General features: G+C 46.6%; 15 protein-coding genes, 1 long non-coding RNA gene and 2 pseudogenes across 19 annotated transcripts; 8 read left to right on the top strand and 10 right to left on the bottom strand.

Annotated features, from left to right (window-relative positions):
• The window catches only part of LOC124489209, a 7883-nt pseudogene extending 349 nt beyond the window's left edge, over positions 1–7534 (bottom strand).
• Positions 7535–14642: 7108 nt separating this feature from the next.
• LOC124489208 (extracellular calcium-sensing receptor-like) lies at positions 14643–17750 on the bottom strand. The gene is made up of 5 exons (XM_047051897.1): positions 17475–17750; positions 16458–17270; positions 16129–16353; positions 15733–15856; positions 14643–15559 (listed from the first exon to the last, which is right to left on the bottom strand). The coding sequence occupies exons 1-5, from the start codon at positions 17721–17723 to the stop codon at positions 14643–14645; spliced, it is 2328 nt and encodes a 775-aa protein (XP_046907853.1). The 5' UTR covers positions 17724–17750.
• Positions 17751–19598: 1848 nt separating this feature from the next.
• LOC124489207 (extracellular calcium-sensing receptor-like) lies at positions 19599–23656 on the bottom strand. Its single transcript, XM_047051896.1, has 7 exons — positions 23553–23656; positions 22757–23060; positions 22106–22444; positions 21287–21745; positions 20952–21179; positions 20710–20833; positions 19599–20515 (listed from the first exon to the last, which is right to left on the bottom strand). The coding sequence occupies exons 1-7, from the start codon at positions 23639–23641 to the stop codon at positions 19599–19601; spliced, it is 2460 nt and encodes an 819-aa protein (XP_046907852.1). The 5' UTR covers positions 23642–23656.
• A 2797-nt stretch (positions 23657–26453) lies between these two features.
• On the bottom strand, positions 26454–31151 carry LOC124489245 (annotated as a pseudogene).
• Positions 31152–32228: 1077 nt separating this feature from the next.
• Positions 32229–36714, bottom strand: LOC124489199 (extracellular calcium-sensing receptor-like). Of its 4 annotated transcripts, XM_047051887.1 has the most exons (6): positions 36407–36714; positions 35202–35487; positions 34103–34951; positions 33795–34025; positions 33481–33604; positions 32231–33351 (listed from the first exon to the last, which is right to left on the bottom strand). In XM_047051887.1, the coding sequence occupies exons 1-6, from the start codon at positions 36619–36621 to the stop codon at positions 32438–32440; spliced, it is 2619 nt and encodes an 872-aa protein (XP_046907843.1). In that variant the 5' UTR covers positions 36622–36714; the 3' UTR covers positions 32231–32437. The 4 variants fall into 4 exon arrangements, with proteins under 4 accessions (XP_046907841.1, XP_046907842.1, XP_046907843.1 ...); XM_047051885.1 differs by having other exon boundaries at positions 32229–33604; XM_047051886.1 differs by having other exon boundaries at positions 32229–33604; positions 36416–36714.
• LOC124489205 lies at positions 36493–45798 on the top strand. Its single transcript, XR_006958767.1, has 3 exons — positions 36493–36580; positions 38322–38526; positions 45712–45798. It is a non-coding gene; the product is annotated as an uncharacterized LOC124489205 (long non-coding RNA).
• On the bottom strand, positions 36858–41286 carry LOC124489201 (extracellular calcium-sensing receptor). The gene is made up of 6 exons (XM_047051890.1): positions 41105–41286; positions 40584–40872; positions 39560–40363; positions 38966–39193; positions 38345–38468; positions 36858–37898 (listed from the first exon to the last, which is right to left on the bottom strand). The coding sequence occupies exons 1-6, from the start codon at positions 41239–41241 to the stop codon at positions 36991–36993; spliced, it is 2490 nt and encodes an 829-aa protein (XP_046907846.1). The 5' UTR covers positions 41242–41286; the 3' UTR covers positions 36858–36990.
• LOC124489200 (extracellular calcium-sensing receptor-like) lies at positions 43964–49108 on the bottom strand. The gene is made up of 6 exons (XM_047051889.1): positions 48122–49108; positions 47704–47992; positions 46295–47044; positions 45695–45922; positions 45158–45278; positions 43964–44888 (listed from the first exon to the last, which is right to left on the bottom strand). The coding sequence occupies exons 1-6, from the start codon at positions 48334–48336 to the stop codon at positions 43975–43977; spliced, it is 2517 nt and encodes an 838-aa protein (XP_046907845.1). The 5' UTR covers positions 48337–49108; the 3' UTR covers positions 43964–43974.
• Positions 49109–59242: 10134 nt separating this feature from the next.
• Positions 59243–65534, top strand: LOC124489204 (extracellular calcium-sensing receptor-like). The gene is made up of 11 exons (XM_047051892.1): positions 59243–59394; positions 60006–60306; positions 60570–60656; positions 61167–61274; positions 61513–61679; positions 61918–62177; positions 62458–62669; positions 63057–63287; positions 63774–63897; positions 64336–64808; positions 65112–65534. The coding sequence occupies exons 1-11, from the start codon at positions 59270–59272 to the stop codon at positions 65532–65534; spliced, it is 2511 nt and encodes an 836-aa protein (XP_046907848.1). The 5' UTR covers positions 59243–59269.
• A 1022-nt stretch (positions 65535–66556) lies between these two features.
• LOC124489203 (extracellular calcium-sensing receptor-like) lies at positions 66557–74149 on the bottom strand. Its single transcript, XM_047051891.1, has 11 exons — positions 73932–74149; positions 73483–73774; positions 72831–73073; positions 72495–72590; positions 71823–72126; positions 71554–71708; positions 68959–69189; positions 67778–67901; positions 67460–67653; positions 67065–67343; positions 66557–66985 (listed from the first exon to the last, which is right to left on the bottom strand). The coding sequence occupies exons 1-11, from the start codon at positions 74147–74149 to the stop codon at positions 66557–66559; spliced, it is 2565 nt and encodes an 854-aa protein (XP_046907847.1).
• A 2076-nt stretch (positions 74150–76225) lies between these two features.
• LOC124489231 (extracellular calcium-sensing receptor-like) lies at positions 76226–81273 on the bottom strand. Its single transcript, XM_047051921.1, has 11 exons — positions 81001–81273; positions 80561–80803; positions 80210–80305; positions 79620–79923; positions 79326–79480; positions 78948–79160; positions 77987–78001; positions 77492–77615; positions 77174–77367; positions 76778–77056; positions 76226–76698 (listed from the first exon to the last, which is right to left on the bottom strand). Exons 1-11 carry the CDS (start codon positions 81256–81258, stop codon positions 76270–76272), a joined length of 2310 nt encoding a protein of 769 aa, XP_046907877.1. The 5' UTR covers positions 81259–81273; the 3' UTR covers positions 76226–76269.
• A 404-nt stretch (positions 81274–81677) lies between these two features.
• On the top strand, positions 81678–87016 carry LOC124489230 (extracellular calcium-sensing receptor-like). Its single transcript, XM_047051920.1, has 11 exons — positions 81678–81763; positions 81950–82241; positions 82439–82681; positions 82937–83032; positions 83319–83622; positions 83762–83916; positions 84082–84312; positions 84691–84814; positions 85875–86068; positions 86186–86464; positions 86544–87016. The coding sequence occupies exons 2-11, from the start codon at positions 81984–81986 to the stop codon at positions 86970–86972; spliced, it is 2313 nt and encodes a 770-aa protein (XP_046907876.1). The 5' UTR covers positions 81678–81763; positions 81950–81983; the 3' UTR covers positions 86973–87016.
• A 2076-nt stretch (positions 87017–89092) lies between these two features.
• On the top strand, positions 89093–96040 carry LOC124489227 (extracellular calcium-sensing receptor-like). Its single transcript, XM_047051917.1, has 11 exons — positions 89093–89310; positions 89468–89759; positions 90169–90411; positions 90652–90747; positions 91116–91419; positions 91534–91688; positions 92805–93035; positions 94696–94819; positions 94944–95137; positions 95254–95532; positions 95612–96040. Exons 1-11 carry the CDS (start codon positions 89093–89095, stop codon positions 96038–96040), a joined length of 2565 nt encoding a protein of 854 aa, XP_046907873.1.
• A 2263-nt stretch (positions 96041–98303) lies between these two features.
• On the top strand, positions 98304–103000 carry LOC124489228 (extracellular calcium-sensing receptor-like). The gene is made up of 12 exons (XM_047051918.1): positions 98304–98380; positions 98495–98715; positions 98872–99163; positions 99360–99602; positions 99858–99953; positions 100238–100541; positions 100681–100835; positions 101001–101231; positions 101611–101734; positions 101859–102052; positions 102170–102448; positions 102528–103000. The coding sequence occupies exons 2-12, from the start codon at positions 98498–98500 to the stop codon at positions 102954–102956; spliced, it is 2565 nt and encodes an 854-aa protein (XP_046907874.1). The 5' UTR covers positions 98304–98380; positions 98495–98497; the 3' UTR covers positions 102957–103000.
• Positions 103001–104930: 1930 nt separating this feature from the next.
• LOC124489226 (extracellular calcium-sensing receptor-like) lies at positions 104931–112037 on the top strand. The gene is made up of 12 exons (XM_047051916.1): positions 104931–104974; positions 105087–105307; positions 105465–105756; positions 106166–106408; positions 106649–106744; positions 107113–107416; positions 107531–107685; positions 108802–109032; positions 110693–110816; positions 110941–111134; positions 111251–111529; positions 111609–112037. The coding sequence occupies exons 2-12, from the start codon at positions 105090–105092 to the stop codon at positions 112035–112037; spliced, it is 2565 nt and encodes an 854-aa protein (XP_046907872.1). The 5' UTR covers positions 104931–104974; positions 105087–105089.
• Positions 112038–114300: 2263 nt separating this feature from the next.
• Positions 114301–119055, top strand: LOC124489229 (extracellular calcium-sensing receptor-like). Its single transcript, XM_047051919.1, has 12 exons — positions 114301–114377; positions 114492–114712; positions 114869–115160; positions 115357–115599; positions 115855–115950; positions 116235–116538; positions 116678–116832; positions 116998–117228; positions 117607–117730; positions 117950–118143; positions 118261–118539; positions 118627–119055. Exons 2-12 carry the CDS (start codon positions 114495–114497, stop codon positions 119053–119055), a joined length of 2565 nt encoding a protein of 854 aa, XP_046907875.1. The 5' UTR covers positions 114301–114377; positions 114492–114494.
• A 980-nt stretch (positions 119056–120035) lies between these two features.
• LOC124489234 (extracellular calcium-sensing receptor-like) lies at positions 120036–128018 on the top strand. Its single transcript, XM_047051923.1, has 11 exons — positions 120036–120253; positions 120395–120686; positions 120884–121126; positions 121384–121479; positions 121919–122222; positions 122337–122491; positions 122783–123013; positions 126476–126599; positions 126921–127114; positions 127232–127510; positions 127590–128018. Exons 1-11 carry the CDS (start codon positions 120036–120038, stop codon positions 128016–128018), a joined length of 2565 nt encoding a protein of 854 aa, XP_046907879.1.
• Positions 128019–128819: 801 nt separating this feature from the next.
• On the bottom strand, positions 128820–135489 carry LOC124489232 (extracellular calcium-sensing receptor-like). The gene is made up of 12 exons (XM_047051922.1): positions 135408–135489; positions 134771–134991; positions 134322–134613; positions 133882–134124; positions 133551–133646; positions 132874–133177; positions 132587–132741; positions 132191–132421; positions 130283–130406; positions 129967–130160; positions 129572–129850; positions 128820–129492 (listed from the first exon to the last, which is right to left on the bottom strand). The coding sequence occupies exons 2-12, from the start codon at positions 134986–134988 to the stop codon at positions 129064–129066; spliced, it is 2565 nt and encodes an 854-aa protein (XP_046907878.1). The 5' UTR covers positions 134989–134991; positions 135408–135489; the 3' UTR covers positions 128820–129063.
• Between the last annotated feature and the right edge of the window lie 1003 nt (positions 135490–136492).

Below are 136492 nucleotides of genomic sequence, written 5' to 3'. Positions count from 1 at the left end.
TTTGTTTCTGTGTATTTAGGTTCCTGCTTTGTGTCCAGTCTTTGTCTTAGCATTACCCTTTGTCCCTGCGTGTACCCTGTCTGTTTCCCGTTTTGAGCATTAAACCCTTTTGTTTTTGGACCATGCCTGCTGACTCTCCTGCGTTTGGGTCCTACCCCTCCACACGTCGTGACAGAATGCTAAGACCAAGATGGGACCCAGCAGAGAGTTCACCCAACCCTTTCCTAGGGACCCGCCTGGCCTTTGGTGGACCCCGAAGCCTGCAGCTCAAGGCCCACCCCAAGTCCTGGTTCCAGCCGGAACCCCGACTCCAGCCTCGGTCCTGCCCTGGGCCCCTGCCTCGATCCTGCCCTGTGCCCCTGCCTCATCCTGAGGTTGTGCCGCCCTGCGCCCGGACGAAGAAGGTTGCGCCGCCCAGCACCCAGACCACCAAGGCTGTTCCTGCCAGGGAGAGTCGGCCGCCTGCCGCCAGAACCCAGCCCCGTTCCTGCCCTGTACCCCTGCCCCGTTCCTTCCCTGTGCCCCAGCCTCGTTCCTTCCCTGTGCCCCAGCCTCGTTCCTGCCCTGTGCCCCAGCCTCGTTCCTGTCCTGTAGCCCAGCCTCGTTCCTGTCCTGTAGCCCAGCCTCGTTCCTGCCCAGTACCCCAGCCTCGTTCCTGCCCAGTACCCCAGCCTCGTTCCTGCCCTGTACCCCAGCCTCGTTCCTGCCCGGTGCCCCAGCCTCGTTCCTACCCGGTGCCCCAGCCTCGTTCCTGCCCGGTGCCCCAGCCTTGTTCCTGCCCTGTGCCCCAGCCTCATTCCTGCCCTGTGCCCCAGCCTCGTTCCTGCCCTGTGCCCCAGCCTCGTTCCTGCCCTGAGCCCCTGCCTCGCCCCGAGGTTGTGCTGCCCAGTGCCAGGCCATCCGAGGACTCCTGGCCGCCTCCTCCTCCGCCCGAGGACTCCTGGCCGCCTCCTCCTCCGCCCGAGGACTCCTGTCCGCCTCCTCCGCCCGAGGACTCCTGGCCGCCTCCTCCGGCGTCCGGGCCGCCCCCCGGACCTGCCTCTACCCTCTGCCCTGCCTCCGGGCCGCCCCCCGGACCTGCCCTGACCCCCTGCCCTGCCTTGTGGGTCGTCGGGTGACGTCCCTTGAGAGGGGGGTACTGTCACGGCCACAGCCGTGCCCCCCTATTGTTTTTGGTTTTGCCCTGCCCTAGTGTTTCCCTGTCATTGTCGTCACCTGTCTCGTTCAGTTGTCGTTAGTTTCATTGTGTTCACCTGTGTCTTGTTTGTTTCTGTGTATTTAGGTTCCTGCTTTGTGTCCAGTCTTTGTCTTAGCATTACCCTTTGTCCCTGCGTGTACCCTGTCTGTTTCCCGTTTTGAGCATTAAACCCTTTTGTTTTTGGACCATGCCTGCTGACTCTCCTGCGTTTGGGTCCTACCCCTCCACACGTCGTGACAGTGATGAACTTGGCTTCATTGAAGTTATCAGGCAGCTTTCGGGCCAGGAAAGCCAGGACAAAGCACAAGAGAGCCAGGAGTCCTATATACCCCAGCACAGCCCAGAAGCCCACAGCAGAACCTAAGGCACATTCTAGAATGACCCTGTCATTAAAATGTTCCATGTTCTTAAAGGGGAAAGGAGGGGAGAGTGTTAACCACAGCACACAGATCAGGACCTGGATGAGAGTGAAAGCCAGGACACTGAGTCTCTACTGTAAAGGCCCAAACCATTTCATGACATCACATCCTGGAAGTGTAGCCCTGAAGGCCATCAGCACCACTATAGTCTTCCCCAGAACACGAGATGCAGAGGACAAAGGTGATCCCAAACGCCGTGTGGCGCAGCATACAGGACCACTCAGAGGGCCGGCCGATGAAGGTGAGAGAACACAGGAAACACAGAGTCAGGGAGAAGAGGAGCAAGAAGCTGAGCTCTGAGTTGTTGGCCCTGACTATTGGGGTGTGTTTGTGAACCACAAAAATTATTGACATAAGCACTGACAAAAACACACCAAAGCATGAAAACAATGTTAACAGAGTCCCCATTATTTCTTCAAAGGAGAGGAATTCAATGGGTTTTAAAACGCACATGTCTTGGTTTTCATTCGGCCAGGACTCTGGAGGGCACAGGAAACAGTCTGAAGAATCTGTTCAACAAATGGTAAAACAAATGTATAAATACATCATCAGTTTAGGAACATTCCCAGAGATTTGTGACGGTAAATGAACGGCATCTTCAATAGAAACAGCCAGGTACCTGTCTGGTTGCTGATCGCTCCCTCTGGGCAGATAAGGCAGTCAAAGCAGCACACTGGCTTCCTTTTGTTGGTGGCCTTCCGAGTCCCAGGAGGACAAGGCTCTGTGCACACCGATCTGGGAACCTTCCAGACACAACATTTCAATAAGGGTTAGTGTCAGCTAATCCTAAGTATACAGCAAAAATAGAAAAGCATGGTTCCATTGTTTTTATTTTTCATTAAATTATATCTTGTGACCATGCTGTTTTTCTACCTGTAATAGAACTGTTTAGTTGCCTATTCAATGTACACAACTGCCACAACTGTTGTTTGCAGTCATTACAATCACATTGTTGTACCTCAGCATGGTTTCCACCCCACACTATTTTAAAATTGTCTTTTATAAGAAATTTCTGTCCATCTGGTTTGGATCCGTCGTATCTGCCGATGTTGACAATGTTAGCAGAGCCATCTTCTCCTATCTGCCAGTTAACCAAGTCATACTGGGCCACCGAGTCTCCGTTTGCATCAAAGGACACCTTATTCCCATTCTGCGTTGTGAAGTTCACCAACCTTAGCTGCTCCAGCACCTGCATGAAGACAAACAATTCATTGGAGCTGAATGTCACCTAAAGATATGAAAGGAAATGAACAAAAGTAGGGTTAGTTTCTCCTCTATATTTTCACCTGTTGAGGCATGACCTCAGTCTTGTTGATACAGCTCCTCCCGGTGGTGGGATTTAACCCGTTTTCACACTGCAGTAGGTTATGGAGGGCGTGTGCTACTGCGTAAACAGCCATGTAAACATTGTTGACAGTCCTGGTCTCCGTTGTGTCTGTGTAATCGTTGACGACTGTCCTCAGGTCCTCTGAGCCGGTACACAGCTTGGAGGTGTTAGAGGGGGAGAAGCTGCAGTGAAACACGTCCTCCCAGAAAACCCTGATGTGAGAACTCTGAGGTGCGTCTGATGGCTTCAGACTCAGCAGGAACTCGTTCAGCCCAGGGATGTCAGACTCAGGGATGGCAAAGCCCATCGCCCCTTGTAAGACACTCCCGCTCTCCAATGCCAAGCTTGCTGTTGTGATCCACGATTCACTGCCAATCAACTGTTTCCCAGTAACATTCCTTCCTACCTTCTTTAGAAAATCCTGTGTGTATGAAAGGGACATAAACACCAGCACCACCCTGGAGGTAGAATGTGTGATTGTCTCTACTATTTTGTTGAAATTAACAGTATCTATTTTCTGGAACAATTCTGTGTACTCAACACAGATTCCCTCTTTCTTTGCTTCCTTTATGAATTCAACAGTTCCTTCAACAGAGTATGTCTCAGTAGAATAAACAATTCCCACCCAGCTCCAGCCAAAATGCTTCATGAGTTGCACAAGGGCTATGACTTGGAACTGATCACTGGGCACTGTTCTGAAGAAAGAAGGATATTGTTTCTTGTCACTTAGACAAGCGCAAGTGGCAAGGTGACTGATCTGTTAACAGGGAAAATAAACATATTAAACATGCACAGGCCTTGTAGATCCTGTAGCCCAGAGTCACTCCTGGAAGAAGCTGGGGGCTGCTGTTGATCTGCTCCACGGTGAATATCAACGTTCGGGCAAACTTCAGCTCCCTGTTATTCCTCCTGGAGATGGAAGTCAGAGCAATTTCATAATTTAATATGAACAATCAAATAAACTGAAAAATAACTCCCCTCCTAGTGATCGAGCATCATTAATTACATGCAGATACATTCATAGATCACTATCCATTGACACATAGGTAAAAGACAAAAACATACTCTTTGCAGTACTCAATTGGTGGCTTCTTGTAGCCATAGTCAACTTTTTTCCGTCTTGTCTCAAATGTGAATATTCCTCCAACTAGAAGGTCTCCATCTTTAGCTAGCTCTACATAACCTGTCTGTCCTATCAGTCTGCATGCTGAACTGTCTGACTGAGTCTTTGCCAGTAGACCAAGAATGATGAGTCCCAACAGTCTCATCTCAGAGTCTCTCTCCTCCTCAAACTGCAGTCTCTGTCAGAGGACACACCCTTTATAGATTGGAAACACACAGTGTTGTGTCAAGAGTCAACAGACATGAGACACGTGTCAAGCTTCCTCAAATGTATCTTTTATGACATGGAAACTGTTTACTAACATAACCATTTTTATTGCAACTCGCACTATAACCTTCTCAAGCCTTTTCTTAAATAACTACAAATAATTCATTCAAAATTGACTAATAATTTTTCCAACATTAACACACACTTAGACAATTATTAGTAAAAGCGTCTGTAGACATTAGCACCATATCAAGATTAGTGTGCTTAGGGGCAAGATGCTCAGCACAGTATTTGGTCACAAGATCAGACCGAACCATGAAAAGGATTGTTCATTCCCTGTTTACTCATGATTGGTAAACACAAAACGTATCAGATTTTTTTAATATCCCTGTAATACCAAAATGTAGACAAACTGAACTTGTTTTTTACCATTTAGATGTTGTAAGACACCTCTGCAGAAATGTAAAGGTTTACTTAAAGTTTTTAGGGATATTGCAAAGTTGGCCTTAATTGTGTGTGGCTATGGCTCGATAATCTCATGATCCTGGCTCTGTTGAAGTTGAAATGTGACAGGTTATGTCTCACTACCCGAGGACGTGCAGTGTCACATGAAATTGTTTGGACTAGTGTACAGTGCCTGTGATGCAGTTAATGCTTAAGATGTCGGTGAGAGACACACACACACAAATGCCTGGAATTACAGACAGGGCACAGTGCCTGTGATGCCGTCAGTGAGTAAGATGTCGGTGAGACAGATTTCTGGAATTACAGATTTCTCTGGATCAAATCTAGTGCCTCTGTGCTTGCTGATGTCCTGTCTACAGGGCACAGAATATAAATGAGGCCCCCTTTCCAGAGAAAACCAAAACTAGTGATTCTCGTTCACAAACGACATCCGGTTATTCTATTGTCCTCGTACGAATTAATGAATTGAACCCATTTTAAACAAATAAATACAAATGAAAGAAAAACAATATTTGGTGGCCAATGCTGATATTGTGGCAGCCCTCAACAAATACATCAATGTATGGGAAATACTGGCCACAGTGTTTAGCATGACCTCATAAACTGTTTAGTAAATAATATTTCATATGACTTGTAAGGCTAACAAGCTAATAATCATAGCATAGATCTTATTTATTTATATATATAGACACAGCATACAAAGTGTTGGTCCCATGCTTAATAAGCTATTAACTAGGCCTGTATAATAAATAATAAAAATAAAATAAAACAGATAAGGATTTCTCTCATGAAATCCATAGATTTATTCCCAGTGCACTTATTCAAATTGATCAGATTTCTTTAGGCTATATAAATGGTAACTTTATGATTTTTTTTGTCATTGTTAAATGTTGCCTTTCTGGTTTTGTCCAGTCATCCATGTTAGGCAAAACTCCAGTGTGATACAGTATAATATTCATGTCGCTTTGGATGAAAGCATTTGCTAAATGAATAAAACACAAATGTATGTGAAGTAATTTAGAACACACAATAATTACATTTTATTATTGCACACATACTGGAAGTACAATATACACTTGCTACATTAAGAAAAAAAGGTTTGCTGATAATAAACTGTTAATTGAAGTAACATTCAGTTGTGGCCGAGATGTATTTATTTGTGTATGTTTGTCGCCTGTTTTCAACCACAGCTCACTGAGATTAAACTCTTTTTTTACAATGCTGGTTTATTTATTTCAATGACAAGAGTACACTTTGTTGGTGCTCTGGAAGCTTGAAGCCAAGCCATCACATGGATCTGGACGAGAACACTGAGAAAAACAAACTTTGCCTGCAAAGAGGCTGGTCTGTTCACTAGACAGAACAGCATAAGAAAGCACACTAGAGCCAGGAGAGCTATGGAGCCAAACACAACTGGGCCTAACACATACTCTCCTAAAGTCAGATTTGTCTTTATATTACTGCTCAAGTCAGGAGGGGAGATTGTTAACCACAGCACACAGATCAGGACCTGTATGAGGGTGAAAGCCAGGACACTCAGTCTCTGCTGTGGAGGCCCAAACCATTTCATGACATCACTTCCTGGAAGTGTAGCCCTGAAGGCCATCAGCACCACTATAGTCTTCCCCAGAACACAAGAGATGCAGATGACAAAGGTGATCCCAAACGCTGTGTGGCGCAACATACAGGACCACTCAGAGGGCCGGCCGATGAAGGTGAGAGAACACAGGAAACACAGAGTCAGGGAGAAGAGGCTGATCCTGGTGTTGGTCCTCAGGAGAGGAGAGTCTCTGTGCAGGGTGTTTGCTGCCTTGGTCACACAGACCCCCACCAAGCACAGCGCTGCCAGAAGCAAGCCCTCCACCCAGCTGTAGGAGACCGCCTGGGGAATCCTTCCCTCCACCCAGCTGTAGGAGACTGCCTGGGGAATCCTGCTCTCAACACTGCTGTGGGAGATGTGTGGGATGTAGGTATGGCCATCTGGAGGAAGGGTTTATTTGTATATTAGTATTAGCAGGTTTAGAATCGTAATCGATGTGTAATATACATTTATTGCGTTTATGTGCATGTGTAAGATTTAATTTGAGTGATTGTCTTATGTTAATCAAATGAGTTTCTTATTCATATTTACTCTTGCTTGGAGGAGTGGAAAAAATGACCTTTATTTCGTAGATTTTGTCCATCCGTGTCTAGGAGACCATGACAGCAGTGTGAACCTGTCTCCAGAGGATGTGCCTGGATGTAAACTGTCAAGGGCACCTATCAGAGGAAAAATGGAAATGCAATGTATCTCTAGACATGTTATATACATAACTTGTCTACTCACTCAACGACATATAAAGAGAAGTTGATGATACGATGCAAATAATTGGTTTGATTTGAAGTGTTGGATCCCCTTTAAAGTCCTGTCAATCTTCTGAACAGAGTTCAGTAATTTACGACTAGGTTCTTATTAAACTTTTACATAAATCAAAAAAAAATATGTATTATGGAGAGTGGTATTTCTATACTTGTCTACAAAAAGTAAACCTACAAAGATGTACCTGGCATGGCTGAAATCCATCTTGTTTCCGGGGTGAAAGCAGAGCCCAGTTGCCTCTCTCCTTTCTCCCAGCAGGGGTATCCAACAGCAGTACTGATCCAGAGGCCCGCCCACAAGGGCAGGGCCCTGTCGGAGCCCAGGGCAGAGGGAGGCAGAGCAGGGCTGGGGACCTGCAGGCCCAGGCCCCCCTCCAGCACCTCCAGACCAGGCCTGGGGAACCAGAGCAGCGGACACAGACCTTACCCTCCACCATGATGGAGGGGGGCTCTGGTGAGGCACCACGCTTCGTCCCCAGTCCAACAGTCTGTCTCTGAGTCTGGGTGTGAGGGGAGAGCAGTTTGGGGTGGATGTGTGGGAGACCCAGGCTGTCTGTGGGCTCCAGGACCAGGCCGCAGTCTCTGGGATCTGCTCTGAGGAGCGTGGTTGCCAGGGAAACCCACTGACTAATCAGACATGCACAGTGGGGTACCTGGCTTCCCTGTGCAGGTAAAATAACGGGAGAAAACAAAAAACAAAAGAAGATTTAGGATTTCAATAAATACTGTTAAAATAAAAAAACTATTTAACAACAAAAAAGTAACAGTATAATGTTGCCTTGAGAGAGGCTACTGAGATAATTCCCTAAAGAGTTAACCATGCAAACAAGCGCAAACAGAGGTGCTCATTTCTTCTCCATCACCTGCAGTGTGAGTTCTACCCCGCAGGGTCCAGACGAGGACTGTTCCAGCACTGCCTCCACGCTGCCTCCACAGCTGCCTCGGCCACAGCCCTGCTCAGCCCCGTTAACTGCCTCCAAGCCAGCCCTCATCAGGTGGTTGGACCCACAGCCCTTGTAGATCCTGTAGCCCAGAGTCACTCCTGGAAGAAGCTGGGGTCTGCTGTTGATCTGCTCCACAGTGAGAACCACCAGGAGGACTGCTGCTGATTCTGATCTGCAGAGCAGACGGAGAGAGACTGAGAACAAGTAGATGTCAAATATGACTTCTACTCGTCATTTCTTACAGTTATGCACTGTTTGTAAGTCGCTTTGGAGAAAAGTGTCTGTTACATCAATAAACAGCTACATGTACATTGTTTGACCTATATAATTCTTTGTGATTTTGAAAATACACATTTGCAAAAATAACATACAATCTGCTTGGTTTCAAACTTTCAATGTGGGTGTTGATAACATCAAGAGTAATGTAGACATTTTTGACAATAAATATAAGTTATCATCAACAGTGTACATCCCTGTAAAAGACTAATAATCAAATATATAGTCAATGAAAGACAACTGTGACATTTCATCAGTTTAGCTATATCCAAAATATAAGATATCTCTTATCATGATGCATCAAATAATTCCTGAATTTCAAAGTGAATGCAGCAGAAGTACGGTAGGATACAAGTTCTTCGCCTGACAGAGAGAGGATGATGGGAGTAATTTTCTTAATTGTTTCCCCTGATGACCCAAGTCAAACACAGCAGGGTACGGTGGGTCTTGATTATGAGGTTATGCACAGCTACTGTAGCCAAAACCATCATCATTATGAAAACATGTCAACAATGATTAATGTTAGTGTTGTCGGTGTCATTATCGAAAAGTAATTTAGTACCACACAGTCTCTGGAGTTTCTCTGAAAGCGTTTTAATTGCCTGTTTTAGCTGTCCCATCATAAGGCATTTAGACTCCTAACAATATAATTTAAAGATCCCCATCGAGATAATTAAAACAATTACAAAGTCAGTGGTTATGAAACAAACCCCTGGCAGATTCCATCCACTTGCGTGACTCCAGGAGCCCTCCAGGTAAACCAAGCTGAAGCAGGTTAACACAGAGAGAACACACGTTCATAGCCAAGCAAAGAAACAAAATAAACCACCATTTGATATAGAACTCACCTCTGAGATCCTTCCAGCCTCTCTGAAGGATGGAGGCTGGGGGTGTGAGACCGGCTGGGAGGGTCGCTTGTGTGTCCTCCACCCTCAGGACAGGCAGCTGTCTCTGGGCTGAGCTGCGGTGGGAGCCAGCCTCCACAGCTCTGAGACACTGCCCCGGTGAGCAGCGCCAGCAGGACCAGGGTGAAGGGTCTCATCATAGAGTGTCACCCCTGAAAGACTGCCTCCAGCCTGGATGGTGGCAGGGTTTTATAGGACCCCTGGTCGTGCCTCCCAGCTGGGGGCTGTCCAAGGTGGGCTGGACAGGGCTATCCTCCAAGGGCCTCAGAGACGTGGGGAGAATAACAACGTCTGTTGAAATAACGACGTCACGGAGCGTCACGGTTGTTGAGGTTGTCGATCGGCTTGTTGCTTTCTTTGTGTGTGTGTGTGTGTGTGCATGTGTGTGCTGGTGTGTGTGTGCGCTGGTGTGTGTGCTTATTCGTGCAGGTCAGTGTGTGTATGTGCGGTTATACCTTTTCCATGCTTAGAAAAGGCCACAAGCAAAGTTAAGTTTCATTTTGCTTTACAATCAACACATGTTGCTTGATATTGATCATTAATTTATATTTGGAAATCAAGATAATTTTAAGATATACTGTAAGTAATGAACTATATGCAAGTTGCTTTTGAATTAATAACATAAAAAAAAAACATGTAATGACTACCTGCATTACTACTAAGTATATAGACATTGTCAAGGTATCATGGATTATTTGTGCCAATCCACATATTTAAAATCAAACTGTATATTTTAGGATATACAAAGACCTGTTGACTTCCTGCTTTGGTAAAGCATCTGTTACCCAGCAGACCTTTCTGATAACTATATTATAATGAGGAAGTGGATTGTGAGGATTATCCGGTGGATGATGGACACTGTGCACAATGCAGTCACATAAGAGAAGGAACAGATTGTTTATTAAGTTAACAATGCAGCAAATTTTTATTACACAATAAAATGACTTCAGTGGCGTTGTAATTATTAGTTGGACATGGTTCCTGTTTCCTAAGTTTCCGTATACATCATCTGTAGCCAACATATTTTGTTGCCTTACCCATTATGTGTTTTTTATTATTCTGCTCGGGCCTCAGTAATATAATGAAACATTTTGGGGCAAATTTGCAGAAAAGTAAACCAAAACTGGAGGCCAGGATGGCAAAGATCTCCACAGCTACCGTGAACTTCCCAGGAGAGCTGGGATAAAGGTGATCCAGACAGCACAGAATATCAACATGCTAAAGGTGATGAACTTGGCTTCATTGAAGTTATCAGGCAGCTTTCGGGCCAGGAAAGCCAGCACAAAGCACAAGAGAGCCAGGAGTCCTATATACCCCAGCACAGCCCAGAAGCCCACAGCAGAACCTAAGGCACATTCTAGAATGATCCTGTCATTATAGTGTTCCATGTTCTTAAAGGGGAAAGGAGGGGAGATTGTTAACCACAGCACACAGATCAGGACCTGGATGAGAGTGAAAGCCAGGACACTGAGTCTCTGCTGTAAAGGCCCAAACCGTTTCATGACATCACTTCCTGGAAGTGTAGCCCTGAAGGCCATCAGCACCACTATAGTCTTCCCCAGAACACAAGAGATGCAGAGGACAAAGGTGATCCCAAACGCCGTGTGGCGCAGCATACAGGACCACTCAGAGGGCCGGCCGATGAAGGTGAGAGAACACAGGAAACACAGAGTCAAGGAGAAGAGGAGCAGGAAGCTCTGAGTTGTTGGCCCTGACGATGGGAGTGTCTTTGAACTGGAAGAATATTGCTGCTGTGGTCAGTGTTAAAAAAGCCCCAATCAAACTAAAAAGTGAGAGAACAATTCCCATGATTTCTGTGTAGGTCAAGAATTCAATTTCTTTTAAACCACATCGGTCACTTCTGACCTTGGACCAGTATTCAATAGGACATTTCAGGCATTCAGTTAAGTCTGTTTGGATAGAAACATTAAAATAGCGTTAGAAAAGACTGTTGATACTAGTATTGTATGCTGTGTATGACCTGTCTGCTTGTTTGTGGTTAAAGTCTCTGCTGTTTGGTGTTGCTACAGTTCAGAGAGTAGTGGACCAGAGAGTGTGTATCACCTGTGTGGTTGCTGATCTCTCCCTCTGCACATGGGAGACAGTCGTAGCAGCAGAGAGGCTTTCCTTTCTGCACGGCCTTACGAGTTCCTGGGGGACATCTCTCACTGCACACAGACACAGGGACCTGACACACAAAGACAAAGGAGAAACATAGTATCTCATTTAACAGTCTCATTTAACAGACAGTGCAGTCCGAGAAGCTAGTTTAGCAATAATGTGATCTGTTGTAGAAACTCTCTTACCTGCCACGGCTGGATGTGTGTGAGTTCAGCACAGCTCCTGTTAGAGAACGGGCCCTGGCCGTGCTCACAGGAGAGCAGGTTGTGTCTCTCTGAAATTCATATTAAAGACAAAACCCATAAACTTTCATCATGAGTCAGTTGGGGGGAAAAGAACACACCTGAGACCTGGCATGCAACAACATGGCAAATATCGATTCCCCAAAAAACACATGTTTAGGACAAACCACCTACTTCAGACATGTCGGGGGTTTGGGTAAGCCCACATACCCCGTCCGAAAGGTGAAGATGCCTCCGATGATGAGGTCCCCATCTTGGGCCAACTCCGGAGGCTGAGGCCTCCCCAGCAGCCTGCACGCGGGGTCTCCCAGCCCAAACAGCAGGGCCAACAGGACCAGCATCACCAGTGTCATGGCTCCACTCTGGCTTCTGGCTGTTTATCAATCCACGTTTTTTTCCGTTATTGTGTTCTTGCGAACTCGTTTGACGTCATCTTTTATTGCCCAAGTACGGTTCCAATCCAAAGAACACAAGTCACCAAGAACACCAAAAATACCCGGAAATGTTCCTGATCCGCCCCTTTTATCGAGGATGCATCGGATGGTGACTTGACCAGCGAGAACGCTTCTGATTTCCCAGAAGTCATTGCAAGATGTCAAGCGAGGCGGACAAACCTCACAACAGTAATTTTTTACTTTTAATATTTCAGCTAAACGTGTAAATCAGCATCTGAATTAAAATGTGACGAGAAATAGGCAGTTCAGTCGCTGAAAAATGTTCTTATTTTATTGATGAAACGGCTAATTTGTAAATTTGCTCCGACTTGTCGATAACCTAGCTCAGTGCAGTGCAGACACTAGTTAACAGGTACTGTAAGTTAGCAAGGGCTACAGAAAACGTAAAATTACAGGTAGACGGACCATTTTTTAGCTTTGTTATCTAGTTTTTGTAGTTAGCCAGTGTTATCATAATGCTGCAAGTCCATGAAAACCCTAACCATCTCAATTCATTTTCCGTCCTTGCGTCCTTGCAAGACCATTCTCGCAGGGAGGCTTGCCAGAACATTCTTCAAAAGAATGTACTTGCATTCTCAGCGTTCTTAGGATTGATAAACAGCCTCTGACTCTCTGTCCTCACTTCTGTCCCCTTTTTATGACCGCAGCAGCCAAACAGATTTTGGTTGGCCAAGTCCTCGTCTTGTTCTTCCCCCTGCAGCCTGAGGAGGCCACAACATGCTCCTCGACCACAGGAGAGACGCTGAGAGGACGGTGGCTGGCAGAGAACATTAAAAAAATATAAAAATAATTGTTCTTATTGCATGTTTGCTAGTCCTTTATATTCACTGTATTTGTATTTCTTATGTTGTAAACGCTTTGAGATACAACTTTTAAAAGCGCTATAAAAAATAATGTTTTGTTCTTTTTATTATTATTTCTTAGTTGTTTAGTTTTTGTCCACAGCGACGGGCATATGATAACGCAGGATATCATAAAGGTCTAGGGTACAGGGTTTAACAGCTTCTACAGTGGTAAGTGCCAAGGAACAGTCTGTTGTAAGACACAGGACAACAAGTGATCATATCTCAACCACAACATCGTAATAAGATACATTTACCAATTCCCTGTAAACCCTGTTTATCCCCATTACTTTGTATAGGCGCCTTATGAAAGCACACTGACAACCCCCATGTGTGTTTCCATACAGCAAGAACCAGCCTTATTCACTGCATGAGCTACACCTTCACTCAGGTGGATGAAGGTCCTAATGAGATGTTTGGAGTTTTGTTGGGCTGCTTCAAGGGCCATATGTCTGCAGTCTGGTGAAGACACGACACCATGACCACTTGGTCATGTTCGGTACTGGGTGGAAATTGAATAAGTATCCTCTTGATCTTAAGGCAAGTGCTCTAACCACTGAGCTGTGCTCTCCACCTTGATCAAAAGCACCATATCGGGTGGGAGGGAATTAACCCTGCAACCTCTTGATCTGCAGTCTGAAGCTGTAGTGCTGAGCTGTATGTATCTTTGTGACAGTAAAATGTCATGAGAAGGCCAACCTCGACTGCAGACTGGGAACAGGGCATCAGGGGAATAGGTGTGTGGGAACCAAGTTCTGTTAACACTTTAATCTCGCCCGTTGCAGATCAAATATAAAATATTTAAAAAAATGGTATGAGTGTTTCTGCTTAGTTGGGTCAGGTACAGTCAGGATATGAACGGGAGACGAGGACATCCAGGAAAACCCCACACCGGAGTTGAACCTGGGCCCCTGCAGTAGGGCCCCTGCAGTAGGGCCCCTGCAGTACGGCCTCAGCCCACATGTTACATACACTTGACCGGTGCACCCCAGCGAAATTGACTATTTTTGAACGTAATATAAAAACGGGTAATTCCATACTGGTTATAACAGATGATTCTATTGGATCCTATCTGTACACTGTTGCAACACCATCTCTTGATTTTCATCATCTTTGCCCTGAGGCAGGTAGTGCCAGCTGGGTGCCTGAGATGTTGATGTTGTTGAGAGGCAGGATGTTGTGTTGCTTCATGTGTGTCAGCTCCGTCCCTGGATACACCACCGCCACACACGACCTGTCTGAACTGGCAGCTAGCTTATTTACCTGCCTGTCTGTCTGTGTGTGTCTGTGTGTGTGTGTCTGTAGGTGTATGTTATGGTTAGATGATGAAAGTCACATCCAATCCACTTCTCACAAATCACTTTTTTTATTGTCAACAATCATTACATCATTGTCTGGATGAGTGGCCTTTTTAACTTTAAACATGTTTTATGGTTTTATCAAATTCATAAAACCAAAGATTACTTTTCTACGGCCATGAAGGCATACAATTGAAAATGATTTGTATTCATAGGAATATTATATAATCATATAGGCATATAATCAGCTCTGCTAAAGGACTTATTCAAATATATACAACTACATTTATCTCATGTAATGTGATATCAATGGTTCAGTTGAATTTGGTTTCACTTACATTACATTTGATTCATTTAGCTGATCCTTTTATTCAAAGCAACATGCAAATAGTGTATGTTGTGTTAGCTGTACCTTAGTCACAATTTCAAACTTATTATTTGCAAGAGTCAAATTGACTATGGCTAATATTGGATGTCTTTGGAGGTCTTCCCCATGATATGCTTCTTAGTATTTTTATTGGGCCTCAGTAATATGATGAAACATTTAGGGCCGAATATACAGAAAAGTAAAGCAAAACTGGAGGCCAGGATGGCAAAGATCTCCACAGCTACAGTGAACTTCCCAGGAGAGCTGACATAAGCTGGGATAAAGGTGATCCAGACAGCACAGAATATCAACATGCTGAAGGTGATGAACTTGGCTTCATTGAAGTTATCAGGCAGCTTTCGGGCCAGGAAAGCCAGGACAAAGCACAAGAGAGCCAGGAGTCCTATATACCCCAGCACAGCCCAGAAGCCCACAGCAGAACCTAAGGCACATTCTAGAATGATCCTGTCATTATAGTGTTCCATGTTCTTAAAGGGGAAAGGAGGGGAGATTGTTAACCACAGCACACAGATCAGGACCTGGATGAGAGTGAAAGCCAGGACACTGAGTCTCTGCTGTAAAGGCCCAAACCATTTCATGACATCACTTCCTGGAAGTGTAGCCCTGAAGGCCATCAGTACCACTATAGTCTTCCCCAGAACACAAGAAATGCAGAGGACAAAGGTGATCCCAAACGCCGTGTGGCGCAGCATACAGGACCACTCAGAGGGCCGGCCGATGAAGGTGAGAGAACACAGGAAACACAGAGTCAGAGAGAAGAGGAGCAGGAAGCTGAGCTCTGAGTTGTTGGCCCTGACGATGGGCGTGGCTCTGCTACAGTAGAAGATGAGGATGGTTCCCAGAGTCAGAGAGATCCCCAGCAATGAACAAAAGACTAGGATTGCTCCCATGGTTTCATCATAAGCCAAGAATTCTATTTGTTTGGGTACACAGCCGTCTCTCTGTCTGTTGGACCAGTATTCATGTGCACAATTCACACAGTCTAGGGAGTCTGCAACACATTTAAACACAATAAATAAGTATGAACTGACAAACTCTTTCATTTGTGTCATATAGCATAAAGCCTGGGATATAAAAAAGACGGATTATTTTGATTTATCTTACAACCTTTTACAGCAAATATGGTGTGGTTAAAGTCTCTGCTGTTCAGAGAGTGTGTATCACCTGTGTGGTTGCTGATCTCTCCCTCTGCACATGGGAGACAGTCGTAGCAGCAGAGAGGCTTTCCTTTCTGCACGGCCTTACGAGTTCCAGGGGGACATCTCTCACTGCACACAGACACAGGGACCTGACACACAAAGACAAAGGAGAAACATAGTATCTCATTGAACAGACGGGTACTTTACAGGATATTAATGACATTTGCTTTTGCCATATAGAAAGAAAACTAATAAAGAGTTTGAAATGTTTTCCTATCGGTAAATATGAAGATATAAGTATTACTGAAACTCATTATATTAGTATTCATACTACAGTTTTACTTTTATACATTTTTGTTGTTGTAGATTAGAGTAGATAACACATAACTTTATTCATCCCTGAAAGGAAAGTCAGGTTTACCTTGGTCTCCCCTCCTCCCCAGACAACAGTGGTATTATGTCTCATGAACTGGTGACTCGCGGGCAGGGAAGCATCATAGATACCGATAGTCACAGCTTTCATGGTGCCACTGTGGGCTGGCTGCAAACTGACAAGCTCATATCTGGCTGGAGAGTCTCCATTGCTGTCAAAAAAAACACTTTCCCCCTTGGTGGTGAAATTCACCGTCTGCAAGTAATGTAGAACCTATTGGCGGAATGGCAGAATTATTTTAAGACATAGAAAAAAAAGAAAGTGGGATTTTGTCAGTGTGGGTTTTGAGCCCATGGTGTGTTGGTGTGACTGCTCACCTGCCACGGCTGGATGTGTGTGAGTTCAGCACAGCTCCTGTTAGTGAACGGACCCTGGCCGTGCTCACAGGAGAGCAGGTTGTGCAGGGCGTGAGCCACTGCATACACAGCCTTGTATACGTTATTAGAAAACCTCACATCAGACACGTCCGTGAACTCGTTGTTCACATGTCTGAGACTCTCAGAGCCATTGCACGGCATTCTATGACTTTCCACGTTCTCATTCAGAGAGCAGTCAAAAACCGTTTCCCAGAAGTCTCGGAGAAACATGCTGTTGGGGAACTGGGAGGGATGGACCTTCTTCAGATGCTCCCCAAGGCCGGGGATGTGAGCCGTGCTGACAGCAAAACCCACAGATCCCACCAGGATACCCAGTTCCTGCCTGTCAATTAGGGACGTGTCCGTGATCCAGGCATCACTGCCTATCCACTGCAGCCCTGAGATATTCTGTCTGTACAGCTCCTGCACCAGCACCTTGATCTCCCTTTGTGTCACAAAGGCTACAATAACCTTGGAAGTGGACTTCTTAATGATCTCAACTACCCTGAGTAACTTATTAATCGGCCCTGAACTTTCAAAAGCCTCAGAGTACTCTAAGCAAACTCCCTCCTCCTCTGCAGCTTGAATGAAGGTGGCCATGCCATTGAGACCGTAATCATTGTCACTGCACACGGCCCCCACCCAGGTCCAGCCGAAGTGCTTCACTAGCTTGGCCAGGGCTCTGCTCTGGTAGTAGTCACTGGGGATGGTCCTGAAGAAGGAGGGGTACTCTCTCCTGTTGCTCAGACACTCACAGGTGGCAAAGTGGCTGATCTGTGTTCAAGAAGGTGGGCATTTCAATAAAACACAAAAAAGGAAGATAAAGTTAGCAAGTATCAATCAAGATCTAGTTTGAGATTACAAACTACAGTGCATCTACATCAAGCTGCAGATATCAGACCCCAGTATTCACATAACACAAACTGAGCAGGACTGCGATGCGTCTCGGCTGTTTTGTAATATTTCTGTGATTCGTACCACTGGTATCTGAAATCTCCCCACCAGCCGGGCGAATCCTATAGTGGGCGTGGAGCCAGAGTGGCCCAGGATGGCGGGGACCGTGTCGCTGCAGCTACTGTCACCGACGAGGGTCTCCTGGCCGCTCAGCAGTGCCATGGCCGCTCTCAGGATGTCCATGGTACCACAGTTGTTGTAGATCTTGTATCCAAGCCTGACACCTGGCAGGAAGTCTGCGTCGCTGTTGATCTCCTCGATCGCAAAGATCATGGTTTGAGCAAACTGGAACTCTCTGAAATTGAAGCTTAGAAATGACTGAACAGTCAGGTTATTGCAAAGACGGGATCAGTAACTAAGTAGTACAAAAGTTATAGGTAGTGATCGAACATATTGCACATGAATGAAAATATTGATTAGAAAAATTTAACCTCCGAAAAACATACAAATGTGTTCTAAATACTGGCTCATACTCTAAGCATTCACGTGTGTCTGGAATCGTCTCGTAGCCGTCAACGACCCCGTTTTGCCTTGTGCGGAAAGAGAAGATGCCTCCGATGACGAGGTCCCCATCGTGGGCCAGCTCTGGGGGCTGAGCCCTCCCCAGCAGCCTGCACGTGGGGTCTCCCTGCCCAAACAGCAGGGCCAACAGGACCAGCCTCTGCATGGCTTCGCTCTGCTGACTGGTGTCTCCAGCTCCTCTCTGCTCTCACTGCTGGTCTCTCTTCTCTGCAGGCTGGTCCTCCAGCCACACAGCCCCAGCCCTTATGTAGACCCTGAGCCCAGGAAGACAGCCCTGACACTGCTGGAGAAGCTGGGGCACCAGGTCTCTGGAGAACACCAAACACCTGACAGCAACATCAAGCATGTGACGCCTTCAGTCAGGGAGGATGAAAGACTTGTGGATGTACAGAAATACAGACATATAGAGATACAGACATAGAGTTATGAAATTACAGAAACATAGAGCTATAGAAATACAGAAATATCGATAGACAGAGATGTAGAAATTAGTGCTGTCAAACGATTAAAATATTTAATTGCGATTAATCGCATTAATGTCATAGTTAACTCGCGATTAATCAATTAATCACACATTTTTATCTATTCTAAATGTCCCTTGATTTCTTTTTGTCCCATTCTTTTTTCACATTTTAAAGCTCTTATCAACATGGAAAAGTGGTTCGGATTGCTACGTGCAAACATTTTTTTTATTGAAAACAACATTGCAATTGCCTGGCTTTGACGAGGGGGCGGAGAATTCGCATGAATCGCATCAGCTGTGTGCTTGGCCATCAAGTGGTATTTCAGACTGGACGTGCTGCGATGATAACTCAGTTTACAACGACAAAACACACAGATCACTTTGGTCTTGTCAATGGAACCATTTGGCAACTTTTTTAAAGTAAACTTTCCATTCAGAATCTTATTGGCATCCATTTCGGCGTCTCACGCTCGCCATCCACTCAAAACGTAACGTTAGCCTACTACCAGAGAATGTCTAATATCCGTAAACAGGCTTTGCTACCACTCTTTAGCCGGCTCGCAAGCCAAACAAGTGTGTGTGGCGTGCCTGTTGTTTTATTTCCGGTCTAGCTAGATCCGGTGTGGTGTTGTAGTCTTTCTAACGTCGGTAATTGTTGCAACAGCATGTGAAAAAAACTACAAAGTTTGCTAGGCCAAAAAAAGCGTTAATCGCGCGATAAAAAAATTGACGCCGTTAATTTGGGTTTGCGTTAACGCCGTTAATAACGCGTTAAACTGACAGCACTAGTATAAATGCAAAAATATAGGCATATGAAAAGACAGACATGCTGAAATATCTAGACATTTTTAAACATGAAAAAAAATGTTTTAAGTTCATCTAATATTTTTTTATGGAAATGTCATGGTGCTTTGGTGTAACAATGTGTTGTTGATGGTTTATTCTCTCCTTGCATTCATTCGAAATAAATAATTAGATAAAACTCTCATTATATGAGGTCTCATACACTTAATATTCATTTTGAGATTATCAATAAAAACATCTCTTGCGGTCGGTTTTTAAAATGTTTAATTATTCATTTAACATCTTAATACAGTTGAAATTTAAATCTTAACAATCAATTTTAAATATGCCTTACTGTACATTCTCAGTCCATCTGTCAGTCATAAGGATTTCAAAGCCTTTTTCCCCATCATCATGCTCTTTCTGGTATTTTTTTCAGGTTTGAGTAATATGATGTAACATTTTGGAATAAATATGCAGAAAAGTAAACCAAAACTGGAGGCCAGGATGGCAAAGATCTCCACAGCTACCGTGAACTTCCCAGGAGAGCTGACATAAGCTGGGATAAAGGTGATCCAGACAGCACAGAATATCAACATGCTGAAGGTGATGAACTTTGCTTCATTGAAGTTATCAGGCAGCTTTCGGGCCAGGAAAGCCAGGACAAAGCACAAGAGAGCCAGGAGTCCTATATACCCCAGCACAGCCCAGAAGCCCACAGCAGAACCTAAGGCACATTCTAGAATGATCCTGTCATTATAGTGTTCCATGTTCTTAAAGGGGAAGGGAGGGGAGATTGTTAACCACAGCACACAGATCAGGACCTGGATGAGAGTGAAAGCCAGGACACTGAGTCTCTGCTGTGGAGGCCCAAACCATTTCATGACATCACTTCCTGGAAGTGTAGCCCTGAAGGCCATCAGCACCACTATAGTCTTCCCCAGAATACAAGAGATGCAGAGGACAAAGGTGATCCCAAACGCCGTGTGGCGCAGCATACAGGACCACTCAGAGGGCCGGCCGATGAAGGTGAGAGAACACAGGAAACACAAAGCCAATGAGAAGAGGAGCAGGAAGCTGAGCTCTGAGTTGTTGGCCCTGACGATGGGAGTGTTCTTATACCTGAAGAAAATGAACGCCACACCACCAGTCATGCATGTCCCAAGCAGCGAGACAGAGGTCAGAAGCGCGCCCATGACCTCTTCATAGGACAGGAACTCTGTGTCCTTCTTCTCACAGCTCTCTCTCCTCGCATTCGACCAGAACTCAGAATGACATTTCTCACAGGTTATAGAATCTAAAAAATAAATGAAATCGATTAGATAGAAACTTAGATATTGTGAAGGTGAATGCTGTTGCCTGGATGCCTACAACGTAGACCGATATTTTGATTTCATAATTAAAGTTTGTTTGATTCGTATCCTGTAGGCGGGTGACTGTTTGTGTGCTGGGATATAAAAAAAATGGTTTTAGTTAAGAGCCACACATCACCTGTGTGGTTGCTGATCTCTCCCTCTGCACATGGGAGACAGTCGTAGCAGCAGAGAGGCTTTCCTTTCTGCACGGCCTTACGAGTTCCTGGGGGACACCTCTCACTGCACACAGACACAGGGACCTGCAGGACACAGAGGACGAATCAACCTTACTAATGAAAGCATTTGCTTAATGAACACATTATCATATATAAAAGAGAATTCCTTCATGAGATCTGCTTCTCGGCTGCCAGGCCTCACCTGTCTGGAGTTGTGGGCCCAGACCAGAGGGATGTTCCTCACAGTCAGCTGTCTGTGGGCAGGTACGGAGGCGTCGTACAGACCCACCACCACAAAGCCCACGCTGCCGTCTGCTCTCGGCTGCCAGTTGATGATGTCGTACTTGGCAGCTGGATCTCCGTTCTCATTGAAATACACCTCCTCTCCCTCTTTGGTCTGGAAGCGGACCTTTTTAATCTCCTCTAAGATCTAAAAAAAAAAAAAAGGAAAAAAAATTACATAAAAAAGTGAAATGTTTGGCCTCTCAAAGTTCCTTTGTAACAAAATTAACTATGTTAAACAATAAAATAACTCACAGTGTGTGGGTCTGGCTGCATGCGACTGGCACATGTCTGCTCACAGCTCAGCAGACGGTGGAGCGCGTGGGCCACAGCGTGCACAGCCTTGTAGATGTTGTTAAAGATGGCCATGAGCGACATGTCCGTGAAGGTGTTCTGCATGCCGGTCAGGTCCTCCTGCCCTGTACACTCCCTCCACACCCCCTGCGCTCCGCTCGCTGCACGCTGGAACCTGCAGTCAAACAGAGCCTCCCAGAACTCTGTGAACAGCAGGCTACCGGAGGTGTTCAGGGGCTTCACGTCCAGGATGAACTCCCTCATGCCTGTGACCTCAGCCTTGGGGATGGCGAGGCCTATGGCTCCGTCCAGGACGTGGTGGCCCTCCATGGTGGCGGTGTAGGAGTCGGTGATCCAGCCCTCGGTGCCCACCCACTGGTACCCAGTCAGGTTGTGGCGGTCCAGCTCGCGAACCAGCACCTTAAACGAGCACAGAGCAGTTTCTGACTGTCTCACATCCTCCACTCAGAGTACCAGCTTCTCCCCTCTGGTAAAAGATTCAGGGTTCCAAAATGCAGAAGGAATAAATACCAAAACAAATATGTCCTTGCAGCAATTACGGCTATTATTTTTATGAAGTAATACTCTGGTTCACGTGCTTGTGTTATAAGCGGTTATCACTTTGTATGTTGTGTGAAGGATGTTTCTACATACACATGTATGACGCGTAGTATGTGTGACTGCATTGATTTGTGTCAATGTTTTTTTTACTTTTACGAACTGCAGCACAGAAGTCCGAGGCAGGTTTTCATTCGGACACAATAAAGTTGATGTGTTTACCTCCAAGTCCATGTAGGACATGAAGGAGACGATGACCCTGGAGGAGGAGGCCTGGATGCTGTCCACCACCCTCTGCAGCTTCTCCTTGGGGTCGTTCCTGAAGAAGGAGACGGAGTACTCCAGGCAGATTCCCAGCCGCTCCGCCTGCTCCGTGAACGCCGCCATGCCGTTGTTGCCGTAGTCGTCATTGGTCCGGATGGCCCCCACCCAGGACCAGCCGAAGTGCTTCACCAGCTGGGCCAGGGCCCGACTCTGGTAGAGGTCACTGGGGATGGTCCTGAGGAAGGAGGGGTAGCGGGCTTTGTCACTGAGACAGGCGCAGGTGGCGAAGTGACTGATCTGGGGAGAGATTTAAACACATACCCTTGATTTAACAGGGAAGGTTTACAGATCTGAAAACCTATTTTCCTGGAAATTCACCCTTGAAATACACAGTATTTATAATATGTGACTCACTGACACATCCTCTATGAATCTGAAATGGAATTAGTGCATTAGTGCTGGAATTAAGACTAATTGGACTGGAAATATCCTTGCCGAAAAGCTTTAAAAGATGTCACCATGGAAAGCATTGACAGCTTTAAATGATGAGCAAAGAGCATGCTTAGAGTGTTCCAGCATAGAGGCTCTCTGTGTGGTTGAACTACCCACCACAGGGATACGGAAGGGCCCCAGGACGGTAGCTATGGCCATGCAGGGAGAGGAGGAGGATTCCCCCAGGATGGCCTGGACCTGGGCTGGTCTACTGCAGTTAGAGGCTGGGGATGAGGCCGGGAATGAGTCCTCGTTCCCATTAGCCAAGGCGAGAGCCACCCTCACCCCCCTGGCTATGGAACCGCAGGAATCGTAGATCTTGTATCCCAGAGTAATGCCAGGCAGGAGGGATGAGCTGTTGTTAATCTCTTCAATGGCAAAGATCATCGCTTGGGCCTCCTGGAACGCCCTGAAATTTAGACTGCCAGAGCCACACCTGAAACACCAGGCTTCTCTTCTGTACTAAAATACTACTGGAACTCACATCTGATAATAACAAAAGTCTTTCCGATGCAACATACTTTTATAAGGATTTGAACCTGGACTGCTTTATCTGCAGTCAAACACTCTAACCACTAATCTTTACCCATTCCCATATGAACTAACCCTCATTCTCAATGTCATTTTTATTTGAATATCTATGAATAAGTACAATACAACAGCAATGCCCTCAGTGAAATACAATGCTGTGTATAACGATCCTTGACTGCAGTTAAACTCCTTATTGTGTGTTTACCAGCACACGAATAGAAGACAACTGATCCTGACACTTAATATTCTTCTTCACGTTTCATATGCACTATTGACACGTCTCTTTGGATAAAAGCAACATATAAAAGAATGAATACAAAAGTAAACTGTAAAAAAAAATACATAACCTTCCGGTTCTCTCCCAGGTGGAGAGAGTTGGTACCTTTCACACAGCAGAGCCGAGGGGACGTCAGTGTAGTCGCGGTCCACGTTTCTCCAGCTGCTGTGGAAGGACAAGATCCCTCCCAGCATGATGTCCCCCTTTCTGGCCAGCTGGGGCAGGTCTGAGGCCCCTCTCCTCCGGCAGACGGTCTCTGAGGCCCTGGAGGCTCCCAGGAGCAGCAGCTGCAGGAGGGCCCAGCCTTGCTCTGGCCACCTCTGTGAGGGCTGCATGTCTGGAGGAGAGATGGCTGCTACTCCGCTGGTGTCAGAAGCGCCCAGACCAGGCAGGGCCAGGCTGGTGCTGTTTTATACTGTGCTGTTCCATGTATGGTGGGTGGAGAACAGACAGGGTGGCAGAGGGTTCTGCCTGGGGGAGGGGAGCACCCCTGTGACCCAGTGGACGAGGGGGGGAAGGAGGGAGGAAGGAAAGGAGAGAGGGAGGAAGGGAGGGAAGCATGGAGAAGGTGGGGGAGTTGTAGAAATGACATCATACTGGCATTTCTGTGACTGGAAAGTCCCCACTGTTCTTGTAATATAATAACATTAATTAATTGATTAATTAATTAATCTAACAATAATTCTAGGAATCTCAGTGCGTGTGTGAGAGAGGCTGTCGCTTGATGATTTCGGAAACCGGACGTTGAAGTCGCGTATAACAACCTGGCATTATAAACTTTTGCTGTATATTGTTTGTGTATTATATTTAGGCTAACACTTTATGAAGTTAGACAAACTCAAAACTAGTCTTTCCGTCATCTAATGAAGACACCTGTAGCCATATTCATATGATTTGTATGACATTTGAAAAGTGAAAATCAACTACAAAGCTAATAAACTCTCCCTCTTACAAAAAGTATTTGAGTGATCGAAGAAGACAAAGTGTCCATCAGTGCCACAGTAAGCACACACTGTAAAGAGAGGTAACCTGCGTAACTACCACGGCCAGGCTAGGTCTAAAACTTCAGTTCGAAGTTAGAAACTTGACTTTTAATGACCCAAACAGGTTGTTAACCCTTTAACTATTGCTCTTATTAACCCACTCAGATTGTGAGGCGTCCCGCTTTTTTTTCAGCGACCGATAAGAGCTCACCCTCATCTCTTCCGTTTACAGATTTTTGTTAGAAACTGAGAAATACATGTAACGTTACATTACCCATAAGAACAAATATGACAGACCAATTACCAGGGTCAAACGTAATATGCAGATTTTCTTTCACATTTTCTGCGGTTACGCAGACTGAAAATATGCGGAAATATGCGGAATTCCGCTAGCCTTCATGTTCTTATGTCGGTGGGACCGAAAAAGTTCCACAACAGTTTGACGCCGAATATGGTTTATTGAATGTTGACAGAAAAAGTATTGATCCATCCTCATAAAGATCGCCTGAAAACTCCCTGGCCCTGTCTCTTGCTGTAATTTTGGTCGATAAGAGTTTCCTTTTCAATTCTTAGCATTTTTGGCTAACATTTGAATAATAGAGGTAGGCTAATATGAGTTGAGAAGTTTATTTACACTTGACCTCAGACCAATGCTTTCTATTTGAAAATACGCGGGTCTTCTGCGCCCGCTTATTACATTTGGGCCTGCCAATTATTAAAAAACTGCATTTTGTGTTAGAAAACTAGCTAACGTAACTGCTCGCTACAGGAAGTTGTTGACCTTGCCTTATGCACTATGCGGAAGTTATGTATGCATAGTGGATCGACGTGGGTCTATTTTGGAAACTATTTTTCAAACCTTTAGAAATGTTTTTTTCAACAATAAAAAAAACCTTCAGAAACGTATTTTTTGAAAAACCATTTTGTGAGCACATTTTTTCAAATGAATTTTTTTAACCTTTAGAAACTTTTTCGAAAATATCTTTTGAACCTTTCTAAACTTATTTTTCACCCACCGTGAAAGGAGACTAGAGAGAAGAGGGGAGAGATGAACAGAGAAGCCTAAAACAGAGTAGAGTAAAGCAGAGCACACTAGAGCAGGAACAGCCCAAGCCTTTATGGGGCCTTAAGCAGAATTGTCAAAATGTCATTCATAGCAAGAATTTACATTTTGGGACATGTCAAGTTCAGTTTGGGACGGGTCATTTTGGGCAATGAAAGATGACGTCCAACAAGTTTGCAAGGACACAAAATACTGGTCTAAGATACACTTCAGATACACTGTTAGATTACATTCTTAAAGGAACAGATTGGAGCGCTGTGATGATTGTTGGTTCATTTAAAACATTTAATATAATATTTATTCAGCAGTGGCAAGACAGCAAAACATAGTCATAGATATCACTCAATAGATGGACACCGTTTTACTTTTGAACATAATTCTGTGGTTGAATGTGAAGCTTAAAACCCAGGTTTCCGGGCCACAAGCCGGCCTACAGGATCAGGTTGAGGAAGTCTATGTCATTTCTGAAGAGGTAGTAGATCATGGTGGTCCACATCAGACCAGAGAGAGACAGACTCAGCCACAGATGATAGATGTGGAGAGTTCTGGTCTGGTCTAGTGACAGGTTTAGACAGGTGTGGAGACTCTTGGACTGTTCCAGAGTCCAGGCCTGGTTTAGAGTCAGACTTGAGATGGCCTGGGCCTGGGGCAAGGTGAGACAAAGGTAACAGGTCTGGAGAGAAAGGTGCAGACAGGTGTGGGGAGCACTGGGCTGGGCCTGGGACAGGTTCAGACAGGAATGGAGGGTCTCTGTTCCAGATAGCAGACGTATGTGGAGATGCAGTCTGTGGAAGTAGAGCAGCCCTGTCATTGTCCACTAGGGGGCAGCACTGCTACCTACACACCAACAGTGCACATACTAAAGGAATAATCCAATTATTTTATAATCAATCGGAATATTTGACATACTTGACATAATATTTTATGTTTGATGGTAACATGTTCACTGTTGATGTGGCATTAATTTCTGAATGTTTTTGTTAGGTGTTTGAAGAGTATAGAGTAGCTTAATTTTATTTAAAGGGTCTTTGAGGCAGTTTTCCCCATCATGTGCTTCTTAGTATTCTGCTCGGGCCTCAGTAATATAATGAAACATTTCGGGCCAAAAATACAGAAAAGTAAAGCAAAACTGGAGGCCAGGATGGCAAAGATCTCCACAGCTACAGTGAACTTCCCAGGAGAGCTGACATAAGCTGGGATAAAGGTGATCCAGACAGCACAGAATATCAACATGCTGAAGGTGATGAACTTGGCTTCATTGAAGTTATCAGGCAGCTTTCGGGCCAGGAAAGCCAGGACAAAGCACAAGAGAGCCAGGAGTCCTATATACCCCAGCACAGCCCAGAAGCCCACAGCAGAACCTAAAGCACATTCTAGAATGATCCTGTCATTATAGTGTTCCATGTTCTTAAACGGGAAAGGAGGGGAGATTGTTAACCACAGCACACAGATCAGGACCTGGATGAGAGTGAAAGCCAGGACACTGAGTCTCTGCTGTAAAGGCCCAAACCATTTCATGACATCACTTCCTGGACGTGTGGCCCTGAAGGCCATCAGTACCACTATAGTCTTCCCCAGAACACAAGAGATGCAGAGGACAAAGGTGATCCCAAACGCCGTGTGGCGCAGCATACAGGACCACTCAGAGGGCCGGCCGATGAAGGTGAGAGAACACAGGAAACACAGAGTCAGGGAGAAGAGGAGCAGGAAGCTGAGCTCTGAGTTGTTGGCCCTGACGATAGGTGTGTCCTTAAATTTGAAAAACACAACTGCTATCAAAGTGGTAACTAAGGCCCCAGACAAGGAGAAAATAACCAGGAGAATCCCCATGATTTCTTCAAAGGAGAGGAATTCAATAGTTTTCAACACACACCGGTCTTTGTTGTCATTGGACCAGAACTCCAAGTCACAAGGAACACAGTTGCTTGAATCTGTAAGGAAATGAGGAAAGATCTTCAATGAAAAGTTGGAAGTGGGGTTTTTTGAGTCTCAATATTTTAATAAGTAATTAATTTTGGATCTTCCTCAAAAGGCCAATTATCTTACACAACCCCTCCATGTGATACGACAGAGTACCGAAACAAATAACTCATATGTCACAAATTTCTTCAAATGTTTTTGACCAAAAGGGTGAAAAAATATAGCCGGAATCATCAAATTATAAAAAATAACCCTTCTACAAATATTCGTCACAATCAAGACCAGCATTGATGAGTTTAGCTAAGTGTAAGAATAAATTACAGGTGTTTTATTCCTGAAAAAGGTTGAAGAGTTTACTGACACATCAAGGGCTTGACCGAAATTAAAACTCTTTCTACAATGATTTCTGGTGCTTGCTCCTTCATCACCTGTGTGGTTGCTGATCTCTCCCTCTGCACATGGGAGACAGTCGTAGCAGCATAGAGGCTTTCCTTTCTGCACGGCTTTACGAGTTCCTGGGGGACATCTCTCACTGCACACAGACACAGGGACCTGCAGGACACAGAGGACGAATCAACCGCATGGCATGACAGAGCAGAACTATTTTACATTTGAAGATCGTTGGTGTCAATAAGTTGACACAGATGTTGTGTTGGAAGATTTACAACTCAGTCCCAAATGTGGTTCCAGAGGGGCTGTGGTGTTGGGTGGACACATTTTCAGGGGCTGTGTCTTGACCTGAGTGAGACCCTGAGCCCAGAGAGTGTCTGAAGCTGACCTGAGTGAGACCCTGAGCCCAGAGAGTGTCTGAAGCTGACCTGAGTGAGACCCTGAGCCCAGAGAGTGGCTGAAGCTGACCTGAGTGAGACCCTGAGCCCAGAGAGTGGCTGAAGCTGACCTGAGTGAGACCCTGAGCCCAGAGAGAGTCTGAAGCTGACCTGAGTGAGACCCTGAGCCCAGGCCAGAGAGTGGCTGAAGCTGAGCTGCTTCTCTGGGAACAGCGAGGCGTCGTAGAGCCCCACAGTCCTGAACCCCCAGGCCCCGTGTTCGAGCTGCTGCCAGTTGACCAGGTCGTAGCGCGCTGGGGGGTCTCCACTGGCGCTGAAGGACACCTCCTCCCCGGTCTTCACCTGGAACTGCACCCCTCTCAGGGACTCCAGAACCTGGGGACAAACACACACGGGCCGTCCCATGGGGGTGACAATGTCACATCCTAATAATCTGTTATCATACCAGACGCTTGTATCCAAAGCAAGCAACCCACAGACGAGAGGGGGATTAGAACCTGCAACCTCTTGATCTGCAGGCACAGGATGGATATGAGAGACTATGTGATCGCTCTGGGCCATCAGGTAAACCTGTTTTAACCTGACCAGGTTGGGTATACCAGCTCAGAGGTGGATCAAAAACTGCAGATCAAGAGAGGTCACACTCTCAACTTCCCTCCTCTCAGCTTCTGCAGAATGAGAACATGTAGTGACCTGCAGGGGGCTGATTCTGGACAGGGTGCTGTCTCCGGTGGTGTTGGTCCTGGTCAGCAGTTGGTGGAGAGCGTGAGCGAAGGCGTACACGGCTGTGTAAACCTTACTGGTTATCCTGAGCTCTGACGTGTCGGTGTACTGGTTGTTCAGGCCTGCGAGGCTCTCCTCTCCCGTGCACCTGCCCCCACCCCCTCCCCCACCCCCTCCCCCACCCCCTGCCCCACCCCCTCCCCCACCCCCTCCCCCACCCCCACCCCCTCCCCCTCCCCCTCCCCCACCCCCTCCCCCACCCCCACCCCCTCCCCCCTCCCCCTCCCCCACCCCCTCCCCCACCCCCCTCCCCCACCCCCTCCCCCTCCCCCACCCCCTCCCCCACCCCCTCCCCCTCCCCCACCCCCTCCCCCACCCCCTCCCCCACCCTCCTCCATCCAACACCCAAACACCATCTCCCAGAATTCCCTGAGGAGGGAGTTTCCCGGGGCCTGGGAGGGGTGCACGGCTTCCAAGAACTCCTTCAACCCGTCCAGGCGGGCATCCCCGACGGCGAATCCCAACGCGCCCCTCAGGAAGCCGTATTGCTCCGACTGCAGCAGGTACTTAGAGGTGATCCAGGACTCGCTGGCGACCCACTGCAGCCCTGCGACTTCATCCAGAGCCAGCAAGTCCAGCAGGGGGATGATGTCCCCCAGAGCCAGGAAGGCCACCACCACTCTGGCCGAGGCCGTCCTCATCACCCTGACCACCTCCAGCAGCCTCTCCTGGGGGTCCGTCCTCATCACCCTGACCACCTCCAGCAGCCTCTCCTGGGGGTCCGTCCGGAAGATGGCCTCCATGTACTCCACACACACACCCTCCTCCGCCGCCATTTTGACGAAAGCGGACGCTCCGTTGTTGCCGTAGTCGTTGTTGCTGTTGACGACGCCCACCCAGGTCCAGCCGAAGTGCTTTACCAGCTTGGCCAGGGCTCTGCTCTGGTAGTAGTCACTGGGGATGGTCCTGAAGAAGGAGGGGTACAGTTTCCTGTTGCTCAGACACGCACAGGTGGCAAAGTGGCTGATCTGTGTGGTTTTAGACGGGGAGAGGGTGTGTGAGGGTGGTTTTTAGTCATGCTTTTCCCTCTCAGTGGAGGGTCATAGATGTAGCCAGTCATTTAGGCTATGTGTATATCTGTACACAACCAACTCAATTAAATTAAATGAACCAACTGAAAATGACAGTTAATCTCAAGCCTTTAGCAGGACAAACAACAGTGCCTTCAACAAACAGCAGAGTATATCACCAGCCTTCCGGACCCTGATGCACCAGGGGGCCTTAACTGCGTCTCTCACCACTGGGATGCTGAAGGGCCCTGCCACAGAGGCCAGCCCGATGGTGGGAGAGGAGCCCGACTCCCCCACAATGCCCAGTACGCCTGGGGGCCTGGGGCAGGAAAAGCCCCTGCTTAGGCCCTCTGGAGGGTTCATGAGGGCCAGGCCGGAGCGGACAGCCAAGGGCACAAAGCCACAGGTGTCGTGGATGCTGTAGCCCAGAGACACGCCAGGCAGAAGCTCACTGCTGTTGTTGATCTCCTCCACAGCAAAGATCAGAGTCTGGGCAAACTGGAACTCTCGCAGGTTCAGCCTGGGCAGAACAAGGAGGTAAGATAAGGATTCAAAGGTTGATATAATAAGTATGTTAAATTATCTTGGCGCAGCAGAAAGGTTTAAAAAGGTTTAAAATATTAAAGCAACAAAGTCATATATGAAATATATTGGACACATAGGTAAAAACTGTTAATAAATGTTATTAATTACAATATGTGAAATAACCTGGGCACTGGTATGGTAATAAAAAAAGGCCAAAAGAAAACAAGAAGAAGAAATACAATAATATCTTAATTAACCTATGCACAGAAACATTTAAGGTTTTACAATGTCAACATATGGCTAAAACAATTTCAGAAACAACAATCCATCAACATTGTAGAAACATTGCATCCACATTGTAATGTCACATTCCCACAGTTTCCCCTGCTAGCACGGAGGCTGAAAGCACAGCTGGATCCACTTCCTGTCGGGTACAGCAGCTCAGGTACCCACGTCTCACAGGTCAGCGGCTCTGGCTCCGAGGTGTAGGAGTGCACCCTGACCAGGGGGTTCCTGTGGAGGGAGAACATGGCCCCGATGTTGACGTCGCCCACGGCCGAGAGGACAGGGAGGGCGGGCGTGCCCAGCGGAGAGCAGGATACGGCACGCGCCCAGGCAGGGGGGCGCAGCATCGACGGCAGCAGAAGAAGAAGAAGAGGAAGTAGGTGTTCCTGCCGTGTCATGCCAGGAACCAGCAGGGAAGCCCTGACTGTGAAAAACTCTGGTACACGTGTGAGGGAGGGGTGCCCTTAAGAGCGCTGTGCCTGCCTGTGGTATATGAATGCTGATCTGTGGTTGTTTGGTTTTCTGTGTAAATGTTGGGGCTGGTCTGGGCTTTATAGAGGATTGGTGTGGTGGTGAGCCGGTCTTACACCCTCCCTTCACATGAGCTGTGGTCCGATCCTTTGGGCTCAGGGGGGAGGAGAGAGGGAGGGAGGGTGAGAGAGGAGGGAGGGAGGGAGGAGAAAGAGAGGGAGGAGGGAGGGAGGGATGGTGGTTGGAGAGGGAGGGAGGGATGGTGGTTGGAGAGGGAGGGAGGGATGGTGGTTGGAGAAGGAGGGAGGGAGGGATGGTGGTTGGAGAGAAAAAAGAGAAAGGGCTTCTGAGGCCAGCCTTGGTTTCTGTGCTCTACTTATATATGTATATATATATATATTAGTGCTGTCAAACGATAAAAATATTTAATCGCGATTAATCGCATTAATGTCATAGTTAACTCGCGATTAATCTCAATTAATCGCACATTTTTTTCTATATCTAAATATCCCTGGATTTCTTTTTGTCCCGTAATTTTTTCTCATTTTAATGCTCTTATCAACATGGAAAAGTGGATCGGATTGCGTAGTGCTGTCAGTTTAACGCGTTATTAACGGCGTTAACGCAAACCCAAATTTACGGCGTCAATTTCTACATCGCCCGATTCTGAATGGAAAGTTTACTTTAAAAAAGTTGCCAAATGGTTCCATTGACAAGACCAAAGTGTTCTGTGTGTTTTGTCGTTGTGAACTGAGCTATCATCGCAGCACGTCCACTCTGAAACTAATATATACATATATATATATTCTGTCTTCTGATCATGATATAGTGTTGATTAATGATAGTATTGATTGAGGAATCAAGACAGATCTCCTTTAAAGCAGTGACACCCAGGCAGTGATGTTATGTCCATATATGGGGGTTAACATTGTTTCTCCAATGTTTGCTTCAGTGACTGAAGTCAGAGATTTCAGTTTATTTACAAATCAAGATTGGGCCTACAGCAATCACAGGCAGATAACAACGATGATCACATCTGAATCAAAGGCAAAAGCAGTAATTAAACTGGTTAGATTGTTTAATGATAAGCATGGGTATATATGATTATGTCCTAGCATTTCCATTCAAATATACCAAATAACATCCATTTTCAATGTGCACTTTAAAGGCCTTTTGCAGACATCTTACCCATCATGTGTTTTTTAGTGTTGGTTTCTGGCTTCAGTAAAATTATGTAGCATTTAGGCACAAATATGCATATCAACAAAGCAAAACTGGAGGCCAGGATGGCAAAGATCTCCACAGCTACAGTGAACTTCCCAGGAGAGCTGACATAAGCTGGGATAAAGGTGATCCAGACAGCACAGAATATCAACATGCTGAAGGTGATGAACTTGGCTTCATTGAAGTTATCAGGCAGCTTTCGGGCCAGGAAAGCCAGGACAAAGCACAAGAGAGCCAGGAGTCCTATATACCCCAGCACAGCCCAGAATCCCACAGCAGAACCTAAGGCACATTCTAGAATGATCCTGTCATTATAGTGTTCCATGTTCTTAAAGGGGAAAGGAGGGGAGATTGTTAACCACAGCACACAGATCAGGACCTGGATGAGAGTGAAAGCCAGGACACTGAGTCTCTGCTGTAAAGGCCCAAACCATTTCATGACATCACTTCCTGGAAGCGTAGCCCTGAAGGCCATCAGTACCACTATAGTCTTCCCCAGAACACAAGAGATGCAGAGGACAAAGGTAATCCCAAACGCCGTGTGGCGCAGCATACAGGACCACTCAGAGGGCCGGCCGATGAAGGTGAGAGAACACAGGAAACACAGAGTCAGGGAGAAGAGGAGCAGGAAGCTGAGCTCTGAGTTGTTGGCCCTGACGATGGGCGTCTGTCTGTAGTGGAAGAATATGAAAGCTATCGTCATGGTGAGACAACCTCCAAACACAGACAAGGTCACCAGCAGAACCCCCATCAGCTCATGGAAGGTTAGGAACTCGATGCGTTTCAAATCACAGGAATTCCTGTCTTGGTTTGAGTTGTACTCTGGAGGGCAGGTGTCACACGTGACTGCGTCTGAAAGCAGAAACACGTTTAAGCAGTGCAACAGGGACATCCTCAGGAAGAGCAGCAGAGTTCTGCCTGTGATTCTCCTCAGCAGGAACAGGAGGAGGGCTAACAAGGCCACTAGTCCAGCAGGCTCACTTGTGGTGTTGCTGAACTCTCTGTCGGCGCAGGGGAGGCAGTCGAAGCAGCAGAGAGGTTTGCCCTTCACGAAAGCTCGGCGCGTGCCTGGCAGGCAGCTCTCGCTGCAGACAGACCGGGGGACCTGGGGCAGAGAGGGGAAAGGGAGGTGAGTGGAGGGAGAGGGAAAGAAAGGAAGAGAGGTGGGGGAGGGGAGGGGGGAGGTGGGGAGATAGGGTAAGGGAAGGAGAGAGGTGAGGGAGGGGAGGGGGGTTGTTTTAATTATTGCACACACACACATGGACACACATGCAAACAAACACGCTCTGTGTCACCTCTGTTCTCAGGCCGGCCCACACAGCTTCCACACCGTCCGTCATCTCAAACTGCTGACCGTCAGGCTGCGAGGCGTCGTAGTAGCCGATGGTCTCAAACAGGACGTAGCCCGTGGCGTCCATCTGCCAGTTGACCAGAGCGTAGCGAGCCGCCGGGTCACCCTGCTCGTCGAAGAACACCCTCTCTCCGTGCTTGGTGGTGAAGTTCACCAGGTTCAACGCGTGGAACACCTGCAGGAGGAGCAGAAAGAGTTGGTTCCTTTTCACACCTGATTCTGCTCCTCCTGTAGCTGAGCTGCTTGGTTTACCTGCCAGGGCTGGATGTTGTCCCTGCTGGCACACGTGTTGTTCTGGAAGGGTCCTCGTCCCGGCCGGCAGGTGAGCAGCAGGTGCAGCGCGTGGGCCACGGCGTACACGGCCTTGTACACGTTGTTGAGCAGGCTGGCGTCTGTCACGTCCGTGAAGCGGGAGTCCGTGTTCCTCAGGGACTCCTCCCCGCTGCACGGCCCCACCCCGCTGCACGGCCCCGCCCCGCTGCACGGCCCCGCCCCGCCCCCCGAGGACGGATCAAGCAAGCAGCCGAACACGCCTTCCCACAACTCCACCAGCCCACGGTCACCAGGCCTGACGGAAGGCCGGCTGGAGGCCATGAACTCCCCCAGTCCGGGGATGTGGGCGTTGGGCACGGCGAAGCCCACTGCCCCCTGGACCACGGCGTAGAAGATGGGGGAGGCAATGTAGCGGTAGGTGATCCAGCCCTCGCTGCCCACCCACTGGAGCCCTGTGACATTCTGCAGGAACAGCTCCTTCACCAGGATGTCCAGGTCAGTGCCATCCGCAAACGCCACGATCACCCTGGAGGTGGACTCTCTGATGACGTCCACCACCTTCAGGAACCACTTCCTGGGGTCCGTCCTGTAGATCGGCAGGGAGTACTCCACGCACACGCCCTCAGCCTTGGCCGCCTCCAGGAAGGCCGCCATGCCGTTGTTGCCGTAGTCGCTGTTGGTCCGGATGGCCCCCACCCAGGTCCAGCCGAAGTGCTTCACCAGCTTGGCCAGGGCCCGACTCTGGTAGAGGTCACTGGGGATGGTCCTGAAGAAGGAGGGGTAGGCTCTCCTGTCACTCAGACACGCACAGGTGGCTGAGTGGCTGATCTGGAGGAAATGAGCAACACAAGACCAGCACAGCTAAACACAAGACCAGCACAGATAAACACAGGACCAGCACAGCTAAACACAAGACCAGCACAGCTAAACAATTTTGCAACAGCAAATATTAAACTTGTATCGCCCTTTGTGAGGGAAAACTTGTCTTATTTTTTGCATCCATAATTTACACGTATGCTCTCACAGGTAGGCAAACTCACAAAAAACGACCTGCACACACACACACACACACACTCACCACAGGTATGTGGAAGGGCCCCATAGTGCTTGCGATGCCTATGGTGGAGGTGGAGGTGGTCTCCCCTATGACGGCGTACACAGTGGAGGGCTTGGAGCAGTTCCCTGCTTGCTCCTCATACCTGTTCATCAGGGACAGGGAGGCCCTTACAGACAGAGGGATGCTGGGGCACGAGTCGTAGATCCTGTAGCCCAGAGACACATCCGGGAGCAGCTCCGAACTGTTGTTGATTTCTTCTACGGCAAACACCATCGTCTGGGCGTACTGCAGCTCACCTGGGTCCAGCCTGCACAAGGGAGAGAGGCCAGCAAAAACTGTAACTGAGGGGGAGAGAGGGAGAGAGAGGGTGGGATAGAGAAAATACGGGGAGAGACATTGTACAGGAAGAGTACAGTAACAAGAATCAGAGGGTAAGAAAGAGAGAGAAATAAAAGGTTAATTTGAAGGAAACGAGAGAGGGCTAGAGAAAGGTAGAGTGCCTGGTAGCTGAGATCTGGTCCTTCTTTTCTGCTGTATTTTCTATATCAAATCAGGCATGTCACAGAGGACTTCACATACACCAATAGCCCCAATACAACAACTGCCCCTCAACCAACCTAAACCTCCTATATGCACTATTAATATAATATACGTATATAAATAAAAGCATATGTTAATTAATGTGTTACTGCAATCTGCTTTAGTACAACTCTGTTGGCAAGTTTAAGACTTTTTTATCCTCCTGTCATTGTATCTAGTCTGAGGATCACAACAGAAAGATCATTAATTTTGTCTCACATCACACATCTCAGCTGGTCGTTACCCCTCACACACATCACTGAGATCTGTCTTCAGTGAGAATTCAAAGACAAACTCATCAGATTGAACACAGTATAGTGTCGTCATTCATTCTTACACATGCCAGTGGTGTCTTTAGTGCCCTCACAATGACAGGATGAGGTGAGATGTCATTGCTGTAGTTGCAGTAGTTGCATTGTGCCTGGATATACAGATTATTCCTTGACTCTGACCAATAAAATACTGAACACTTTCTGATCCTTGATTTTCCTGCTGTGCTTCTTGCTTAAGGATTAAAATTGTCTGCTGAACAAATTTACTGTAAACATGACAGACAGTGTTCTCACTGTAAACATGACAGACAGTGTTCTCACTGTAAACATGACAGACAGTGTTCTCCTTGTAAACATGACAGACAGTGTTCTCACCCCTCGCACCGAATGTTCCCCGGGTTCTCCCGCAGGGCTGGATTCCCCGCGACGGGGTTCTGGTGGAAGGAGAAGATGCCTCCGATGTTAAAGTCCCCCTCCTTGGAGAACATGGACAGCTCGGTGCTCCCGTACGGAGAGCAGCTGGGCTCGTCCGCTCTGCTGGTGAACAAGGTGAGCAGAACCAGGTCTGCCAACAGCAGCTGCACAGCCATCCTGGCCGTCTGTCAGGGGGCCCTAGCACTGTGCTGCCTGCACAGGCTCTATATACTCTGCTGATCCTGGGGCTGGTTGCCATGCTGGGGCTGTTTGGCTACTGCTTGAAGGGTTGTTATGGCTCTCCACCAATAGCGTGGGTCCTAGTTTGATTGACAGGGGGTTTGGACCAACGGTGTTCATGTTTTAGACTATAGGCTGTCTGTTGTTGTTTTTTGTCAAACTAGCTTGGCTTGGTCGGGTATTTGGGGAAATCTGAATTTCTGTTGTTTCAGATCTAGTCTAACTGTAAAAATATAGATTTTAACTCAGTATATATTGTGATTATGTATTTCATTTAATACTACATCAAACTATATCTATAGGGTTTATTGGCTTTTCGTATGACTTTTTCCCATAATATGTTTCTTTGTGTTTCTTTCTGGTTTTAACAAAATTATAAAACATTTTGGAGCAAATATGCATATCAGTAAACCAAAACTGGAGGCCAGGATGGCAAAGATCTCCACAGCTACCGTGAACTTCCCAGGAGAGCTGACATAAGCTGGGATAAAGGTGATCCAGACAGCACAGAATATCAACATGCTGAAGGTGATGAACTTGGCTTCATTGAAGTTATCGGGCAGCTTTCGGGCCAGGAAAGCCAGGACAAAGCACAAGAGAGCCAGGAGTCCTATATACCCCAGCACAGCCCAGAAGCCCACAGCAGAACCTAAGGCACATTCTAGAATGATCTTCTCTATGGCGTGGGCCGTATTCTTGTACGGGAAAGGTGGGGCAAGGGCCAACCACAACACACAGACTATAACCTGTAGGAAGGTCCCACTAAACACACTTGTTCTCAGGAGAGGAGGGGAGCACAGGACTGTATTTCCTGGCATTGTGGCCTTAAAAGCTATGACCACTGCTATGGTTTTCCCCAAAACACAGGACATGCAGAGGGCAAAGGTAATCCCAAACGCCGTGTGGCGCAGCATACAGGACCACTCAGAGGGCCGGCCGATGAAGGTGAGAGAACACAGGAAACACAGAGTCAGGGAGAAGAGGAGCAGGAAGCTGAGCTCTGAGTTGCTGGCCCTGACGAGGGGCGTGTTTCGGAACTGGAAGAAGACCAACGACACGGCGATGGTGGAACACGCTCCGACCAATGAGAACACAGTGAGGAGGATTCCCATGTTGTCCTCAAAAGAAAGGAACTCCACAGCCTTGGGAATGCAGTGGGTCTTGTCTTTGTTAGACCAAAACTCCAGGGGACACACTGTGCAGTCAGCAGAATCTAAAACAACGTTAAAAACATCCCTTAGGCCGTGTTCACACTTGACTTATTTTTTCAGAAATAAGCACTACCTTAGGGTTAGGGTTGGGGTTAAGGTTAGGGTTGGGGTTAGGGTTAGCAAAAGGCGCCCAAAAAGCGCTGAAGGCAGCGCTTTTGTCGACAACAAAAAAAGTCAAATGTGAACACGGCCTTAATGCTAAGGTCAAATCAAATCAAATGTATTTGTATACCCGTTTTACATGCCTGCCCCTCAACCAACCTAAACCCTCAAGTCTTGAATTCTTATCAAGTGAACACTATTTGGAATACTTTGTGACGAAATGAATGATAAGATATGATATTTCTTTGAACTTATATTCTGACCAATGTGTGTGTGTGTATGTGTGTGTGTGTGTGTGTGTGTGTGTGTGTGTGTGTGTGCAGCGAGACCTACGTGAGTCTCTCACCAGTGGTGTTGCTGATCTCTCCGGCTCCACAGGGGATGCAGAAGAAGCAGCAGGCCGGCTTGCCTCGTATCACCGCCTGGCGAAACCCTGGGAGGCAGCTCTCGCTGCACACCGACTGCGGACGCTGAAACACAGCGCAGCGCTAACTGCTCCCATCAACTGCCACTGAGGCTGTTTGGCATGTGAGTAGGGTTCTCTCTGGCGTGAGAGCTTGTCTCCACCCCCACCTTCACCTCCTCTCAACCCCCTCTCTTCTCTCACTCTCTTCACCCACTACTCACTCTCACTAATCCAGGGTCTATTATTCACCTACTCACTCTCACAAATCCAGGGTCTATTATTCACCTACTCACTCTCACAAATCCAGGGTCTATTATTCACCTACTCACTCTCACTAACCCAGGGAGGGTATATTATTCAGGAGTTTTTTTCTTGTTTCCACTGAATAAAGGAAATCAGGTGAAAGACACAATAAAATCGTGTGAATGGATAGGATAGATCTGGATAGATCTGGAGATGGAGAGATTAGAATTATTCTGACACTGTCATTACATAGATATTTAACAAAGCATCAATACCCGGGAATCTAAGATTCATCTTCATGTTGTCGAGAGATCTCACCTCCGACTGGTCCGCAGCCCAGGTGATGTTCAGTCCGTTCATGGTGAACTGGTGTCCTTCAGGGAGAGACGCGTCGTAGTTCCCAACAGTTACAAACACGGTCTCTCCCTGCTTGTCTCTCTGCCAGTTCACCAGCTCGTAAGTGGCAGTTGGGTCTCCGTTGTGGTCGAAGAACACTCTCTCTCCTGAAGACATGGTGAAGTTCACCCTGCTGATATGAGCCAGCACCTTCGGGAGGGTCACACCAGCTCATTCACACACATGGATCTGTTTTTAAAGCCCTTCAATAGAACACAACTCTACATATTATATAGCAGACACGTGCATCTGTGTGAGACTGTTTTAAAGAGAGGATGATAGTACAGGTGTTACGCTCCAAACACAGTGTGGTTCTCCCCTGACCTGGGCCCCTGACCTGGGCCCCTGACCTGGACCCCTGACTTGGACCCCTGACTTGGGTCTCTGCTGTCTTTCCATGCACAGAGATCAGCTAACACCACATTGCAAACTAAACTTCTGTGTTACTTTTAGTACAGAACACATAAAGGTATCTGTGTGGTACGATAAGCTGTGTTAGCGCAGTTAGCTCCTCACCTGTCCTGGCTGGATGCTGTCTCTCTGTGGGGAAGGCTGTCTCCCTCCCTGGCCTCCCTGGCTGTCCCTGATCTGCTCGTGTAAGGCGTGGGCCACGGCGTACAGTGCCTTGTACACGGTACCGGAGATCCTGAGAGACGACACATCAGTGAAGGAGTTCCTCACGTTCTCCAGGCTCTCCAAGCCCGAGCAGCGCCCGGCCTGAGCGCCGGCCCCCAAGCTGCAGTCAAACGTTGTCTCCCAGAACTCCCTGAGGAGGGCGCTGTGGGGGTCCTGGCCCGGGCCCACCCTGAACAGGAAGTCCCTCAGCCCGGGGATCCGGGTGCGCTGGATGGTGAAGCCCAGAGCACCGCTGAGCACGATGGAGCGCCCCCCAGTGGTCAGGTGGCCAGCCGTGATCCAGGACTCGCTGCCCACCCACTGCACCCCTGTCAGGTTCTGGTTCACAGCCTCCTCCAGCAGGACTTCCATCTCCCCCTGGGCCAAGAACCCTACCAGAACCCTGGAGCCGGCCCATCGGATCTGCCTCACCACCGCGGAGATCTTCTCCTGGGGGTCGGTCCTGGAGATCGCCATGGAGAACTCGATGCACACGCCCTCCAGCTTGGCCGCTTGGACAAAGGCGGATGCTCCGTTGTTGCCGTAGTCATTGTTGCTGTTGACGACGCCCACCCAGGTCCAGCCGAAGTGCTTCACCAGCTTGGCCAGGGCTCTGCTTTGGTAATAGTCACTGGGGATGGTCCTGAAGAAGGAGGGGTACAGTTTCCTGTTGCTCAGACACGCACAGGTGGCAAAGTGGCTGATCTGTGTGGTTTTAGACGGGGAGAGGGAGAGGGTGTGTGAGGGCGGTTTTTAATCATGCTTTTCCCTCTCAGCAGTGAATCATACATGTAGCTTTTCATACATTCCTATAAGGAACAGGAAGACTAAACAAAACATTTCAAACCTTCCTTTAAGCTACTTCAACACCGATAACTGTATTTTTAAGAAACAATCATTTCAAACATCATCCATGCGGCATTACCACCGGAATCTGAAAAGCTCCGGTTGTTTGTGACATCACAATAGTGGCGGAAGACTCAGACGCCCCGATGATGGCGTGGACTGCTGATTGGCCGGAGCAGTTCCATCCAGAGGTCCTCTCCCCTCCGTTCATCAGAGCCATGGCCGCTCGCATCGAGGACAGCGTCGAGCCACAGCTGTCATATATCCGGTAACCCAGGGAGACGTTTGGCAGCAGGTAGCTGCTGTTGTTGATCTGCTCGATGGCGAACATCATGGTCTGAGCGAAACGGAACTCCCTGAGATTCAAACTGATAAAGAGAGGGTTAGGGTTAGAGAGGACGTTTTTTTGTTAGTACCGTACACTTTTATTAGTTTTAAAAGTTGAGTCATTGTCTGACAGGGTTTTCATAAAACCTAGGACCTTTTTATCAAACATAGAAATGAAAACTGCAGACATTGACTGTAGATATGAATTTGCCAAAAACTATAAAATTGAGAAACACTCATACATAACTCATACTTCAGAGAATTTAAACCTACCCGTAGCAGGTGATTGGCTGTGGGGTGTCTGTGAAGGAAAGGGGGGGCTCGGTGATCTTGCTGTGGATGGAGAAAGCTCCTCCGATGGTCACGTCTCCTTCCTTGGTCAGCAGTGGAAACTCTGGGCTCCCCAGCATCCTGCACACAGGCTCCTCCCCCTGCACCCTGCAGCCTCCCACCGCCAGCAGCACCAGTAGCAGCAGCAGCAGCATCACACACATACACACAGGGGTCAAATCAAACCCCCTCCTAAAAACCCCAGACTAACAATCTTTCTTTAAGTACGTTTTGGAACAAGTGACGAGTTCCCCTTCAGCCAATCACAGCAGAGGGTTTAGGTCATGTGGTCTATGTTTGGCCTGTGTGACGTTGTTGTGATGAGCGCTCGACATATTCTGTCACCATGCTCCCTCGCCTGTGGGATATCACCTGTGCTACTGCACTACTAGTCCAGCTGGCTGTCCATCCCTAAACCTTATACATTAATCACCGTTAAGCCTCTTAATCCCTGTGACTACCGATGTATAAACAAGGTTTATTCTGAACACAGCTGTTACACCTGTTACAGCACTGTAGCTATGCTGGTCTACTGTGCTTCAAACAGAAAACATCGCAAAATATAATGTTTGTGCAGAGTTTTAGTTAGTGCTAGTTTTGGATAGTGCTGGTCATTTGAATTTGATTTCTTTTGAGGCTTTTCACAAACCAAAACTCAGCACATGATGTTGTTTTTCATGTTTGGATGGTGATGATGTTTCATGTGTGCTGTGCTGAAGGACAGTTGGTTTGATCTGGAGTCAGAGTGGATGGTGTGTGCTGTGCTGAAGGACAGTTGGTTTGATCTGGAGTCAGAGTGGATGGTGTGTGCTGTGCTGAAGGACAGTTGGTTTGATCTGGAGTCAGAGTGGATGGTGTGTGCTGTGCTGAAGGACAGTTGGTTTGATCTGGAGTCAGAGTGGATGGTGTGTGCTGTGCTGAAGGACAGTTGGTTTGATCTGGAGTCAGAGTGGATGGTGTGTGCTGTGCTGAAGGACAGTTGTTTTGATCTGGAGTCAGAGTGGATGGTGTGTGCTGTGCTGAAGGACAGTTGGTTTGATCTGGAGTCAGAGTGGATGGTGTGTGCTGTGCTGAAGGACAGTTGGTTTGATCTGGAGTCAGAGTGGATGGTGTGTGCTGTGCTGAAGGACAGTTGGTTTGATCTGGAGTCAGAGTGGATGGTGTGTGCTGTGCTGAGGGACAGTTGGTTTGATCTGGAGTCAGAGTGGATGGTGTGTGCTGTGCTGAAGGACAGTTGGTTTGATCTGGAGTCAGAGTGGATGGTGTGTGCTGTGCTGAAGGACAGTTGGTTTGATCTGGAGTCAGAGTGGATGGTGTGTGCTGTGCTGAAGGACAGTTGGTTTGATCTGGAGTCAGAGTGGATGGTGTGTGCTGTGCTGAAGGACAGTTGGTTTGATCTGGAGTCAGAGTGGATGGTGTGTGCTGTGCTGAAGGACAGTTGGTTTGATCTGGAGTCAGAGTGGATGGTGTGTGCTGTGCTGAAGGACAGTTGGTTTGATCTGGAGTCAGAGTGGATGGTGTGTGCTGTGCTGAAGGACAGTTGGTTTGATCTGGAGTCAGAGTGGATGGTGTGTGCTGTGCTGAAGGACAGTTGGTTTGATCTGGAGTCAGAGTGGACGGCAGAAGGTGTCTGGTGTTAACGACACGTCATGGTGTCGAGTTCAGGTTCTTCTGGGGTCTTTGTTAGTCCTTCCCCCAGGTGGCCTTTTAATGGCACCGTGTTCTGATTCCTGCAGCACCGTAATTACAGGGCCCTGTCCTCAACTTACACTCCTCACCTCAACATTACACACTGGGGGGGGGGGGGGGGGGGGGGGGGGTGAAAGGGGATTTTCAAAGTGGTGCTCCTGCTTTTCACTGCTTGTTCGGAAAGTAGTGACACTACATACTACAGATAATTTTTTTCTTCTTTCATTACTAGGGTAGAGGGTAGAATTACTGTTTAAATAGTTGTGTGCTTATTTTGTTTGTTTAACTATATAACCTCCAAACATTTTGTTTAACCTGCAAGAGGTTTCATGGGGTGTCATGGGGCTACTTACACAGTCACGTTACCAAAGCAGACAAAACAGATTTCACTGTACTGTATATATTTAAAGTTATATTTATCATTGATGAATATTGCACAGATTAAAAAGTATACTACATTTGTGGATTGTTTAACGTTACTTTAGCCGGATCCCCGGCTAAAGTAATCTTGTTACCTACATTGCTAGCTAAAAATTACAAGATCCAGCTTGTTACCTACATTGCTAGCTAAAAATTACAAGAAATACAGGTTGTTGATAACGCAGAAAACATAGCCACATCTAGTCATTTCACAGTTTTAGTTTGCTAGCTAAACCTGAGAAAGAGCTAGCTTAGCTGCAGAACAACGGGGTGATATCACAGATATAGACCCAGCCATTTTTCCTGCAGAATCAACACCCTAGTTTTTTAGCAAGCTGTGAATAGTAGGTGGCAAAATAACCTAGGGTTTAACTTTCAAAGTGGTCACTGCAAATAACAGCCAGGAGTGCAGGACACTAGACTTAATTAACAGCGCCAATACAGTACAATCATTGCTGAGTGGTCGTTGCTAACAGGCACTGGTTTGTGACATGATATGCTAGTTAGCCACAATAGTAATAAAATACAATAAATATATATATTATTATATATATATTAATTACATAGAAGTAAATAATTTCTTAAACAGTACAACTTTCAGGAATGAGATGCACATTTTGACACTTTTCATGTCTATGTAATGCAAAAACTGACATGACATGACTCATGACAGACATCAGTATATGTCTTATTTATTTAGATGTTCAGAGAGATTTGGATTGCACTTTTCCCATCATGTGTTTCTTTGTGTTTAGTTCAGGTTTCAGTATAATGATGTAACATTTAGGGGAAAATATACAAAGAAGCAAAGCAAAACTGGAGGCCAGGATGGCAAAGATCTCCACAGCTACAGTGAACTTCCCAGGAGAGCTGACATAAGCTGGGATAAAGGTGATCCAGACAGCACAGAATATCAACATGCTGAAGGTGATGAACTTGGCTTCATTGAAGTTATCAGGCAGCTTTCGGGCCAGGAAAGCCAGGACAAAGCACAAGAGAGCCAGGAGTCCTATATACCCCAGCACAGCCCAGAAGCCCACAGCAGAACCTAAGGCACATTCTAGAATGATCCTGTCATTATAGTGTTCCATGTTCTTAAAGGGGAAAGGAGGGGAGATTGTTAACCACAGCACACAGATCAGGACCTGGATGAGAGTGAAAGCCAGGACACTGAGTCTCTGCTGTGGAGGCCCAAACCATTTCATGACATCACTTCCTGGAAGTGTAGCCCTGAAGGCCATCAGCACCACTATAGTCTTCCCCAGAACACAAGAGATGCAGAGGACAAAGGTGATCCCAAACGCCGTGTGGCGCAGCATACAGGACCACTCAGAGGGCCGGCCGATGAAGGTGAGAGAACACAGGAAACACAGAGTCAGAGAGAAGAGGAGCAGGAAGCTGAGCTCTGAGTTGTTGGCCCTGACGATCGGCGTTTCTTTTTTAATCAAAAACAGAACGGCCACTAGTGAAGTAAGGAAAACCCCAAACAGAGCGAAAAACACGAGAACTATTCCCATAACTTCAGTGAACGACAGAAACTCAACAGCTTTCAGTACACACTTGTCTCTGCTCGGATTGGACCAATACTCCCCAGGACAACGTTCGCAGTTGTTAGAATCTGAAAATAAATCGGGATTAGTAAGATTAGGAGAGCAGCGATCATACAGGAAGTGGGCAACGTCTAGACGCTCAGCACATAGACCAGCCACTGAACCCTAAGAAGCCTCATCAGAACGCACACGGACGACGTGATGACTGTTTGGTAGATACTGAGGACTGAATCGGACTTGAAGTTGCCTGTCCGCTTGTGTGCGGTTAAAGTCTCCACTGTTAGTTGTTTGGTGTTGCTACAGTTCAGAGAGAAGTGGACCTGAGAGTGTGTATCACCTGTGTGGTTGCTGATCTCTCCCTCTGCACATGGGAGACAGTCGTAGCAGCAGAGAGGCTTTCCTTTCTGCACGGCCTTACGAGTTCCTGGGGGACATCTCTCACTGCACACAGACACAGGCTAGAGGAGAGACAGACAGGGTTTGGTCAACGGGGAGGCTTAGACTGTGGTCAGTTATCCATCGATAATATGCTGCACTGTTGAGGTCGCCTGGAAGTCAAGCATTTAACAACTCTATGACTGTACATACAGTACTGTGCAAAAGCCTCCCACTTTTGTTTAACATGGAAATCGTCTAAAATATTGATTATTTTGTCCTCTGGATATATGCGGCAGTTTAAAATGGTAATGTTAAGAAATGTTTTGCTAACTTCATTCATTTCTCTATAAAATCCAAAGAAAAAGAAAAAACGTAAATGATCTTTTATTTGTACCAAATACTATTTCACAGTACCGTATATGAATGAGATCTAACTAAATAAATAACTAAAACACACAAAAAAATTGCTGCTTTTGATGATAAACGTGAACCGAACCTGTTTCTCCCCTCCAGGCCACATGATGTCCTCGGTCCTGAGGACAAAGTTCTGTCCAGCAGGCAGCGAGGCGTCGTAGTAACCCACGGGTCTGAAGATGATTCCCCCGTCCAGAGCTTGCTGCCAGTTCACCACCTCATAGCGGGCCGTGGCAGCACCCGTCTGGTCGAACCACACCTGGTCTCCGCTCCTCACCGTGAAGTTCACCCTCCTCAGTGACTCCACCACCTCGCAACAGACACCACAGCTGGCTCAGTTCATCTGGTTGTTTATTATTAATAGTTATTTGGTTTGTTAATGATGGGTTAGGGTTTACGACTACTGTGTAGGGTTAGGGTTTACGACAACTGTGTTGTGTTGTGACTTCTCATATCTGTTTTGTGGGAATTACTTTTGCAAAAGTGAGCCATGATTTTCTGGTGTACGTTCTGTTAAATTTTTGTATATGCATATCGCTTTGGATAAAAATCGTCTGCCAAATAATTGATAATTAAAACAGGAATATATGAGTGAAAGTTGGATAAAAGCCGAAACAAAAGAAATCACAGATTTAGAAATGATCTAGGTGAGGAGCTGAACTCTGAGCTGAACCCTGTTCACCTGCCAAGGCTGGATCACGACGTCCTTGTCACAGCCCTGTCGGGAGGAGCAGTCCAGCAGACTGTGGAGCGAATGAGCCACGGCATAGATGGCCTTGTAGATGTTACTGGAGTACCTCAGCTCCTCCACGTCATCGTTATAGCCCTTCAGCTCCATCAGATCCTCGTTCCCGCTGCAGGTCGCCTCCATGTCGCCCCCGTCCGTCCCCGCGCACGGGAACAGCATCTCCCAGAAGTCCTTGATGACAAACTCGGCAAAGCCGCTGATGTCGGCTTTCTGAACGGCGAACCCCAGGGATCCGCCCAGCACGGAGAAGCTGGTGGGGGTGACTAGGCTGTCGGCCGTGATCCAGGCCTCAACGCCGACAAACTGCAGGCCAGAGATGTTCTGCAGGATCAGCTGCTCCAGGAGGTTGTTCATCTCCACGTGGGCCAGGAACCCCACCACCACCCTGGCCGAGCCCCTCCGCATCACCTCCACCACCTTCAGCAGCTGAGCTGGCTCGTTGCGGTCGAACTTCTCTGTGTACTCCACACACACCCCCTCCTCCCGGGCAGCCGCCAGGAAGATGGCCATGCCGTTGTTGCCGTAGTCGCTGTCGCTGTTGACCGCCCCCACCCAGGTCCAGCCAAAGTGCTTCACCAGCTGGGCCAGGGCTCTGCTCTGGTAGAGGTCACTGGCAATGGTCCTGAAGAAGGAGGGGTACTCCTTTCTGCTGCTCAGACACTCACAGGTAGCAGAGTGGCTGATCTGAAACACAGAGAGAGCGGGAGGGCAGAGAGAGGGAAGAAAGAAAGAGGAGTGACAGAGACAGAAAAAGGAAAGAGAAAAAGAGAAAGAAAGAGAGGAAAGAGAGATAAAGGAAGATTGTGTTTATTGTCTAATTCACCTAAGTGATATTTGCAATGATTTCTTGGTTTACAGGCTTCACCCAACAGTGCAGACAAGTAGAATATATTATACAAGATATAAATAAGACCATTTGAATACAACCAATATGACTGGCTGAGCAGTAAAGGAGGGTGTTTGGGTTTAGAGTCTTGAGCACAAGGAAGTTAACAGAATGAACATGAATCCTCAACCACAATATAAATGAACATGAATCCTAACATGAACATGAACCCACCATTGTTAAGATGATGATATAGATGCAGTTTTTATTTGACTAAACTATTTTGTATTTAAATGTTGACCGGAATGTGGAGCACTCCTTTTCGGGTCGTTTTCGATGTTTTTGTTGAACACTGATTGTGTTTTTTTGTTGTAAAAAAAATGGTAAATTCCCCCCTGCAAACCAAATCTACCTACGGGTATATATGAAGTAACCTGAACCTGATCCTTGACCACAATATGACTGAACATGACTCCTCAACACAGCACCTGTGGGATCTTACTACTGGTATTCTTACTACTGGTATTTTGAATGGTCCGGTCGTGCGTGTCAGGACGATAGTGGAGGAGGACTCTGACTCCCCGATGATGGCGTGGACAGCTGATTGGCCGGAGCAGTTCCGTCCAGAGGTCCTCTCCGCTCCGTTCATCAGAGCCATGGCCGCTCGCATCGAGGACAGCGTCGAGCCACAGTTGTCATAGATACGGTATCCAATGGAGACGTTTGGCAGCAGAGCGTCGCTCTGGTTGATCTCCTCGATGGCAAAGATCATAGTTTGGGCGAAGCGGAATTCTCGGAGGTTGACTCTGGGAGAGGGAGTTTTACAAACACGGTTAAGAAAGATGTCAGACAATACTGTGAGTGAATCCCAGACTAATCTTTTTTTTTTTTCACTTGTTAAATTTACACAGACAGGTTCCAATGCTGAGACTTACACGGAGCAGGTGATTGGCTGTGGGGTGTCTGTGAAGGAAAGGGGGGGCTCGGTGATCTTGCTGTGGATGGAGAAAGCTCCTCCGATGGTCACGTCTCCTTCCTTGGTCAGCAGTGGAAACTCTGGGCTCCCCAGCATCCTGCACACAGGCTCCTCCCCCTGCACCCTGCAGCCTCCCACCGCCAGCAGCACCAGTAGCAGCAGCAGCAGCAGCATCACACACACACACCAAGGGCGCTGCCACCCTGACCGGACTCATCCTTCTCTTCAGCAACGGCTTTTATGAGCCTTTGATTGACTGCAGGGCAAGTGTTTGCCAATGGGACACAGGCTCTGAGGCGTTAACCAATAGGAGACAGGCAGGGAGGCGCATAGCACAAGCTAGGGAATGAGGTGGCAAAACAGAGTTGCTTTGACAACAGGCTGGACAGACACATCATTGATCATTCTCTAACTACACTAAGGCCTGACAGGAGAGTGACACCCAGCTGGTGTGAATAGACAGATGAAAGTAAATGGGTCCTGATTGATACATTCTGATCTGGTGAGGTTGAGACGGGGATTAGAGGCCAGAGACGGGGATTAGAGGCTAGGGAGTCAGATGGCTGAGCGGTGAGGGAGTCGGGCTAGTAATCAGAAGGTTGCCAGTTCGATTCCCGGCAATCTCCCTCTGATGTCAGCGGTACAGCACACATCTTCCTCTGATGTCAGCGGTACAGCACACATCTTCCTCTGATGTCAGCGGTACAGCACATATCTTCCTCTGATGTCAGCGGTACAGCACACATCTCCCTCTGATGTCAGCGCTACAGCAGGCATCTCCCTCTGATGTCAGCGGTACAGCACACATCTTCCTCTGATGTCAGCGGTACAGCACACATCTCCCTCTGATGTCAGCGGTACAGCAGGCATCTGCTTTTGACCACACAGATCTGGAGGCAAGCATGTTTCTAGTGTGTACATGTTCGTCTGTGAGGACAGACTAGGCCAAAACAGTGCCTGGGGCAGAGTATGCCCACCCTCTACAGGGTCTGGGGTATGAGGGCAGAGCAGGCCCACCCTCTACAGGGCCTGGGGTATGAGGGCAGAGCAGGCCCACCCTCTACAGGGCCTGGGGTATGAGGGCAGAGCAGGCCCACCCTCTACAGCGCCTGGGGTATGAGGGCAGAGCAGGCCCACCCTCTACAGGGCCTGGGGTATGAGGGCAGAGCAGGCCCACCCTCTACAGGGTCTGGGGTAAGAAGACAGAGCAGGCCAACCCTATCAGGGTGAACAGGTGACTGTAAGGGACTCAGGACTGTAGACAATTTACATAATTGTAAATTCTCATGCTTGTATGTTAGTGTGTGTGTTAGTGTGTGTGTGTCAGGGTTTGTTGTTCTGTGTTATTGAGTCTAAGCCTTGACTACACCAAATTTTGTGTGCTAGAATATGTCTGTGTGTGATTTCTTTTCACATGTTTAGCTGTTCAGCTGACCTGGCACATCGCATTACACACAGTGGATTGTGTATTACCTTAAAATCCACATCACTCCAAACTGTTTATGAGCCAGTGAGCATCTGGATGAGTGTATTAAACAAACACTTTTGACAGTCGCACTAAATAAACAATTAATTCAGTCTGCCTGATTAAACGAGCCACTGAACCGTACAATATTCCAGGTTGTGTTATTGTTATTTTCCAGCCCTGCGGTCGTTTAATGACGCTCTGATTCGCCTCTTAGGCCAGCTTTAATTAGAAGATGTTGTTTGTGGTAAGCCTGTCAGATGTATTTCTGGCTGAGTGCTCCTCTGAGGTCCTGTGTCAGGGGAGAGAGCTTAGATCAGGGGTCTCCTGTCAGGTAGCAGGGGGCTGGGGTCAGGGAGGCCGGATACAGGGGGCTGGGAGGCTGGATACAGGGGGCTGGGAGGCTGGATATAGGGGGCTGGGAGGCCGGATACAGGGGGCTGGGAGGCTGGATACAGGGGGCTGGGAGGCCGGATAAAGGGGGCTGGGAGGCCGGATACAGGGGGGCGGGGCCTCTCCTGGACTCCCCTCACCTCCAGGCTCTTCCTATTGATGCATGGCCCCCCCTGGCCTCCCTCCTGAACAGCCCCCTGGCCTCCCTCCTGAACAGCCCCTGGCCTCCCTCCTGAACAGCCCCCTGGCCTCCCTCCTGAACAGCCCCCTGGCCTCCCTCCTGAACAGCCCCCTGGCCTCCCTCCTGAACAGCCCCCTGGCCTCCCTCCTGAACAGCCCCCTGGCCTCCCTCCTGAACAGCCCCTGGCCTCCCTCCTGAACAGCCCCCTGGCCTCCCTCATGAACAGCCCCCTGACCTTCCTTAACTGAAACCTACCCCCACATACACACATGCTTAGTGTATACAAACACACACACTAAGTGTACATGCTCACACACACATACGTATGGTACACATCAGCACACATACACAATAAGTGTAGGTACAAACACTCACACACGTGTACACAGACAGGTACACACTGAAACACACACACAAGATATACACTAACACACTTAAGATACACTCAATCATACACACACCGCTCTCCTAACCCCTGGAGAGAGTTCTCTATCAAACCTGACAGAACACATTCAACATAAAAACATGTTTTGAAGGATTGCATAACCTCCTCGTGTAGACCGCCCTAATAGATTAGATCCAAAATAAAAACATGTTTTGAATGATCATATTACCTCCTCAAACTTTTCCTGCCCTAATAGGATAAATGGATAATTAAAAACATGTTTTTTGGGGGGAGGTGCTTTATAAACATGTTTTTAACTATATTCACTCCTCAAACGTATGTTTCCCTAATAGAATACATACAAAACAAAAACATGTTTTGAATCAGATTACTTCCTCACTTCTTCAGCAATTAATTTTTGTACTTTGTTTGTAAGCTAGTTTTGTTGCTTACTGTGTCCTGTGTTTGTAGGCATTAACCGCTGTAGTTCTGTTAAAAACTTTGCTGTTTAAGGCCTTGATGGTCTGATGCACTAACTATACTACTGTTTGTAAATTTGGATGAAAGTATCTGCTAAATGTTTACATATCAATGTAGTCTGGGCTTGGTCACTAGTTAACTGTTCTAAAGGGTTCTCATCCTATTGACCTCAGCATCCCAGTTAATGGTGCATTTCCCAGAGCTACTAATATACAGAAAGAATGGATGCGTAATGTTATGTACTCACTTAACAGACTTGTTTCCAGTACAGAGGGAAGGTTTTATTTTTGCAATATCTTGATCTACAGTCAAATGTTCGACCACTGAGCTAATCTAGTTAGTATTACAAAGATGGTCAAGGTTTGTCACGTTTGTCCTCAGCTGTCCCACAAATCCTGACGTCATACGAGGAACACAGGGCCCTAACACATGGACTCTAGCGCCCCCTTGTGGCCTTATGTTTCACATGATTTTCTTAAACTCCACCAGTCATAGGAAACAGATGCTTATCATGTAACATAACCAGTTCAACTATATTTGTTCTAAATAGAAAGTCCCTCATCCATCATTCAATTATCCTCATGTAGATTCTACATCAGGTTTCAGTTATTGTGTAAGACCGGCCAAGCCAGAAACATCTTGGGATGGGGCTGAATCAGGGGTAGAGCAATTGACTGCACATCAAGAGGTCACAGGTTCAAATCCCCCCACCCATGGTTTGGATGACAGTGTCTGCTAAATGTACAGGTTCTATTATTATTATTAAATGGCATGGTAGTTTATTTCCTGTTTCCGTGCGACGTGGGGCGGCTTGATGTAAATATACAACCCTGAAGAAATGTGAGCATTGGCTTTAGTACAACCCATCTTCACACCCACCCTTTAATTTCAGAAAAGACACGCTACGCCTACACCTAGGCCCCAGGACAGCCATGTTAGTGTGAATCCACATTTCTGCGATGAAAAACTCTTTGAACTTTATCGTATGCTTGTTTTATGTTGAATATTGAAATACCCTTCACGTAGGCCTACACTATCCATCTCAACATGTACCCTTTTCTCTAAGCCGTTATTTTCTAAATATCTTATGTCTTTGTCAAATTAAAATCAACAAAGAAGGCTCGCTCTGCCTTCAAAGTTCATATTTTGTAATCATGTTTTGATAATGAAGGAGATATTCCTCTGGGAGGTTTTTGCCCACCTGTTGTCGCTTAATCACATCTTTATGCCTTGGAAATTAATTAAAGTTACACGCCACACCTGGTGAATTTCTTTTCATAGCCCCGAGTGTTGATGTCATCATTCGGGAAGGAAACATGAACATGTTTCTGCTTGCCCGGGACGCTCCATCGTTTCGGCAGAGACTCTGGGGTAAATGGTAAATTGTCAGGTTTGTGGCGTCATCTCTCCGCCAATACCGGTCCCTCGGTAACATTTTTAATCGCTTCACCTAGCCTTTGTTACACTTGAGTGCGCGCTGCAGTTCGTGGTTCATTAAAAAAGAGCTTTAGGCTAATCCTGAGACCCAGGCACACAGGTGATTTGGCAGGTATTCAAGTTCACAAACAATCCTCTCTTCTCTCGTCTCGAGGGGGGAACACGCCTAATTGTTTTTCAACGGATACTTTGCTACTTTGCAACTGTCAAAGCAGCTCCTCATAAGTAGGCCAAGAACTGTGATATCCTGGAGGTCTTTAGGTTCATGCCTAACTTTAAAATGTCTCTTTTTTTCCCTTTCTAGTGAAATGTTTAGTTGACCATTAATATTCTTTTCAGCTATGTAGGGCCTACCAGGGCTGGTCTGGGACCAAAAAATGGCCCTGGCATTTTAGTTCAGATAGGCCCACCTCAATTGGTCGGACACCAACCACCAGTACACCATCCTTGCGGTAATTTTTTGGACTCAAGAAACAGAGGGCCAGCCCAGTGTCCGTATGGAAAATGAACCGCTGTGCGTGCTTTATGGGCAGGTCGCCAATTTTAAGTAAAAAATATTTCCAGTCCAGCCCTGGGGCCTACTGTAGCCTAACTATTGTAAGATTATCAGACGTGTAACCTAATTAAGCCTGTAACAAACTACAGTGCTTGAGTCCATTGCAACTGGGGCAGTTTAAAAAAAAGTTTAAACTCTTCAAATATCCAAACATTTGGAGAAAGACAAAAAATGTCATGGGTGGTATACTACATTGAAAGGAACTGTTGCGACCATATCCATTGATCACTATGCGATCGATCATTAGAAGAGAGGACGGGAGATATAGCCTACAGTTTACCAGCTCAAAAGAAACAAAATACTTCCACAATGCAATAACCTACTCGAGATTAGCCCATGTATATTATTTTTTGTCCGTAGATGTAAAGGGAACTAAACTTAAATGACCTGTCAGGCAAGTTGTAGTAGATAAGACGCCTAATTGATTTATCAAATGCAACTTTCGTTTTACATGCGCTACTGCTCGTAACCCGCCATCCACACTTAGAACTGGAGTCCCAATGTTAGCCTGTATATAAAACCACAATAGACATTGTCAAACCAGTAAGATAATATTCACTGCCTATCAGGCTACACACTGCCTGTCTAGTCATTCCGAAAGATGTTAGGCTAAGCATGAACATATCACATGAAGTCGCTTGCCTAGTCCAGAATGTCCAAAATAATTACACTTGGCTCTCATTTTTACAATAGGCGGACCGTGTCCTGACAATAAATGAAGAACCTACATGTTTTTCCAGGATAACTAAATCTAATTAGACCATGATGTCCCTGTGTGTTTAGGCCTGTACTTTTGACTGGGGACAACAACGCGATAAATCAGCCGACTAAGTTGATAATTTCAGGCTACTTAACTGCAGTCCTTTAGCCAATAAATTACATTTTGCTAAATGATTGTAAGACTAAACAACAAACGTTTTAAGGAACCAGCTGCTAGTTAGACTTTTTGTCCGACTTGAGACGGTACCGAGACTAGGTCACTGTGACGTATCCATCAAAGTACCGCGAGATCGATTTGTGAAATCAAGGGACATTTAGAATAGATAAAAATGTAACTATGACATTAATGCGATTAATCGCGATTAAATATTTTAATTGTTTGACAGCTCTAATTTATTTTGACACCTTCAGTTTCACCAATGCTCAAATCCGGACCAAACAGTACAATTTAATTAAATATTTGCCTTTGACAGACCGCGATAGCCTATATTGTTGAAGAAAGGGTTTGTCCTTCTCTTCACCAATGGAAAAACTACATTTAGTTGAGTTCTGGTTGAATTATCCAATCTGCAGATTGGAGAAAGAGTTTAACAGAGCCCAAAACATAAAATGACAAATTTCAGTGCACTGGTTCGTGCAAGTTCTAATGCAAAAACAATTAAATTTGCAAAAACATGTTGAACATGCAAAAACTACAATAATATCTGAGATTTCTCAACGACAATCAGGCGAAAGAGACAAATGTAGCCGTTTAGCTCCATAGACTCCCATTCCGCATGCACCCGCTCGCGATCGCCCCCAGTCGAACCCCGGCTCTCCTTAAAGAGGCTCCGGCCTGAGGTCTTCAGAATCAACAGAGCAGGCTCCCATGCGCTGTAGTTGAACGGAGCCAGTTAGTTGCGATAGCCAATCAGATCTTGAGTCTGCGACACCAAGGCCAGCTAGAAGGTCTACGCTGAACTTGACATGTACGCGTCCTGTGATTGGATAAGCACTCCTGAGAGCCTGAAAGATGGCAATCTGTTAGCGAGAGAGATCGATCCGTTATCTACCAACTGCCAGGGTCGGCTCCAAATGGAATGCTTTGTCCCCTCAAAAGATAATTTTGATAAAGTATAAATAAGAAATACTGGCATTGATTATAAATTAAATATCAAAATGGCTACACTTTCCTGCAGAATATGCAGGTCTGCTCTTATTTTGACTCTCATACATGCTTTGTAAATAGGTGCCCCCCTTGTGAAAAAAATGCCCCCCCATTTAATTCCTTCTGGAGCCGAGTCTGCCACTGTTTATTATTTCTGTTATATATTTTTAACCCAAGATGGCTGAAGGAGGAGAAAATATAGATTTGTTGGCAGATATACTTGCCAAGCAATTTTCAAGACAGACCTTTCAGGAAATGCTGGATCTTGTAATAACGTGTTCAATTGTTTTGCTTTTGTATATTCTCAAAAACAAATGCAAATAATCAGTTTACTTTGATTTTCAATGAATAGTTTGTTTCGTCATCGTCTCGTTGGTCTTATATGAAACAGCGACAATGTGCATTTTATTGGACAAACTTGTTGGAGCTCACATATCGTACTTTTGGAGGGCTTTGGTGAACAAACTTTGTTGACTCATCTCTTAAAATTGCCTTTTATGTATGAGTTTTTGACAGTATCCGTGATCTTAGTTTCCTACTCTTAATTGTGAATGCGAGCTTATTGATTTTAAATGCTCCAGAAATTAAGTTTGGCTCGACTAGCCTTTATTAAGGTGATGTAAGTGTGATTCTGTATAATTCTCGAGCCGTGGTGTCATATTGATGCTATTATGAGGTGTATTCATTTAGGTAAGACTAATTATGACATCACTGACGGCCTAGACAGGACATGGGCTGTGTTCGAAATGTCTTAAAATGCGTCCTTCCTTCCTTCCTTCCTTCCTTCCTTCCTTCCTTCCTTTTAAGACAGCGAGGTCTGTTCGAAATGATTAAATCTTCTCTTCCTGTCTAATAAGATACCTTGAAATACGTCACATAACGGTCATTTTTTAAGAGAGCATCTGAGCTGCCTTGCTGTCTTAATGGCAGCACGTATTACCCATAACTCTGTGCGCGGGGTTACCGTGAGCAACAAGTTAAACAGAATCCTTTGACCGCCATTGCTCTAAGTTTTTACAATTCATATTTCAGCTAAACGGTACTTGTAAATCAGCATCTGAATAAAAATGTATCGAGAAATGGGCAGTGTAGTTGCTGAAAATGTACTTATTTTATTGATAACACTCCTAATTTGTAAATTTGCTCCGACTTTTCGATAACGTACAGTACCTAGCATCGCAGTGCAGAGCAAACACTAGCTAGTTGCTGCGTTTTATCATAATCCTATCAAATGAGTGAAATACAAACACAAATGTTATGAGCTATTGAGCCTATATCTAACACAAGTTTAAATACAGCTTAACTTGACTTACTGTGACAATAAACTCAATGCAATTGACTGCCGTCTGACAAAGTGCGCTAGTGCGAGCACACAACTACACGCAGCGCGATGACGTACATCTTGTCTTAATAGGATGTTCGAAAACAACGGTTTTTAAGATACCTTACCCCGAAGAGAGCTGTCTCGTTAGACACCTGTCTAGTAAGACATCAATGATTAAGACAGCTGTCTACGTTTTAGAACACAGCCATGCCCGCTATAGCGAAAAACAGGAACATCTGCCTGTCTCACAGGCACGTTTGCAGCCGCAGTGCATCACATGCAAAACACTGTCAGGGGCCGAATTTCTGGTCAACCAGGTGACGTGCAAGGTCCCATCGTCTATTTGACAACCAAATCCATCCATGTTGACAAAAAGCAGTTACCTTATTGGTGTAGAACGATCACGTATCAAACTGTGCCACCAAAATCCAATTTCGTTCTGAAGAAACTAGTTCTGCATGAAACATAGACGCATCGACAATCGACTGGAATTTTAGCAAATTTTTTTGGTAGCTTAGCACGACTCGTTCTTTTTTATGAGCTAAAGATTTTCTAGATACCAGACTGTGGAGCGGGATGAAACAATAACAGGGTTCACCTTACGGCCTTACTGCTTTAAAGAACTGAGAGATGTCATGCTAGCTAGCAGTGCTAACGTATTGCTAGCAAAAACAACTGTGAAGAGGATACTGTAGTCTAGCGAAACAAAAATTAAACAATGTGATGCAAAGTCAGTTATGAGCTAATTATGCAGGCTAATGTTTAGTGTAATTTAGTGCATTCTTTGCACACACCATTTTGTATATTTGTAAATTTTTTATATAACAATCCTCTGCAAACTGTTTGAAAAAGAACAGGCACTGAACACAAAAAATAGTCCTAGGCCTACTTGGCACTGGATTGGATGGACTATCTGCCTATCACCATCCATCACGATCTGCCTATCACCATCCATCACTATCTGCCTATCACCATCCATCACTATCTGCCTATCACCATCCATCACTATCTGCCTATCACCATCCATCACTGGCTAATTTCAACCATGCCCATGGCTGCCAGGAGTTCCTAAGTGGACACTGGTTTGAACTTAGGTTGTGATCTCACAAATCCAGCTGTCTCGCAAATTTACAGAGCACAGCTAATTTTGGAGATCAAGAGGTCTAAAAGCATCAGTTTAATTAATTTATTATTAGTTATATTAATAATGTTATGTGTGCTCCCTTTTGTCGGCCTGTCCGCCTATCTACATGTCTGTCTGCCTGTAGGACTGCCTGTTGAACTGCATGTGTCTGTCTGCCTATCTCGCTGTCTGCCTGTGTGCCTGCCTGCCTGTCTCCTTTCTCCTCGCCCCTCCTCAGAATCTCAGAATCCTCGGTGGACATAATAGAGGTGTTTGATACAATGACCTCGTCAAAAACTCATGTTTTTCACCCTCTGTGTTATTTTCCTTCCAGTCCTCTGCGTCCCTTCTGAGAGCAGTGCATCCTGGGAGGTCTCATTAGGAGCCACTGAGCGGTCTGGGGGGGGGGGGGGGGGGGGTGTCATTAACCCAGCAGAGAGAAACCTGCCTGGAGACACAAAACACACCTGCCTCTTCATCCCTCTCTCCCCCACACCAGGGAACACATTACTGTGTAAAGGGCCAACTGTGACCCGGGGCGATACAACACACCTCTCCCCTCTCTTTCTCTTTCCTCCTCTCTAACCTCTATCTTTCTCTCTTTCCCTCTCTCTCCCCTCTTTCTCTCTTTCCCTCTATCTCTCTTTAGCCCTTTCTCTCTTTTCCTCTCCTCCATCTCTCTTTTATTCCCCTCACTGTCTCCCTATTCCTTCCTACCTCTTTATCTGATAAAGGCTGCAGGCGAGGGTTAATGATCTGCTCCCAAGCACCAACGCAGACTGTCACACACATTATGGCCTAATAAGCAATTAATTATAAACAAAACACAAAAAAACACATTCAAATGGTTTCTTCCCTAACCCTAATAGTCTTTGAAATCAGATTAATTACGTTTTTTTTTAGAAGCCTGATTACACTGTTTTAAAGTCCAACCTGGAGTCTGGGTTGTGCTTTTTAGAATGAGGTTATATCAAATAAAAACTGTTGGCTAGCAACTTTTGAACTGCTCCTGAACCCTATATTGCTTACAGCAAATCGTTTTATATATTTGTATGATATATATATATATGTATATATAATATTCCTCCTGTAGCAGGGGGCTGTAAGCCTTCTCCTAAATCTACTAGAATCAAGATGCTGTGCTAGTGAGAAGAACAGGCAGAGAGAAGTAGAGATGCCTTCAGAAACTCATCACACAGAACTTCCTATGTAGCAAATGTGTGTATGTATACAAAGGGAGCAAGAGAGTGTACAGGGAAAGAGAGAGCGTGTAGTTGGAAGGCACCTGTCTGCAGGGAGGTGAGGAGAGCAGGAACTTCTGCCTCTTCACATCAGTGCAGGATCACTGCTCTCTGCTCAGGCAGAACAGTGTCTCCCTGCGAAAGAACAAAACAAAACCATTCCTGTCACTCTCCATCATGGTGAGATGTGATTTCCTGTTTTCAGTTGCTGCCTCTACTTGCAGTGCAACTGGCGGCTTCTGTCTTTCCAGTGATCCACTGCCCAGGGGGGTTGGGACCTGAGATCCTGAGGGTTGTTTCAGCCAGTCAGCGCATATAAATGTCATCCCACAGACTAGAGAGGAACAGGAGGGGGGTTGGTGTGATGTGTGTTGGGGTAGGACTCAGAGAAGTGGCACGCCATCGGCTCTGGGTGAGGCTAGATTGAAGGAACCGCTCATTTTGAGCTAGGGGTTATGGGTGAGCTTCTGTGCTGTGGTTTGACTTGGCAGACATAGTTGGGAAGTCTTTAGGATCAATGCTTCGTTTCCTGTGTTTTGCGGTTCTGCTGTGTTGGGAAGTCCTCACCTCCCAGACCCAGGACCACCAGACCCAAGCCCAGTCCCACCAGGACCACCAGACCCAGGCTCAGCAATGCAGTTTGATCCCTGGCTCCATGTCAATGCCGGTGCTCCAAAGGCCAGGAAACATCACCCTGGGTGGCCTCTTCTCCCTCCACGACGCTGTTCTGGAGACGGACCTCTCCTTCACCACACTGCCTGCTGCCATGCGCTGCACGGGGTCAGATCTCCATCCTCCCGGACTAGGCCTCCTTCAGGGACGCCAACAACTAAGGGAGACACTGTAGATATATACTCGGGAGACACTGTAGATATGTACTCGGGAGACACTGTAGATATATACTCGGGAGACACTGTAGATATATACTCGGGAGACACTGTAGATATATACTCAGGAAACTAGGGGAGACACTGGAGACACTGTAGATATATACTCAGGAAACTAGGGGAGACACTGGAGACACTGTAGATATACTCAGGAAACTAGGGAAGATACTGTAGATATATAATCAGGAAACTAGGGGAGATACTGTAGATATATACTCAGGAAATTAGGGGAGACCCTGTAGATATATACTCAGGAAACTAGGGCAGACACTAGATACCTACTCAGGGAACTAGGAAAACACAATGTAGATATCGATTCAGGGTTGATATGAATATCCTGTGTGATTTACATCAGGGGATCTAGCCAGTTGTTGGTTCCTCTTATGGTTTAGTCAATGATGTGTTTATGCTTCTCTTGAGTTTCACATTGGAGGAGTTTCATCCCCTTCTCTCCTTCCTCCTTTTTTCCCTCCTCACCCTCCTCCTTTTCCCTTTCCTCCTCAGGTTTAACTTCCGGACGTTCCGCTGGATGCAGACGATGATCTTTGCGATCGAGGAGATCAACAGGAATGCTAGCCTGCTTCCAGGGGTAACCCTGGGTTACAAGATCTACGACTCATGCAGTACGCCCTACCACGCCCTCAGTGCCGCCATGGAACTGATGGAGGGGGACAGAGGGGTGGGGGAGGTCAAGGGGGGGCTGGGGGGCACATGCTCAGTTTCGGTTCCGGTGGTGATTGGAGACGGAGGGTCTACCCAGTCTCTGGTTGTAGCTCGTGTCCTGGGAGTGTTTCACGTGCCACAGGTGAGCTGCCTGTTCTGGTTTATCAGCCTGGAAAGGGAAACAGAGAAAGGGAGAAGGGGAAGAGAGGAAATGAGAGAGAGAGAAGGTGAGAGAGAGAAGGGGGGGAGAGAGTGTGAAGGAGAGGGAATGAGAGAAGACAAAGGGAGCGAGAAAGGGAGCAAGATGCAGCAGGTAATCTCTAGCTGTCTATCTTAACTGGCCTGGGGATATGAAGAATTTAAATGCACACATTATCTTGCTACCTGCTAATTTTTGTCTCCCAGGTGAGTTATTTCTCCAGCTGTGCGTGTCTGAGTGACAAGAGTCAGTTTCCTGCCTTCCTCAGGACCATGCCTAGCGACTTCTTCCAGGTCAGAAACACGCTTACTGTTTTGTCTTTATTGATATCTGTGTACTTCACAATTTTACATATGATTTAACACACATAATGTAAAATGTTTTTGTACATAAGTATTTGTATAGTCACAGGTTAGTACCCCTCATGGCCTGGAACTTTTTTTTTTATTCAAACAATTACAAATATTCTTTCTTGTCTAATAAGTCATAGTGACTGGTTATAGTCTCATTGTCTGTCTGTGTCCTTGTCTGAGTTCTGTGACTGTCTCTGCTCCCCCCCCCCCTTCTCTCTCTCTCTCTCTCTCTCTCTCTCTCTCTCTCTCTCTCTCTCTCTCTCTCTCTCTCTCTCTCTCTCTCTCTGTCTCTCTCTCTCTCTCTCTCTGTCTCTCTCTCTCTCTCTCTCTGTCTCTCTCTGTCTCTCTCTCTCTCTCTCTCTCTCTCTCTCTCTCTCTCTCTCTCTCTTTCTCTCTCTCTCTCTGTCTCTCTCTCTCTCTCTCTCCCTCCCTCCCCCTTTATCCCTCCAGGTAGATGCGTTGGTGCAGCTTGTCCAACACTTCGGCTGGACCTGGGTGGGCGTGGTCGCTGGTGATGATGCATATGGGAGAGGAGGAGCCCAGATCTTCGCTGAGAAGGTGGGTTGTGATCTTCTTGCATTACAGTAACAAGTCTCAGATGCTGTATTAAACATGTTTCACTAACTCTTCTGCCATCTTCCAAAATGTGTACATAAAAAAACATAGATTTTTGTACAATTAACTACTGATATGAATGAATAATATAATCATATTAAACCTTTGACTCCATACTTCCGCCACAAAAATTCATACATCTCAGAACGTAGATGTTTTTAATGACCATCCATGTGACCAGGTACAGAAGCTGGGGGCTTGTGTGGCTCTGCATGAGATCATTCCCAAAAACCATGAAGAGGCTGCCATGGCTGCCATCGTGGCTGACATCCGAGCCTCCAAAGCTGGGGTGGTCCTGGTGTTCGCCCTGGAGCAGGATGCTGGAGCTCTGTTCGATGAGGTGCTCAGGTCAGCCCAGCACCCTGTTATGAAGGATTAGAAGTGCACATTTCAAACAGTATTTCAGAGTTCAGAGCTAAGGATGACTTCTGTATTTTAACCACGACATCTCCACTTCAATATCACAGTGCGTTTCATCACTGAACAGTAGCTCATTGTTCTCGATTCGACGTCAAAGAAATTAGGTGACAGGTTTTCTGCGATTTTTACTGGATCCGGGTGTTGTTAGAGTAAAGTCTGTCTCCAGACAAAGGCTGACGGGGGTCCAGTGGCTGGCCAGCGAGGCCTGGAGCACGGCTTCAGTCCTCTCCATGCCACCCTGTTACCGACCCATCCTGCTGGGCTCCATGGGCTTCGCCATCCGCCGGGCGCACATCACAGGCCTCCAAGACTTCCTGCTCCGCCTGCATCCCTCCAGCCCTGAAGCCCCGCTGGACCCCTTCCTCGGGCCCTTCTGGGAGGCTGTGTTTGGCTGCAGCCTGAGCCAGGGTGAGAGTGGGGGCCACGGTGGGGGTCTACCAGAGGTGGGGGAAAAAATCGATTCACATTCGAATCGCGATTCAGTCTTCTAGCAATTCACAAAATAATTTTTATTTCATTTTTTGTATTATTTAAAGTAATCAATTTTTAATCGAATCGTGACCCCAAGAATCGTTTCCAATCGAATTGTGAGCTACCAAAAGATTCCTACCCCTGGGGTCTACCTAGTTATAATCATCAAGTAAGTCATCAGCCCCATCAAGTAAACAGGTATAATCGCTGGGTCGATCTGTCCATTCCTCGACAGGGTCCATCGTCCCTCCGTGTTCAGGCAAGGAGAACCTGGGCAACGTGAGGAACATCTACTCAGACGTGTCACAGCTGAGGATCTCCTATAACGTGTACAAGGCAGTGTACGCCATCGCCCACGCTCTGCACGACCTGAGGGGATGTGAGGCTGGCCGCGGGCCGCTTCCTCTGCAGGCCTGTCTAGACGCACACAACTTTCAGCCCTGGCAGGTAGGCAGGACTGGCACTGGCAAAGAATTCGAAAGTAGGACTTGATTTCACAAAACTCCATCTCTTGAAAGGATTATTACGTAGTCATTTAGCAGACCGAATGTCATCTATCCAAAACGTCATTCTGCACAAGGTGGGATTTGGACCTTTAACGTTTTGATCTGCAAGCAAATACTCTAACCCAGGGTGCGAATTATGGGGGGGAAGGGGGGGGTCTGACCCCCTAATTAAGACTTGGACCCCCCCAAAAGAGGTAAAAACAACAGATCGGGGGGGGTCGATACACGCCCTGGAGAAGGAGTTGACCCCCCCGATTGTCATTGTATAATTCGCACTCTGCTCCAACCACTGAGCTGAACCCATTCCGTCCTTTTGAATTGTTCTTAGCTGCTGCATTACCTGAAGCAGGTGGACTACACCAACGCGTTTAACGAGGAGACCAAGTTTGACGAAAACGGGGACCCCGTAGCCATGTACGACCTGGTGAGCTGGCAGGAACGGGCCGACGGCCAGGTGGACTTTGTGACGGTGGGAAGGTTTGACCAGACCATCAGCGTGGCCAGGAGGAAGCTGCAGATCCAGGAGACGGATATCGTCTGGAGCAGCAACCAGACCACAGTAAGACCCTCTCTAATGGTCATGAGCAGCAACCAGACCACAGTAAGACCCTCTCTAATGGTCAGGAGCAGCAACCAGACCACAGTAAGACCCTCTCTAATGGTCAGGAGCAGCAACCAGACCACAGTAAGACCCTCTCTAATGGCTCAACATGTTTGTAGCATGTTATGTTGGGTACATTTGAGATTGTATTCATTATGGGATGTGTTTTGCTCTGTGGAACAGCATTTGACTGCAGATCAAGGAAACCCCCACCTTTTATGTCACGTTGAAAAGAGTAATATAACCAGGTTGGCTTTATGATTACACAGTACTTAAAATTAATACTTTAAATCAAATTCTTTGAGTTCTATTAGGTTTTCTAATCAAATTGTAAAATTCAGTCTCGTCGTGTTGTTTTACCCCAGCCGGTGACCTTTGACCTCTTTCTCTGACCTCTATTGGGGATCTCTGACCTATTTAGTTGGTGTTCTCCCTGCCTGTCAGGCTCCCCTCTCCGTCTGTAGCTCCAGCTGCCTCCCAGGAACCAGGAAGGCCATCAAGCCCAACCTGCCTGTATGCTGCTTTGACTGTGTGGTCTGCACAGCAGGGGAGATTAGCAATGAGACAGGTGAGACTGTGTGGTCTGCACAGCAGGGGAGATTAGCAATGAGACAGGTGAGACTGTGTGCTCTGCACAGCAGAAGATGCCGGGGAAAAGGTTTAGTATGTTCTATTACTTATACTACCATTTAGTGTGCCAGAAAAATATTGAGTATTTCCCAATACATAAGTGCGTATTACTACTGAGTAAAGAGACAGGTGACATGGGAATAGCAGTTTTTTCTAGTCTAACTTTCTTCCTTCCTCTAGATAATTGGTAGCAGCTGTGTAGGTACCAAACCTGGCTCTTGTATCTCAGAGAGAGGGAGGGAAGGAAGTTTGGATTTCAGACAACTTGCCAAGCGGCGTTGTGAAATACTAAACACCACGATGACCCACTGACGGACCGTAGCGACCATGATCCCTCCTGTCCTTCCTGTCTGACCACTGGTTCCTGCTTCCCCAGATGCTATAGACTGCGTGCGCTGCCTGCCAGAGTTCTGGTCCAACCCTGACCGTACCGCCTGCATCCCCAGGCAGTTGGACTTCCTGTCCTACAGCGACACCATGGGCGTCACGCTGCTGGCCCTGGCTCTGACGGGGTCCTTCTGCACCACCTTGGTCCTCCTCATATTCGCCTGCCACAGACAGACGCCCATCGTCAGGGCCAACAACTCAGAGCTCAGCTTCCTGCTCCTCTTCTCCCTGACTCTGTGTTTCCTGTGTTCTCTCACCTTCATCGGCCGGCCTTCTGAGTGGTCCTGTATGCTGCGCCACACAGCGTTTGGGATCACTTTTGTCCTCTGCATCTCTTGTGTTCTGGGGAAGACTATAGTGGTGCTGATGGCCTTCAGGGCTACACTTCCAGGAAGTGATGTCATGAAATGGTTTGGGCCTCCACAGCAACGAGCCATCATCCTCATGTGCACACTGGTACAGGTAGGAAAACTTCAAGGAGTATCTTTTAGAAGTGTGACTGTTATTTCAACATTACACCCAGATTAGTGTTGATTGAATCATGTAAGGATAAGTGTTGAGTCATGTGAGACGTAGAGTGTTTGACTGCGGATCATCAGGTTGTAGGTTTAAATCCCCCTATGTACGCTTTGGAGAAAACCATCTGCCAGAAGAATTCACTGTCCTTATGTGTGGAGGGTATGTTTCATCTGAGTGTGTTTCAGACAAATGTGTGCTTCAGACCAATGTGTGTTTCAACTTGGCCTGTCCTCCTTTGCGGTCCAGGTGGTGATCTGTGTTGTGTGGCTGGCTGTGGCCCCTCCCACCCCTCACAGACTGATGAGCCATGAGGATGCCCAGATCATCCTGCTCTGTGATGAGGGCTCGGCCCTGGGCTTCTCCCTGGTCCTGGGGTACATCGGCCTGCTGGCCTCGCTCTGCCTCCTCCTGGCCTTCCTGGCCAGGAAACTCCCAGACAACTTCAATGAGGCCAAGCTCATCACCTTCAGCATGCTGATCTTCTGCACCGTGTGGGTGGCGTTTATCCCAGCTTACGTCAGCTCTCCGGGGAAGTTCACGGTTGCCGTGGAGATCTTTGCCATCCTGGCCTCCAGTTACGGACTTCTGGTCTGCATCTTCGCCCCAAAGTGTTACATCATCCTGCTGAGGCCTGAGAGGAACACCAAGAAACAGATGATGGCCAAATAACATCAAGGCCTTCTGTATGATAAAAATTTGCTATTGCTTTTAGTGACTTCATTGAGGTCTGTGAATTTTACTGAGAAAACCTGTAATGTTAATATACTGTAAGTTAATGTTGTTCACAAAGCACACTTTGCCTCTAATCACTTACTAGTCAGCTCAGCCGTTTCTTTAGGCAAAAACTTGAAAAATAATAAAGTATACATTGTTTTGGAACAATTAACAAATATTGTTCCTTTTCTGTCTGTCTGAAGTAACACTGTAGACCCATTCTGGGTCACTTGTAAATTGAAATGTGAATCCTAACTTCTATTATTTAATATTAGCTCATTGAAATCTTAAATTTTAATATCCATTCTTATCTTACAGTAATACAAAGTTTATTTATATGTATGTCCTATCAGGACACTGTCTTTAGTTTTCATCAGGCAGTTTTTCTGATATCAGATACTGTTGTCTCTGTGTTTTCTGTGTGTTGACAAAAACAATTGCTCACACTTTTATTGTCTTTGATATTTGGGGGAAATTCCTCAGTCTTGTGCGGTGTTATTTTAGACATAAAACCCAACCTAGGCCACGTCGTTGGTGGAGACAGACATTCTTTGTTACTCTCGTTCTACAACAGGAATTGTAGAAGAAAAGCAACACACTTTGGTCTCAGAAGGCTGTAAATTATTACTACCAGCCCACATGGGTTTTCTCCAATTACCCCACCCCTTCTCAGACATAGTAAACAGACACAATAACAGTTCTAAACACTATGTGCTTTATTATTATTCAAAATACATTGAGACATAACATGCTACGTAGATGTCTCTGTCAAAAGAAATCTCCGGAAGCTGAGAGGTAAATTGGCAAAGTGTAGCGCTCACTTTCTATCACATATTAAAACATTCAGTTCCACAAAAGGTTTATCAATAGGCTAGCAATCTGTCACAATGAGAAACATATATCACTGCACCATTATGCAAAACGCATGGAACTCTGAGAGGTCACTAAGCTATAGCAAAGTATTGAAGGCCTTGATGTTATTTGGCCATCATCTGTTTCTTGGTGTTCCTCTCAGGCCTTAGCAGGATGATGTAACACTTTGGGGCAAAGATGCAGACCAGAAGTCCGTAACTGGAGGCCAGGATGGCAAAGATCTCCACGGCAACCGTGAACTTCCCCGGAGAGCTGACATAAGCTGGGATAAACGCAACCCACACCGTGCAGAAGATCAGCATGCTGAAGGTGATGAGCTTGGCCTCATTGAAGTTGTCTGGGAGTTTCCTGGCCAGGAAGGCCAGGAGGAGGCAGAGGGAGGCCAGCAGGCCGATGTACCCCAGAACCAGGGAGAAGCCCGCAATGGAGCCCACAGCACACTCCAACAAGATCTTGGGCCCCTGGTCTCCTCTGATGCCCCTCTCTGTAGGCCGAGGGGGGGCCAGGGGGGGCCACAACACACAGATCAGCACCTGGGAACAGAAAGCCTTCAGTTATAACCCTGAAGCCACTGCTTGGTAGTTCATTACATTGTAAGCTTGTCAGGCCCACCTGTACCAGCGTGCAGAGAGAGATGCCCAGCCTCTGCTGGTTGGGACCCAGGTACCGCATCAGGTTCTCTCCAGGGAGGGTGGAGCGGAAGGCCACCAGAACCACCACGGTTCTGCTCAGCAGGCAGGAGAGGCACAGCACAAAGCTGATCCCAAACAGGGTGTGTCTCAGCATGCAGGACCAAGGCCTGGGCTGACCAATGAATGCCAGCGCACACAGGAAGCACAGCTTGAGTGACAGCAGAAGCAGGAAGCTCAGCTCTGAGTTGTTGGCCCGCACCTAAAGAGATTAATAAATACAAAAACATTATAAAGGAAACCTAATTTTTAAGACAACAATTATGTAATGATGTAACAGCAGTGTAGCATGTTCTAAATCACCCAGTGTACTCGTACCAGTGGCGTGTGTCGGTGACAAATAAAAGTAATCAAGGTTGCGGCTGTTAGTGTTGCCCCGACAACAGAGATGACGGACAGGACGATTCCCATGCTGTCGCTGAGGGACAGGAAGTCCACCTGCTGGGGGATGCACTCAGTGTGGTCTGGGCTGGACCAGAACCTCTCAGGACACCGACTGCATTCCACTGACCCTGAGAGGGAAGGGCCAGAGTCGGGAGAAGAGCTCAGTTCTGATCAGAATCAGAGTCACTTAGAATCAGAGAGTCAGTATCAGAATTGGAATCTAGAATTAGAATCCCAGTCAATCCCAGGTACCTGTCTCTCTGCTGACCTCCCCCTCTGAGCAGGGCAGACAGTCGAAGCAGCAGATTGGTCGGCCCTTCTGTGCCGCCTTCCAGGTGCCAGGGGGGCAGGGAGTGCTGCACACAGACACGGGCACCTGGGGGAGTGTCCTGGCGTCATTAGTATGCTAGAATAGCATATCCTAGCATTAATAGCAATGCTAGCATCATATATCCTGTTATTGTTAGCAATAGCAATGCCAGCATCACTAATCCTGGCATTGCTAGCATCAGACAGTACGTACTGGCATCATTAGCAATGCTAACCTTACATACTGACATCATTAGTGTGGCACACAGGATATGTATGTAATTGGCCACTTGCTTATATGTAGATTTTTTACATATTAAAAAAGTTACAAAGGGCACGAGATCACCGCGGTTTTAAAACCAGTGGCCTCGCGCTGCATCAGCGTTCCTCAGTTGGCGGTTAACATCTAACCTGAGAAGCCACTAGCGACCAGCCGACTCTACTTTCATTATTCTTTCAGGTGGGTCAACGTCACACGATCGTTCATACGGTTGTAATACGTTTTGTATAGTGTACCTTTATACTGTAGCACATGTACATTGTAGTATATTTATATATATATAATTAGCTCTAGCTGACTTTCTAGCTTACTACTCCAAAGTAGGGCGAGTTAGCACTAGCTTGTAGGTTGTGGCCAAACTACACATGTCAAACCATGTCGAAGGGAGTCACTGTAGCATTTGTCTGACTCGACTGATATATATTAATGGCAGAGCTATGGTGTTTTTATTTGTAACATTTTCTGTTGTTATTGTTTCCTCCTAAATGTAGTCAAATGTACACGGTTAAAGCCAGGGGCGAGCAGTTAGTTTATCGTTTCCAAGGAAACCAGACAGCTCACAGGGTGTAAAGGCCGTTCACAGCAAGGATGACAACTGGTGATATTTCTGATTATTACTTTCCCAAAAATCTGAACACATTTTTCCATACACAACAATACACAAACAAGTTTTAATATATTATCAAACACTATCATTTGATTTACAGAACCACGTGACGTCATAACCTTTCAACTCAACAGTAACCTCTTCCAGATATTTTAGTTGACAAAATACCACCTGAATTACCGCATAGTATTGCTTCATTTTTGCACACAGTTTTTCATTTTTTTTTTAAAATCTTACCTCACGTCCACTCCCAGCACCCCACATCACTCTCTCGATTTCCAGGTGAAACTGGCCCCCCGATCCATCAGATGACACAAAATGTCCGACGGTGGCAAACTCCACCCCACCCTGTGGGGTCACGTGCCAGTTGATGATGTCATAGGAAGCAGGTGGATCTCCATTCTGGTCAAAGTGGACGGGATCACCCACATGTGTGGTGAAGTTCACACCTCTCAGGTACTGAACAATCTGTAACAGAGCAAACAACTCCCATTACAAGGCTTGACATAAGGCCGCTTGTCCGGGACAAATTTATTTTGGGAGAAATTGACTTGCCCCACTGGACAAGTTTGCCACATTTAGTGGCATAATCCATTGTAATGTCTACAACATTATTTTAGATATAGTATCAGTTGAACTAGCTTGCAATACTGAGGATAGCCTACCGAAGTTGAGTTAGCCAATGTTGTTAGCGAGGCTAGCTAGCTGTATATAACATTTCAATGGATCTTGAAGCTGTTTGATTGACAGAAATTATTATGAAATGTTATGTTCTACTAGCCATTTGCCTACTTTACTTTCCGAGCTCTGATAGTGTAACTGAGTGTAACTGAGACGGCACAGTAAATAATTCCTCTTTCAATTACATAAAAAATACGTTAATGTTAGCATTAGGATAACCTTTGGCTATCACATGCAAGGCAAGTACGAACCTTCGTCCACCATCTAGATAGCCGACCCACCATGAGACTATCTTGCTATAATTTACATGCTAGTGACACTATTTTGTGTCAAAACTGGAAACTGAGTAGGTTTGTCTGAACTTGTATAATACTTGTGTGTGTTAGCCCTCTTAACTTATGTTGGGATGCCCACTAGTGATGTGTCGTTCGTGAACGATTCGTTCATTTTGAACGAATCCTTATAAGGACTCGGGAGTAACGAGTCCTCTCCTTCGAGTGATTCGTTCATTTCCCGACTCGGTCTTTCTACGAGTCTTTGGATCATTTTTCACGTGACCTGCATAGGCTCTGTAGCTAGAGGAAACGAACGATTCGTTCCTTTCCCGACTCGGTCTTTCTACGAGTCTTTGGATCATTTTTCACGTGACCTGTATAGGCTGTAGCAAGAGGAAACGAACGATTCGTTCCTTTCCCGACTCGGTCTTTCTACGAGTCTTTGGATCATTTTTCACGTGACCTGCATAGGCTCTGTAGCTAGAGGAAACGAATGATTAGTTCCTTCCCCGACTCGGTCTTTCTACGAGTCTTTGGATCCTTTTTTCACGTGACCCGCATTGTATTTTTTAGTAGAGGAAACAGTTTCCTTATTCCCTTTCGCGTGGCCGCTGTTTTAGTAAGACGTGAATGAATGATATTCGCTCAAGTCATCATACTGACTGGTTTTGTTATTTTCACTTTACATTTACACTTACAGTTTAGTGCAGTGTAATTGTTTGACGTGATAATTAAATGCTAGTGTGATAATACATGACCAAATCATACAAACTCATGATACATTATTTTAATGCAGGAATTTATTTTGAAATATTATTTGCTGGTGCACATGTCATGCACTAACCTACAGTGGACGTATAAGGGCTATACGTCCTTTGCAGTGGACGTATAGCCCCCAACCCCCCCCCCCCCCCCCCCCCCCCCCCCTGAAATGAACAAATGACTCGAAAAAAGATTCGTTCATTTTACTGAACGAGATTCGAAGAACCGAATCAGTAAAAAGAACCGAACTTCCCATCACTAATGCCCACATGAAACTGGCGGGCCACCTGAGTTAGCAAGTGCATGGGTCTCCGACCATGTGGAGCCGACATGAGTCTCCGACCATGCGATGTGACAAGACAGTTTTTTGCCGTTATATTCACTAAATTCTAAACTGCCACGAAAAAGTAATTGACTTTCCTACAAATACATACCATAGACAGTCTAAATAAAAATGTTCAGCTTTTTATGTGCTTATTTAGTTGTATATAAAACCTCAAATCAGCAACTTCGGAAATTATTGTTAGGCGATGCTAGATATGATGATAAGAATTTGATCTACTGTATCAATCACTGGATCAATTCCATGGTCGGAGACTCATGCAGCCCAGTTGAGGGGGGAATTGCCGCGCTATCGTCAAAGTTAACAACCCCGTTTTAAACCGACATAACAAAATGCCAGAAATGAAGGTATGTTGTTATCACCAAACATTTTCTGGTTTTATTACATTTTCGTGTTTTGTAAAAATTGGTGACACCCCTTCACCAAGTTACATACAATCGGGCTGGTAGTTTTTGTGTAATCCAGTCAAAGGGCGTCCAAAAATACAGGAGCACACCCCACAATTTCCACAGAAATTTCCACAGAAATTGTACCCTCTCTAGTTATCATTTCAGATCCTCCTCTAACTTGCCCAAAGGACAAGTGGCCCAAACAATTAATGTCAACCCCTGCCCATTTTATAGTATTTGGTTGCTAATCATGAAAATAGATATAATAAACAGAATAAAATAGGTTCTAATCATTTGGATTGATAATCCCTTAAAGAAAAATAATCCTTTTGATTACATGTTTCTAAATCCTTATTCAGTATGATGTTGAAGGTCAGCTCACGTCTTTGGGCTGCAGGCGCTGGAGGTTGGGACACTGGTCTCCAGGAGGGCAGGCCAGCATGCCATGCAGAGCGTGGGCGATGGCGTACACTGCCTTGTACACGTTATAGGTGCCCCTCAGCTGTGACACGTCTGCGTACATACTCTCCCCCTCCACTGGGTTTGACAAATTGAAACAAGCAGATTTACATGAAAATCATGTCAAAGTGAGTCAATCAAGACCTTCATTGTTATGAACAAGACAGTTTTCTTGTAACAGACAACACTGACCTATGACCTCTGACCCTGAACACAGCCGAGCAGTGCCCTGACTGGCCTCCAAAGAACACTCAAACAGATCTTCCCACAATTCCCTGAGGAAGGGGTCGTGATGGGGCGAGGGCCCGCCTGGCCTCAGCTGGGTCAGGAAGGCTCCCAGCCCAGGGATAGGGGCCCTCCGGAGGGCAAACCCGATGGTGCCGGCCAGCGAGGGGAGGTTCTGGGGGACCGAGAGGCTGGTGAAGGTGACCCAGGCCTCGCTAGCGATCCACTGCTTGTCTGTGATGTTCTGACGCACCACCTCCTTCATGAGAGCCTGCAGGCAAACAGGAGGAGAGAAGTGACAACTGTCTGGAATACCGATCTGACGTTTCCAGTAAATCAAAAACATGATATCCCCTGCATCAAACAGGTCATTAGTAACGTGTATACTATGTTAACCTGAGATTTTAAGAGATGAAAAAAATATTAAGCATTTATGAATTAACATTTTATATACATTCTGTTAGAGCCTGTTTGCATCTGTTTCTCTTCCACAGATGTGGAACCTGCTGTACACATAACATGTGCTAAATAGACCAGATATTTTTCAAATGCATACATGGCAACAATACAAGATAATGCTGCAAGTGGAATCAAATACATTATGAGTATCGGAGACAGACCTGTATTGACGAGGCTCACCTGTGCATCCTGGGGGCTGGCAAACACCACCACAACTGTGGCAGAGGACCTCTGGATGGTGTCAACCACCCGACTGATCCTGCTCTGGGAATGGACCTTAAGGGACGGGAAAATTATGATTACAAAGAAAGACACTGAGGAGAAGTGAGACAGAGAGACTAATGAGAGAGAAAAAAGAGAGAGCAGCAGACACAAATACAAAATCAAAAACACACAGAAACAGATACCGACACGAAAACAATGAGGCAGGTCTTCAGAAAGTATTTTGGGGACCTCAGAGAAAGAGAGAGAAAGCCTATACCAATGGATAAACAGACACAGACTTGTCTAGAATACCTTTGGGATGACCTCAGAGTATGAGACACACACTCCAGAGCCCCTCAGCTCCTGCAGCAGCATTTGGACCCCGTACTTCCCGTAGTCATCGTCCCCAGACAACAAGCCCACCCAGGTCCAGCCCAGCTGGGACAGCAGCCAGGCCATGGCCCGCGCCTGGAAGGCATCGCTGGGAACAGTCCTGAAGAAGGAGGGGTACTTCCTACTGTCACTCAAACACGCACAGGAAGCAAAGTAGCTCACCTGAGGGGAAAGAAGAGAGAGAGAGAAAATGACAAAGGAAAGGGAAAGTAGGAATCTGATTTAAATTTAGGTAGGTAGGTGGGTAGGTACTATATTCATCTATGAGGGGAAATATCAGCGTAATAGTAGGTAAGATAAAAAAGATATACAAATAAATACACAGGGCTAACACAGGGTAATAAAGAGGGTAAATTCACGTATGCATGAAACAATTTAAACGCAGGTGACACAGCAATGGAAGCAAATCAGTATGATTACAGTATAATTAAAGCCATTACAATTTGCCATGACACACAAAGATGAAGTCTTTAGACATAGAAAAACTGTTGTTCTCCCTCATATTTGGGCACAGCATCGCAAAAAAAGGAAGGAAGTGGAAAGAATATTTATTAATAACCTCCCAACCTACCATAGGCAGGGTAAACACTCCCAGGGTCTGTGCCACCACGATGGAGGAGGAGGAGCTGGTGTCTCCGATGATGACTGGCACCTCGGGGGTTGTGCCACAGTCTGTACCTGATATGGAGTCTTCCTGCCCGGTCACCATGCCCAGGGCTGCCCCCAGGGTTATGCCCTCGGCCAGGCAGGAGTCTGAGGCCAGGTACCCCAGCCTGAGCCCAGGGAGGAGGCTAGGGTTACGGTTCACCTCCTCCACAGCAAAGATCATAGTCTGGAGCCAGCGGTATGCACGCTGGTAGAAACTGGAGCAGGGACACAAGATAGAGGGAGGGAAAGGAGAAGAAAAGAGTTCTGGGTTAGAGGACCTAGGTTTGCACAACTGCAAAGAGGGAGATTGAATCATTTCACAGATGACACTTTAAAAACAACTCTATACATTTGCTTTTACAAACCACTTACATGGTACAGTTCGTATTGCTGCGCTTGCTCCTAAACTCTAGCTCAGGTTCTGGAGCTTCCACATGGATGGGGAACAGGCCCCCGATCACCACATCCCCTGCCCGATATACACTGCCGGACACAGGCTTAGCCAACAGCCGGCAGCCCCCCCCTCCTGCCAGCCCCAGAACCAGCCCAGGGAGGCAGGCCAGCAACCACAGCCAGCCAGAGAGCCACATCACCTGGGGAGAGAACCAACGGAGAACCATCACATGGAGCTGAGAAAAGAAGACCAACTTAAAGGATGGACAGTGATCAGACACAGTAAGATAAAACAATCTATTCTCACTGTACATTTATTTTGTGTTCATGAAATTATACTTCACCTGAAAAAACATTTTAATTGGTAAACAGATTAATAAGAAAGAGAGCGATACAGAAAGAGAGGGAAACTCAGAGGAGACAGAAATGTTCCTGGGCATCCTCCTGCCTGAGAGAAGGGGAGAGGAAGAAAGAGGAGACAGCCAGGGTATCACTGATATAGGAAGAAATTAGCCTGGGGCTAAATAATCCATGGCCACCATGGGGCACCCAGTGAGATACAGCTGAGACAGGGAGGGCAGGGCATTCTGGGGGAAAGGGGTGTAATTGGGGAGAAGCCATGTGAGCGTATTGTAATAACGTGGGTTTGTAGCCTTGTGAAACCACATTGCCTTACTCTTCTTTTACGATTCCTATTGTTGTACGAGAGTAACAAAGAATTAGGGGTAGGGGACGCACAGACCTAGTTGGCTTTAGAAGGCTGTCACCAGGGCATGGAAGCTCCTATTGGGTCAAACGAGGTGTCAATCGAAAGGGCAGAGTGTGGCGGCCATTTGGACTTTCTCCAATTGTAAATACTCGAAGCACTCCTCTTATGAGCGATAGTGCGTGAAAGACTGAACAAAAATTAATTGGCGATGGCAGAATGAAGCAACAAGATCGTGGCCATGTGTGGATATAGTTCATTTTTTGGACAACTACTCGACATGGTTAGATAATTTGGACCTTTAGGAATGTCACCAGACAATTTTTGTTGGGATCTTTTGCATACCTGGACCACTGAACTTTTTAGTCGTTTGCTTTTGCTTTGTTTACATATTTGTGACTGGACAAAGATGTTGGTAATACTTGCTGTTGCGACTTGATCTTGAAATGGTTTCCATAAGTACAAGCACAAATATCGTAGCTTTCCAATGATGTAACATCCGTGTAGCAGTCTAAAAAATATATTTGTTAGAATTTAGTGAGTCGTAACTGAGGTAGGGAGGGGCAGCGTTTCTGACTCGGGGGCCGGAGTTTGAGGTTAGTAAGTTGTTTATTATATGGCATTTTTATCTCTTTTCATTTTGTAAATGAAAATAACTGGTAGGCTAATTGTAGCTAGCTCTTAAGTCTTCTCACGTTGTGTTTCAGGTATTGCCTAGCAACCAATTACTTTTGATAGAAAGCAGACATCACGGTTCTGCTAAAATGGCTTCAACACAAATAGAGACTCTTTTAGAAAGTTAACCATTTCTTCGTCGCTGTTGATGTCTTTAATATCGTCTGGTTAGTAAAACTCAGCTGACTCATCGATATCGCTCATTTTGAAGATGTCGTCTGAGGAGAGCAATAATCCGTATCAGACCGCAGACTGGCGATGAGGTCAATACACGGCTGGCATGACTACCCGTTAGCCAATCAGAACGCTCGTACTGTCATTGCCATATAGTAAATATTTTGATTTTTGTGTTTTTTTTTTTTTTTCAACAAGCATCAAGCAACAAGCATCAAAATAAATTGTGAAAAGTAATACGTAGATGATAATAATAAAAAATGTTACAGTGTACTGTAGACAGACAAGGATAGTCAGAATAACTACAGTTGTTTCTAAACACTGTCTTTTATTATTATTCAATAGTTATGCATGTACAACACACTATCTTTCGGACAAAGCAAGCTAGAATATTTAGACGTTATTGACAAAATAAAAGACCTTAAGGTGAATTGTAAGATATGAGAACAAAATGTGCTTTGTGAACAACATCCGGTAACATTAACTTATTTTAGCATTAGAAGATTTCTCACAGACCTCAATGAAATCACTAAAAGCAATAGCAAATTATTATCATTTAGAAGGCCTTGATGTTATTTGGCCATCATCTATTTCTTGGTGTTCCTCTCAGGCATCAGCGGGATGACAAAAGGATCCACAAAAGGTTTATCAATAGGCTAACAATCTGTCACAATGAAAAATATATATCACTGCACCATTATGTAAAACACATGGAACTCTGAGAGGTCACTAAGCTATAGCAAAGTATTGAAGGTCTTGATGTTATTTGGCCATCATCTGTTTCTTGGTGTTCCTCTCAGGCCTCAGCAGGATGATGTAACACTTTGGGGCGAAGATGCAGACCAGAAGTCCGTAACTGGAGGCCAGGATGGCAAAGATCTCCACGGCAACCGTGAACTTCCCTGGAGAGCTGACATAAGCGGGGACGAACGCCACCCACACGGTGCAGAAGATCAGCATGCTGAAGGTGATGAGCTTGGCCTCGTTGAAGTTGTCTGGGAGTTTCCTGGCCAGGAAGGCCAGGAGGAGGCAGAGGGAGGCCAGCAGGCCGATGTACCCCAGGACCAGGGAGAAGCCTGCAATGGAGCCCACAGCACACTCCAACAAGATCTTGGGCCCGTGGTCTCCTCTGATGCCCCTCTCTGTAGGCCAAGGGGGGGCCAGGGACAGCCACAACACACAGATCAGCACCTGGGAACAGAAAGCCTTCAGTTATAACCCTGAAGCCACTGCTTGGTAGTTCATTACATTGTAAATTTGTGAGGCCCACCTGTACCAGCGTGCAGAGAGAGATGCCCAGCCTCTGCTGGTTGGGACCCAGGTACCGCATCAGGTTCTCTCCAGGGAGGGTGGAGCGGAAGGCCACCAGAACCACCACGGTTCTGCTCAGCAGGCAGGAGAGGCACAGCACGAAGCTGATCCCAAACAGGGTGTGTCTCAGCATGCAGGACCAAGGCCTGGGCTGACCAATGAACGCCAGCGCACACAGGAAACAGAGCTTGAGTGACAGCAGAAGCAGGAAGCTCAACTCTGAGTTGTTGGCCCGCACCTAAAGAGATTAATAGTTACAAAAACATTATAAAGGAAACCTAATTTTGTAAGACTACAATTATGTAATGATGTAACAGCAGTGTAGAATGTTTTAAATCCGGCAGTATACTTGTACCAGTGGCGTGTGTCGGTGACAAATAAAAGTAATCAAGGTTGCGGCTGTTAATGTTGCCCCGACAACAGAGATGACGGACAGGACGATTCCCATGCTGTCGCTGAGGGACAGGAAGTCCACCTGCTGGGGGATGCACTCAGTGTGGTCTGGGCTGGACCAGAACCTCTCAGGACACCGACTGCATTCCACTGACCCTGAGAGGGAAGGGCCAGAGTCGGGAGAAGAGCTCAGTTCTGATCAGAATCAGAGTCACTTAGAATCAGAGAGTCAGTATCAGAATTGGAATCTAGAATTAGAATCCCAGTCAATCCCAGGTACCTGTCTCTCTGCTGACCTCCCCCTCTGAGCAGGGCAGACAGTCGAAGCAGCAGATTGGTCGGCCCTTCTGTGCCGCCTTCCAGGTGCCAGGGGGGCAGGGAGTGCTGCACACAGACACGGGCACCTGGGGGAGTGTCTTGGCGTCATTAGTATGCTAGAATAGCATATCCTAGCATTAATAGCAATGCTAGCATCATATATCCTGTTATTGTTAGCAATAGCAATGCCAGCATCACTAATCCTGGCATTGCTAGCATCAGACAGTACGTACTGGCATCATTAGCAATGCTAACCTTACATACTGACATCATTAGTGTGGCACACAGGATATGTATGTAATTGGCCACTTGCTTATATGTAGATTTTTTACATATTAAAAAAGTTACAAAGGGCACGAGATCACCGCGGTTTTAAAACCAGTGGCCTCGCGCTGCATCAGCGTTCCTCAGTTGGCGGTTAACATCTAACCTGAGAAGCCACTAGCGACCAGCCGACTCTACTTTCATTATTCTTTCAGGTGGGTCAACGTCACACGATCGTTCATACGGTTGTAATACGTTTTGTATAGTGTACCTTTATACTGTAGCACATGTACATTGTAGTATATTTATATATATATAATTAGCTCTAGCTGACTTTCTAGCTTACTACTCCAAAGTAGGGCGAGTTAGCACTAGCTTGTAGGTTGTGGCCAAACTACACATGTCAAACCATGTCGAAGGGAGTCACTGTAGCATTTGTCTGACTCGACTGATATATATTAATGGCAGAGCTATGGTGTTTTTATTTGTAACATTTTCTGTTGTTATTGTTTCCTCCTAAATGGCCAGAGTCGGGAGAAGAGCTCAGTTCTGATCAGAATCAGAGTCACTTAGAATCAGAGAGTCAGTATCAGAATTGGAATCTAGAATTAGAATCCCAGTCAATCCCAGGTACCTGTCTCTCTGCTGACCTCCCCCTCTGAGCAGGGCAGACAGTCGAAGCAGCAGATTGGTCGGCCCTTCTGTGCCGCCTTCCAGGTGCCAGGGGGGCAGGGAGTGCTGCACACAGACACGGGCACCTGGGGGAGTGTCTTGGCATCATTAGCATGCTAGAGGAGCATATCTGCACATCATTAGCAATTCTAGCATAGCATATCCTAGCATCATTAGCAGTGCTAGCATCATATACAGTAAACTGGCATTGTTAGGAATGTCAGCATAATTGATGTACCATCATTAGCAATGCTAGAATAGTATATCCTGTTATAATTAGCTCTGCTAGCTTCACAAATCCCGGGATCATTAGTAAAGAGATGATCAAGTATCCTTGCATAAGTTTTTACTCTTGCAAATATTTAGTGGACAATATACTCCTAAAATACAAAATACTATCAAAATGTTAAAAAATACCACTGCACCCTCCCCTTTGCATACATTTGTATTTCCTTGAGTCTTACCTCACGTCCACTCCCAGCACCCCACATCACTCTCTCGATTTCCAGATGAAACTGACCCCCCGATCCATCAGATGACACAAAATGTCCGACGGTGGCAAACTCCACCCCACCCTGTGGGGTCACGTGCCAGTTGATGATGTCATAGGAAGCAGGTGGATCTCCATTCTGGTCAAAGTGGACGGGATCACCCACATGTGTGGTGAAGTTCACACCTCTCAGGTACTGAACAATCTGTAACAGAGCAACTCCCATTTTACAGTATTTGGTTGTTAATCATGAAAATAGATCTGAATAAAATAGGATTGAATAATTTGGACCGATAATCCCTTAAAGAATAATCCCTTTCATTACGTGTTTCTAAATCCTTAGTCAGTATGATGTTAAAGGTCAGCTCACGTCTTTGGGCTGCAAGCGCTGGAGGTTGGGACACTGGTCTCCAGGAGGGCAGGCCAGCATGCCATGCAGAGCGTGCGCGATGGCGTACACTGCCTTGTACACGTTATAGGTGGCCCTCAGCTGTGACACGTCTGCGTACATACTCTCCCCCTCCACTGGGTTTAAAACGATCACAGAATTACACAAAAACATGGTTAACAGTGACGGTCAATATGACAAAAAGTATGACAATGCTATGCTTCATTTCGTGACGATCAACACAGTCGTTTTTATCCTGTAACAGACAACACTGACCTATGACCTCTGACCCTGAACACAGCCGAGCAGTGCCCTGACTGGCCTCCAAAGAACACCCAAACAGATCTTCCCACAATTCCCTGAGGAAGGGATCGTGATGGGGCGAGGGCCCGCCTGGCCTCAGCTGGGTCAGGAAGGCTCCCAGCCCAGGGATAGGGGCCCTCCGGAGGGCAAACCCGATGGTGCCGGCTAGCGAGGGGAGGTTCTGGGGGACCGAGAGGCTGGTGAAGGTGACCCAGCCCTCAGTTGCGATCCACTGCTTGTCTGTGATGTTCTGACGCACCACTTCTTTTAAAAGAAACTGTAGAATAAAAAACAGGATAAAGGAAGTTGCTTTTTTCTGGCAGAGAAATTGACAGATCTGTCTTTTACAGAATGTTGTATGTGGACCTCAGGTAAGTGCTACATACACCTGGCAGTCTCTGTGAAGATGTGACAATGGCAGATATCAGGGCCACATCAAATATAGGCATCGGGCATCTCTGCCCTACGATATTCTTCCGATGCATATAGCAACAATACAAGATAAAGCTGCAAGTGGAATTAATTGTGAGTATTTGAGAAAGACTTGAACTGACAAGACTCACCTGTGCGTCCTGGGAGCTGGCAAACACCACCACAACCGTGGCAGAAGACCTCTTGATGGTGTCAACCACCCGACTGATCCTGCTCTGGGAATGGACCTTAGGGGAGGAGAAAAGGATGATTAGAGAGAGAGAAGAGAAGTGAAACTGAAGAGAAGTGAGAGAAAGAGGAAAGAGAGAAGAGAGAGAAGAATGTACAAAATCAAAAACACAGAAACAGATACCGACACGAAAACAATTAGTCAGGTCTTCAGACAGTACTTTGGGGACCTCAGAGAGGGAGAGAGAGTGTGAAAGAGAGAAAGAGGAAAGCTTATACCAATGGATGAACAGACACAGACTTTTGTAGAATACCTTGGGGATGACCTCAGAGTAGGAGACACACACTCCAAAGCCCCTCAGCTCCTGCAGCAGCATTTGGACCCCGTACTTCCCGTAGTCATCGTCCCCAGACAACAAGCCCACCCAGGTCCAGCCCAGCTGGGACAGCAGCCAGGCCATGGCCCGCGCCTGGAAGGCATCGCTGGGAACAGTCCTGAAGAAGGAGGGGTACTTCCTACTGTCACTCAAACATGCACAAGAAGCAAAGAAGCTCACCTGGTGGGAAAGGACAGACAGGGTCAGAAAGAGAGACAAACAAAGAAAGAAACAAGAAATAAACCCAGGTTTAAATTTTCCTGGAAACACAGATGTAATCTTTAGATAGAAGCAGTTTCTTTGCACAGCATCCCAGCAGAGTTAGGAGGGGGAAAGAAGAAGTAGTATTCATCCATACACGGAGCCTCCCTGCCTACCATGGGCAGGGTAAACACTCCCAGGGTCTGTGCCACCACGATGGAGGAGGAGGAGCGGGCGTCTCCGATGATGACTGGCACCTCGGGGGTTGTGCCACAGTCTGTACCTGATATGGAGTCTTCCTGCCCGGTCACCATGCCCAGGGCTGCCCCCAGGGTGGTGCTCTCGGCCAGGCAGGAGTCTGAGGCCAGGTACCCCAGCCTGAGCCCAGGGAGGAGGCTAGGGTTACGGTTCACCTCCTCCACAGCAAAGATCATGGTCTGAAGCCAGCGGTACGCACGCTGGTTGAAACTGGAGCAGGGGAGCAAGATGGAGGGAGGGGAGGGAGAAGAAGAGAGAGTTCTGGGTTAAAATATATGGAAAAGAGGGAAGACATTTTAATGAGAAAGAAAAACAGAGACAGGCTTAGCCAACAGCCGGCAGCCCCCCCCTCCTGCCAGCCCCAGAACCAGCCCAGGGAGGCAGGCCAGCAACCACAGCCAGCCAGAGAGCCACATCACCTGGGGAGAGGACTGACGGAGAACCATCACATGGAGCTGAGAAAAGAAGACCAACTTGTATCTTCTGTCTCCTCCATGTGATGGTTCTCTGCCTGGCCTCCGTTGGTTCTTTGGGGGGCTGCCGGCTGTTGGCTAAGCCTGTCTCCGGCAGTGTATATCGGGCAGGGGACGTGGTGATCGGGGGCCTGTTCCCCATCCATGTGGAAGCTCCAGAACCTGAGCTAGAGTTCAGGAGCAAGAGCAGCAACGCTAACTGTACCATGTAAGTGGTTTGTAAATTAAAGGTATATAATTGTTTATCAAAGTAGTATGTGAAATTGTTCCAATTTCTGCTCTTTGCCATCGTTTTTCTTTCTCATTAAAATGTCTTCCCTCTTTTCCATATATTTTAACCCAGAACTCTCTCTTCTTCTCCCTCCCCTCCCTCCATCTTGCTCCCCTGCTCCAGTTTCAACCAGCGTGCGTACCGCTGGCTTCAGACCATGATCTTTGCTGTGGAGGAGGTGAACCGTAACCCTAGCCTCCTCCCTGGGCTCAGGCTGGGGTACCTGGCCTCAGACTCCTGCCTGGCCGAGAGCACCACCCTGGGGGCAGCCCTGGGCATGGTGACCGGGCAGGAAGACTCCATATCAGGTACAGACTGTGGCACAACCCCCGAGGTGCCAGTCATCATCGGAGACGCCCGCTCCTCCTCCTCCATCGTGGTGGCACAGACCCTGGGAGTGTTTACCCTGCCCATGGTAGGCAGGGAGGCTCCGTGTATGGATGAATACTACTTCTTCTTTCCCCCTCCTAACTCTGCTGGGATGCTGTGCAAAGAAACTGCTTCTATCTAAAGATTACATCTGTGTTTCCAGGAAAATTTAAACCTGGGTTTATTTCTTGTTTCTTTCTTTGTTTGTCTCTCTTTCTGACCCTGTCTGTCCTTTCCCACCAGGTGAGCTTCTTTGCTTCTTGTGCATGTTTGAGTGACAGTAGGAAGTACCCCTCCTTCTTCAGGACTGTTCCCAGCGATGCCTTCCAGGCGCGGGCCATGGCCTGGCTGCTGTCCCAGCTGGGCTGGACCTGGGTGGGCTTGTTGTCTGGGGACGATGACTACGGGAAGTACGGGGTCCAAATGCTGCTGCAGGAGCTGAGGGGCTTTGGAGTGTGTGTCTCCTACTCTGAGGTCATCCCCAAGGTATTCTACAAAAGTCTGTGTCTGTTCATCCATTGGTATAAGCTTTCCTCTTTCTCTCTTTCACACTCTCTCTCCCTCTCTGAGGTCCCCAAAGTACTGTCTGAAGACCTGACTAATTGTTTTCGTGTCGGTATCTGTTTCTGTGTTTTTGATTTTGTACATTCTTCTCTCTCTTCTCTCTTTCCTCTTTCTCTCACTTCTCTTCAGTTTCACTTCTCTTCTCTCTCTCTAATCATCCTTTTCTCCTCCCCTAAGGTCCATTCCCAGAGCAGGATCAGTCGGGTGGTTGACACCATCAAGAGGTCTTCTGCCACGGTTGTGGTGGTGTTTGCCAGCTCCCAGGACGCACAGGTGAGTCTTGTCAGTTCAAGTCTTTCTCAAATACTCACAATTAATTCCACTTGCAGCTTTATCTTGTATTGTTGCTATATGCATCGGAAGAATATCGTAGGGCAGAGATGCCCGATGCCTATATTTGATGTGGCCCTGATATCTGCCATTGTCACATCTTCACAGAGACTGCCAGGTGTATGTAGCACTTACCTGAGGTCCACATACAACATTCTGTAAAAGACAGATCTGTCAATTTCTCTGCCAGAAAAAAGCAACTTCCTTTATCCTGTTTTTTATTCTACAGTTTCTTTTAAAAGAAGTGGTGCGTCAGAACATCACAGACAAGCAGTGGATCGCAACTGAGGGCTGGGTCACCTTCACCAGCCTCTCGGTCCCCCAGAACCTCCCCTCGCTAGCCGGCACCATCGGGTTTGCCCTCCGGAGGGCCCCTATCCCTGGGCTGGGAGCCTTCCTGACCCAGCTGAGGCCAGGCGGGCCCTCGCCCCATCACGATCCCTTCCTCAGGGAATTGTGGGAAGATCTGTTTGGGTGTTCTTTGGAGGCCAGTCAGGGCACTGCTCGGCTGTGTTCAGGGTCAGAGGTCATAGGTCAGTGTTGTCTGTTACAGGATAAAAACGACTGTGTTGATCGTCACGAAATGAAGCATAGCATTGTCATACTTTTTGTCATATTGACCGTCACTGTTAACCATGTTTTTGTGTAATTCTGTGATCGTTTTAAACCCAGTGGAGGGGGAGAGTATGTACGCAGACGTGTCACAGCTGAGGGCCACCTATAACGTGTACAAGGCAGTGTACGCCATCGCGCACGCTCTGCATGGCATGCTGGCCTGCCCTCCTGGAGACCAGTGTCCCAACCTCCAGCGCCTGCAGCCCAAAGACGTGAGCTGACCTTTAACATCATACTGACTAAGGATTTAGAAACACGTAATGAAAGGGATTATTCTTTAAGGGATTATCGGTCCAAATTATTCAATCCTATTTTATTCAGATCTATTTTCATGATTAACAACCAAATACTGTAAAATGGGAGTTGCTCTGTTACAGATTGTTCAGTACCTGAGAGGTGTGAACTTCACCACACATGTGGGTGATCCCGTCCACTTTGACCAGAATGGAGATCCACCTGCTTCCTATGACATCATCAACTGGCACGTGACCCCACAGGGTGGGGTGGAGTTTGCCACCGTCGGACATTTTGTGTCATCTGATGGATCGGGGGGTCAGTTTCATCTGGAAATCGAGAGAGTGATGTGGGGTGCTGGGAGTGGACGTGAGGTAAGACTCAAGGAAATACAAATGTATGCAAAGGGGAGGGTGCAGTGGTATTTTTTAACATTTTGATAGTATTTTGTATTTTAGGAGTATATTGTCCACTAAATATTTGCAAGAGTAAAAACTTATGCAAGGATACTTGATCATCTCTTTACTAATGATCCCGGGATTTGTGAAGCTAGCAGAGCTAATTATAACAGGATATACTATTCTAGCATTGCTAATGATGGTACATCAATTATGCTGACATTCCTAACAATGCCAGTTTACTGTATATGATGCTAGCACTGCTAATGATGCTAGGATATGCTATGCTAGAATTGCTAATGATGTGCAGATATGCTCCTCTAGCATGCTAATGATGCCAAGACACTCCCCCAGGTGCCCGTGTCTGTGTGCAGCACTCCCTGCCCCCCTGGCACCTGGAAGGCGGCACAGAAGGGCCGACCAATCTGCTGCTTCGACTGTCTGCCCTGCTCAGAGGGGGAGGTCAGCAGAGAGACAGGTACCTGGGATTGACTGGGATTCTAATTCTAGATTCCAATTCTGATACTGACTCTCTGATTCTAAGTGACTCTGATTCTGATCAGAACTGAGCTCTTCTCCCGACTCTGGCCATTTAGGAGGAAACAATAACAACAGAAAATGTTACAAATAAAAACACCATAGCTCTGCCATTAATATATATCAGTCGAGTCAGACAAATGCTACAGTGACTCCCTTCGACATGGTTTGACATGTGTAGTTTGGCCACAACCTACAAGCTAGTGCTAACTCGCCCTACTTTGGAGTAGTAAGCTAGAAAGTCAGCTAGAGCTAATTATATATATATAAATATACTACAATGTACATGTGCTACAGTATAAAGGTACACTATACAAAACGTATTACAACCGTATGAACGATCGTGTGACGTTGACCCACCTGAAAGAATAATGAAAGTAGAGTCGGCTGGTCGCTAGTGGCTTCTCAGGTTAGATGTTAACCGCCAACTGAGGAACGCTGATGCAGCGCGAGGCCACTGGTTTTAAAACCGCGGTGATCTCGTGCCCTTTGTAACTTTTTTAATATGTAAAAAATCTACATATAAGCAAGTGGCCAATTACATACATATCCTGTGTGCCACACTAATGATGTCAGTATGTAAGGTTAGCATTGCTAATGATGCCAGTACGTACTGTCTGATGCTAGCAATGCCAGGATTAGTGATGCTGGCATTGCTATTGCTAACAATAACAGGATATATGATGCTAGCATTGCTATTAATGCTAGGATATGCTATTCTAGCATACTAATGACGCCAAGACACTCCCCCAGGTGCCCGTGTCTGTGTGCAGCACTCCCTGCCCCCCTGGCACCTGGAAGGCGGCACAGAAGGGCCGACCAATCTGCTGCTTCGACTGTCTGCCCTGCTCAGAGGGGGAGGTCAGCAGAGAGACAGGTACCTGGGATTGACTGGGATTCTAATTCTAGATTCCAATTCTGATACTGACTCTCTGATTCTAAGTGACTCTGATTCTGATCAGAACTGAGCTCTTCTCCCGACTCTGGCCCTTCCCTCTCAGGGTCAGTGGAATGCAGTCGGTGTCCTGAGAGGTTCTGGTCCAGCCCAGACCACACTGAGTGCATCCCCCAGCAGGTGGACTTCCTGTCCCTCAGCGACAGCATGGGAATCGTCCTGTCCGTCATCTCTGTTGTCGGGGCAACATTAACAGCCGCAACCTTGATTACTTTTATTTGTCACCGACACACGCCACTGGTACAAGTATACTGCCGGATTTAAAACATTCTACACTGCTGTTACATCATTACATAATTGTAGTCTTACAAAATTAGGTTTCCTTTATAATGTTTTTGTAACTATTAATCTCTTTAGGTGCGGGCCAACAACTCAGAGTTGAGCTTCCTGCTTCTGCTGTCACTCAAGCTCTGTTTCCTGTGTGCGCTGGCGTTCATTGGTCAGCCCAGGCCTTGGTCCTGCATGCTGAGACACACCCTGTTTGGGATCAGCTTCGTGCTGTGCCTCTCCTGCCTGCTGAGCAGAACCGTGGTGGTTCTGGTGGCCTTCCGCTCCACCCTCCCTGGAGAGAACCTGATGCGGTACCTGGGTCCCAACCAGCAGAGGCTGGGCATCTCTCTCTGCACGCTGGTACAGGTGGGCCTCACAAATTTACAATGTAATGAACTACCAAGCAGTGGCTTCAGGGTTATAACTGAAGGCTTTCTGTTCCCAGGTGCTGATCTGTGTGTTGTGGCTGTCCCTGGCCCCCCCTTGGCCTACAGAGAGGGGCATCAGAGGAGACCACGGGCCCAAGATCTTGTTGGAGTGTGCTGTGGGCTCCATTGCAGGCTTCTCCCTGGTCCTGGGGTACATCGGCCTGCTGGCCTCCCTCTGCCTCCTCCTGGCCTTCCTGGCCAGGAAACTCCCAGACAACTTCAACGAGGCCAAGCTCATCACCTTCAGCATGCTGATCTTCTGCACCGTGTGGGTGGCGTTCGTCCCCGCTTATGTCAGCTCTCCAGGGAAGTTCACGGTTGCCGTGGAGATCTTTGCCATCCTGGCCTCCAGTTACGGACTTCTGGTCTGCATCTTCGCCCCAAAGTGTTACATCATCCTGCTGAGGCCTGAGAGGAACACCAAGAAACAGATGATGGCCAAATAACATCAAGACCTTCAATACTTTGCTATAGCTTAGTGACCTCTCAGAGTTCCATGTGTTTTACATAATGGTGCAGTGATATATATTTTTCATTGTGACAGATTGTTAGCCTATTGATAAACCTTTTGTGGATCCTTTTGTCATCCCGCTGATGCCTGAGAGGAACACCAAGAAATAGATGATGGCCAAATAACATCAAGGCCTTCTAAATGATAATAATTTGCTATTGCTTTTAGTGATTTCATTGAGGTCTGTGAGAAATCTTCTAATGCTAAAATAAGTTAATGTTACCGGATGTTGTTCACAAAGCACATTTTGTTCTCATATCTTACAATTCACCTTAAGGTCTTTTATTTTGTCAATAACGTCTAAATATTCTAGCTTGCTTTGTCCGAAAGATAGTGTGTTGTACATGCATAACTATTGAATAATAATAAAAGACAGTGTTTAGAAACAACTGTAGTTATTCTGACTATCCTTGTCTGTCTACAGTACACTGTAACATTTTTTATTATTATCATCTACGTATTACTTTTCACAATTTATTTTGATGCTTGTTGCTTGATGCTTGTTGAAAAAAAAAAAAAAACACAAAAATCAAAATATTTACTATATGGCAATGACAGTACGAGCGTTCTGATTGGCTAACGGGTAGTCATGCCAGCCGTGTATTGACCTCATCGCCAGTCTGCGGTCTGATACGGATTATTGCTCTCCTCAGACGACATCTTCAAAATGAGCGATATCGATGAGTCAGCTGAGTTTTACTAACCAGACGATATTAAAGACATCAACAGCGACGAAGAAATGGTTAACTTTCTAAAAGAGTCTCTATTTGTGTTGAAGCCATTTTAGCAGAACCGTGATGTCTGCTTTCTATCAAAAGTAATTGGTTGCTAGGCAATACCTGAAACACAACGTGAGAAGACTTAAGAGCTAGCTACAATTAGCCTACCAGTTATTTTCATTTACAAAATGAAAAGAGATAAAAATGCCATATAATAAACAACTTACTAACCTCAAACTCCGGCCCCCGAGTCAGAAACGCTGCCCCTCCCTACCTCAGTTACGACTCACTAAATTCTAACAAATATATTTTTTAGACTGCTACACGGATGTTACATCATTGGAAAGCTACGATATTTGTGCTTGTACTTATGGAAACCATTTCAAGATCAAGTCGCAACAGCAAGTATTACCAACATCTTTGTCCAGTCACAAATATGTAAACAAAGCAAAAGCAAACGACTAAAAAGTTCAGTGGTCCAGGTATGCAAAAGATCCCAACAAAAATTGTCTGGTGACATTCCTAAAGGTCCAAATTATCTAACCATGTCGAGTAGTTGTCCAAAAAATGAACTATATCCACACATGGCCACGATCTTGTTGCTTCATTCTGCCATCGCCAATTAATTTTTGTTCAGTCTTTCACGCACTATCGCTCATAAGAGGAGTGCTTCGAGTATTTACAATTGGAGAAAGTCCAAATGGCCGCCACACTCTGCCCTTTCGATTGACACCTCGTTTGACCCAATAGGAGCTTCCATGCCCTGGTGACAGCCTTCTAAAGCCAACTAGGTCTGTGCGTCCCCTACCCCTAATTCTTTGTTACTCTCGTACAACAATAGGAATCGTAAAAGAAGAGTAAGGCAATGTGGTTTCACAAGGCTACAAACCCACGTTATTACAATACGCTCACATGGCTTCTCCCCAATTACACCCCTTTCCCCCAGAATGCCCTGCCCTCCCTGTCTCAGCTGTATCTCACTGGGTGCCCCATGGTGGCCATGGATTATTTAGCCCCAGGCTAATTTCTTCCTATATCAGTGATACCCTGGCTGTCTCCTCTTTCTTCCTCTCCCCTTCTCTCAGGCAGGAGGATGCCCAGGAACATTTCTGTCTCCTCTGAGTTTCCCTCTCTTTCTGTATCGCTCTCTTTCTTATTAATCTGTTTACCAATTAAAATGTTTTTTCAGGTGAAGTATAATTTCATGAACACAAAATAAATGTACAGTGAGAATAGATTGTTTTATCTTACTGTGTCTGATCACTGTCCATCCTTTAAGTTGGTCTTCTTTTCTCAGCTCCATGTGATGGTTCTCCGTTGGTTCTCTCCCCAGGTGATGTGGCTCTCTGGCTGGCTGTGGTTGCTGGCCTGCCTCCCTGGGCTGGTTCTGGGGCTGGCAGGAGGGGGGGGCTGCCGGCTGTTGGCTAAGCCTGTGTCCGGCAGTGTATATCGGGCAGGGGATGTGGTGATCGGGGGCCTGTTCCCCATCCATGTGGAAGCTCCAGAACCTGAGCTAGAGTTTAGGAGCAAGCGCAGCAATACGAACTGTACCATGTAAGTGGTTTGTAAAAGCAAATGTATAGAGTTGTTTTTAAAGTGTCATCTGTGAAATGATTCAATCTCCCTCTTTGCAGTTGTGCAAACCTAGGTCCTCTAACCCAGAACTCTTTTCTTCTCCTTTCCCTCCCTCTATCTTGTGTCCCTGCTCCAGTTTCTACCAGCGTGCATACCGCTGGCTCCAGACTATGATCTTTGCTGTGGAGGAGGTGAACCGTAACCCTAGCCTCCTCCCTGGGCTCAGGCTGGGGTACCTGGCCTCAGACTCCTGCCTGGCCGAGGGCATAACCCTGGGGGCAGCCCTGGGCATGGTGACCGGGCAGGAAGACTCCATATCAGGTACAGACTGTGGCACAACCCCCGAGGTGCCAGTCATCATCGGAGACACCAGCTCCTCCTCCTCCATCGTGGTGGCACAGACCCTGGGAGTGTTTACCCTGCCTATGGTAGGTTGGGAGGTTATTAATAAATATTCTTTCCACTTCCTTCCTTTTTTTGCGATGCTGTGCCCAAATATGAGGGAGAACAACAGTTTTTCTATGTCTAAAGACTTCATCTTTGTGTGTCATGGCAAATTGTAATGGCTTTAATTATACTGTAATCATACTGATTTGCTTCCATTGCTGTGTCACCTGCGTTTAAATTGTTTCATGCATACGTGAATTTACCCTCTTTATTACCCTGTGTTAGCCCTGTGTATTTATTTGTATATCTTTTTTATCTTACCTACTATTACGCTGATATTTCCCCTCATAGATGAATATAGTACCTACCCACCTACCTACCTAAATTTAAATCAGATTCCTACTTTCCCTTTCCTTTGTCATTTTCTCTCTCTCTCTTCTTTCCCCTCAGGTGAGCTACTTTGCTTCCTGTGCGTGTTTGAGTGACAGTAGGAAGTACCCCTCCTTCTTCAGGACTGTTCCCAGCGATGCCTTCCAGGCGCGGGCCATGGCCTGGCTGCTGTCCCGGCTGGGCTGGACCTGGGTGGGCTTGTTGTCTGGGGACGATGACTACGGGAAGTACGGGGTCCAAATGCTGCTGCAGGAGCTGAGGGGCTCTGGAGTGTGTGTCTCATACTCTGAGGTCATCCCAAAGGTATTCTAGACAAGTCTGTGTCTGTTTATCCATTGGTATAGGCTTTCTCTCTCTTTCTCTGAGGTCCCCAAAATACTTTCTGAAGACCTGCCTCATTGTTTTCGTGTCGGTATCTGTTTCTGTGTGTTTTTGATTTTGTATTTGTGTCTGCTGCTCTCTCTTTTTTCTCTCTCATTAGTCTCTCTGTCTCACTTCTCCTCAGTGTCTTTCTTTGTAATCATAATTTTCCCGTCCCTTAAGGTCCATTCCCAGAGCAGGATCAGTCGGGTGGTTGACACCATCCAGAGGTCCTCTGCCACAGTTGTGGTGGTGTTTGCCAGCCCCCAGGATGCACAGGTGAGCCTCGTCAATACAGGTCTGTCTCCGATACTCATAATGTATTTGATTCCACTTGCAGCATTATCTTGTATTGTTGCCATGTATGCATTTGAAAAATATCTGGTCTATTTAGCACATGTTATGTGTACAGCAGGTTCCACATCTGTGGAAGAGAAACAGATGCAAACAGGCTCTAACAGAATGTATATAAAATGTTAATTCATAAATGCTTAATATTTTTTTCATCTCTTAAAATCTCAGGTTAACATAGTATACACGTTACTAATGACCTGTTTGATGCAGGGGATATCATGTTTTTGATTTACTGGAAACGTCAGATCGGTATTCCAGACAGTTGTCACTTCTCTCCTCCTGTTTGCCTGCAGGCTCTCATGAAGGAGGTGGTGCGTCAGAACATCACAGACAAGCAGTGGATCGCTAGCGAGGCCTGGGTCACCTTCACCAGCCTCTCGGTCCCCCAGAACCTCCCCTCGCTAGCCGGCACCATCGGGTTTGCCCTCCGGAGGGCCCCTATCCCTGGGCTGGGAGCCTTCCTGACCCAGCTGAGGCCAGGCGGGCCCTCGCCCCATCACGATCCCTTCCTCAGGGAATTGTGGGAAGAGCTGTTTGGGTGTTCTTTGGAGGCCAGTCAGGGCACTGCTCGGCTGTGTTCAGGGTCAGAGGTCATAGGTCAGTGCTATCTGTTATAGGAAAACTGTCTTGTTCATAACAATGAAGGTCTTGATTGACTCACTTTGACATGATTTTCATGTAAATCTGCTTGTTTCAATTTGTCAAACCCAGTGGAGGGGGAGAGTATGTACGCAGACGTGTCACAGCTGAGGGGCACCTATAACGTGTACAAGGCAGTGTACGCCATCGCCCACGCTCTGCATGGCATGCTGGCCTGCCCTCCTGGAGACCAGTGTCCCAACCTCCAGCGCCTGCAGCCCAAAGACGTGAGCTGACCTTCAACATCATACTGAATAAGGATTTAGAAACATGTAATCAAAAGGATTATTATTCTTTAAGGGATTATCAATCCAAATGATTAGAACCTATTTTATTCTGTTTATTATATCTATTTTCATGATTAGCAACCAAATACTATAAAATGGGCAGGGGTTGACATTAATTGTTTGGGCCACTTGTCCTTCGGGCAAGTTAGACAAATGTTTTGCTCTAACACCTGAATGTACTTGTCCAAAACAAAAACATTTGCTAATGTATAGTAAATATGACAACTATAGACAGATAGCAAATTGATAAAATGTTAGTTTATAACTGATTGGGCTTGTTTCGTACAAATTACTTGAAGTCTCTGTGACATTGGCAGGCTTACATTTGTCATATCTAAAAGAGCTTGTTCCTTTGAACAAAGAGGAGGATCTGAAATTATAACTAGAGAGGGTACAATTTTTGTGGAAATTGTGGGGTGTGCTCCTGTATTTTTGTACGCCCTTTGACTGGATTACACAAAAACTACTAGCCCCATTTGTATGAAACTTGGTGAAAGGGTGTAGCATGGGCCAACATAATCTCTGCAGCTGTACATCGTAGCCAAAGCCCACCTGAGATGTCGCAACAGTTAGTCAGACTCGTTAAATCAGAGAGGTATATTAAACATTGCATCGTTTGAGTATAGTAAAAGTCGAGACTTCAGGACCTCGGGTTCTGGACTGGATGAAGTGCTGCAGAGATGCAATTCTGTCAGAGTCTTCCATGTATGCACAGGAACACTGAAGCTTTCTCAGAAATGTATTTAGTGGAACAACATTGGTCTCCACCCACTCTGAGGCGACGTCACCAATTTTTACTAAACACGTAAATGTAATAAAACCAGAAAACATTTGGTAATAACAATGTACCTTCATCTCTGGCATTTTGTTAGGTCGGTTTTGTTGTTAACTTTGACGATAGCGCCGCAATTCCCCCCTCAACTGGGCTGCATGAGTCTCTGACCATCTAATTGATTTTACAGTAGATCAAATTCTTATCATCATGTCCGGCATTGCCTAGCAATAATTTGGCCTTAATGTCAAGCCTTGTAATGGGAGTTGTATGCTCTGTTACAGATTGTTCAGTACCTGAGAGGTGTGAACTTCACCACACATGTGGGTGATCCCGTCCACTTTGACCAGAATGGAGATCCACCTGCTTCCTATGACATCATCAACTGGCATGTGACCCCACAGGGTGGGGCAGAATTTGCCTCCGTCGGACATTTTTTGACATCTGATGGATCGGGGGGCCAGTTTCACCTGGAAATCGAGAGAGTGATGTGGGGTAGTGGGAGTGGACGTGAGGTAAGATTCAAGAACATTTTGAAAAACTATGTGCAAAGGTGAAGCAATACTATGGAGTAATTTGGTAGCCTGGCTGCCAGCCCAACTTAGCCCCGCCCACAAAAAAAAAAATTTTGGTCGGGAAGTTGGGTCTGGGGAACTTCGGTTGGGGAAAAACTATGTCCAAACAGGAGCTGTTCGGATCACTGAAATTGTCAGGGTGGGCTTTATATGATGATGGACAGATGATCAACAGTAACGTAATCAATTTGTTTTCAACAAACAACATATTTGCGTTGCTCTGATTGGTTGTTGGTCTATCCAATTCAGTGAAGAGACATTTGTTTTACGAGTTCGGTTGAAACACGCCCAATACTCACAGCCCAACGGAGAGTTATCCGACTCATATTCTGACTACAATTATGTATGACAACGTCAGGCTAGTAATTTGGTGGTATTTTAGTGCTATTTTGTCAAATAAAATATCTGGAAGAGGTTACTGTTGAAAGGTTATGTCGTGGTTCTGTAAATCAAATGAAAGTATTTGATAATATATAAAAACGTTTTTGTGTATTGTTGTGTATGGAAAAATGTGTTAAGATTTTTTTGAAAGGCAGAAAAAATAATCAGAAATATCACCAGTTATCCTCCTTACTGTGAACGGCCTTTACACCCTGTGAGCTGTCTGGTTTCCTTGGAAACGATAAACTAACTGCTCGCGCCCTGGCTCTAGCCGTGTACATTTGACTACATTTAGGAGGAAACAACAACAGAAAATGTTAAAAACAAAAAACACTATAGCTCTAACATTAATATATCAGTCGAGTCAGACAAATGTTACAGTGACTCCCTTCAACATGGTTTGACAAGTGTAGTTTGACAACAACCTACAAGCTAGTGCTAACTAGGGAGTCAGGTGGCTGAGCGGTGGGGAATCGGTCTATTAATCTGGTCGCCAGTTTGATTGAGCCAAATGACGTTGTGTCCTTGGGCAAGGCACTTCACCCTACTTGCCTCGGGGGAATGTCCCTGTACTTACTGTAAGTCGCTCTGGATAAGAGCGTCTGCTAAATGACTAAATGTAACTCGCCTTACTTTAGAATAGTAAGCTTGAAAGACAGCTAGAGCTAATATGCTACAATGTACATGTGCTACGATATAAAGGTACACTATACAAATATTGTATATTTGTATAGTGTAATATAATTAGTAGTACACTACTAATTACAACCGTATGAACGATTGTGTGACGTTTACCTACCTGAAAGAATAATGAAAATAGAGTCGGCTGGTCGCTATTGGCTTCTCAGGTTAGATGTTAACCGCCAACTAAGAAACGCTGATGCAGCGCGAGGCCACTGCTTTTATAACCGCGGTGATCTTGTGCCCTTTGTAATTCACAATAAAAATGCTACATATAAGCAAGTGGACAATTACATACATATCCTGTGTGCCACACTAATGATGCTAGTATATAAGGTTAGGATTGCTAATTATGCCAGTACAAACTGTATGATGCTAGCAATGCCAGGATTGGTGATGCTGGCATTGCTATTGCTAACAATAACAGGATATATAATGCTAGCATTGCTAATAATGCTAGGATATGCTATGCTAGAATTGCTAATGATGTGCAGATATGCTACGTTAGCATGCTAATGATGCCAGGACACTCCCCCAGGTGCCCGTGTCTGTGTGCAGCACTCCCTGCCCCCCTGGCACCTGGAAGGCGGCACAGAAGGGCCGACCAATCTGCTGCTTCGACTGTCTGCCCTGCTCAGAGGGGGAGGTCAGCAGAGAGACAGGTACCTGGGATTGACTGGGATTCTAATTCTAGATTCCAATTCTGATACTGACTCTCTGATTCTAAGTGACTCTGATTCTGATCAGAACTGAGCTCTTCTCCCGACTCTGGCCCTTCCCTCTCAGGGTCAGTGGAATGCAGTCGGTGTCCTGAGAGGTTCTGGTCCAGCCCAGACCACACTGAGTGCATCCCCCAGCAGGTGGACTACCTGTCCCTCAGCGACAGCATGGGAATCGTCCTGTCCGTCATCTCTGTTGTCGGGGCAACACTAACAGCCGCAACCTTGATTACTTTTATTTGTCACCGACACACGCCACTGGTACGAGTACACTGGGTGATTTAGAACATGCTATACTGCTGTTACATCATGACATAATTGTTGTCTTAAAAATTAGGTTTCCTTTGTAATGTTTTTGTATTCATTAATCTGTTTAGGTGCGGGCCAACAACTCAGAGCTGAGCTTCCTGCTTCTGCTGTCACTCAAGCTCTGCTTCCTGTGTGCGCTGGCGTTCATTGGTCAGCCCAGGCCTTGGTCCTGCATGCTGAGACACACCCTGTTTGGGATCAGCTTCGTGCTGTGCCTCTCCTGCCTGCTGAGCAGAACCATGGTGGTTCTGGTGGCCTTCCGCTCCACCCTCCCTGGAGAGAACCTGATGCGGTACCTGGGTCCCAACCAGCAGAGGCTGGGCATCTCTCTCTGCACGCTGGTACAGGTGGGCCTGACAAGCTTACAATGTAATGAACTACCAAGCAGTGGCTTCAGGGTTATAACTGAAGGCTTTCTGTTCCCAGGTGCTGATCTGTGTGTTGTGGCTGTCCCTGGCCCCCCCTTGGCCTACAGAGAGGGGCATCAGAGGAGACCACGGGCCCAAGATCTTGTTGGAGTGTGCTGTGGGCTCCATTGCAGGCTTCTCCCTGGTCCTGGGGTACATCGGCCTGCTGGCCTCCCTCTGCCTCCTCCTGGCCTTCCTGGCCAGGAAACTCCCAGACAACTTCAATGAGGCCAAGCTCATCACCTTCAGCATGCTGATCTTCTGCGCCGTGTGGGTGGCATTCGTCCCCGCCTACGTCAGCTCTCCGGGGAAGTACACGGTTGCCGTGGAGATCTTTGCCATCCTGGCCTCCAGTTACGGACTTCTGGTCTGCATCTTTGCCCCAAAGTGTTACATCATCCTGCTAAGGCCTGAGAGGAACACCAAGAAACAGATGATGGCCAAATAACATCAAGGCCTTCTGTATAATAATACTTTGCTATTGCTTTTAGTGACTTCATTGAGGTCTGTGAATTTTACTGAGAAATCTTCTAATGTTAAAATAAGTTAATGTACACTTTGTCTCATATCTTACGAGTTAAATCAAGGTCCTTTATTTTGTCAAAAATGTCTAGCCTGCTTTGTCCAAAAGTGAGTCTGTTGTATATTCATAACTATTGAATAATAATAAAAGACAGTTTTTAGAAACAACTGTAGATTTTTCTGTCTCTCCTTGTCTGTCTACGGTACACTGTCAAATTAAATGCGAATGCTAACCTCTACATTAAGTCTTATTTTATATCCCGTTGTTCATATCTTACATTTAATTATTATCATCTACATATTTACATTTAGTCATTTAGCAGACGCGATATCCAGAGCGACTTAAAGTAAGAACAGGGACATTCCCCTGAGGCAAGTAGGGTGAAGTGCCTTGCCCGAGGACATAACTTCATTTGGCACAGCCGGGAATCGAACCAGCGACCTTATGGTTCCTAGCCCGATTCCCTTACCGCTCAGCTATCTGACTCTGACTCTCTATTACTTTTCATGATTTCTTTTGATGCTTGTTTATTGGAGTCTTTCAGATACGTTGGCTTTGCAGCCATTGTGGGTTCCCCGTGCTCTGTGACCAGGAAGAAAGCTGTCAGGACCATATATCACAAGGCACACTGCACAACAACTGCCTTTTGTCTCAAAAATTATCTCTCTGACCTTCATGCATCAGAGAGACGTTACTGCAGACCATTTCCTGTGATTTCAATATTTTTTGAAAATGTGTGAGTCCGATTTTTTGTCTGCTGTTACTGCGGCTCATATCAGCCAACTGATTAAAGGTCCCATGACACGAAATGTTCACTTTAGGAGGTTATTTAGCATTAATGAGTTCCCCTAGCCTGCCGTTGGTCCCCCAGTAGCTAGAAATGTTGATAGGTGTAAACCAAGCCCTGGGTATTCTTCTCCGCCTTTGAAGAAACAAAAGCTGAAATGCTCGGTTTGGAAAATGTTGGTTTGATGACATCATAAGAGCCAAGGTTACCTCCCCTTTCTCTACTTTGCCTGCACAGAGAATTTGGCCCACCAATGAGAACATGAGCTACGACCATACAAGCGCGGTATTGGTTTTCCTCGGGACATCATGCCTTGCAAATAACCGAAGCATGGCAGTTAGCCCCGCCTCTTTCCTCCTCATAGCATTTAAAGCTACAGACACAGAAACAGCACGTCCTGAGGAAAGCTCATTGTGGGACTGCTCGTAGTGGCTGTAATTCTGCACAAGGCAGAATTTCGGGAAATAATACAGTATTGGGGACCACTAAGGCCTGTAGAAAAGCATCAAAAAACAGTATGTCATGGGATCTTTAAGATATAAAACCCAACATCGACAGAAGCAACCCGGCCGATCAAGTCGCAACAGCAAGTATTACCAACGTCCTTGTCCAGTCACAAATATGTAAACAAAGCAAAAGTAAACGACTCTACTCACCCTAAAAAGTTCACAGTAGTCCAGGTATGCAGAAGATCCCAACAAAATTGTCTGATGACATTCCCAAAGGTCCAAATTGTCTAACCATGTCGAGTAGTTGTCCAAACAATGAACTATATCCACACATAGCCACGATCTTGTTGCTTCATTCTGCCTTTGCCAATTTTTTTTGGTTCAGTCTCTCACGCACTATCGCTCATAGGATATGTGCTTTGAGTATTTACGATTGGAGAAAGTCAAAATGGCTGCTACACTCTGCACAAAAATATAAATAAATATTTCTTTAAAAAAAAAATCTTAAAAGAATCGATTCACATATATTTGGGAATCAATCTGAATCACTAGCAGACTGTATCGTGATTTAAATGTGAAAAGATTTTTTAACCCACCCCTGATTCTTTGTTACTGTCGTACAACAATAGGAATCGTAAAAGAAGAGTAAGGCAACGTGGTTTCAGAAGGCCACTAACCCATGTTATTACAATACGCTCACATGGCTTCTCCCCAATTGCCCCCCTTTCCCCCAGAATGCCCTGCCCTCCCTGTCTCAGCTGTATCTCACTGGGTGCCCCATGGTGGCCATGGATTATATAGCCGCAGGCTAATTTCTTCCTATATCAGTGATACCCTGGCTGTCTCCTCTTTCTTTCTCTCCCCTTCTCTCTGGAAGGACGATGCCCAGGAACATTTCTGTCTCCTCCTACTCTCTTTCTCTCTCGCACTCTCTCTTATTAATCTGTTTACTTAAAATCTGTTTAATTAAAAATGATTTTTCAGTTGGATGGAGCTGGTGAAGTATAATTTCATGAACAGAAAAGAAATGTGAGAATATTTTTTTCTTACTGTGTCTGATCACTGTCCATCCTTTAAGTTGGTCTTCTTTTTTCAGCTCCATGTGATGGTTCTCTGCCTGGCCTCCGTTGGTTCTCTCCCCAGGTGATGTGGCTCTCTGGCTGGCTGTGGTTGCTGGCCTGCCTCCCTGGGCTGGTTCTGGGGCTGGCAGGAGGGGGGGCCTGCCGGCTATTGGCTAAGCCTGTGTCCGGCAGTGTATATCGGGCAGGGGACGTGGTGATCGGGGGCCTATTCCCCATCCATGTGGAAGCTCCAGAACCTGAGCTAGAGTTTAGGAGCAAGAGCAGCAATACGAACTGTACCATGTAAGTGGTTTGTAAAAGCATATATGTACAATTGCTTATAGAGAGTCTCTGTGAAATTATTCTATCTCCTTCTTTGCAGTTGTGCAAACCCAGGTCCTTTAACCCAGAACTCTTTTCTTCTCCCTCCCCTCCCTCCATCTTGCTCCCCTGCTCCAGTTTCTACCAGCGTGCGTACCGCTGGCTCCAGACCATGATCTTTGCTGTGGAGGAGGTGAACCGTAACCCTAGCCTCCTCCCTGGGCTCAGGCTGGGGTACCTGGCCTCAGACTCCTGCCTGGCCGAGGGCACCACCCTGGGGGCAGCCCTGGGTATGGTGACCGGGCAGGAAGGCTCCATATCAGGCACAGACTGTGGCACAACCCCCGAGGTTCCAGTCATCATCGGAGACGCCCGCTCCTCAGCCTCCATCGTGGTGGCACAGACCCTGGGAGTGTTTACCCTGCCCATGGTAGGCAGGGAGGCTCCGTGTATGGATGAATACTACTTCTTCTTTCCCCCTCCTAACTCTGCTGGGATGCTGTCCAAAGAAACTGCTTCTGTCTAAAGATTACATCTGTGTTTCCAGAAACATTTTAACCTGTCTTTATTTCTTGTTTCTTTCTTGTTTGTCTCTCTTTCTGCCCCTCTCTGTCCTTTCCCCCCAGGTGAGCTACTTTGCTTCTTGTGCATGTTTGAGTGACAGCAGGAAGTACCCCTCGTTCTTCAGGACTGTTCCCAGCGATGCTTTCCAGGCGCGGGCCATGGCCTGGCTGCTGTCCCGGCTGGGCTGGACTTGGGTGGGCTTGTTGTCTGGGGACGATGACTACGGGAAGTACGGGGTCCAAATGCTGCTGCAGGAGCTGAGGGGCTCTGGAGTGTGTGTCTCCTACTCTGAGGTCATCCCCAAGGTATTCTAGACAAGTCTGTGTCTGTTCATCCATCTGTATAAGCTTTCCTCTTTCTCTCTTTCACACTCTCTCTCTCTCTTTGAGGTCCCCAAAGTACTGTCTGAAGACCTAACTTATTGTTTTCGTGTTGGTATCTGTTTCTGTGTTTTTGATTTTATATATTCTTTTCTCTCTTCTCTCTTTCCTCTTTCTCTCACTTCTTTTCAGTTTCACTTCTCTTCTCTCTCTCTAATCATCCTTTTCTCCTCCCCTAAGGTCCATACCCAGAGCAGGATCAGTCGGGTGGTTGACACCATCAAGAGGTCCTCTGCCATGGTTGTGGTGGTGTTTGCCATCTCCCAGGATGCACAGGTGAGTCTGGTCAGTTCAAGTCTGTCTCAAATATGCACAATTAATTCCACTTGCAGCTTTATCTTGTATTGTTGCTATATACATCAGAAGAATATCGTAGGGCAGAGATGCCCGATGCCTATATTTGATATGGCCCTGATATCTGCCATTGTCACATCTTCACAGAGACTGCCAGGTGTATGTAGCACTTACCTGAGCTCCACATACAACATTCTGTAAAAGACAGATCTATCAATTTATCTACCAGAAAAAAGCAACTTCCCTTATAGTTTTTTATTCTACAGTTTCTTTTAAAAGAAGTAGTCCGTCAGAACATTACAGACAAACAGTGGATCGCTACCGAGGCCTGGGTCACCTTCACCAGCTTCACGGTCCCCCAGAACCTCCCCTCGCTGGCCGGCACCATCGGGTTTGCCCTCCGGAGGGCCCCTATCCCTGGGCTGGGAGCCTTCCTGACCCAGCTGAGGCCAGACGGGCCCTCGCCCCATCACGATCCCTTCCTCAGGGAATTGTGGGAAGAGCTGTTCGGGTGTTCTTTGAAGGCCAGTCAGGGCACTGCTCGGCTGTGTTCAGGGTCAGAGGTCATAGGTCAGTGTTGTCTGTTACAGGATAAAAACGACTGTGTTGATCCTCACAAAATGAAGCATTGCATTGTCATACTTTTTTTTATATTGACCGTCACTGTTAACCATGTTTTTGTGTAATTCTGTGATCATTTTAAACCCAGTGGAGGGGGAGAGTATGTACGCAGACGTGTCACAGCTGAGGGCCACCTATAACGTGTACAAGGCAGTGTACGCCATCGCGCACGCTCTGCATGGCATGCTGGCCTGCCCTCCTGGAGACCAGTGTCCCAACCTCCAGCGCCTGCAGCCCAAAGACGTGAGCTGACCTTTAACATCATACTGACTAAGGATTTAGAAACACGTAATGAAAGGGATTATTCTTTAAGGGATTATCGGTCCAAATTATTCAATCCTATTTTATTCAGATCTATTTTCATGATTAACAACCAAATACTGTAAAATGGGAGTTGCTCTGTTACAGATTGTTCAGTACCTGAGAGGTGTGAACTTCACCACACATGTGGGTGATCCCGTCCACTTTGACCAGAATGGAGATCCACCTGCTTCCTATGACATCATCAACTGGCACGTGACCCCACAGGGTGGGGTGGAGTTTGCCACCGTCGGACATTTTGTGTCATCTGATGGATCGGGGGGTCAGTTTCATCTGGAAATCGAGAGAGTGATGTGGGGTGCTGGGAGTGGACGTGAGGTAAGACTCAAGGAAATACAAATGTATGCAAAGGGGAGGGTGCAGTGGTATTTTTTAACATTTTGATAGTATTTTGTATTTTAGGAGTATATTGTCCACTAAATATTTGCAAGAGTAAAAACTTATGCAAGGATACTTGATCATCTCTTTACTAATGATCCCGGGATTTGTGAAGCTAGCAGAGCTAATTATAACAGGATATACTATTCTAACTATGCTAATGATGCTACATTCAATTATGCTGACATTCCTAACTATGCCAGTTTACTGTATATGATGCTAGCACTGCTAATGATGCTAGGATATGCTATGCTAGAATTGCTAATGATGTGCAGATATGCTACGCTAGCATGCTAATGATGCCAGGACACTCCCCCAGGTGCCCGTGTCTGTGTGCAGCACTCCCTGCCCCCCTGGCAACTGGAAGGCGGCACAGAAGGGCCGACCAATCTGCTGCTTCGACTGTCTGCCCTGCTCAGAGGGGGAGGTCAGCAGAGAGACAGGTACCTGGGATTGACTGGGATTCTAATTCTAGATTCCAATTCTGATACTGACTCTCTGATTCTAAGTGACTCTGATTCTGATCAGAACTGAGCTCTTCTCCCGACTCTGGCCCTTCCCTCTCAGGGTCAGTGGAATGCAGTCGGTGTCCTGAGAGGTTCTGGTCCAGCCCAGACCACACTGAGTGCATCCCCCAGCAGGTGGACTTCCTGTCCCTCAGCGACAGCATGGGAATCGTCCTGTCCGTCATCTCTGTTGTCGGGGCAACACTAACAGCCGCAACCTTGATTACTTTTATTTGTCACCGACACACGCCACTGGTACAAGTATACTGCCGGATTTAAAACATTCTACACTGCTGTTACATCATTACATAATTGTAGTCTTACAAAATTAGGTTTCCTTTATAATGTTTTTGTAACTATTAATCTCTTTAGGTGCGGGCCAACAACTCAGAGTTGAGCTTCCTGCTTCTGCTGTCACTCAAGCTCTGTTTCCTGTGTGCGCTGGCGTTCATTGGTCAGCCCAGGCCTTGGTCCTGCATGCTGAGACACACCCTGTTTGGGATCAGCTTCGTGCTGTGCCTCTCCTGCCTGCTGAGCAGAACCGTGGTGGTTCTGGTGGCCTTCCGCTCCACCCTCCCTGGAGAGAACCTGATGCGGTACCTGGGTCCCAACCAGCAGAGGCTGGGCATCTCTCTCTGCACGCTGGTACAGGTGGGCCTCACAAATTTACAATGTAATGAACTACCAAGCAGTGGCTTCAGGGTTATAACTGAAGGCTTTCTGTTCCCAGGTGCTGATCTGTGTGTTGTGGCTGTCCCTGGCCCCCCCTTGGCCTACAGAGAGGGGCATCAGAGGAGACCACGGGCCCAAGATCTTGTTGGAGTGTGCTGTGGGCTCCATTGCAGGCTTCTCCCTGGTCCTGGGGTACATCGGCCTGCTGGCCTCCCTCTGCCTCCTCCTGGCCTTCCTGGCCAGGAAACTCCCAGACAACTTCAACGAGGCCAAGCTCATCACCTTCAGCATGCTGATCTTCTGCACCGTGTGGGTGGCGTTCGTCCCCGCTTATGTCAGCTCTCCAGGGAAGTTCACGGTTGCCGTGGAGATCTTTGCCATCCTGGCCTCCAGTTACGGACTTCTGGTCTGCATCTTCGCCCCAAAGTGTTACATCATCCTGCTGAGGCCTGAGAGGAACACCAAGAAACAGATGATGGCCAAATAACATCAAGACCTTCAATACTTTGCTATAGCTTAGTGACCTCTCAGAGTTCCATGTGTTTTACATAATGGTGCAGTGATATATATTTTTCATTGTGACAGATTGTTAGCCTATTGATAAACCTTTTGTGGATCCTTTTGTCATCCCGCTGATGCCTGAGAGGAACACCAAGAAATAGATGATGGCCAAATAACATCAAGGCCTTCTAAATGATAATAATTTGCTATTGCTTTTAGTGATTTCATTGAGGTCTGTGAGAAATCTTCTAATGCTAAAATAAGTTAATGTTACCGGATGTTGTTCACAAAGCACATTTTGTTCTCATATCTTACAATTCACCTTAAGGTCTTTTATTTTGTCAATAACGTCTAAATATTCTAGCTTGCTTTGTCCGAAAGATAGTGTGTTGTACATGCATAACTATTGAATAATAATAAAAGACAGTGTTTAGAAACAACTGTAGTTATTCTGACTATCCTTGTCTGTCTACAGTACACTGTAACATTTTTTATTATTATCATCTACGTATTACTTTTCACAATTTATTTTGATGCTTGTTGCTTGATGCTTGTTGAAAAAAAAAAAAAAACACAAAAATCAAAATATTTACTATATGGCAATGACAGTACGAGCGTTCTGATTGGCTAACGGGTAGTCATGCCAGCCGTGTATTGACCTCATCGCCAGTCTGCGGTCTGATACGGATTATTGCTCTCCTCAGACGACATCTTCAAAATGAGCGATATCGATGAGTCAGCTGAGTTTTACTAACCAGACGATATTAAAGACATCAACAGCGACGAAGAAATGGTTAACTTTCTAAAAGAGTCTCTATTTGTGTTGAAGCCATTTTAGCAGAACCGTGATGTCTGCTTTCTATCAAAAGTAATTGGTTGCTAGGCAATACCTGAAACACAACGTGAGAAGACTTAAGAGCTAGCTACAATTAGCCTACCAGTTATTTTCATTTACAAAATGAAAAGAGATAAAAATGCCATATAATAAACAACTTACTAACCTCAAACTCCGGCCCCCGAGTCAGAAACGCTGCCCCTCCCTACCTCAGTTACGACTCACTAAATTCTAACAAATATATTTTTTAGACTGCTACACGGATGTTACATCATTGGAAAGCTACGATATTTGTGCTTATACTTATGGAAACCATTTCAAGATCAAGTCGCAACAGCAAGTATTACCAACATCTTTGTCCAGTCACAAATATGTAAACAAAGCAAAAGCAAACGACTAAAAAGTTCAGTGGTCCAGGTATGCAAAAGATCCCAACAAAAATTGTCTGGTGACATTCCTAAAGGTCCAAATTATCTAACCATGTCGAGTAGTTGTCCAAAAAATGAACTATATCCACACATGGCCACGATCTTGTTGCTTCATTCTGCCATCGCCAATTAATTTTTGTTCAGTCTTTCACGCACTATCGCTCATAAGAGGAGTGCTTCGAGTATTTACAATTGGAGAAAGTCCAAATGGCCGCCACACTCTGCCCTTTCGATTGACACCTCGTTTGACCCAATAGGAGCTTCCATGCCCTGGTGACAGCCTTCTAAAGCCAACTAGGTCTGTGCGTCCCCTACCCCTAATTCTTTGTTACTCTCGTACAACAATAGGAATCGTAAAAGAAGAGTAAGGCAATGTGGTTTCACAAGGCTACAAACCCACGTTATTACAATACGCTCACATGGCTTCTCCCCAATTACACCCCTTTCCCCCAGAATGCCCTGCCCTCCCTGTCTCAGCTGTATCTCACTGGGTGCCCCATGGTGGCCATGGATTATTTAGCCCCAGGCTAATTTCTTCCTATATCAGTGATACCCTGGCTGTCTCCTCTTTCTTCCTCTCCCCTTCTCTCAGGCAGGAGGATGCCCAGGAACATTTCTGTCTCCTCTGAGTTTCCCTCTCTTTCTGTATCGCTCTCTTTCTTATTAATCTGTTTACCAATTAAAATGTTTTTTCAGGTGGCTGGAGTTGGTGAAGTATAATTTCATGAACACAAAATAAATGTACAGTGAGAATAGATTGTTTTATCTTACTGTGTCTGATCACTGTCCATCCTTTAAGTTGGTCTTCTTTTCTCAGCTCCATGTGATGGTTCTCCGTTGGTTCTCTCCCCAGGTGATGTGGCTCTCTGGCTGGCTGTGGTTGCTGGCCTGCCTCCCTGGGCTGGTTCTGGGGCTGGCAGGAGGGGGGGGCTGCCGGCTGTTGGCTAAGCCTGTGTCCGGCAGTGTATATCGGGCAGGGGATGTGGTGATCGGGGGCCTGTTCCCCATCCATGTGGAAGCTCCAGAACCTGAGCTAGAGTTTAGGAGCAAGCGCAGCAATACGAACTGTACCATGTAAGTGGTTTGTAAAAGCAAATGTATAGAGTTGTTTTTAAAGTGTCATCTGTGAAATGATTCAATCTCCCTCTTTGCAGTTGTGCAAACCTAGGTCCTCTAACCCAGAACTCTTTTCTTCTCCTTTCCCTCCCTCTATCTTGTGTCCCTGCTCCAGTTTCTACCAGCGTGCATACCGCTGGCTCCAGACTATGATCTTTGCTGTGGAGGAGGTGAACCGTAACCCTAGCCTCCTCCCTGGGCTCAGGCTGGGGTACCTGGCCTCAGACTCCTGCCTGGCCGAGGGCATAACCCTGGGGGCAGCCCTGGGCATGGTGACCGGGCAGGAAGACTCCATATCAGGTACAGACTGTGGCACAACCCCCGAGGTGCCAGTCATCATCGGAGACACCAGCTCCTCCTCCTCCATCGTGGTGGCACAGACCCTGGGAGTGTTTACCCTGCCTATGGTAGGTTGGGAGGTTATTAATAAATATTCTTTCCACTTCCTTCCTTTTTTTGCGATGCTGTGCCCAAATATGAGGGAGAACAACAGTTTTTCTATGTCTAAAGACTTCATCTTTGTGTGTCATGGCAAATTGTAATGGCTTTAATTATACTGTAATCATACTGATTTGCTTCCATTGCTGTGTCACCTGCGTTTAAATTGTTTCATGCATACGTGAATTTACCCTCTTTATTACCCTGTGTTAGCCCTGTGTATTTATTTGTATATCTTTTTTATCTTACCTACTATTACGCTGATATTTCCCCTCATAGATGAATATAGTACCTACCCACCTACCTACCTAAATTTAAATCAGATTCCTACTTTCCCTTTCCTTTGTCATTTTCTCTCTCTCTCTTCTTTCCCCTCAGGTGAGCTACTTTGCTTCCTGTGCGTGTTTGAGTGACAGTAGGAAGTACCCCTCCTTCTTCAGGACTGTTCCCAGCGATGCCTTCCAGGCGCGGGCCATGGCCTGGCTGCTGTCCCGGCTGGGCTGGACCTGGGTGGGCTTGTTGTCTGGGGACGATGACTACGGGAAGTACGGGGTCCAAATGCTGCTGCAGGAGCTGAGGGGCTCTGGAGTGTGTGTCTCATACTCTGAGGTCATCCCAAAGGTATTCTAGACAAGTCTGTGTCTGTTTATCCATTGGTATAGGCTTTCTCTCTCTTTCTCTGAGGTCCCCAAAATACTTTCTGAAGACCTGCCTCATTGTTTTCGTGTCGGTATCTGTTTCTGTGTGTTTTTGATTTTGTATTTGTGTCTGCTGCTCTCTCTTTTTTCTCTCTCATTAGTCTCTCTGTCTCACTTCTCCTCAGTGTCTTTCTTTGTAATCATAATTTTCCCGTCCCTTAAGGTCCATTCCCAGAGCAGGATCAGTCGGGTGGTTGACACCATCCAGAGGTCCTCTGCCACAGTTGTGGTGGTGTTTGCCAGCCCCCAGGATGCACAGGTGAGCCTCGTCAATACAGGTCTGTCTCCGATACTCATAATGTATTTGATTCCACTTGCAGCATTATCTTGTATTGTTGCCATGTATGCATTTGAAAAATATCTGGTCTATTTAGCACATGTTATGTGTACAGCAGGTTCCACATCTGTGGAAGAGAAACAGATGCAAACAGGCTCTAACAGAATGTATATAAAATGTTAATTCATAAATGCTTAATATTTTTTTCATCTCTTAAAATCTCAGGTTAACATAGTATACACGTTACTAATGACCTGTTTGATGCAGGGGATATCATGTTTTTGATTTACTGGAAACGTCAGATCGGTATTCCAGACAGTTGTCACTTCTCTCCTCCTGTTTGCCTGCAGGCTCTCATGAAGGAGGTGGTGCGTCAGAACATCACAGACAAGCAGTGGATCGCTAGCGAGGCCTGGGTCACCTTCACCAGCCTCTCGGTCCCCCAGAACCTCCCCTCGCTAGCCGGCACCATCGGGTTTGCCCTCCGGAGGGCCCCTATCCCTGGGCTGGGAGCCTTCCTGACCCAGCTGAGGCCAGGCGGGCCCTCGCCCCATCACGATCCCTTCCTCAGGGAATTGTGGGAAGAGCTGTTTGGGTGTTCTTTGGAGGCCAGTCAGGGCACTGCTCGGCTGTGTTCAGGGTCAGAGGTCATAGGTCAGTGCTATCTGTTATAGGAAAACTGTCTTGTTCATAACAATGAAGGTCTTGATTGACTCACTTTGACATGATTTTCATGTAAATCTGCTTGTTTCAATTTGTCAAACCCAGTGGAGGGGGAGAGTATGTACGCAGACGTGTCACAGCTGAGGGGCACCTATAACGTGTACAAGGCAGTGTACGCCATCGCCCACGCTCTGCATGGCATGCTGGCCTGCCCTCCTGGAGACCAGTGTCCCAACCTCCAGCGCCTGCAGCCCAAAGACGTGAGCTGACCTTCAACATCATACTGAATAAGGATTTAGAAACATGTAATCAAAAGGATTATTATTCTTTAAGGGATTATCAATCCAAATGATTAGAACCTATTTTATTCTGTTTATTATATCTATTTTCATGATTAGCAACCAAATACTATAAAATGGGCAGGGGTTGACATTAATTGTTTGGGCCACTTGTCCTTCGGGCAAGTTAGACAAATGTTTTGCTCTAACACCTGAATGTACTTGTCCAAAACAAAAACATTTGCTAATGTATAGTAAATATGACAACTATAGACAGATAGCAAATTGATAAAATGTTAGTTTATAACTGATTGGGCTTGTTTCGTACAAATTACTTGAAGTCTCTGTGACATTGGCAGGCTTACATTTGTCATATCTAAAAGAGCTTGTTCCTTTGAACAAAGAGGAGGATCTGAAATTATAACTAGAGAGGGTACAATTTTTGTGGAAATTGTGGGGTGTGCTCCTGTATTTTTGTACGCCCTTTGACTGGATTACACAAAAACTACTAGCCCCATTTGTATGAAACTTGGTGAAAGGGTGTAGCATGGGCCAACATAATCTCTGCAGCTGTACATCGTAGCCAAAGCCCACCTGAGATGTCGCAACAGTTAGTCAGACTCGTTAAATCAGAGAGGTATATTAAACATTGCATCGTTTGAGTATAGTAAAAGTCGAGACTTCAGGACCTCGGGTTCTGGACTGGATGAAGTGCTGCAGAGATGCAATTCTGTCAGAGTCTTCCATGTATGCACAGGAACACTGAAGCTTTCTCAGAAATGTATTTAGTGGAACAACATTGGTCTCCACCCACTCTGAGGCGACGTCACCAATTTTTACTAAACACGTAAATGTAATAAAACCAGAAAACATTTGGTAATAACAATGTACCTTCATCTCTGGCATTTTGTTAGGTCGGTTTTGTTGTTAACTTTGACGATAGCGCCGCAATTCCCCCCTCAACTGGGCTGCATGAGTCTCTGACCATCTAATTGATTTTACAGTAGATCAAATTCTTATCATCATGTCCGGCATTGCCTAGCAATAATTTGGCCTTAATGTCAAGCCTTGTAATGGGAGTTGTATGCTCTGTTACAGATTGTTCAGTACCTGAGAGGTGTGAACTTCACCACACATGTGGGTGATCCCGTCCACTTTGACCAGAATGGAGATCCACCTGCTTCCTATGACATCATCAACTGGCATGTGACCCCACAGGGTGGGGCAGAATTTGCCTCCGTCGGACATTTTTTGACATCTGATGGATCGGGGGGCCAGTTTCACCTGGAAATCGAGAGAGTGATGTGGGGTAGTGGGAGTGGACGTGAGGTAAGATTCAAGAACATTTTGAAAAACTATGTGCAAAGGTGAAGCAATACTATGGAGTAATTTGGTAGCCTGGCTGCCAGCCCAACTTAGCCCCGCCCACAAAAAAAAAAATTTTGGTCGGGAAGTTGGGTCTGGGGAACTTCGGTTGGGGAAAAACTATGTCCAAACAGGAGCTGTTCGGATCACTGAAATTGTCAGGGTGGGCTTTATATGATGATGGACAGATGATCAACAGTAACGTAATCAATTTGTTTTCAACAAACAACATATTTGCGTTGCTCTGATTGGTTGTTGGTCTATCCAATTCAGTGAAGAGACATTTGTTTTACGAGTTCGGTTGAAACACGCCCAATACTCACAGCCCAACGGAGAGTTATCCGACTCATATTCTGACTACAATTATGTATGACAACGTCAGGCTAGTAATTTGGTGGTATTTTAGTGCTATTTTGTCAAATAAAATATCTGGAAGAGGTTACTGTTGAAAGGTTATGTCGTGGTTCTGTAAATCAAATGAAAGTATTTGATAATATATAAAAACGTTTTTGTGTATTGTTGTGTATGGAAAAATGTGTTAAGATTTTTTTGAAAGGCAGAAAAAATAATCAGAAATATCACCAGTTATCCTCCTTACTGTGAACGGCCTTTACACCCTGTGAGCTGTCTGGTTTCCTTGGAAACGATAAACTAACTGCTCGCGCCCTGGCTCTAGCCGTGTACATTTGACTACATTTAGGAGGAAACAACAACAGAAAATGTTAAAAACAAAAAACACTATAGCTCTAACATTAATATATCAGTCGAGTCAGACAAATGTTACAGTGACTCCCTTCAACATGGTTTGACAAGTGTAGTTTGACAACAACCTACAAGCTAGTGCTAACTAGGGAGTCAGGTGGCTGAGCGGTGGGGAATCGGTCTATTAATCTGGTCGCCAGTTTGATTGAGCCAAATGACGTTGTGTCCTTGGGCAAGGCACTTCACCCTACTTGCCTCGGGGGAATGTCCCTGTACTTACTGTAAGTCGCTCTGGATAAGAGCGTCTGCTAAATGACTAAATGTAACTCGCCTTACTTTAGAATAGTAAGCTTGAAAGACAGCTAGAGCTAATATGCTACAATGTACATGTGCTACGATATAAAGGTACACTATACAAATATTGTATATTTGTATAGTGTAATATAATTAGTAGTACACTACTAATTACAACCGTATGAACGATTGTGTGACGTTTACCTACCTGAAAGAATAATGAAAATAGAGTCGGCTGGTCGCTATTGGCTTCTCAGGTTAGATGTTAACCGCCAACTAAGAAACGCTGATGCAGCGCGAGGCCACTGCTTTTATAACCGCGGTGATCTTGTGCCCTTTGTAATTCACAATAAAAATGCTACATATAAGCAAGTGGACAATTACATACATATCCTGTGTGCCACACTAATGATGCTAGTATATAAGGTTAGGATTGCTAATTATGCCAGTACAAACTGTATGATGCTAGCAATGCCAGGATTGGTGATGCTGGCATTGCTATTGCTAACAATAACAGGATATATAATGCTAGCATTGCTAATAATGCTAGGATATGCTATGCTAGAATTGCTAATGATGTGCAGATATGCTACGTTAGCATGCTAATGATGCCAGGACACTCCCCCAGGTGCCCGTGTCTGTGTGCAGCACTCCCTGCCCCCCTGGCACCTGGAAGGCGGCACAGAAGGGCCGACCAATCTGCTGCTTCGACTGTCTGCCCTGCTCAGAGGGGGAGGTCAGCAGAGAGACAGGTACCTGGGATTGACTGGGATTCTAATTCTAGATTCCAATTCTGATACTGACTCTCTGATTCTAAGTGACTCTGATTCTGATCAGAACTGAGCTCTTCTCCCGACTCTGGCCCTTCCCTCTCAGGGTCAGTGGAATGCAGTCGGTGTCCTGAGAGGTTCTGGTCCAGCCCAGACCACACTGAGTGCATCCCCCAGCAGGTGGACTACCTGTCCCTCAGCGACAGCATGGGAATCGTCCTGTCCGTCATCTCTGTTGTCGGGGCAACACTAACAGCCGCAACCTTGATTACTTTTATTTGTCACCGACACACGCCACTGGTACGAGTACACTGGGTGATTTAGAACATGCTATACTGCTGTTACATCATGACATAATTGTTGTCTTAAAAATTAGGTTTCCTTTGTAATGTTTTTGTATTCATTAATCTGTTTAGGTGCGGGCCAACAACTCAGAGCTGAGCTTCCTGCTTCTGCTGTCACTCAAGCTCTGCTTCCTGTGTGCGCTGGCGTTCATTGGTCAGCCCAGGCCTTGGTCCTGCATGCTGAGACACACCCTGTTTGGGATCAGCTTCGTGCTGTGCCTCTCCTGCCTGCTGAGCAGAACCATGGTGGTTCTGGTGGCCTTCCGCTCCACCCTCCCTGGAGAGAACCTGATGCGGTACCTGGGTCCCAACCAGCAGAGGCTGGGCATCTCTCTCTGCACGCTGGTACAGGTGGGCCTGACAAGCTTACAATGTAATGAACTACCAAGCAGTGGCTTCAGGGTTATAACTGAAGGCTTTCTGTTCCCAGGTGCTGATCTGTGTGTTGTGGCTGTCCCTGGCCCCCCCTTGGCCTACAGAGAGGGGCATCAGAGGAGACCACGGGCCCAAGATCTTGTTGGAGTGTGCTGTGGGCTCCATTGCAGGCTTCTCCCTGGTCCTGGGGTACATCGGCCTGCTGGCCTCCCTCTGCCTCCTCCTGGCCTTCCTGGCCAGGAAACTCCCAGACAACTTCAATGAGGCCAAGCTCATCACCTTCAGCATGCTGATCTTCTGCGCCGTGTGGGTGGCATTCGTCCCCGCCTACGTCAGCTCTCCGGGGAAGTACACGGTTGCCGTGGAGATCTTTGCCATCCTGGCCTCCAGTTACGGACTTCTGGTCTGCATCTTTGCCCCAAAGTGTTACATCATCCTGCTAAGGCCTGAGAGGAACACCAAGAAACAGATGATGGCCAAATAACATCAAGGCCTTCTGTATAATAATACTTTGCTATTGCTTTTAGTGACTTCATTGAGGTCTGTGAATTTTACTGAGAAATCTTCTAATGTTAAAATAAGTTAATGTACACTTTGTCTCATATCTTACGAGTTAAATCAAGGTCCTTTATTTTGTCAAAAATGTCTAGCCTGCTTTGTCCAAAAGTGAGTCTGTTGTATATTCATAACTATTGAATAATAATAAAAGACAGTTTTTAGAAACAACTGTAGATTTTTCTGTCTCTCCTTGTCTGTCTACGGTACACTGTCAAATTAAATGCGAATGCTAACCTCTACATTAAGTCTTATTTTATATCCCGTTGTTCATATCTTACATTTAATTATTATCATCTACATATTTACATTTAGTCATTTAGCAGACGCGATATCCAGAGCGACTTAAAGTAAGAACAGGGACATTCCCCTGAGGCAAGTAGGGTGAAGTGCCTTGCCCGAGGACATAACTTCATTTGGCACAGCCGGGAATCGAACCAGCGACCTTATGGTTCCTAGCCCGATTCCCTTACCGCTCAGCTATCTGACTCTGACTCTCTATTACTTTTCATGATTTCTTTTGATGCTTGTTTATTGGAGTCTTTCAGATACGTTGGCTTTGCAGCCATTGTGGGTTCCCCGTGCTCTGTGACCAGGAAGAAAGCTGTCAGGACCATATATCACAAGGCACACTGCACAACAACTGCCTTTTGTCTCAAAAATTATCTCTCTGACCTTCATGCATCAGAGAGACGTTACTGCAGACCATTTCCTGTGATTTCAATATTTTTTGAAAATGTGTGAGTCCGATTTTTTGTCTGCTGTTACTGCGGCTCATATCAGCCAACTGATTAAAGGTCCCATGACACGAAATGTTCACTTTAGGAGGTTATTTAGCATTAATGAGTTCCCCTAGCCTGCCGTTGGTCCCCCAGTAGCTAGAAATGTTGATAGGTGTAAACCAAGCCCTGGGTATTCTTCTCCGCCTTTGAAGAAACAAAAGCTGAAATGCTCGGTTTGGAAAATGTTGGTTTGATGACATCATAAGAGCCAAGGTTACCTCCCCTTTCTCTACTTTGCCTGCACAGAGAATTTGGCCCACCAATGAGAACATGAGCTACGACCATACAAGCGCGGTATTGGTTTTCCTCGGGACATCATGCCTTGCAAATAACCGAAGCATGGCAGTTAGCCCCGCCTCTTTCCTCCTCATAGCATTTAAAGCTACAGACACAGAAACAGCACGTCCTGAGGAAAGCTCATTGTGGGACTGCTCGTAGTGGCTGTAATTCTGCACAAGGCAGAATTTCGGGAAATAATACAGTATTGGGGACCACTAAGGCCTGTAGAAAAGCATCAAAAAACAGTATGTCATGGGATCTTTAAGATATAAAACCCAACATCGACAGAAGCAACCCGGCCGATCAAGTCGCAACAGCAAGTATTACCAACGTCCTTGTCCAGTCACAAATATGTAAACAAAGCAAAAGTAAACGACTCTACTCACCCTAAAAAGTTCACAGTAGTCCAGGTATGCAGAAGATCCCAACAAAATTGTCTGATGACATTCCCAAAGGTCCAAATTGTCTAACCATGTCGAGTAGTTGTCCAAACAATGAACTATATCCACACATAGCCACGATCTTGTTGCTTCATTCTGCCTTCGCCAATTTTTTTTGGTTCAGTCTCTCACGCACTATCGCTCATAGGATATGTGCTTTGAGTATTTACGATTGGAGAAAGTCAAAATGGCTGCTACACTCTGCACAAAAATATAAATAAATATTTCTTTAAAAAAAAAATCTTAAAAGAATCGATTCACATATATTTGGGAATCAATCTGAATCACTAGCAGACTGTATCGTGATTTAAATGTGAAAAGATTTTTTAACCCACCCCTGATTCTTTGTTACTGTCGTACAACAATAGGAATCGTAAAAGAAGAGTAAGGCAACGTGGTTTCAGAAGGCCACTAACCCATGTTATTACAATACGCTCACATGGCTTCTCCCCAATTGCCCCCCTTTCCCCCAGAATGCCCTGCCCTCCCTGTCTCAGCTGTATCTCACTGGGTGCCCCATGGTGGCCATGGATTATATAGCCGCAGGCTAATTTCTTCCTATATCAGTGATACCCTGGCTGTCTCCTCTTTCTTTCTCTCCCCTTCTCTCTGGAAGGACGATGCCCAGGAACATTTCTGTCTCCTCCTACTCTCTTTCTCTCTCGCACTCTCTCTTATTAATCTGTTTACTTAAAATCTGTTTAATTAAAAATGATTTTTCAGTTGGATGGAGCTGGTGAAGTATAATTTCATGAACAGAAAAGAAATGTGAGAATATTTTTTTCTTACTGTGTCTGATCACTGTCCATCCTTTAAGTTGGTCTTCTTTTCTCAGCTCCATGTGATGGTTCTCTGCCTGGCCTCCGTTGGTTCTCTCCCCAGGTGATGTGGCTCTCTGGCTGGCTGTGGTTGCTGGCCTGCCTCCCTGGGCTGGTTCTGGGGCTGGCAGGAGGGGGGGCCTGCCGGCTATTGGCTAAGCCTGTGTCCGGCAGTGTATATCGGGCAGGGGACGTGGTGATCGGGGGCCTATTCCCCATCCATGTGGAAGCTCCAGAACCTGAGCTAGAGTTTAGGAGCAAGAGCAGCAATACGAACTGTACCATGTAAGTGGTTTGTAAAAGCATATATGTACAATTGCTTATAGAGAGTCTCTGTGAAATTATTCTATCTCCTTCTTTGCAGTTGTGCAAACCCAGGTCCTTTAACCCAGAACTCTTTTCTTCTCCCTCCCCTCCCTCCATCTTGCTCCCCTGCTCCAGTTTCTACCAGCGTGCGTACCGCTGGCTCCAGACCATGATCTTTGCTGTGGAGGAGGTGAACCGTAACCCTAGCCTCCTCCCTGGGCTCAGGCTGGGGTACCTGGCCTCAGACTCCTGCCTGGCCGAGGGCACCACCCTGGGGGCAGCCCTGGGTATGGTGACCGGGCAGGAAGGCTCCATATCAGGCACAGACTGTGGCACAACCCCCGAGGTTCCAGTCATCATCGGAGACGCCCGCTCCTCAGCCTCCATCGTGGTGGCACAGACCCTGGGAGTGTTTACCCTGCCCATGGTAGGCAGGGAGGCTCCGTGTATGGATGAATACTACTTCTTCTTTCCCCCTCCTAACTCTGCTGGGATGCTGTCCAAAGAAACTGCTTCTGTCTAAAGATTACATCTGTGTTTCCAGAAACATTTTAACCTGTCTTTATTTCTTGTTTCTTTCTTGTTTGTCTCTCTTTCTGCCCCTCTCTGTCCTTTCCCCCCAGGTGAGCTACTTTGCTTCTTGTGCATGTTTGAGTGACAGCAGGAAGTACCCCTCGTTCTTCAGGACTGTTCCCAGCGATGCTTTCCAGGCGCGGGCCATGGCCTGGCTGCTGTCCCGGCTGGGCTGGACTTGGGTGGGCTTGTTGTCTGGGGACGATGACTACGGGAAGTACGGGGTCCAAATGCTGCTGCAGGAGCTGAGGGGCTCTGGAGTGTGTGTCTCCTACTCTGAGGTCATCCCCAAGGTATTCTAGACAAGTCTGTGTCTGTTCATCCATCTGTATAAGCTTTCCTCTTTCTCTCTTTCACACTCTCTCTCTCTCTTTGAGGTCCCCAAAGTACTGTCTGAAGACCTAACTTATTGTTTTCGTGTTGGTATCTGTTTCTGTGTTTTTGATTTTATATATTCTTTTCTCTCTTCTCTCTTTCCTCTTTCTCTCACTTCTTTTCAGTTTCACTTCTCTTCTCTCTCTCTAATCATCCTTTTCTCCTCCCCTAAGGTCCATACCCAGAGCAGGATCAGTCGGGTGGTTGACACCATCAAGAGGTCCTCTGCCATGGTTGTGGTGGTGTTTGCCATCTCCCAGGATGCACAGGTGAGTCTGGTCAGTTCAAGTCTGTCTCAAATATGCACAATTAATTCCACTTGCAGCTTTATCTTGTATTGTTGCTATATACATCAGAAGAATATCGTAGGGCAGAGATGCCCGATGCCTATATTTGATATGGCCCTGATATCTGCCATTGTCACATCTTCACAGAGACTGCCAGGTGTATGTAGCACTTACCTGAGCTCCACATACAACATTCTGTAAAAGACAGATCTATCAATTTATCTACCAGAAAAAAGCAACTTCCCTTATAGTTTTTTATTCTACAGTTTCTTTTAAAAGAAGTAGTCCGTCAGAACATTACAGACAAACAGTGGATCGCTACCGAGGCCTGGGTCACCTTCACCAGCCTCTCGGTCCCCCAGAACCTCCCCTCGCTGGCCGGCACCATCGGGTTTGCCCTCCGGAGGGCCCCTATCCCTGGGCTGGGAGCCTTCCTGACCCAGCTGAGGCCAGACGGGCCCTCGCCCCATCACGATCCCTTCCTCAGGGAATTGTGGGAAGATCTGTTCGGGTGTTCTTTGAAGGCCAGTCAGGGCACTGCTCGGCTGTGTTCAGGGTCAGAGGTCATAGGTCAGTGTTGTCTGTTACAGGATAAAAACGACTGTGTTGATCCTCACAAAATGAAGCATTGCATTGTCATACTTTTTTTTATATTGACCGTCACTGTTAACCATGTTTTTGTGTAATTCTGTGATCATTTTAAACCCAGTGGAGGGGGAGAGTATGTACGCAGACGTGTCACAGCTGAGGGCCACCTATAACGTGTACAAGGCAGTGTACGCCATCGCGCACGCTCTGCATGGCATGCTGGCCTGCCCTCCTGGAGACCAGTGTCCCAACCTCCAGCGCCTGCAGCCCAAAGACGTGAGATGACCTTTAACATCATACTGAATAAGGATTTAGAAACATGCAATGAAAGGGATTATTCTTTAAGGGATTATCGGTCCAAATTATTCAATCCTATTTTATTCAGATCTATTTTCATGATTAACAACCAAATACTGTAAAATGGGAGTTGCTCTGTTACAGATTGTTCAGTACCTGAGAGGTGTGAACTTCACCACACATGTGGGTGATCCCGTCCACTTTGACCAGAATGGAGATCCACCTGCTTCCTATGACATCATCAACTGGCACGTGACCCCACAGGGTGGGGTGGAGTTTGCCACCGTCGGACATTTTGTGTCATCTGATGGATCGGGGGGTCAGTTTCATCTGGAAATCGAGAGAGTGATGTGGGGTGCTGGGAGTGGACGTGAGGTAAGACTCAAGGAAATACAAATGTATGCAAAGGGGAGGGTGCAGTGGTATTTTGTAACATTTTGATAGTATTTTGTATTTTAGGAGTATATTGTCCACTAAATATTTGCAAGAGTAAAAACTTATGCAAGGATACTTGATCATCTCTTTACTAATGATCCCGGGATTTGTGAAGCTAGCAGAGCTAATTATAACAGGATATACTATTCTAGCATTGCTAATGATGGTACATCAATTATGCTGACATTCCTAACAATGCCAGTTTACTGTATATGATGCTAGCACTGCTAATGATGCTAGGATATGCTATGCTAGAATTGCTAATGATGTGCAGATATGCTCCTCTAGCATGCTAATGATGCCAAGACACTCCCCCAGGTGCCCGTGTCTGTGTGCAGCACTCCCTGCCCCCCTGGCACCTGGAAGGCGGCACAGAAGGGCCGACCAATCTGCTGCTTCGACTGTCTGCCCTGCTCAGAGGGGGAGGTCAGCAGAGAGACAGGTACCTGGGATTGACTGGGATCCTAATTCTAGATTCCAATTCTGATAATAACCGATTCTGATCTTGGACTTGATCCTGATACAATGATTCAAACTGACTGATTCTGACTGGGATTGTTATTCTAGATTCCAATTCTGATACTGACTCTCTCTGATTCGAAGTGACTCTGATTCTGATCAGAACTGAGCTCTTCTCCCGACTCTGGCCCTTCCCTCTCAGGGTCAGTGGAATGCAGTCGGTGTCCTGAGAGGTTCTGGTCCAGCCCAGACCACACTGAGTGCATCGCCCAGCAGGTGGACTTCCTGTCCCTCAGCGACAGCATGGGAATCGTCCTGTCCGTCATCTCTGTTGTCGGGGCAACACTAACAGCCGCAACCTTGATTACTTTTATTTGTCACCGACACACGCCACTGGTACAAGTATACTGCCGGATTTAAAACATTCTACACTGCTGTTACATCATTACATAATTGTAGTCTTACAAAATTAGGTTTCCTTTATAATGTTTTTGTAACTATTAATCTCTTTAGGTGCGGGCCAACAACTCAGAGTTGAGCTTCCTGCTTCTGCTGTCACTCAAGCTCTGTTTCCTGTGTGCGCTGGCGTTTATTGGTCAGCCCAGGCCTTGGTCCTGCATGCTGAGACACACCCTGTTTGGGATCAGCTTCGTGCTGTGCCTCTCCTGCCTGCTGAGCAGAACCGTGGTGGTTCTGGTGGCCTTCCGCTCCACCCTCCCTGGAGAGAACCTGATGCGGTACCTGGGTCCCAACCAGCAGAGGCTGGGCATCTCTCTCTGCACGCTGGTACAGGTGGGCCTCACAAATTTACAATGTAATGAACCAATGGTATACCAAGCAGTGGCTTCAGGGTTATAACTGAAGGCTTTCTGTTCCCAGGTGCTGATCTGTGTGTTGTGGCTGTCCCTGGCCCCCCCTTTGCCTACAGAAAGGGGCATCAGAGGAGACCACGGGCCCAAGATCTTGTCGGAGTGTGCTGTGGGTTCCATGGTGGGCTTCTCCCTGGTCGTGGGGTACATTGGCCTGCTGGCCTCCCTTTGCCTCCTTCTGGCGTTCTTGGCCAGGAAACTCCCGGATAACTTCAACGAGGCCAAACTCATCACCTTCAGCATGCTGATCTTCTGCGCCGTGTGGGTCGCGTTCATCCCAGCTTACGTCAGCTCTCCGGGGAAGTTCACGGTTGCCGTGGAGATCTTTGCCATCCTGGCCTCCAGTTACGGACTTCTGGCCTGCATTTTCGCCCCAAAATGTTACATCATCCTGCTGATGCCTGAGAGGAACACCAAGAAACAGATGATGGCCAAATAATATCAAGGCCATCTGTATAATAATAATTTGCTATTGCTTTTAGTGACTTCATTGAGGTCTGTGAATTTTACAGAAAAATCTTCTAATGCTAAAATAAGTTAATGTTACCGGATGTTGTTCACAAAGCACATTTTGTCTCATATCTTACAAGTACAAGTTTATTTAGTCAAAAACGTATATATAAATATACGTAGCCTGCTTTGTCCAAAAGTTAGTGTGTTGTACATGCATAACTATTGAATAATAATAAAATACAGTGTTTAGAAACAACTGTAGTTATTCTGGCTATCCTTGTCTGTCTACAGTACACTTTAATTTTAGTTCTTTTTTTAAAGGTGGGTAATTTTTTACCCTTAAGACAAGGGGAGTATACAGAATGTTAAGACAACACAAGGGTTAAGATATAAAACCCAACCTCGACAGAAGCCACATCGTCGGTAGAGACGGACATTCTTTGTTACTCTCGTTCCACGATAGGAATCGTAAAAAAAGAGGAACGCAACGTGGTTTCACAAGGCTACAAACCCACGTTATTACAATACGCTCACATGGCTTCTCCCCAATTACCCCCCTTTCCCCCAGAATGCCCTGCCCTCCCTGTCTCAGCTGTATCTCACTGGGTGCCCCATGGTGGCCATGGATTATTAAGCCGCGGGCTAATTTCTTCCTATATCAGTGATACCCTGGCTGTCTCCTCTTTCTTCCTCTCCCCTTCTCTCTGGCAGGAGGATGCCCAGGAACATTTCTGTCTTCTCTGAGTTCCCCTCACTTTCTCTCTCGCTCGCTCTCTCTCTCTTACTAATCTGTTTACCAATTCAAAATGTTTTTTCAGGTGGCTGGAGCTGGTGAAGTTTAATTTCATGAACAGAAAAGAAATGTACAGTGAGAATGGATCTCTTATCTTAATGTGTCCATCCTTTAAGTTGGTCTTCTTGTCTCAGCTCCATGTGATGGTTCTCCGTCAGTCCTCTCCCCAGGTGATGTGGCTCTCTGGCTGGCTGTGGTTGCTGGCCTGCCTCCCTGGGCTGGTTCTGGGGCTGGCAGGAGGGGGGGCCTGCCTGCTATTGGCTAAGCCTGTGTCCGGCAGTGTATATCGGGCAGGGGACGTGGTGATCGGGGGCCTGTTCCCCATCCATGTGGAAGCTCCAGAACCTGAGCTAGAGTTTAGGAGCAAGCGCAGCAACACTAACTGTACCATGTAAGTGGTTTGTAAAAGCAAATTAATACAATTACATTTAAAGTCGTCTGTGAAATGATTCAATCTCCCTCTTTGCAGTTGTGCAAACCCAGAATTATTTTCTTCTCCTTTCCCTCCCTCTATCTTGTGTCCCTGCTCCAGTTTTAACCAGCGTGCGTACCGCTGGCTCCAGACCATGATCTTTGCTGTGGGGGAGGTGAACCGCAACCCTAGCCTCCTCCCTGGTCTCAGGCTGGGGTACCTGGCCTCAGACTCCTGCCTGGCCGAGGGCACCACCCTGGGGGCAGCCCTGGGCATGGTGACCGGGCAGGAAGACTCCATATCAGGCACAGACTGTGGCACAACCCCTGAGGTGCCAGTCATCATTGGAGACGACCGCTCCTCCTCCTCCATCGTGGTGGCACAGACCCTGGGAGTGTTTACCCTGCCCATGGTAGGCAGGGAGGCTCCGTGTATGGATGAATACTATTTCTTATTTCCCCCTCCTAACTCTGCTGGGATGCTGTGCCAAGAAACTGTTTCTATCTAAAGATGACATCTGTGTTTCCAGGAAAAAATTTACCTGGGTTTATTTCTTGTTTCTTTCTTTGTTTGTCTCTCTTTCTGCCCCTCTCTGTCCTTTCCCCCCAGGTGAGCTACTTTGCTTCCTGTGCATGTTTGAGTGACAGTAGGAAGTACCCCTCCTTCTTCAGGACTGTTCCCAGCGATGCCTTCCAGGCGCGGGCCATGGCCTGGCTGCTGTCCCGGCTGGGCTGGACCTGGGTGGGCTTGTTGTCTGGGGACGATGACTACGGGAAGTACGGGGTCCAAATGCTGCTGCAGGAGCTGAGGGGCTCTGGAGTGTGTGTCTCCTACTCTGAGGTCATCCCCAAGGTATTCTAGACAAGTCTGTCTGTTCATCCATCTGTATAAGCTTTCCTCTTTCTCTCTTTCACACTATCTCTCTCTCTCTCTTTGAGGTCCCCAAAGTACTGTCTGAAGACCTAACTTATTGTTTTCGTGTTGGTATCTGTTTCTGTGTTTTTGATTTTATATATTCTTTTCTCTCTTCTCTCTTTCCTCTTTCTCTTACTGCTCTTCAGTTTCACTTCTCTTCTCTCTCTCTAATCATCCTTTTCTCCTCCCCTAAGGTCCATACCCAGAGCAGGATCAGTCGGGTGGTTGACACCATCCAGAGGTCCTCTGCCACGGTTGTGGTAGTGTTTGCCATCTCCCAGGATGCACAGGTGAGTCTCCTTAGTTCAAGTCCGTCTCAGATACTCAGATATATTCCACTTGCAGCTTTATGTTGTATTCTTGCTATATGCATCAGAAAAATATCGTAGGGCAGAGATGCCCTATGCCTATATTTGATGTGGCCCTGATATCTGCCATTGTCACATCTTCACAGAGAATGCCCGTGTACACTTTTTTCAGAAAAAAGCGCTGCCTTCAGCGCCTTTTTACATACAACCCTATGGGAAAAGGAAAAACGTCTAAAAAAGCGCAGCGCCCGACGTCTTTTTTAGTTCAATTTCCACAACTTTTCAGAAAAGTGCTGGGTGACGTCAAGCGCCTTTCTGACAACTGACAGGTTACAGAATTCTCGCGTTGATAGCTCTCAAAAGGCTTTGAAGGCAGCGCTTAAAGTGTAAACACGGCCTTGTACTGTTTTTTATCCTACAGTTTCTGTTAAAAGAAGTAGTCCGTCAGAACATTACAGACAAGCAGTGGATCGCTAGCGAGGCCTGGGTCACCTTCACCAGCCTCTCGGTCCCCCAGAACCTCCCCTCGCTAGCCGGCACCATCGGGTTTGCCCTCCGGAGGGCCCCTATCCCTGGGCTGGGAGCCTTCCTGACCCAGCTGAGGCCAGGCGGGCCCTCGCCCCATCACGACCCCTTCCTCAGGGAATTGTGGGAAGAGCTGTTTGGGTGTTCTTTGGAGGCCAGTCAGGGCACTGCTCGGCTGTGTTCAGGGTCAGAGGTCATAGGTCAGTGCTATCTGTTACAAGAAAACTGTCTTGTTCATAACAAAGAAGGTCTTGATTGACTCACTTTGACATGATTTTCATGTAAATCTGCTTGTTTCAATTTGTCAAACCCAGTGGAGGGGGAGAGTATGTACGCAGACGTGTCACAGCTGAGGGGCACCTATAACGTGTACAAGGCAGTGTACGCCATCGCCCACGCTCTGCATGGCATGCTGGCCTGCCCTCCTGGAGACCAGTGTCCCAACCTCCAGCGCCTGCAGCCCAAAGACGTGAGCTGACCTTTAACATCATACTGAATAAGGATTTAGAAACACGTAATCAAAGGGATTATTATTCTTTAAGGGATTATCAATCCAAATTATTCCATCCTATTTTATTCTGATCTATTCATGTCTAAATTTGAGATTCCTATATGTTCATTGTATACACCTTCCTGCCAAAGCAAATTCCTTGTCTGTGCAAACTTTCATGGCGAATAAATCCCTTTCTGATTCTAATTCTGATTTCATGTAATCATGCAACCAAATACTGTAAAATGGGAGTTGTTTGCTCTGTTACAGATTGTTCAGTACCTGAGAGGTGTGAACTTCACCACACATGTGGGTGATCCCGTCCACTTCAACCAGAATGGAGATCCACCTGCTTCCTATGACATCATCAACTGGCATGTGACCCCACAGGGTGGGGCAGAATTTGCCACCGTTGGACATTTTGTGTCATCTGATGGATCAGGGGGACAGTTTCACCTGGAAATCGAGAACGTGATGTGGGGTGCTGGGAGTGGACGTGAGGTAAGAAATCAAGGATATTTAGAAAAAATACGAACTAAGGTGCAGCAATACTATGTAGTATTTTGGTTAGTATTTTAGTGGTATTTTGTCAACTGAAATATCTGGAAGAGGTTACTGTTAAAAGCGTATGACGTGATTCTGTAAATCAAATGCTAGTATTTGATCATATATTTAAACTTTTTTAGTGTATTGTTGTTTATAGTAAAATTAGTTTCGATTCTTTTTGAAAGGCAGAAAAAATATTTTAATTATTTATTTTTTTACAATTTTGGGGGGGAAAACTAGAAACTTTTTGGCGTATTGTTGTGTATGGAAAAGAAAGTGTTGATTTATTCCTTTTTTCAAAAGTATTCGAAATGTATAAAATTTATTCCATTTTTTTCGGGAAAAGTTGATTGATTTTTTCTCGAAAAATTGTTACTCTACTGCAGTGGTTTTCAAACTTTTTTTTCGTGACCCAAATTTTCAAAATGACAAACCATCGCGACCCACATTATATGAAAAGGGTTGTTTGCAAATATACAATTGTCATCAGTAATAATATACGCCACCATATGCTGCCCTGCTAATGCACGCACAGTGTGTGTTTGATGCTGGTTTGGAAAGAAAAATAGGTACTTCCACACTTAATGCGAGCATGCGCCTAAGCAAAAATTTGGGGCCTTTATTTGAGTACAAAATAGTTTTTTATGAGCTTTATGTAAAATAAACATAGCCGTTTTTTCATTGGTAAAATCTTGCCTAGTGAAGCTGATGTATTTTTGTCTCAATTGTTCAGCCCCACCCTTACGTTTCTTAGCCTGGTTTTCCATTGTTATTCTTCTCCCGGTGCTCCCGATGGCCAGTCCTCTACTGAGGGGGTGTGCCGCGGTGGTTGATTTTCAATTCATATCATTTTAAATTCTCGTGCTGTCAGGGGGTTCTGCAGCACCCTCAGCACCCCTAGTTCCCGCGGCCATGTGTATGTATTTATTTAAACGAGGGCTGTCCTCACATGGTCGACTAGTCGATTTTCTGGTCGATATGCTCTTGGTCATCATTGCTGAATTAACGAAATGTTCAACAGAAATTGTAGATTATATTATTTAAGACAAATAAACCAACTCTAAAAATATTTAATTTAAAAGAAAAGGTGTTACTGTTTTCCCTTTCGTTAATCTGCGCTTTGTTTTGCTTTGGTATTTTGCACACGGCACAAACACAATTGGCTGCAGAACTACAAACTCTGCCGTAGCCTACTTTGTCGGAGTTATTAGTCAAAATGGCAGACATTTGAAAAACGTTGAATGCAAACTCTGCCGGTTTATTTTTCATAGTTCAACGTCGAAAATGATGTAGCCTACCACCTGAAAAACTGAAATTGGTCTAGCCCTACTTCACTCATGCTGACGCGCTGGGTTGAAAAAGGAATATGCCTATTATAAGAATCACATCCAAATCGAATGACATTATCTTCTCCGCCCAAGACAAAATCTTTCTCTGTTGCAACGTGTTTCTCTCAGCTTCTACGTACTATGTTAAACAAATTAAAAAAATATATATTTTTAATTTGTAGTACATTTTAAGAGATACTAAATACCATCGGCATTTGGTAACAACAGGACTGGTGATACGAGTCTTATTATTAGTAGGCTATTAGCGGCTGAATCTGCAATGTCCAGCAGCCATTGAGTCAGATCGCGAAAATGTTTGTATGTGTTTATTTATTTATTTTCAAGCGTTTCAAAGTTCGATTAGTCGATTTTCAGACGTTTTAGTCGAATTTTGGTCTACCAAAGAAAATCTTAGTCGGGGACAGCCCTAATTTAAACAAGTTTGAAGCTCATGATTCGTACCCGATGTTTCTGGTTGGACTTGGACCTCTGTTGACGTGTCTGGCTCTGGCACATGCGTTCTTTTAGTACCTTTCTGAAATCAGGCTAACATAACGACTTACAAACTCCAAAACTCAACACACTTTTTTTGTTTCTAGGTTTTTAGCAGAGAAAAACTGTTAGGCACTTATGCAGGAATCAGACAGCTTTTTCGAACTAGTGTCCGTGGAGAAGCGAACCTCTGATAGGGTGGGCTGACTGCTTGCCTTCACGTGATTCGTCAAAAAATTTTGGTAAGTCACGTCATGATAGGGTGATTACCAATCTCTCTGACGCTTTCTCTGTCCTGTAGTAACGGGCCGGCTACATGCGAGAAGTAGGAGTACGCAAGCAAAAGTGCCGGTACGCATAAGAGTTAAAATGTAGAAGTGCCGGTACTGCGTACCAGTGAGTACCGGCCCAGTTCGAACACTGCCTATGACAAAATAATTATGAAAACATATTTGCCGACCAAATTTTCATCCCGTGGGTCGCGACCCAGACTTTGAAAAACACTGCTCTACTGTACTCTACTGTAGGCCTATTCTTCTCTGCTTAATGTATTAATATGATGTGAGGTCGAGTTACCAGCGTGCCACTAAAACAGGTAGATACAGGATTCTAAAGTCTCATGCATTCGCCGTGAGAGTCACACAATTGAAACATTTCTCACACCATCAACACCTTGTATTTGTCAACCGTTTCTCACACTGAGAAGTTAGGGATAACATCCGCTATATACAATTGATGACCGAGGCTTATATGTCTGCAGTTTATCGTTTTCTCGAGCTAAAAATCAGCTATCCTCCTTGCTGTGTACGGACTTTGCAACCTGTGAACTGTCTGGTTTCCTTGGAAACGATAAACTAACTGCTGTCTAGCGATTCGCGCCCTGGCTCTAACCATGTACATTTGACTACATTTAGGAGGAAACAACAACAACAGAAAATGTGAACTAGAAAATGACACTATTGCTCTACCATTAATAAATGTATATCAGTCGAGTCAGACAAACGTTACAGTGACTCCCTTCGACATGGTTTGACAAGTGTAGTTTGAAAACAACCTACAAGTACTCGCCCTACTTTAGAATAGTAAGCTAGAAAGACAGCTAACGCTAAAGCTAATATAGGCCTACTACAATGCACATGTGCTACAATATAAAGGTACGCTATACAAAACGAATTACAACTGTATGAACGATTGTGTGACGTTTACCCACCTGAAAAAAGAATGGAAGTAGAGAGTAGGTTGCCGCTATGGCTTCTCACTCAGGTTATAGATGTTAACCGCCAACTGAGGAACGCTGACGCAGTGCGAGCCCACTGCTTTTTAAACCGCGGTGATCTCGTGCCGTTTTGTAACTCACGATAAAACTGCTACATATAAGCAAGAGGAGAGTTACATACAGTATCCACTAATGATGCCAGTATATAAGGTTAGCATTGCTATCGATGCCAGTGTGTATACTGTTTGATGCTAGCAATGCCAGGATTAGTGATGCTGGCATTGCTATTGCTAACAATAACAGGATCTATGACGCTAGCATTGCTAATGATGCGCAGATTTGCTATGCTAGCATGCTAATGATGCCAGGACACTCCCCCAGGTGCCCGTGTCTGTGTGCAGCACTCCCTGCCCCCCTGGCACCTGGAAGGCGGCACAGAAGGGCCGACCAATCTGCTGCTTCGACTGTCTGCCCTGCTCAGAGGGGGAGGTCAGCAGAGAGACAGGTACCTGAGATTGACTGGGATTCTAGGGGTGTGGGGGGGGGGGGGGGGGGATCCGCTCACATTTGAATAACGATTCAGTCTTCTAGCGATTCACATCGATTCACAAATGTAAACAAATTATTTTAAAAAATTGATTAGAAATGTGAATCGATTTTTTGTTGAATTGTGACCTCAAGAATCGAATTGTGAGGTACCAAAAGATTCTCACCCCTACTGTGTTCTTATTCTAGATTCCGATTCTGATACTGACTGACTTTGATAAGTGACTCTGATTCTGATCAGAACTGAGCTCTTCTCCCGACTCTGGCCCTTCCCTCTCAGGGTCAGTGGAATGCAGTCGGTGTCCTGAGAGGTTCTGGTCCAGCCCAGACCACACTGAGTGCATCCCCCAGCAGGTGGACTACCTGTCCCTCAGCGACAGCATGGGAATCGTCCTGTCCGTCATCTCTGTTGTCGGGGCAACACTTACAGCCGCAACCTTGATTACTTTTATTTGTCACCGACACACGCCACTGGTACGAATATACTGGCGGATTTAGAACATTCTACACTGCTGTTACATCATAACATCATTGTTGTCTTACAAAATTAGGTTTCCTTTAAAATGTTTTTGTAACTATTAATCTCTTTAGGTGCGGGCCAACAACTCAGAGCTGAGCTTCCTGCTTCTGCTGTCACTCAAGCTCTGCTTCCTGTGTGCGCTGGCGTTCATTGGTCAGCCCAGGCCTTGGTCCTGCATGCTGAGACACACCCTGTTTGGGATCAGCTTCGTGCTGTGCCTCTCCTGCCTGCTGAGCAGAACCGTGGTGGTTCTGGTGGCCTTCCGCTCCACCCTCCCTGGAGAGAACCTGATGCGGTACCTGGGTCCCAACCAGCAGAGGCTGGGCATCTCTCTCTGCACGCTGGTACAGGTGGGCCTGACAAGCTTACAATGTAATGAACTACCAAGCAGTGGCTTCAGGGTTATAACTGAAGGCTTTCTGTTCCCAGGTGCTGATCTGTGTGTTGTGGCTGTCCCTGGCCCCCCCTCGGCCTACAGAGAGGGGCATCAGAGGAGACCACGGGCCCAAGATCTTGTTGGAGTGTGCTGTGGGTTCCATGGTGGGCTTCTCCCTGGTCCTGGGGTACATTGGCCTGCTGGCCTCCCTTTGCCTCCTTCTGGCGTTCTTGGCCAGGAAACTCCCGGATAACTTCAACGAGGCCAAACTCATCACCTTCAGCATGCTGATCTTCTGCACCGTGTGGGTGGCGTTCGTCCCCGCTTACGTCAGCTCTCCGGGGAAGTACACGGTTGCCGTGGAGATCTTTGCCATCCTGGCCTCCAGTTACGGACTTCTGGTCTGCATCTTCGCCCCAAAGTGTTACATCATCCTGCTGAGGCCTGAGAGGAACACCAAGAAACAGATGATGGCCAAATAACATCAAGGCCTTCTGTATGATAATACTTTGCTATTGCTTTTAGTGACTTCATTGAGGTCTGTGAATCTTGTAATGTTAATATACTGTAAGTTAATGTTGTTCACAAAGCACACTTTGCCTCTAATCTTACTAATCAGCTCAAGATCGTTTCTTTGGTATAAACGTAAAAAATAATAAAGTATACATTGTGTTGGAACAATTAACAATGATTGTTTCTTTTTTTTCTGTCTACAGTAACACTGTGGACCCATTTTGGGTCACTTGTAAATTGAAATGTGAATCCTAACTTCTATTATTTAATATTACCTCATTGAGATCTTACATTTTAATATCCATTCTTATCTTACAGAAATACAAAGTTTATTTACAGTTACGTCCTATCAGGACAGTAACTGTCTTTAGTTTTCATCAGGCCGTTTTTTCTGAAAATCAGACAGTTATCTCTGTGTTTTCTGTCTGTTGACATAAACAATTGCTCTCTTTCAGACACTTTTATTGTCTTTGATGTTTGGGGGAAATTCCTCAGTCTTGTGTGGTGTTACTTTAGATATAAAACCCAACCTAGGCCACGTCGTCGGTGGAGACGGACATTCTTTGTTACTCTCGTTCTACAACAGGAATTGTAGAAGAAAAGCAACACACTTCGGTCTCAGAAGGCTGTAAATTATTACAACCAGCCCACATGAGTTTTCTCCAATTACCACACCCCTTCTCAGACATAGTAAACAGACACAATAACAGTTCTAAACACTATGTGCTTTATTATTATTCAAAAGACGTTTAGACATAACATGATACGTAGATGCCTCTGTCAAAAGAAATCTCCGGAAGCTGAGTGGTAAATTGGCAAAGTGTAGCGCTCACTTTCTATCACATATTAAAACATTCAGTTCCACAAAAGCTTTATCAATAGGCTAGCAATCTGTCACAATGAGAAACATATATCACTGCACCATTATGCAAATGCATGCAACAACAAAGTAAAGTAAACGCATGCGACAGCAAAGTAAAGTATTGCGACATAAAAGTATTGAAGGCCCTGATGTTATTTGGCCATCATCTGTTTCTTGGTGTTCCTCTCAGGCCTCAGCAGGATGATGTAACACTTTGGGGCGAAAATGCAGACCAGAAGTCCGTAACTGGAGGCCAGGATGGCAAAGATCTCCACGGCAACCGTGTACTTCCCCGGAGAGCTGACGTAGGCGGGGACGAACGCCACCCACACGGTGCAGAAGATCAGCATGCTGAAGGTGATGAGCTTGGCCTCGTTGAAGTTGTCTGGGAGTTTCCTGGCCAGGAAGGCCAGGAGGAGGCAGAGGGAGGCCAGCAGGCCGATGTACCCCAGGACCAGGGAGAAGCCTGCAATGGAGCCCACAGCACACTCCAACAAGATCTTGGGCCCCTGGTCTCCTCTGATGCCCCTCTCTGTAGGCCGAGGGGGGGCCAGGGACAGCCACAACACACAGATCAGCACCTGGGAACAGAAAGCCTTCAGTTATAACCCTGAAGCCACTGCTTGGTAGTTCATTACATTGTAAGCTTGTCAGGCCCACCTGTACCAGCGTGCAGAGAGAGATGCCCAGCCTCTGCTGGTTTGGACCCAGGTACCGCATCAGGTTCTCTCCAGGGAGGGTGGAGCGGAAGGCCACCAGAACCACCATGGTTCTGCTCAGCAGGCAGGAGAGGCACAGCACAAAGCTGATCCCAAACAGGGTGTGTCTCAGCATGCAGGACCAAGGCCTGGGCTGACCAATGAATGCCAGCGCACACAGGAAGCACAGCTTGAGTGACAGCAGAAGCAGGAAGCTCAGCTCTGAGTTGTTGGCCCGCACCTAAAGAGATTAATAAATACAAAAACATTATAAAGGAAACCTAATTTTTAAGACAACAATTATGTAATGATGTAACAGCAGTGTAGCATGTTCTAAATCACCCAGTGTACTCGTACCAGTGGCGTGTGTCGGTGACAAATAAAAGTAATCAAGGTTGCGGCTGTTAGTGTTGCCCCGACAACAGAGATGACGGACAGGACGATTCCCATGCTGTCGCTGAGGGACAGGAAGTCCACCTGCTGGGGGATGCACTCAGTGTGGTCTGGGCTGGACCAGAACCTCTCAGGACACCGACTGCATTCCACTGACCCTGAGAGGGAAGGGCCAGAGTCGGGAGAAGAGCTCAGTTCTGATCAGAATCAGAGTCACTTAGAATCAGAGTCAGTATCAGAATTGGAATCTAGAATTAGGATCCCAGTCAATCCCAGGTACCTGTCTCTCTGCTGACCTCCCTCTCTGAGCAGGGCAGACAGTCGAAGCAGCAGATTGGTCGGCCCTTCTGTGCCGCCTTCCAGGTGCCAGGGGGGCAGGGAGTGCTGCACACAGACACGGGCACCTGGGGGAGTGTCCTGGCGTCATTAGTATGCTAGAGGAGCATATCTGCACATCATTAGCAATTCTAGCATAGCATATCCTAGCATCATTAGCAGTGCTAGCATCATATACAGTAAACTGGCATAGTTAGGAATGTCAGCATAATTGAATGTACCATCATTAGCAATGCTAGAATAGTATATCCTGTTATAATTAGCCATCATTAGACATCGGGGACAGTGCCTCTGGACTGGCAGACCGGGGTGGTGGTTCCCCTCTTTAAAAAGGGGGACCGGAGGGTGTGCTCCAACTTTAGGGGGATCACACTCCTCAGCCTCCCTGGGAAAGTCTATTCAGGGGTCCTGGAGAGGAGGGTCCGTCGGATTGTCGAACCTCGGATTCAGGAGGAGCAATGTGGTTTTCGTCCTGGCCGTGGAACAGTGGACCAGCTTTATACCCTCCGCGGAGTCCTGGAGGGTACAATGGAGTTCGCCCAACCAGTCTACACATGTTTTGTGGATTTGGAAAAGGCGTTCGACCATGTCCCTCGGGGGCTCATGTGGGGGGGTGCTCCGAGAGTACGGGGTACCGGATTTCCTGATCGGGGCTGTCCGGTCCCTGTACGACCGGTGCCAGAGTTTGGTCCGCATTGCCGGTAGTAAGTCGAACTTGTTTCCGGTGAGGGTTGGACTCCGCCAGGGCTGCCCTATGTCACCGATTCTGTTCATTACCTATATGGACAGAATTTCTAGGCGCAGCCAGGGTGTTGAGGGGGTCCGGTTTGGTGACTTCATGATCGGGTCGATGCTTTTTGCGGATGATGTGGTCCTGTTGGCTTCATCGGGCCGTGACCTTTAGCTCTCACTGGAGCGGTTCGCAACCGAATGTGAAGCGGCTGGGATGCGAATCAGCACCTCCAAATCTGAGGCCATGGTAATCGACCGGAAAAGGGTGGAGTGCCATCTCCGGGTCGGGGAGGAGATCCTGAACCAAGCGGAGGAGTTCAAGTATCTCGGGGTCTTGTTCACGAGTGAGGGAAGAATGGAGCGCGAGGTCGACAGGCGGATCGGTGCGGCGTCCGCAGTGATGCGGGCTCTGCATCGGTCCGTCGTGGTGAAGAAGGAGCTGAGTCAGAAGGCGAAGCTCTCTATTTACCAGTCGATCTATGTTCCTACCCTCACCTATGGTCACGAACTATGGGTAGTGACCGAAAGAACGAGATCGCGAATACAAGCGGCCGAAATGAGCTTTCTCCGCAGGGTGTCCGGGCTCTCCCTTAGAGAGAGGATGATAAGCTCGGTCATCCGGGAGGGGCTCAGAGTAGAACCGCTGCTCCTCCGCGTCGAGAGGAGCCAGCTGAGGTGGCTCGGGCATCTGATTAGGATGCCTCCTGGACGCCTCCCTGGTGAGTTGTTCCCACTGGGAAGAGTCCCCGGGGAAGACCCAGGACACGCTGGAGGGACTATGTCTCTCGGCTGGCCTGGGAACGCCTCGGAGTCCCCCAGGAAGAGTTGGTGGAAGTGGCCGGGGGGAGGGAAGTCTGGGCCTTCCTGCTTAGGTCGCTGCCCCCGCGACCCGATCCCCGGACAAGCGGCAGATGACGGACGGACGGTTATAATTAGCTCTGCTAGCTTCACAAATCCCGGGATCATTAGTAAAGAGATGATCAAGTATCCTTGCATAAGTTTTTACTCTTGCAAATATTTAGTGGACAATATACTCCTAAAATACAAAATACTATCAAAATGTTACAAAATACCACTGCACCCTCCCCTTTGCATACATTTGTATTTCCTTGAGTCTTACCTCACGTCCACTCCCAGCACCCCACATCACTCTCTCGATTTCCAGATGAAACTGACCCCCCGATCCATCAGATGACACAAAATGTCCGACAGTGGCAAACTCCACCCCACCATGTGGGGTCACATGCCAGTTGATGATGTCATAGGAAGCAGGTGGATCTCCATTCTGGTCAAAGTGGACGGGATCACCCACATGTGTGGTGAAGTTCACACCTCTCAGGTACTGAACAATCTGTAACAGAGCAACTCCCATTTTACAGTATTTGGTTGTTAATCATGAAAATAGATCTGAATAAAATAGGATAGAATAATTTGGACCGATAATCCCTTAAAGAATAATCCCTTTCATTGCATGTTTCTAAATCCTTATTCAGTATGATGTTAAAGGTCATCTCACGTCTTTGGGCTGCAGGCGCTGGAGGTTGGGACACTGGTCTCCAGGAGGGCAGGCCAGCATGCCATGCAGAGCGTGGGCGATGGCGTACACTGCCTTGTACACGTTATAGGTGGCCCTCAGCTGTGACACGTCTGCGTACATACTCTCCCCCTCCACTGGGTTTAAAACGATCACAGAATTACACAAAAACACAGTGACGGTCAATATAACAAAAAGTATGACAATGCAATGCTTCATTTTGTGAAGATCAACACAGTCGTTTTTATCCTGTAACAGACAACACTGACCTATGACCTCTGACCCTGAACACAGCCGAGCAGTGCCCTGACTGGCCTCCAAAGAACACCCAAACAGATCTTCCCACAATTCCCTGAGGAAGGGGTCGTGATGGGGCGAGGGCCCGCCTGGCCTCAGCTGGGTCAGGAAGGCTCCCAGCCCAGGGATAGGGGCCCTCCGGAGGGCAAACCCGATGGTGCCGGCCAGCGAGGGGAGGTTCTGGGGGACCGTGAAGCTGGTCTCAGAGACCCAGGCCTCGGTAGCGATCCACTGCTTGTCTGTGATATTCTGACGCACCACTTCCTTCATGAGAGCCTGCAGGCAAAGTAACAGGAGGAGAGAAGTGACAACTGTCTGAAATACCGATCTGACGTTTCCAGTCAATCAAAATCATGATATCGCCTGCATCAATAAGGTCATTAGTTTATACTAATGTGTATAGTATGTTAACCTCAGATTTTAAGAGATGAAAAAAATATTAAACATTTATGAATAAACATTTTATATATATTCTGTTAGAGCATGTTTGCATCTGTCTCTTCCACAGATGTGGAACCTACTGTACACGTAACATAAAAGAGACCTGATATTCCTCAGATGCATATATGGCAACAATACAAGATAATGCTGCAGGTGGAACAATATTAATTATGAGTATCTGAGACAGACCTGCATTGACGAGACTCACCTGTGCGTCCTGGGAGATGGCAAACACTACCACAACCGTGGCAGAGGACCTCTGGATGGTGTCAACCACCCGACTGATCCTGCTCTGGGTATGGACCTTAGGGGAGGAGAAAAGGATGATTAGAGAGAGAGAAGAGAAGTGAAACTGAGAGAAGTGAGAGAAAGAGGAGAGAAGAAAATACAAAATAAAAAACACAGAAACAGATACCGACACGAAAACAATGAGGCAGGTCTTCAGACAGTACTTTGGGGACCTCCGAGAGAGAGAGTGTGAAAGAGAGAAAGAGGAAAGCTTATACAGATGGATGAACAGACAGACTTGTCTAGAATACCTTGGGGATGACCTCAGAGTAGGAGACACACACTCCAGAGCCCCTCAGCTCCTGCAGCAGCATTTGGACCCCGTACTTCCCGTAGTCATCGTCCCCAGACAACAAGCCCACCCAGGTCCAGCCCAGCCGGGACAGTAGTGAGGCCATAGCCCGCGCCTGGAAGGCATCGCTGGGAACAGTCCTGAAGAAGGAGGGGTACTTCCTACTGTCACTCAAACATGCACAGGAAGCAAAGTAGCTCACCTGGTGGGAAAGGACAGACAGGGTCAGAAAGAGAGACCAACAAAGAAAGAAACAAGAAATAAACCCAGGTTAAAATGTTCCTGGAAACACAGATGTAATCTTTAGATAGAAGCAGTTTCTTTGCACAGCATCCCAGCAGAGTTAGGAGGGGGAAAGAAGAAGTAGTATTCATCCATACACAGAGCCTCCCTGCCTACCATGGGCAGGGTAAACACTCCCAGGGTCTGTGCCACCACGATGGAGGAGGAGGAGCGGGCGTCTCCGATGATGACTGGCACCTCGGGGGTTGTGCCACAGTCTGTACCTGATATGGAGTCTTCCTGCCCGGTCACCATGCCCAGGGCTGCCCCCAGGGTGGTGCCCTCGGCCAGGCAGGAGTCTGAGGCCAGGTACCCCAGCCTGAGACCAGGGAGGAGGCTAGGGTTACGGTTCACCTCCTCCACAGCAAAGATCATGGTCTGGAGCCAGCGGTACGCACGCTGGTAGAAACTGGAGCAGGGGAGCAAGATGGACGGAGGGGAGGGAGAAGAAAAGAGTTCTGGGTTAAAGGACCTAGGTTTGCACAACTACAAAGAGGCAGATTTAATCATTTCACAGACGTCTCTTCAAAAATAATTGTATACATTTGCTTTTACAAACCACTTACATGGTACAGTTCGTATTGCTGCGCTTGCTCCTAAACTCTAGCTCAGGTTCTGGAGCTTCCACATGGATGGGGAACAGGCCCCCGATCACCACGTCCCCTGCCCGATATACACTGCCGGAGACAGGCTTAGCCAACAGCCGGCAGGCCCCCCCTCCTGCCAGCCCCAGAACCAGCCCAGGGAGGCAGGCCAGCAACCACAGCCAGCCAGAGAGCCACATCACCTGGGGAGAGAACCAACGGAGAACCATCACATGGAGCTGAGACAGAACATACAACCTTGTTATTTGATGTCCAGGTATCAGACAGAGAGATACAGACACACCAAACACTTGATAACATTGACACAGATTAACTCTGGAATGGAAATCACAGACCTCCAACTCACAACCAGCTGTGGAAAAACTCCTAGTTAGTACATTTACAGAACGAGTGACAGAGAGAGAGGCAGAGAGAGAGACAGAGAGAGACAGAGAGAGAGACAGAGAGAGACAGAAAGAGACAGAGAGAGAGACAGAGAGTAGAGTAGAGAAAAGCGCCATACTGTCGGAAGAATGAGACGACCTACTGATGTAGGCCGTTTTGGGTTTCTGTTAGTTCATAGACACACACACATACAGAGGAGAGATGGTTGATCTACCTTTCTTCCAGAGAGGAGAGAGGAAGAAAGAGTGACTGGAGGGGACACCCCTTAAATAGGCAGAAATTTGCCGCCGGCTAAATATTTCAGTGGCCATATGAGACCCTGATGCAACAAAAACACAAATTAAGGGAATATCTTTCTTGTTCTTAGACCTCTGATGGTTTACATACAGCTCTATGAGCGCCTTTGAAGCTTCCTGTGTTGTTGCTTGTAAAAAGGGCTAAACAAAAAAAGATTTGAGATTTGATTTGATTACGCTGTGAGTGTGGTGTGTGTGTATGCGTGAGGGGGGGGGGCGGTTTAAGGTCAACTTTTGCTCTGACTGCAGACTTTGCAATCACTCTAATCACAGTTGCAATTGAGTGCACTTACAGTTCACTCTCACCCACTTGACTTTCAACTGTCTGTCCCAAGTGACAGTCACTTGGGAAACTTGACCGGGCATGTCAGAGTGGGAATTTGTGTGTGGGTGTTCATAAGTGGGTGTGTACGTACGTGGGTGTGTGTGTGTGTCTGTGCATATCTGTGTGTGTCATTGTGTGTGTGTGTGTGTGTGTGTAGAGGAAGGCCATGGGAGTTCGATTAGGACTCTATTTTGAAAGAGAGGAGAGAGACAAGCCAGCAGCTTCTGTCGGTGAGCACCTAATTATACCCGGTGTCCTCTCCTTCTCCCCTCTTTCCCGTCTCTTTCCCTCCCGTCCTCTCTCTCCCTCTCCTTCTCCCCTCCCCTCTCCCCCACCCTCTCCACTTGTGTCCTCTCTTCCACCTCTCCCCTCCTCTCCACCTTTCTTCTCTTCCTCATCCCCTCTCTTCTCTTCCCCTCTCATCTCCTCCCTTCCCCTCTATCCTCTTGTGCCCTTTTCCCCTCCTCTCTCTCCTCCTCCTCTCCACCTTGCCACTCTCCCCCTCCCTTCTCTCCTCCTCCTTTCCACCTCCCCTTCCCCCCTCCCCTCTCTCCTCCTCCTCTCCACCTCCCCTTCCCCCCCTCCCCTCTCTCCTCCTCCTCCCCTGTGCTCTCCATTTAGCCATGCCACCTGAACCCGCTCATCCTCAATTCATCCCCCTCTTTCAATCCCTCCATC

The sequence above is a fragment of the Hypomesus transpacificus genome, unplaced genomic scaffold (genome assembly GCF_021917145.1).
Source record: "Hypomesus transpacificus isolate Combined female unplaced genomic scaffold, fHypTra1 scaffold_186, whole genome shotgun sequence".
Lineage (NCBI taxonomy): Eukaryota > Metazoa > Chordata > Actinopteri > Osmeriformes > Osmeridae > Hypomesus > Hypomesus transpacificus.
The sequence above is the reverse complement of the archived record's forward strand: the minus strand, read 5'-3'. Positions and strand labels throughout refer to the sequence as shown.

Bases quoted from the DNA above. Each gene is read 5' to 3' on its own strand.
- LOC124489208 (XM_047051897.1), bottom strand. From the start codon at position 17,723: ATGATCTTTGCGATCGAGGAGATCAACAGCGACGCAGACTTCCTGCCA. The intron at 15,857-16,128 runs GTAAACCTGACT...TTTGTGTGTCAG, and splicing joins GGGGAGGAGGGGAGACCAAG to GTCCCTGTGTCTGTGTGCAG. The intron at 15,560-15,732 runs GTGATACACACT...AATGTGTTGCAG, and splicing joins AGAGATCAGCAACCACACAG to ACTCCCTAGACTGTGTGAAT.
- LOC124489207 (XM_047051896.1), bottom strand. From the start codon at position 23,641: ATGCTGGGAGGGATCTTGTCCTTCCACAGCAGCTGGAGAAACGTGGAC. The intron at 21,746-22,105 runs GTAAACACATCA...TGCTCGTTTAAG, and splicing joins TGTCCTACATGGACTTGGAG to GTGCTGGTTCGCGAGCTGGA. The intron at 21,180-21,286 runs GTGAGTTATTTT...TTTTTTTTTTAG, and splicing joins TGCAGCCAGACCCACACACT to ATCTTAGAGGAGATTAAAAA.
- LOC124489199 (XM_047051885.1), bottom strand. From the start codon at position 36,621: ATGGCTGTGCAGCTGCTGTTGGCAGACCTGGTTCTGCTCACCTTGTTC. The intron at 34,026-34,102 runs GTAAACCAAGCA...CTCCTCCTGCAG, and splicing joins ACAACATCCAGCCCTGGCAG to GTGTTCCACGCGTTGAACCT. The intron at 33,605-33,794 runs GTGACACAGAGC...TCTCTGCCCCAG, and splicing joins GGGCCGGCCTGAGAACAGAG to GTCCCCCGGTCTGTCTGCAG.
- LOC124489201 (XM_047051890.1), bottom strand. From the start codon at position 41,241: ATGCTGGGGAGCCCAGAGTTTCCACTGCTGACCAAGGAAGGAGACGTG. The intron at 39,194-39,559 runs GTGAGGAGCTAA...ACCCTCCCGAAG, and splicing joins ACAGCATCCAGCCAGGACAG to GTGCTGGCTCATATCAGCAG. The intron at 38,469-38,965 runs GTGAGATCTCTC...GCTGTGTTTCAG, and splicing joins GGGCTGCGGACCAGTCGGAG to CGTCCGCAGTCGGTGTGCAG.
- LOC124489200 (XM_047051889.1), bottom strand. From the start codon at position 48,336: ATGCTGCTGCTGCTGCTGCTACTGGTGCTGCTGGCGGTGGGAGGCTGC. The intron at 47,045-47,703 runs GTAAGAATACCA...TCTGTGTTTCAG, and splicing joins GACCATTCAAAATACCAGTA to ATCAGCCACTCTGCTACCTG. The intron at 45,923-46,294 runs GTGAACAGGGTT...GTCTGTTGCGAG, and splicing joins TCGTGATCCAGCCTTGGCAG to GTGGTGGAGTCACTGAGGAG.
- LOC124489204 (XM_047051892.1), top strand. From the start codon at position 59,270: ATGTCAATGCCGGTGCTCCAAAGGCCAGGAAACATCACCCTGGGTGGC. The intron at 61,680-61,917 runs GTCAGCCCAGCA...GTCTGTCTCCAG, and splicing joins CTGTTCGATGAGGTGCTCAG to ACAAAGGCTGACGGGGGTCC. The intron at 63,288-63,773 runs GTAAGACCCTCT...CCTGCCTGTCAG, and splicing joins GGAGCAGCAACCAGACCACA to GCTCCCCTCTCCGTCTGTAG.
- LOC124489203 (XM_047051891.1), bottom strand. From the start codon at position 74,149: ATGTGGCTCTCTGGCTGGCTGTGGTTGCTGGCCTGCCTCCCTGGGCTG. The intron at 73,074-73,482 runs GTAGGTTGGGAG...CTTTCCCCTCAG, and splicing joins GAGTGTTTACCCTGCCTATG to GTGAGCTACTTTGCTTCCTG. The intron at 67,344-67,459 runs GTACGAGTACAC...TAATCTCTTTAG, and splicing joins GTCACCGACACACGCCACTG to GTGCGGGCCAACAACTCAGA.
- LOC124489231 (XM_047051921.1), bottom strand. From the start codon at position 81,258: ATGATCTTTGCTGTGGAGGAGGTGAACCGTAACCCTAGCCTCCTCCCT. The intron at 80,804-81,000 runs GTAGGCAGGGAG...CTTTCCCACCAG, and splicing joins GAGTGTTTACCCTGCCCATG to GTGAGCTTCTTTGCTTCTTG. The intron at 79,924-80,209 runs GTGAGTCTTGTC...TTTATTCTACAG, and splicing joins CCAGCTCCCAGGACGCACAG to TTTCTTTTAAAAGAAGTGGT.
- LOC124489230 (XM_047051920.1), top strand. From the start codon at position 81,984: ATGATCTTTGCTGTGGAGGAGGTGAACCGTAACCCTAGCCTCCTCCCT. The intron at 82,682-82,936 runs GTATTCTACAAA...TCCTCCCCTAAG, and splicing joins ACTCTGAGGTCATCCCCAAG to GTCCATTCCCAGAGCAGGAT. The intron at 84,313-84,690 runs GTAAGACTCAAG...ACACTCCCCCAG, and splicing joins GTGCTGGGAGTGGACGTGAG to GTGCCCGTGTCTGTGTGCAG.
- LOC124489227 (XM_047051917.1), top strand. From the start codon at position 89,093: ATGTGGCTCTCTGGCTGGCTGTGGTTGCTGGCCTGCCTCCCTGGGCTG. The intron at 89,311-89,467 runs GTAAGTGGTTTG...TCCCTGCTCCAG, and splicing joins AGCAATACGAACTGTACCAT to TTTCTACCAGCGTGCATACC. The intron at 95,533-95,611 runs GTGGGCCTGACA...TTCTGTTCCCAG, and splicing joins CTCTCTGCACGCTGGTACAG to GTGCTGATCTGTGTGTTGTG.
- LOC124489228 (XM_047051918.1), top strand. From the start codon at position 98,498: ATGTGGCTCTCTGGCTGGCTGTGGTTGCTGGCCTGCCTCCCTGGGCTG. The intron at 98,716-98,871 runs GTAAGTGGTTTG...CCCCTGCTCCAG, and splicing joins AGCAATACGAACTGTACCAT to TTTCTACCAGCGTGCGTACC. The intron at 101,735-101,858 runs GTACCTGGGATT...CTTCCCTCTCAG, and splicing joins GGAGGTCAGCAGAGAGACAG to GGTCAGTGGAATGCAGTCGG.
- LOC124489226 (XM_047051916.1), top strand. From the start codon at position 105,090: ATGTGGCTCTCTGGCTGGCTGTGGTTGCTGGCCTGCCTCCCTGGGCTG. The intron at 106,745-107,112 runs GTGAGCCTCGTC...GTTTGCCTGCAG, and splicing joins CCAGCCCCCAGGATGCACAG to GCTCTCATGAAGGAGGTGGT. The intron at 107,417-107,530 runs GTCAGTGCTATC...TGTCAAACCCAG, and splicing joins TTCAGGGTCAGAGGTCATAG to TGGAGGGGGAGAGTATGTAC.
- LOC124489229 (XM_047051919.1), top strand. From the start codon at position 114,495: ATGTGGCTCTCTGGCTGGCTGTGGTTGCTGGCCTGCCTCCCTGGGCTG. The intron at 114,713-114,868 runs GTAAGTGGTTTG...CCCCTGCTCCAG, and splicing joins AGCAATACGAACTGTACCAT to TTTCTACCAGCGTGCGTACC. The intron at 115,161-115,356 runs GTAGGCAGGGAG...CTTTCCCCCCAG, and splicing joins GAGTGTTTACCCTGCCCATG to GTGAGCTACTTTGCTTCTTG.
- LOC124489234 (XM_047051923.1), top strand. From the start codon at position 120,036: ATGTGGCTCTCTGGCTGGCTGTGGTTGCTGGCCTGCCTCCCTGGGCTG. The intron at 120,254-120,394 runs GTAAGTGGTTTG...TCCCTGCTCCAG, and splicing joins AGCAACACTAACTGTACCAT to TTTTAACCAGCGTGCGTACC. The intron at 120,687-120,883 runs GTAGGCAGGGAG...CTTTCCCCCCAG, and splicing joins GAGTGTTTACCCTGCCCATG to GTGAGCTACTTTGCTTCCTG.
- LOC124489232 (XM_047051922.1), bottom strand. From the start codon at position 134,988: ATGTGGCTCTCTGGCTGGCTGTGGTTGCTGGCCTGCCTCCCTGGGCTG. The intron at 134,125-134,321 runs GTAGGCAGGGAG...CTTTCCCACCAG, and splicing joins GAGTGTTTACCCTGCCCATG to GTGAGCTACTTTGCTTCCTG. The intron at 129,493-129,571 runs GTGGGCCTGACA...TTCTGTTCCCAG, and splicing joins CTCTCTGCACGCTGGTACAG to GTGCTGATCTGTGTGTTGTG.